Consider the following 129,766-nt stretch of genomic DNA (forward strand, 5'->3'; position numbering starts at 1 on the left):
CCTTTTCTTCTTTTCCTTTTCCCTTTTCTTTTCATTTATTTTCTTTTTCCTTTCCATTTTTTTTAATATTCCAGGTTGCCCTGCTAGCTCCAGAGATGTTCCCTGCATCTGGAATATCTTCCCTGCTTCTGCACACTCAGCAGGACCCATTTCCCTCCAGCTCCTCCTCAAATCCACCCCTTCCCTCTGATTTGTTGGACATTTCTTGTTTTCCTGTGTGGAGAAAGCACAAAGAATGAACAGAGAAAACCTTTGGCGTGCCCCTGGCACTTCTATTATTTCTATTATTTCTATTATTTCTATTATTTCTATTATTTCTAGTTCTAGTTCTAGTTCTATTTCACTTCTATTTCTATTTCCTATTTATATTTATTTTTATATTTATATTTATTAAAAAAAAAAAATGGGCACATCATCCGCAGGATCCACATATCCGCAGAATATTAAATCCAGCAATGGACAATCTGTGTGCTCCACTGCAGATAAAATATGGGTGGAAGAAATAAAATATGGGTGCAAAGCACCCCATGAGTACCAGGGTGGGATTCTGGCACATCTATGCAGGTTGCACAAGATTTCACCCACATTTGGGTGGTCAAAACGAGTCCCAGCCCTCGGAGACGTTGTGGATGGCTGCGGTTTTTCCTCCTGCCAGGAGCTGGCAGGGCCCCACCGCTCCTGCCCGAAAGGTAACAGGAGTTAGGGATAAAAATAGCCGCTGTTGTTATTCATGACAGCGCCCTATAGCAACTGCCGCGTGCCTGAATAATTCATCGGAGCAGGGCAGGCCGAGGAGGACGGAGGGATGGAGAGAGGGGGAGAAGGCTGGGAAGAAGCAAGAAGCCTTCCCTGGCTTTTGGGACTCCCCAGGACTGTGCCCAAGGTCTCCCTGTGTTCACCTCCCTGCTGCATTCTGGAGGTTATGGGGTGAAAAGGCAGCACAAGCTCACAGGGACATTTAGCACTTCCTATACACTGGAAAAAAAAACAGGAATTAAGCACTTAGCACACAGAGGGCCAGGTCTGGAGGGCTTGTAGAGAAACAGAAGGATCAGGGATCACTGGTGAATTGCACATGGAGCACTTTAAGGGATTTTCTCATCCCTTCCTCACACCTCTGAGTGTCAGCATCCACCTGTACTTGATTTCTGAGGTTTAAGGGTACCCTGTGATCCTTCTGAGATTCGGGGACGTTGTGGGGTTTTGTTGTTGTTGCTGTCATTGTTGTTGTTTTTGTGTTCATTTTTTTTCCTCTTAGTTCAACTAAATGTCACTTTTCAAGCCTCAGCTCAATTATCAAGTTGCCATCTATTCGCTTTCCTGGCTGCTGAGAAGCCTTGCCTCACCCATGAAGGGCAGGGGAGAGGCTTGTGGCTCATTCACAGCTCCAAAAATGGGAGGAGAGTATCCCAAATTTGACGGAATGTCACCTGATCATCAAGCAACACACTGGAGTGGAGGTTGCAAATCTATTTGTAATAAAATAGAAGGATAATAACATGGAATGCAATGTTTGGAATGGAAAAAAGTCACTTTTTAGAACTGAAATTATGTGGAGAAGTGAGACCACCTATGAGATGTTTTTATCAGGGTAAATTTTATGTTTTCCAAGGGATTAAAGGGGTTTATATTTACTGGGCTCCCCTGAAGCTGCAGTTGCAGGAGCTGAATCCTAACCATGGCATGAATTCACTCTCACAAGCAGAGTGTTGTCCTGACTCTCCTCACAAATGATTTAATGCTGAAGGGGCCCTTCTTAATCTTCTCTCCTGACCTTTTCCCTAACATAGGCTGGAGAATTTCACCCCATTGCATCTTCACCCAGCTCAGGCATTTCTGACATAATTTTCTTGAAGTATTTGCTATTCCCACACACTCTGGTAAATCTTTAAGCGGCTCTAGCTCACGGGTTTTTTTTCCTAATTGTGGAGAAGAAAAACATGGAAAATTACTATCAGGGTGTATAAATAGAATTTCTTTACTGAAAGGCACAAGGAGCTGCTGTTATCTGACCAGGAGAGCACAGGAAAGTGGGTAAGAAGTTAAAGCTCTGACCTTCACTGTGTTTGGATGGGCTGTAACCACCTTCTTTCTTCCCAGAGTAGGAGCCCAGAGCATATGGATTTGTTTTTCCTCCCAGATGCCTCTAGCATAGCCCTAACACAGTGATGGGAACATAAAATCTTGTTGTGGTCCTGCTCCTGATGCACAGCTACCCCAGATCCCATGGGTATTCATCCTATTTTCCTGCTGTGCAGGAGGAAAATACAGCAATTAATAGAAAACCAAAACAAACCCACACAGGCTGTGCCTGCGGGCATAAGGAAAACTGAATTCCAAATGAAACCCGAGGAGTGGCTGAATCAACAACAAAGCTCTGGAATGGGGCAACTCAACCACATTTACAGGGAAATCCGAAGGGTCCAGACACAGAGCTGAGGTTTGGTGTTGCTATTTTGGTCTCCTCATCTGCTCTCATGGCTTCTGGCTGTTACTAAAGACAGTGACAGCTGGTTACTTTTTTTTTTTTTTTTTTTTTTTTCCTATTCTCTCATTTTCTTCACCCTCAAGCCTGGAAATCATCCATCTGTATGCAAAACATCTCTGCCTCTTCCTCAGGATCTCTGGGGGCTGCTTTCAACCCTGGGGCAGGATCCACTGGTCACTTCAGCAAGTGATGTCCAGCTTTAGAATCACGGAATCACAGAACTGTGTGGGTTGGAAGGGACCTAAAAGAACATCCAGTTCCACCCTCTGCCATGGGCAGGGACACCTTCCACTATCCCAGGCTGCTCCAAGTCCCGTCCACTGGCCCTGGACACTTCCAGGGAAGTGTACATCACCCTTATCATAAAAAATTCATTCCAATTATCTAATCCTTTTTCATCCATTCCCCCTTGTCCTGTCCCTCCAGGCCTTGTCCCAAGTTCTTCTTTCTTCTTCAGCTCTCCTGGAGCCCCTTTAGGCACTGGAAGGGGCTCTCAGGTCTCCCTGGATCCTTCTCTTCTTCAGGTGAACACCCCCAGCTCTCCCAGCCTGGCTTCAGAGCAGAGGGGCTCCAGCTCCTGGAACATCTCCGTGGCCTCCTCTGGTCTCTCTCCAGTAGCTCCACGTCCTTCTGCTGCTGGCCCCAGGGCTGGAGCAGCTCTGCAGGTGGGGGTCTCACCTGAGCAGGGCAGAGGGGCAGAATCCCCCCCCTTCCCCTGCTGCCCACGCTGGGGGATCACCTCAGGAATTGAGGGTTTCAAGGAAGAGTCATGTCCAGCTCTCACCCACCAGCACCCCCAAATCCTTCTCCCCAGGGCTGGTCTGGATCCATTCCCTGCCCTGATGGGAAGTTGGGAAGCTGATTAGTAACCCCCATCACACTGTCACAATGGGCTCTTACTGCTGCGGGCAAACCACGAGGAAGCAGGAAAGTCCCGTCCCCAAATTGCTACACAATCCTTGTGCAACACGTGGGGAACAGCTGATGGTGCCGAAATTAACTGTATCAAGTGCTTCCTTCTGATTGCAGAGGCTGAACTTGGTAGCCCAGGGCTTTTATGGACTTTTTTCCTGAATTATTCGTTAAAGAAAGCCTTAGTGTTCTAATGTGTTCTTAATGTTCTAATTCTGCATCTGCAGAATTTTTATTTAAAACTTGCCAAACAGATGATGAGCATCAATTCTTGCCCAGTGGGAAGGAGTTCCATATGGGCACAGACAAAAAAAATGTCTCTTTTACCCCACTACAATAACAACAAGTCAATATTCTTTATTACAGGAAAATACAGGGAAAAGGTAACTCCTACTTTCTGGATTACATTTGGTCCTTGGAATATCTCAGTTGTCTTTATTGCAAAGCTGCTACGTTGCTCCTCAGCAGCACAGTGTGGACATGGTGTGTGTGGATGCTTCTTGATGGAGGGAGACCCTCATCCACAGAAGAAGATCCTTTTTTTTTGAGTAATAACTCTGAGCACCTAAAAATAACAGGACAACCTTTTGCAGGTCCCTTCCAACCCAAACCATTCTATGATGAACATTTGGGTGGGGAATTAAGGCATTCAGGACATGTTGAGGGCACAGAGTGTATTTGAATCCTATCAGATGACTGTACAACCTCAGCCTGGTACAACCCAGTCTTAACTCTGGGACTAATCTCCTGGCCAAACACAACCACACCTGGGTTTTGACTTGGAGGGAGCTGGGTGATTCATTTCAGGGTTTAAAATGCCAATGGTAGGGAGTAACAGGGACTGCAGCACAGCAGGGTAAGTTTGAGATGAACTACAGAGCATGGCTTGGTACCACTCACCTGAGAGCCAGTGATCAAAGAGATCTCACTGTGCAGCATCCACCAGGCTTGGGGTGTAGAACAGGCTCTCAGCACCCACCCAGGAGAGCAGTTATCCCCCACAGAGCTGCCCTTTGTCCCTCCCATGGCTGCCCTGGGGCATGCCTTGAAGTTAAACGAGGTAAAAACCTTTCACAGGGGTAAAATAGGTGCAGGTGGCCCAGCAGTGTTGCAGTGTCCATGCTGCAGCAGGGATGTCACCTCCCACCATCCCCATCTGCCTGGGTTGTACTTTATGTCCCACCTCCTATGCCCCCTACTGCCCATTGCCCCTTGTCCTGTCCCTCCATCCCCTGTCCCAAGTCCCTCTCCAGCTCTCCTGGAGCCCCTTTAGGCACTGGAAGGGGCTCTGAGGTGTCCCTGCATCCTTCTCTTTTCCAGGTGAACACACCCAGCTCTCCCAGCCTGGCTCCAGAGCAGAGGGGCTCCAGCTCTTGGAGCATCTCTGTGGCCTCCTCTGGTCTCTCTCCAGCAGCTCCACGTCCTTCTGCTGTTGAATCACAGATCTGGAGGCAGCTCTGCGGGTGGGGTCTCACCAGAATGAAGCAGAGGGGCAGAATCCCCTCCCAGTTTAAGGAACGGAGGAGGAGGATGGTGCAGTATTATGGGTCTTTCAGGAGATGTCTTAGAGGGACAGAAAACAAGTGCAAGATGTGACTGGGGGGGTTGGTAGCTGCCCCTTGTATCTCATCCACATCCCTGAGTGCAATGACAGGGAAAAATTGAGGTTTCTTCCCACCTTTTTCACCCTGGATGTTTTCCCTCCTCACTTTGGGGGCACTGGCTCTCCCACGTGCTGTGAGATTTGTGCTGGGATGTGCTGAACCTTCACCCAGGCTGCAGAGATCTTATCAGAGCCACAAAGTCGCATTCCTGGGCTGCCTCTCCATGAATCCTCTCCCTGCAGAACAAGCAGTCCTTCTGTTTTCCTCATAAACCTATCAAAAAACAGTGGTTCTGACAAGCTGGAGCAGCAGAACCTGCATGAACTAGCTGAGGCAGAGCCTGGAGAGGGCAAACTCTGTAACTCATAAATTAACCTGCTCCTGGGGGTCACGGTGACCCTACAGCTGAACCCACCACTGTGGCTTTGGCACAGCTCCATCCAGGATCCATCAGCCTCTCCCACACATTTCCCAGGCATAGCTCACGAGCCCAAAGGCTGCTCCTGAAAGGCCATTTGGGTGCAAATGCCTGTTTTTCTGGAGCCTAAAAATTTTGGTGCTGGCAGCTGGCTTGAGGCCATACTGCCTTTAGCCTGGAAATCTTGTGGAAAATCATCTGCTCCTCCACACCTGCATGTCCATAGCACTGAAATCAGGGGGTTCCTCCCACTCCATGGAAGTCATCTGGTCCAGCCCCCTTGCTCATTTAGGGCCACACAGAGCAGGTTGCCCAGGTCCATGTCCAGATGGATTTTAAATATCTCAAAGGATGGAGGTATCTCTCGCTGGGCAACCTGTGCCAGTTCTTGGCCTCACAGTAAAAAAGTGTTTCCTGGGTTTCAGAGGAATCTCCTGTGCTTCAGTGGGCACTCATAGCCCCTGGTTCTGTGATTCCTACTTTAAACGTAGATTCTTCTTCATCTTTGAGAGTGATCTCTGGGGCTGAATCAGGTGATGTCCAAAGGTCCCTTCCATCCCCTACCACCTTGCACTGACTTGTAAATGCTATGAGGAGCGGCTGAGAGAGCTGGAGGGCTCAGCCTGGAGAAAAGGAGGCTCGGGGGGACCTTCTGGCTCTGCACAACTCCCTGACAGGAGGGGACAGCCAGGGGAGGGTCGGGCTCTGCTCCCAGGGAACAGGGACAGGACAAGGGACAGAACCTCAAGCTGTGGCCAGAGAAGGTTCAGGTTGGACACGAGGCAGAACTTCTTCATGGAAGGGGCGGCCAGGCATAGGAAGGGGCTGCCCAGGAGGTGTGAGGAGTCCCCATCCCTGGCGGTGTCCAAGGAGCAACAGGACGTGGCACTCAGTGCTCTGAGCTCTCGATGACCTCGATGACCTCTCCCAACCTGAACGATTCTGTGAGTCTGTGACTTTACACCCCTCTCCCGGATGCGGCCCTGGGCTCTCCTCTGCACCCACCCCTGGGGAGACGGGACCTGGGTGGTGCCGCGGGTTTGAGCCGCGCTTTGTCCGGTCCGGCTTGGGCCGGGCCGGGCCGGGCCGGGCTCGGCCCGCGGGGCCACCCCGGGGCGGGGCGGGGCGCGCATGCGCGGGGCGGCCGCGGGGGCTCCCGGAGGCGGCGGCGCCGGGACTCGGCGGCGGCAGCGGGACAGGGGAGGGGAGAGCGGGCACCGAGGGGACACCGAGGGGACAGCGAGAGCGGGCACTGAGAGCGGTGAGTGCGGGACGGGAGAGCCGACACTGAGTGCAGGGGATGAGTGCGGCCACTGAGTGCGGGAGGTGAGTGTGGACATGGAGTGCGGGAGATGGAGAGCAGGCACTGAGTGCGGGCACTGAGAGCGGACACTGCGGGCGATCCCCTCCCTGCGGTCCCCTCCTCTCCCCCCGCGACACCCGAGGGTCCCCAGCGAGCTCCCGGAGCGCTCCTGCATCCCTGCCGCGCCGGGAGCATCGTTCCCTGCGGGGGAAGCGGGATGCCGGGATGGGTGCGGAGGGTGGTCGGTGTGCCGTGCCTGGTGCTTGCAGACACCCCTGGGATGCGGAGGGATGCGGGATCTCTCCCTCTGTGCCACGCACAATTGTGGTTCATCCAGCCGGGGTTGGTCCAGTGGTCAGGTGGGTGCTGGGGAAGAGCTTAAGGAGGGCAGGGATGAGCAGGGAGACACGGATTTTGCCTTAAATTCCCCCGATACCGGTATCTCAAGGGCTTCCTGAAGGAGAGAGGTGGGCAGTGGTTTTCCTCCGTGTTTGTTTGAAATGGCTGAGGGCAGATTTTCCTTTAATGACTTTGACACCCGGGGAGCTCTGGAGGCCACGGGAAGGAGATGCATAGTTCAGCCGTGAGCTGGGAGAAGAACCAGCTCCCGCTGTTTGCCTTGGAGCTGCCTCCTGCTCCTTGCGCAGACACGAGCTGGGGCGCGTCTCCAAAGGGTCACCGAAGGATTGCTCCCTGCTGATCTTCTCCAGGACGCTTCGGGGTCATGTCCCCCCTATATCCCATCTGGATTTTTTCCTGGCTGAAAACACCACAAGCATCTCACTTTTTTTTTTTTTTTTTTTTTTTTTTTTTTTTTTTTTTCCAAGGGTGGGGAGGGAAATATTGTGGAAAGTCTTAAAGAGTTCTGGTTTTCTTGAACAAATATATAGATACAGAAGTTCAGGTAAAGGTTTAACAGTTGTTTGTTTGATGCCAAACCAATTTCTCCCTGGCATGAGGTTGGGTATGGAGCATCCCATTAGATGTGCCAAGGTGATGCACAGGGGCACACAGGTTTTTAATGGGATGGAGAGGTGCACTTGTTGTGGGATTGAGGCTTCAGAGCTGGGAAATGATTAAAATATCACTAGTTGGAGGATTTTTGGGTGGGATGAGGCTTGGAGCAACCTAGTCTAGTGGAAGGTGTCCTGCCCATGGCAGAGGGGTTGGGATGAGATGAGCTTTAAGGTCCTTTTCAACCCAAAATATTTTGGGATTCTAGGATGGCCTGCTGCAGATTAGGATGAGGAGTGTAATGCTTCCCTGGCAGCAGTCGTTGAAAAAGAGCAAAGTTACGGAAAGGTCATGAAAAAGGATGAATCCAGTGGGTCTGAAGTCTGTTTTTGCCCTCTGCCAGGGCAGGGAGGGGACGGGCAGCCGTGAATTCTGAATTCTAGCAGCAGACTGTGCTCCTCCCTTGGGGTGCTGTGGTGATATGTGCTGCAAACAATTCCTAGAAACCCATTCAGGGCTCATCAGGCCAAACCACACAGATGCACATTCCCTCCCACGCAGCTGGGGAAGGTGTGGGTTAACAGCCCTGCACTCTGCAGGATTTTCTGTTTCCTGGACATTAATTGCTTTTATTTGTTTACGCTGAAGCTGCAGCCGCAGCCTGTGGCCGAGCTGAGAGCTGTGTCCCTGTGGATGCAGGGAGGGATGGCAGGGAGGGATGGCCATGCCAGCGAGGCTGGGGACAAGGGAGGTGCCACCACCAGGTCACGTGCATGAGCTTGCAGCTACTTGCGCTTCTTGAGTCAGGCACCAGCTTAATTTTTCATCTGCCAGTTTACAGCGTAACCGCTGCTCTGGGGTCAGACCAGTGGCCATTTAATTGTATAAACAATCAATCATTATTAAATTTCAGAAGAATAAATGCCCAGGGAGGCTGCTGGAGGCTGCAGCTGTACAGATGCCATACCTTATAAGCTTCATCCTTCACAGCATCACGGAATGGTTTGGGTTGGAAGGGACATTAAAGGTGGTCCAGTTCCAACTCCCTGCCATGGACAGGGACACCTTCTACTAGACCAGGTTGCTCCAAGCCCTGCCCAACCTGGCCTTGGACACTTCCAGGTAGTAAGGGGAAGCTTGTTCCCATCTCCTTCCCACCCTCCAAGCCCCACCATATCCTTGGGATTGGGTAGGGTTCTAAGCAAGTGAATGCAGCACTGCCTGCATGCCTTTTGTGGAGGAAATCTGCCATCTGGCTCTTCCTTGGAGCTTTGTAGCCTCCAGGAAGGGCATCACTTCTGTCACTGCAAACCTAGAACCTGGCTGGGAGAGGCCATGGGGTTAAATGGGACGAGGTCCAGGATGGGGACAAAGACTTTTAGTGCAGGGGAGAGGAGAGCTCACGGCTCCACGGGGTTGGCACAGAGCTGCAGTCTCTCCCTGGCAGTGCCTCCTCTCTGCCCGCAGCAGCCGCAGGGCTCTGCATGATTTATATACATTTTTTTCGAATGACCAAAGCTCTAAAATCCGCAGCCTTAAAAAAAAATGATGCTTTTGTGCAAGAGGCTTTTGTGGATGACAGCAAAGCTGAGCAGCCGCAGCCCAGAGGTTTTTTGGGGATGATTTGAACCCACAAGCAGCACACGGCCAGTTTGGTTTGGTTGCTCTGCCCGCAGGCAGGTGGTTACAGAGTTGTCCCATCAGCAGATGGATCTGAGCAGGGAGGGATTGGCTGGCTTGTCGAGGTTTCCCTGTGCTAGCAGGAGTTCCCAGTTCTAAATCTGCACTAAAGGAAGATTAGTGCTGAAGGAAATTTGGGAGGTGAAAGTGGAATGCCACTGTGACAAATCCAGGCTCCTTTTTCAGTCAGTGCAGGGGGAAAACCCCAGGCACTTTGCTGGCACAATTCCAGTTTATGGAAATGGTCAGTCCCAGCCCATCAGTGATCCCTGCATGGCTGAATACAGCAGGCAGGGACTGGTGAGGGTGGCAGGACCAAAACCATGCCCAGGGGATGCTGACACTTCAGCAACCTGATGGTTACAGTTTGGGACTGTGTCCCGGTCTGGTTTGATTCCTGGTGTACTCATCCAGGGATTTCACAGCCACCTGAAATCCAGCCCCAAAGCATTGGGTGCTGTGTTGGTTGTGTGAGGAAAAAGAAAGTCGTGAAGGGATCAGGAAAGCACAAACAGCAAAGGATTAGTAAGATCAGGAAGAAAAGCTGCAGAATATTACCTTGGCCTTGAGCAAATTTTGATATGGGGGAGTGGATTTGCCAGAGGAGGGAATTTTCAGCCAGGGTGTGTGACAGAATTAGTGAATATTAACTAGTGCTGCAGGTGCTTATTTTTTTTTTGGTTTTTTTTTGTTTTTTGTTTTTTTTTGGTTTTTTTTTTGTTTTTTTTTCTTCCTCAGGCATTATTGGCTGTGTTATCAGCAGCATCACCAAGCTCTAACTGGGTTAGGCATGAGGAAACTGCAGCTGTGCTATCACAGCAAACCAGAACTGTGCCATTCCCTAACATGGTTTGGGAGATAGCACAGTCCAGGAGTTGTTCCTGGCTAACAGTTTGTGTGTGGCCGCTCACTTGAGGGGTGCAGCAGCACAGGAATGGCCAAGCCAGCCCAGCTGATCTCTGAGAACCTGATGTTGTGAAAATCAACATCCCCCTTGCACGTGATGCTTGGACTCTGACAATAAAGCCACCAGCCTCATACAACCTTTGGTTTCCTAACTTTGGGGTTCCATTCTCCTGCTTTGCTCCCCCAAACACCACAGGGCCTCAGGGGTGCCCCCCTTGTTGGGCTGCTTTGCTGCAGGGAGGTGGCATTTGCCAGCAGCTTTGTTTTTGCTCTGTGCCCTCTGAGCAGAGCATTCCCTGTGCTGGCTCCACTGCTCTCATCCCCTGGCCCCATCCCAAAGCTCAGGCAATGCTGAGCCCATGTCAAGAGGCACTTGCTGCCCAGCACGGCTGAGCTGGCTGCTGGCCCAGCTCGCTGCCAGGCCAGGAATTGCAGGGGAGCTGACACTGCCGTGGCTTCCGTGGGGGATCCTGCCACCTCCCGCTGGCTTTCATGGCTCGTCTCCCAGCATCACGGGACGTTCGTTTCCTGAGGGATACAAGCTTGGATAAACCCTGCTTGGGCTGCACGCTGTGTGTGTCTGTGTATAGAGAAAGGGAGAATTTGAGCCATCTTCTTTTATTTGAAATTTGCCACAAGGTTATTTTGACCTTTTTTTTCTGAAGAGATCAGGTTGTTTTAAGTCATGCCCTTCAGTAAATCACATGGCACCACCTTTTACCTTCTGGAGCATCCCAACCTGTGCAGGTCCCTGTGGGAGGAGTAACGGGACTTGGGCTGATGTAGATCTAACAGGGTACCTTGAGGAAAATAAAATCTTCTGTGCAATGCAGTTAAGTAGTCCCAGCACTGCCCAGTGCATTAGGAGTACGATATCTTGTTTCCATCAGGCAGGTGAGGACTGATATCCCCATTTCCTAGATGAGGAAGCGTAAGCCCAGTTTAGAGAAGCCCCAAGCACCTACCTGGCTCCTCTCTGGTTGTGGGGATTTCCACTTCTTTGATTCTGGAGTGTAGATAAGTCCTTCATATCCTGCTGCCTGCCCTGGCAGGGCTGGTCCCTGGCACAAACCATCAAATTATGGAATCACAGAGTGGTTTGGGTTGGGAGGGACATTAAGGCTTACCAGTTCAACCCCCCTGGCATGGCAGGGACACCTTCCCCTATCCCAGCTTGCTCTGAGCACTGTCCAGTCTGGCCTTAGACACTTCCAGAGATCCAGGGGCAGCCACAGCTTCTCAGGGGAACCTGTAAATCCCAGTAACTCCCCACAGAAGAGATCTGAGCTCTGAGTATTCCTGCTGCAGTCTGGAGCAATGTTGGCACCTGAATCTGTGGCAGAAGGAAGCAGGTAATACCAAGACTGCACAGGAACTGCTTCTTGAGCCAATCCATGGTCTCTTATTTTCTCAGCTCTGGAGAGGCCTTTCCAAAACACAGGGCAAGAACAGGATGGAGGAGCTGGCACTGTGCTCCCAGCATGGTCTTTCAAAGTTTTCTCCAGCCCTCCAGAATGGTTTAATTACAGGAGGAGATGTTTGTGCTCAGGAAGGACCAGCCTTCAGACAACAGGGTTTGGGATGGGGCTTATCCAGTGCATTTGAGCTGGGTGCAGCCCTGGTGCAGGCCCTCCTGGAGCTGAACTGCTCCCTGCCATCCTGGTGCACTAGGAGCTGTGACACCAAAGTTAACCCCATGTAGGAATGGGTCACAATAAAACCCCAAAAGCTTCAAAATGACCTGGAGTCCCCCCATGGACTTTTGCTCAACTGCCAGAAGAGAGGAATTCAGGCATTAATCACCTGCAGCTCTCCAAACCAGTCTGTTGGCTTCTGCTGTTATTTTCATGCTGTCCACAACCACTACTTCTTTTTGTTTTAAATGACATGCATTTATTGAAGACTTCCCCAAAGCTGAGTCCCCCCGGTCCTCCCTGCTTTGTTTACCAGGAATTACTGCCTTTTTGGAAGCCTGTGTAAACCTCTGATGCCTGAATAGCAGCCTGCAAGTAAATCTATCACATTGGTCCAGCCTCAATCCCAGACGGTGAACTCGGGGGCCAGACTGGTGGGAAAATCGACCGTACTCTATAGGAAATTTTCTCATTCAAACCCTTGCATCAGACTGTGACCAAAAAGCAAAAAAAAAGCAAAAGAGCTGGGGAAAAGCTCGGGTTTCCAATTACCCTCTTCAAAATAGAGAGAAAAACTGGAACAGGATCGTTCTCCTCCTGTGCCCGGAGTTTTTATTGTGGATGTCATGATCCAGCCTGGCCATCATCCACGCCCTCCTTCTCGCCTTGCAGCTCCCTCCCTGAACAAACGATACTTGGTTGCTGTTAATTGGGAGCAGCCAAAATAACTGAATCCCCCGGAGATGGGAGTGAGGACGGAATCTCAACGAGACACCCCGCCGATGAATGTGGCTTTCAGCTGCTCCTACACCCCCGTGAAGGGAAAAGAATAGGGGCTCTGTGAAAGTGAAACAGCCAGTGCTGACCTTGGGTTTCTGGGTTGGTGTTTTTTGTTTGGTTTTTTTTTTTTTTTTCTCTCTCTCTTTTCTAACGTTAATTGCTCTTCACTTTGTCCCATCACATGATCACTGGAAGCTGCCAACTTGTTCTCACTCACTCATATCACAAGGTTTGAAATAAGCAGGGTACCAGGTTCCTGATTTAGTACCGTTCAGCCCAGTATCAGATGTGTTTCTTGTGATTTCGGACTATTATTTTGAAAATCTCTGCCCCTCACAGCCTGTTTAAACCTGGCATTTTCCAGCTCTGAAAGCCTGCCTGGAATAATCTGTGCTGTCAGGGAGATATGCAGTGCCCAGGCTCTCTGAGATGATGCTAGCTGCAGGCACTGAGCTCTGGGGATGAGAGACCTTGGCAAAATCCTGGCATGAGTACGAGTGGTGCAAGCCGGAGCCAGGCTGTGCCTGGGACAGAAACTGCCTGTCTCTCTCACACCCTTGTCAGCATGCAAAGCAGGCAGGCCATGGACTACATTCCCATGCATTCCCATTCCCAGGCTCAAGTGCCACCCTCCCATGTGTTGCCTTTGCTCTTTATGTGTAGTTTTCAGCAGGTTTCTCCACAGGAGATCAGTACCAACTCTGCTCTCTGCAGGTCTGTGCCCTGTTGCCCTATGCTTGCAGCTGTGCCCTCTTGGAGGTTTTCAGTTCCTCTTCTGCTGGGGTTCACTCTGGCATTACTCTGTGTTCTCCAGGTTGTAATGAACTTCAGCATTGTCCTTTCTTCTTCTGCCTCGCCGTCATGATCATTGAATCATAGAATCCCAGAATGGTCTGGGTTGGAAAGATCATTTTGTTCCAACTTCTCTGCCATGGGCAGGAAAAAATTTTTCCCTATGTGGGTGGTGAGGCCATGGCATAGGTTACCCAGAGAAGCTGTGATTGCTCCATCCCTGGAAGTGTCCAAGGTTTGATGGGGCTTGGAGCAACCTGGGATTGTGGAAGGTGTCCCTGCCCATGGCAGGAGGTTAAATTGTGGTGATCTTTAACATCCCTTCCATCCCCAAGCACTCCACAATTCCATGATTTATGGATGAACTCCACTAGCTACAAGAAGGTGTACACTGGAAAAGGGCAGAGTGAGTGTTGTCTCCTGTTCACACCTTGCCCTTATAGGACAGCCCCAAAGTCAAATTTTGCCTCACCTTCCTAAATTTTTGGATGTAACTCCACAGGGATACACAACCTGCTGAATGAACTGCATGTCCCATCATAGATCAGGACCCTGCAGACCCTTAGGAGAGAAACAGTCTTTATGAGTGTGCACAACATAACTCCTCAGCTAGTGTGCTCTCTTCAGCATTACACATCTGTGAAACTAAAACAGCATTTCCAGGGTCCATTTTGCCTTCTGTGGCTAAGGCAGCTCCATCAAACACAGCAGACAAAGTCCCCTGTGGCAAACAGAGGAAAAAAACTTCCAGCTTTGAGAGATGCTAAGGGAGAAAGCCAAGGCAGTGTAGGGCAGAAAGAATTTTCTGGAAAATGAAACTCAATTATGACAGCTCCCCTCTGCTAGAATACAGAAGCAACATGAAAATATTTTGTTTCTTATCAGATGCTTTGGGTTTCTACAGGAAGTGAGACTTGCTGCCTGGTTGAGAGTCTGCTCTGACTTTGCTCTGTGTGCTGTCTCACCCTGGGACTGCCAGGTCTCACCTCCTTGCTTTCAGAAACTCTCTCATGATGTTTAACGCTATCCTGTCCTCTGTGTCACAGCCTAGCAGGGGTCTCCCATCACAGAATCACAGACTGGTTTGGGTTGGAAAGGATCTTAAAGCTCTTCTAGTTCCAGTCCCCTGCCATGGGCAGGGACACCTTCACTAGACCAGGTGCCCACACAAACTGTTGGTGTCTCACCACTGGACACAGCTGGTATCTCATGTAACAGGAGAAAAACTGGCTGTTTTCCACACTCAGTAAAAATACTTATTTGTGATTCCTTTTTTTTTGTTTGTTTGTTTTTTTTTGGGTTTTTTTTTTTGTTTTGTTTTGTTTTGTTTTTTTTTTTTTTTTTTTGCTACCTCCATCCCCCACACCTCCAGTTGTATGCAGGCTTAGGAGACAGATTCTGCTTCTGCAAACCTGTGTGTGTTGGTTTCACAGGAGTAACCACAGCCCTGCACAGTCTGGTGGGGCCCCATCAGCACCAATTTTAGTTTAACATGGGCATTTGTGATGAATTCTCCTCTATTTTGTATGACACAAACACCAGCAGGGAAGAGAGATATCTAGGTTATTGGGAAACAGGGGGTATTGGGAATTAATTTAATGCCAAGAGTTGTTCTCCACACATTAGGATCCTGCTGTGCTCTGAATCTGAATCTTGCCAAGTCTGGAGGTTACTAAGGAGCAGAGCAGGCAGAGGAGTGCCCAGCACTGGGTTTGGCTGCTCTGAGCATCCAGGGACTTCTCTGGCAGTCCCTCAGCATTGGCTCCATGGATGCTCCCAAAGCTCTAATGCTGTACCCAAACTGCAGCCAGCTTGGATGTGAAGCCTCTAATTTCTTCAGTCCCTCTCAGTCCTGATGCTTCTTATTTGTGGAGGGATGAGGGCTGCAGGTTTGGGATGGTGGATTTCTCCACTTCTCCCTCTGCCATACTCACTACAGTAACCCATTGGCAAGTTGCTTGGCAGGGAATGTTGAGTTTCTTTGCAACCTCCATGATTTGGTTGGGACCCTCTTAACTCATGTGTGGACAAGCTGTTTATCCCTTAGATGAGTAATTTATATCCCACTTTTGTCCCTGAGCATTTTATTCTGGGGTAAGGGGTGAAACATCACCTTCATAAATCATCAGATGCTTTCTTGCCAACTAACTGCTTCCTGCAGCCCCTTGTTGGCAGCTTGTGGCTCCTGAACACGCTCCAAGCTGAGTGCCTGAGGAAGTGGGGAGGAAGGGCAGGCTTGTGACATTGCCGTGCCCATCTGATGCAGGCTGACCTGCAGGGACAGGGCTCTGCCATCCCCCTCTGTGCTGAATTTAGGTCAGGGAACAGATACCCCTGGGAATCTGGGAGTCCCTTCTCTTAACTCCTCAGGAGATCTGGTACTCTTAAACTCAACAATATTCACAGAATCATAGAATGGTTGAAAGACCATCTTGACCCAACACCCTGCCATGGGCAGGGACACCTTCCACTATCCCAGGTTGCTCCAAGCCCCATCCAACCTGGCCTTGGATACTTCCAGGGATCCAGGGGCAGCCACAGCTTCTCTGGGCAACCTGTGCCAGGGCCTCACCACCCGCACAGGGAAGAATTCCTTCCCAATATCACATCTATCCCTACCCTCTGGCAGTGGGAAGCCATTGCCCCATGTCCTGTCCTTACAGGCCCTTCCCCCAAGTCCCTCTCCAGCTCTCCTGGAGCCCCTTTAGGCACTGGTAGCTGCTCTAAGGGCCAGCATCTCCATGGTGCCATGGTTAATCCCACTGGGAATGGCAGCATGCTCTTCTCCCCGGTGCACCACCATTAACATTTCCTCTTTCTCCCATCCCCGCAGGGCAGGAAGACGACGTTCCCTGGTGCGAGGCTGAAGGATGACAGCCATCCTGGAGCGGCTCAGCACGCTGTCCCTCAGCGGGCAGCACCTCAGCCGGCTGCCCCGGCTGCTGGAGGACGGCCTCCCCAAGATGCCCTGCACGGTGAAGGAGTGCGAGGTGCCGCAGCTCTTCCGCGAGCCCTACATCCACAGCGGGTACCGCCCCACCGGCCAGGACTGGCGCTACTACTTCCTCAGCCTCTTCCAGAAGCACAACGAGGTGGTCAACGTGTGGACTCATCTCCTGGCGGCACTGGCCGTGCTGCTGAGGTTCAAGACGTTTGTGGAGGCCGAGCAGTTGCCTGTGGATGCGTGGTCCTTGCCATTGCTCATCTTTGTCCTCTCCTCTGTCACCTACCTGACCTGCAGCCTCTTGGCACACCTGCTGCAGTCCAAGTCAGAGCTGTACCACTACACCTTCTACTTTGTAGACTATGTTGGAGTCAGCATCTACCAGTACGGCAGTGCCCTGGCTCATTTCTACTACAGCTCTGACCAAGCTTGGTACGACAAGTTCTGGCTTTTCTTCCTGCCAGCAGCAGCTTTCTGCGGCTGGTTGTCCTGTGCCGGCTGCTGCTACGCCAAATACCGGTACCGACGGCCTTACCCAATCATGAGGAAGATGTGCCAGGTGATCCCAGCAGGGCTGGCTTTCATCCTGGATATCAGTCCCGTGGCTCACCGCGTGGTTGTGTGTCACCTGGGGGGCTGTGAGGAGGATGCTGCTTGGTACCACACATACCAGATACTGTTTTTCCTTATCAGTGCTTATTTCTTTTCCTGCCCTGTCCCTGAGAAATACTTCCCTGGCTCCTGTGATATTGTTGGCCATGCCCATCAGATCTTCCACACCTTCCTGGCCATCTGCACCCTGTCACAGCTGGAGGCCATTCTTTTGGATTATAAGAACAGGCAGGAGATTTTCCTGAAGAGACACGGGCCTTTTACTGTTTATCTCTCCTGCATCTCTTTTTTTGGCTTGGTGGCCTGCAGTGCCATCACAGCTTACATCCTGCGATGCAGGATCAAGGCCAGCCTGGCTAAAAAGGACTCCTGAGAGTCACGGACATGACAGGCATGACATCACCAGAGAAAATCAAGAAAAAGGGCATAACATACTAGAGACATGACTGTCTTACTTGCCTAACACGCCGTGACTAACCAGGACCCTGGATTCAGATGGAGGGCTGGACACTTCATGCTGGATGCATTTTCACAGCAGGGATTGCCTGTTGCCATCTGAGGGGGGGGACATGGAGTGTTTTAAGCCAGAAAAAGTCACTGAACCAAGGATGCTGAAATAGGCAGAGGTTCTTTGTTCATTGTGGTAGAGCTGTGGGTGAGACCTTGCTGAAGGTCAGGGAGGGCAGCCTGGAGGCTGTGGGACTGCAGAAGGGTGTGCCAGGGCTCACAACACCATGAGGACCACAGCTGGATGTGATGACCTCTATGGGTTTTGCCATATCTGTGTGAGAACTGTTCCTATCAAAGGCAGTAGGAAGGTTTTGGGAAGTCTGTGTTTCTAGGGTTCATGTGTGAGGGCACATGTGGCACCGTGGCTGCTAGAATCCTTTTCCTGTTCCAGCCAGGTTCTCTCTGCACTCCCCTTGTCAAGTGTGTCAATGCCAGGTCACTTGGATAGCTCTGGGAGAACATCTTTGGAGATCCTGGCATGACCTCGGGTCCTCTGAGACAAACTGGATCTGTGCCATCTGTCTAGGGAGTGTGACCAAACTCTAGCAATGTCCATGAAACGTGGAATAACTTGGATGGGATCTGTTTGATACAGGAAAGGCTCTGCTCCTCCAACAGTACTACTGTGGTCATGGCCAAAAGGTGTGAAGGTGAAGGAGTCTTTATTCCTCTCTAATGGTGCTTTGTGTCCTTGGTGAGCATTGTGGGAAAGCTGGCCTTGAAGCTGCAGGGTTGCTGTTCTATGACCAGTGGGGCTGTGACTCTGGCATTTTTTTATCAGTATTAGATGAAGGTGGAACAGCAAAAGGCAGGAGCAGGGTGACAGCATCAGGGTCCTGCACAGCCTCGGGATGGGTTTGTCCTTGGGACTTGGTGATTCCTGTGTGAAGTAGCAAAGATAGCAGTCAGGGTCACTTAATGTCCATGGGTCACTCCTGTCCAAGGTAAGAAAGGCTGAATTACTGTGTCCCCCACTAGAAGAATGTATTCTGTGCTTGCCTTGGGGGAATATCGAAAATGGAGCCACCAAGGAGGTTTAAATCCTTGATAAAACCAAGGAATCCATGGGATCTATCCTAGCCACAGATTTGTCTCACTGAGCCCAAGGGCAGGCAAATGAATTGTGATTGCTGGTTCTGAGCAGGCAGAGTGTAGGGTTGGGGATATGGTTGGTGAGGACAAGCACTGATTTCTGCACTTCATCTGTGTTTCAGCTCTTGAGGTGTGTGTGTTTGTTCATGTTCCACGCGCACGCATGGGATTTGTTTTCCAGAAAGGCTTTGCCTTAGGATTTTATATCTGCAGAGCCTTCTAGCTGGGTTAAGATTAACCTGAAGGAAACAGTGCTGTCCTGCTGCAGGAGCAAGGTGGGCTGGACAACAGATTTGTTAATAGGTGGTGGAAAACAGATCTGTAGATTGGTACTTTGCTGGTCCTGTGTTTAGTAGGTAAATTTGGAACTCATGGCCCTATAGAAAATTAAATACAAAAGGAGAGGGAAGTAATTTTGGCATATAGGAGATGAAGTCATAGGAAAGCCTTCAGGAGGTCATCAAGTCCACCCTTTCTCCTCAGTCCTGGCCTCAGCTTAGAAATTATTTACTTAATTTTGTAGGGTGTTTTTGATGGTACAGCCATGCTGACCTAGCAGAAAATCTGCCTCAGGGGAGATGCCAAGCAGGCGTGGTCCCACTTGCACCTCATTAAACCTCTTCCCATGCACAGAAGCTCATCTCACCACAGAGTGAGCCAGTGCTGGGAGAGGGACCTTTGGGAAACCAATCCTAGTGAAAAAATGTCAGTAATTTTTGGCTGGTTTTAATTCTGAGCCAATTCACTTGGACAATGCAGCTGCTGGCAGGGAAGGGCTGGAGTGAAGGCCAGCAGCGGTTCCTCCTTGCATGGCAGCTGGCTGCTCAGCTCCCTCAGCTGCACTGAGGACTGCTCCCTCCATGGCCTCTGGCTTTGTTTGTGGGTCTCCTCCCAGTCTGAGAAAAGGCTTCCAGTGCAAGCAGCTTTTTCTTATAGCCTAATTTGCCTTGGTTTTGTGGTAGGTAAGGGAGAACAAGGCACTGGATGTGGAACTGGCTGGATGGTATCAGTGGGTTCCTGTGCAGAAACAGAGGTAAATCAGGCTGGTCCAGAGCTCATTTCTGGAATAAAATGGAGAAGGATTGGGCATGGCTGGTAATAGCAAGCCTGCTCTGCTGCTACCTGGAGTTATACTGGTACCAAAGGAAGGGATCACCCAGGTGTCACCTTCTCTGAGGGTTTGAACACAGATAACATGCCCTGTCCTTGTTGAAGGAGGGTGAGTACGGTAATTCCATCTCATTCAGGGACAGGGAGGGGAGCCCACGTGGCTCTGCCAAGGTACTTCTGATCAGATCTTCTCCTTCCTGGCTGAGCAGAAGTGGACAGTGGAGCAGTGGTGTGACAGTGGAGGTGTTTTTGCACACTCCCACATTTCCCCTCAGGTGAAGCCACACCCATCTCCGCATGGCCCTGCACTCCCACCTGGAGCTGACCTCCTGGTTACGATGATGGGTGGAGTGAGTGGGGATCTACAATACAGATCTGTGCTGCTGTGAGGATGCGCCCTTGTGTCACAAGGGGCTCACCAACACTGGAGCTTCCTTCTTCCCTGTCTCCATCCTCCTCTTCCTCCAACCAGCTTCTTTCTTTCCTTCATCCCCAGACTTCATCCTTTGTGCCTTATGCACCTGGCTGCCTTCCTGGCAGACTCCACATGCTGCAGTCTCAGCTGGGAAGTGGCTGTGGAAGCTTTGCCAGTGATCCAGAGGACACCAGAGATGGATCTGGAAAAAGCCAAAGTGCCATTGCGATAAATGCTCAGCTTGTCTGAGACCCCCAGGACCTTCTCCTTGGGCTCACTGCTTGGAGCAGGTCTCCTCCATCCTGGTGTTCCTAAGGAGGCATGCCCGGGAAGAATGCACCAGTGACCAGGCTTGGTGAAGAGCTGACCACCAAAGGTTGATCACACCTAAGATCCCTCAGGGATCCCTGAGGTCACAGTCCTCTCCCTCAGGAATCTTTGGTCCTGAGGTCGGGTTCCTTCAGATCTTGCAAACCAGGACAGCTCCTGAGAATTCATCCCAATGTGCCTTGTGCTACTTCTTTTGGGGATTAATCCTGAAGGAGCCTGAGGATCAAGGGCAGCCTCTTTGCTGTCTGCTCCATGGTCCGTGGTTGCTCTTAACAGCCAATTCCCACTGACAGGATTTGCTCAGTGTACAGAGCAGGAGGGGAGGATGGAGACAGGTGCCTTATTTATGCCTAATTTGTGTAACGAGGCAAGGACAGGTTCCTCATGTGCCTTGCAATTTACATCTTTTACTGACAGGATTATTTTTAAGCACTGTTCTTACTAAACAGAAGTACAAAAGAGTTTGTATTTTTTTCCTTTGGGAAACAGGGAAGGATATGAGTGTTCCTTATTAACCACCCCATTCCCAACTCCCACCTGCTGACTTTGTATTGTTGAAAACATTGACAATATTTTAAGCTTTGTACTGTACTGATCTTTATTTAAAAACTTTAGTGGAAAAAAAAAATCTATGAAAACAAAACAATTGGTGTGGTGTGAAATTCCCAAATGCACAACTACACAACTACAGAAGGTTATGAGTCATTAGAAAAAAATAGGGATGATAATTACAGAGAGATAATAATTACAATAATGAACAATAAGGTGTAGTTTTATCTGTGCATCTCAAAGCACTCCCAAGGTTTCACGAAACCTATTGGATTTCATTCCCTTTCCACAAGGGAAGTGCAGAACAGCTGCCCTGACACTGATTAGAGAAATTTTAGTTCATCATCCACAATCACAGAAGGGCTGAGTTTGGAAAAGATTTCTGGGGGCCATTTGGTCCAACCCTCAGCTCAAGCAGGGCCACTCAGAGCTGGTTGCCCAGGTCCATGTCTAGATGAATTCTGAATATCTCCAAAAAGATGGTGATCACTTCTCTGGGCAACCTGTGCCAGGGCTCAGCCACCCTCACAGTAAAAAAGTGTTTCCTTATGTTCAGAGGAATCTCCTGTGTTCCAGTGTGTGCCTGTGCCCTCTGGTCCTGGCCCTGGGATTCCTGAAGGCTGATCTTGCTGATAAAGACTGAGGTGAAGAAGGCTTTTCCATATTCTCTGTAGCCAGCTCCATCTTACTGAGCAATGGGCCCACAACATTTGCCCTACTCTCCCTTTTGTCACCCTATAGAAACCCTTCTGGTTGTCTTTGGCATTCCTGAACAGATTCCAGTTGGACTTTGCCTTTCCTCATCCCTGCACACTCAGATAATGTCTGTATTCTTTTCCATCCATGTCCTTGCTTTCACCTTCTCTCTACTACTTCTGTGTTTTGAGTTTTTCCAGGAGCTCCCTGTTTATCCATGCAGGCCTGCTGGCATTTTTGCCCAGCTTCCTGCTCATTGGATTAGACTGTTCTTGAGCTTGGAGATGACTCCTACCAGGCCTCCTTATCTCAGGGCACTCTACCAAGCAGATAGAGGCCTTTGAAGAGGCCAAAGTGTGAAGTCTAGTGTTTGATGTTTACCTTCCTCCCTTCCTTCAGGATCCTGAACTCCACCAGCCAGCTGTGCTTTTGACCCCCACATTTCCAGTGAACCATGGCTGGTGAGTCTGATGTTCAGCAAAGCGCCTCTCCTTGTCGGCTCCTCCCTCACTTGGAGGAGGGAGTTGCCAGCACCGCATTCTAGAAGCCTCCTGGGCTGGAATCAGAGAATCATAGAAGGGTTTGGGTTGGAAGAGACCTTAAAGATCAACTCAGTCCAACCCCCTGCCATGGCGAGGGACACCCTCCACTAAACCAGGCTTCTCCTGGGCTCCATCCAACTTGACCTTGAATATTTCTATGGATAGGGCATCCACAGCTTCTCTGGACAACCAGTGCCAGGGCCTCACCAACTCCATACTAAGTAATTTCTTCCTAATATCCAATCTAAATCTACTCTCTGGCTTCACTTTGAAGCCATCCCCCTTTGTCCTGTCAGTACATGTTTTTGTAAATAGTCCCTCTCCATCTTTCCTGTAGGCTCCCTTCAGGTACTGGAAGACTGCAGTTAGGTTACCCCAAAGCCTTCTCTCCAGGATGAACAATCCCAATTCTCTTGGCATTTCCTCTTAGGGGAGATGCTCCATCCCTCTTAACTTGTCCTCCCAGCAGGTATCCGGGTGGCTGAAGTCCCCTGTGAGGAGCAGGGCCTGCAAAGAGGCAACTGGCCCAGTAAAACATCACCCAAACTGGTTATTCCTTGAGCCCTTCCCCCATAAGCTCTCCGTTGGCTCGTCATCCACACAGAATTCCAGGCACTCCAGCTGTTCTCTCACTAAAGGGCAGCTCCCTCTCCTCACCTTTTTGGCTTGTCTGTATCCCTCCACTGCAACACTTGGGTCGTGGGAGCCATCCCACCACACCTTCCTGATCCCAGCCAAATCATGGCCCTGCAGATGCACCCAGATCTTTGCCTCGTCGTGCCCAGTCCTCACACTACTGATGTTCTCTACACACACTCCAGAGAGACACCCCAGCACACGGACTCCCCAGATTCAGGGATCTCAGTTTTAGGGATTTCTCCATCATGGTGTTTTGTTGATTTTCTGATCCCTTTCTGTTATACCGCTCTAGATCCTCAACTCATCAACCTTATTTGGGAGGGTTGTGTGTGATCACATACATAATTCATCAATTTATTCTGAATTTCAGAACTTAAAACCTCTAGAATGCCTTTCTGTTTTTCCTTCCAATAACCAGTAATTTTAATTATTACTTCTTAATATACCACGCAGACCAAGGCTTCTGCAGGTTATGTCTTCACCCACCAGAGGGCGAGTTGTCTCCATCTGTGTCCTCCACTGCCACGAAAGCAGAGCCCGATAAAGAATTCCTTTTGCCTTTCATGAGTAGATAGCAGGGATGTGGGAAGCTAAAAAGACTCATCTTAACCTTGGCAAGTCAGACTTGTCTGTACAGAAGTTGTCAAAGATGAAGCTTAATCTAGATCTTAACTTTAACTCCTCATTTCTCCTCTCCTGCTTTACAGTCACTATTACTAAACACCAGCTTCTGCTATGGCTTTTCTTCTACTTCCTTCTGTGGAATCCCAGAATGGTTTGGGTTGGAAGGGACATTAATGACCATCTCATTCCCTACCCCTGCCATGAGCAGGGACACCTTCCATTAAACCAGGTTGCTTAACCTGGCCTTGGACACTTGCAGGGATGGTGCAGCCACAGCTTTTCTGGGCAACCTGTGCCAGGGCTCCCCAGCCTCACAGGGATGAATTCTTTCCCAATATCCCATCTAACCCTGCCCTCTGGCAGTTTAAAACCACTGCTCCTTGTCCTGTCACTGCATACCTTTGTAAATAATCCCTTTTTTGGCTCTCTCAGAGCCCCTTTAGGCACTGGAAAGGACTCCAAGGACTTCCCAGAGTCTTCTTTTCTCCAGGCTGAGCATGCCTAGCCTGTCATCTTTACAGGGTGTGCACCAGGCACTCTGCCACACAGCCTTGTCACAAATTTGCATTTACTGTCCTTGGGGTTGATCCTTAGCACACGGAGGCGAGTTTCCTTCTCTGAGACAGGCCCCGTTCCCTGTTAAATGCTGCCTGGATATTTCAGCTTGAAAAATCAGAGCGAGGGCTTGATCAGGGTCCTGCTCCTGGGTCTAAGTCAGCCATCACACCAACAGCTTTGCTGTCTTCCAGATTCAATTCTTCTCGCCCTGCTTGGCCTTCAGCTCATTGTTTTCCTTTCTAAGCTCATCAGCCTCATTCTTTATCTCCCACCGTCTGGCTTTTTTCTCTCTCCCACACCATGCTCAGACAGATGGTCTGGCTGCAATTCTCCTCGCTTAACTTCTGCTTAGAAAACCCTCGGATCTGCTGCCTGCCCTTGAATCCCAGCCTGGCTTGCCTGGTGTAGTGGTGATAAAGAGAACAAAGCAAATATGCACAAAAAACTTCTTTTTCATGGAATCCTAGAAGGTTTGGGTTGGAAGGGACATTCAGGATCATCTCGTTCCAACCCTCTTGCCATGGGCAGGGACACCTTCCATTAGACCAGGTTTCTCTCAAATCCTGTCCAACCTGGCCCTGAACGCTTCTGGGGATGGGGAATCCATGTCTTTTGGGGAATCCACAGCTTCTATAGGCAATAAATAACTTCTGTTTTCCATGGTGATGGATTTAGCTGTTTTCTCTCTTGCATTTGGGAGTGACTTTTGCACAGCCACCTTTTCCTTGATGGTATCCTTGATGCTTCTTTTAGCCTCTTCCTCCAGAGATAAAAATCATGTTTGAAAGAGAGGAATTATATCAGTGCTACATATGAAAATTACACTATTTCACAACTATATACATTTTTATACATGTATATATACATCATAAACCAGCACAATCACTTCTGTTAAAATATTTCAATCATTCCAGGTATGGATTTGTACCTTCAGAGCTGGTCGTCACCCTGGGCACTACACAGGGCAGGGAAAACTCCCCAGAAAGTAACAATCTAGGTGCCACCACCCGTTTGGGAGGCCAAGATGTTTTAATGTGAGGGGATTATGAGGGGCCACGAGGGGGATATGAGGGGGCTCTGAGTGGGATATGAAAGTCTGTGACGCGGATACGACTGGACTATGAGGGGCTGTGAGGGGAAAATCCCTAATAAAACAGAATTAACACTTTCCACGCCTTTTTCTCCACGCTGCGGGGCCGAACTCCCCTCACAGCGGTGGGGGGGGCGGTTCTGCCCCTCAGAGCCCTCCCCGTTGCCACGGCGACTGCGCGCCCTTGGCACTCACTGCGCAGGCGCAAAGAGATACGGAGAGACGCGCGAAGGGTCCCGCGCATGCGCACGGAGCGCGGGCGGTTGCCGTGGAGACGCGTCGGCCAGGCCGGGCCCGGAGCGCCGCCGCCGCCGCCGCCATGAGCTCGGGGCTGGAGCCGGAGCCGGGGCCGGGGCCGGGGCCGGGGATACGGCCGGGGACAGGGACAGGGCCCCCGATCGGGCCCGGGCCGGGGCTGCCCTTCCTCCCCGGCTGCGCCATCAAGGACCCCACGGTGAGCGCGCCCGCCCACTGTACCCCCGCTGTACCCCCTTCACTCGGGAGGCCCCCCGGATCAAGGTGGGCTGGTTGATGGGTGCTCCCTGAGTGGTGACCTCGAGAAGGGGCCTCTGCACCTCCCCACACCTGCTTCAGGTGGTACCTGGTATCCCCTGGAGATGCTGTCTGGGAATCTGGTACTCCCTCAGACTTTGCTCTAAATCCACAGGAGTCTTGGGAACCCTAAACTCAACAATATTCATAGAATCATAGAATGGTTTGGGTTAGAAGACCGTAAAGACCATCCCATTCCACCCCCTGCCATGCGCAGGGACACCTTCCACTATCCCAGGCTGCTCCAAGCCCATTCCAACCTGGCCTTGGACACTTCCAGTGATCCAGTGATCCAGGGGCAGCCACAGCTTTTCTGGACACCTGTGCCAGGGACTTGCCACCCTCACAGGGAACAATTTCTTCCCAATATCCCATCTATCCTGCCCTCTGGCAGTGGGAAGCCATTGCCCCTCGTTCTGTCCCTCCAGGCCTTGTCCCAAGTCCCTCTCCAGCTCTCCTGGAGTTCCTTTAGGCACCAAAAGGGGTTCTAAGGTGTCCCTGGATCTTTCTCCTCTCCAGGTGAACACCCCCAGCTCTCCCAGCCTGGCTCCAGAGCAGAGGGGCTCCAACCCCCAGAGCATCTCCATGGTTTCCTCTGGCTCCAACAGATCCCTGCATTTCTTGTGTTTTGGGCTCCCGACCTGGATGCAGCACTGCAGGCAGGGTTTCACAAGAGCAGAATATAGGGGGAGACATTTTTTTCAGGGAACATTTAACCCCCTGAACCAAGGGAACCTGATGTTCCCTCAGATCACCCTGTAATTCCCTCAAGAGGCCTGGCACATCCTGTATTCACCAAATATCCCCCAGATAACTTGATGTCCTTTGAACCCATGTCCTGGGAACCTCAAACTCACCAGACCCTGGACATGACCCACAAAGCACCCCCAAAGAACCTGATGCTCTGTAAACTCATTTGATGCTCCCCAGCAGATTTAATATCCACTTGACTCTCTCCCAGGGACTTAGTGCTTCACAAAGCCACCAAATACCTGCTGGACTCACTTCTTGGGGATCTGAAAGCTCTGTACTCACCTGGTATGTCCTGATCCCACCCACAGCAGACCTGGTACTCCCATAATTCTTCCACTGTTACTGAACATTGCAATCTATTCCCAAGGGACCAAGTATCCCGGAACTAACCTTCAAGGGGACTTGGTACATTTAATCTTCTCCCCAAGGCATCCATTGCATCATGTACCCATCTTATAACCCTGAATTTGTCCCAATAGCTTTAGGGAGAGAAACACACACCCCTCCTCCCCCTCATTTGTGACCCTCATGTGAAATTCCAAAAGCTTTTTTCCATAACTGCAGAACTGCTGTCTGCAAACTCACTCCTTTGGATATTCAGTTCCCTTGAATCCATCCAATAATTCCCCCACAGTTCATAAGATACCCAAGGGGAAATCCCCAAACTCACTTTACAGTCCTGAAATCTGATTCCCTCAGGAAAAGCTGCTGTTTCTCTGAACCATCTGAGTTTTCCCAAAGCAAAGTCCTCTGCACTGATACTGTCCTGAACCAAGTTCCTTAAATTCACCTGATACCTCCTCAGATGGATATATCCAGGAAAACCAATATTAATCAAACCTTGAGCATTCCCCCACATGAATTAATCCCCCAAATCTTCCCAATATAATTTCCTGGACATAATTTGTCATAGGTACACCTTGATGTCACCAGTCTCATTGGCAATCAACATCTTCCTGATACCCCTTTCCTCCAAAGCTCTGATACTTCCAAAACTGCTCTCCTGGTGTTGCCTGGAGAACTGAATCCTTGACAGTGCAGGTCTGGAACCTGATAACCTGATGAGAGAACTGGTATCCCACCACAGAACTGGTGTTATCACTGCTTCCAGGATCATCCCCAGGAAATGACACACTCTCAGCTGTTCCCAGGTTCCCTGGAAGAAGCAGTCTCATCCTCATCCTCTGCACCTGATACCTAAATGAGGAAGCAACCTCTCCTTTTCCCTATCCAATGGTCCAGGCCCTAAGGACCTGACAACCCCAAATCCTCCCAATGTTCTCTTGAGGAAGCGGTGCCACAGAGAACTGATGCTTCCATTTATTTCTTTGATATGCTAAAAGAATCCCCCCAGGAAACCAAAAAGGGTTTGTTTCATACCTGGTTTGGGCTTACCAGGAATTTACAGCCTTCCTGGAGAGCATCTTTAACAGAAAATGTTCCTGGCTGCATTCAGCTTTGTATATGAAAATCCATTGTCACAGAATTATGGAATGGTTTGGGTTGGGAGGGACCTTAAAGATCATCTTGTTCCAACCCTCTGCCATGGGCAGGGACACCTTCCACAAACCAGAGTGCTCCAAGCCCATCCAACTTGTCCTAAAACCAGTAACAACTGAGTCCTCCAATAGTAAATAGAGTAAATTACTCATAACAAATAACCATCCAGCAATAAAGGTTGTCTCAAAATTATTATCAGATAATATTTCCTTTAAATAATTTATAACATCTTGGAAATCTGCAGTTTTTCCAGTCCATAAAAGTGGCATCACAACACTTGTTTTCCTAGTGAATGCTGAGAAGTTCTGAAGGAAACCTCTGTGTTCAAGTAAAGTGGTGTTACTGCTTAGTGCTCACAGGACAGGGAAACAGACACTGGGAGAGGGAATGGTGTTTGTGTGAAGTGTTACAGACTTGGCAAAAAGAAGGACTTAATTCAATGGAATTTCTTCAGATAAACACTGGCAGCAACTGAGATTAGGAGTTTACATTCTGGGTTTTCCCTTTTAAACTTTCATTAGTTACCTGATCCTGGAAGATGTTATCTGGCATACAGGTTCACTTTGGGAGAGCTTATCCACTCAGGAGCTTTATGAACCAATGAGGTGCTTTCTTTAGGCAAATGTGGGCTCTTACAAGCCTGCACACTTCTAACAAACGCTGATATTGCTCAAATTAAAGACAAACTTCCTGGTTTTCCTTGAATATTTTTCCCACAGCTTTCCCTTGGTATTTATTTAACAGAAGGAAGTGGTAATTCTGTGGCGGTTTATAAGATGTTCTGCTAAAATGTCTTCAGACAAATCCTGTTTTCACCTGTTTTCATCACTGCTCTCTCCATTGCAAGATCTATAGTAGGAGTTTCAAGAGAAAACAGGGAATTATGTGGAATTCAAGTGGGGCCTGAAGGTATAAATAAGATTAGAGGCTTAACCATGAGGCGCGAGGAAGGGGATGGAGAAGAAGCAGTTTGCATGTCTGAAGTCAGACTGACTGCAAGCCTGGGGCTGGAAAAGGAGCTGGAGCTTGTTCTTTCAGCACTGGAAATGCTTACAACTCTGTTTTACTTGGCAAAACTCAAGAGGTTTTATTATCAGGGACTCATAATTTCCCCTGCTTTCTCTGGAGCTTTAAGTGTTGAAAGCCCAGTGGGACCAGGCAGGCTCTTGGAGTGCAGGTGAGGTAGCACGTGTGGTGGAGTGTGCAGCAAGTGCAGCAGTTTGGTGTCACTCAGGTCTGACCCTGCTCTTCAGCAGTGAAGAACAAGACTGGCTGACAGAGAGCAGGTCCTGTGCACAGCTCTGCTTGAATGCAGCCCTGGGAGAAGGACTTGGAGCTGCTGATGGATGAGAGGCTGGGAGCCAGAAGCCCCCACCATGTGCTGGGCTGATTCCCCCTCTGGGCAGCAGGGGAGGGGGCAATTCTGCCCCTCTGCCCTGCTCAGGTGAGACTCCCCACCCACAGAGCTGCCTCCAGATCTGGTGTCCTCAGCATAAATAGGAGATGGAGCTGCTGGAGAGAGTCCAAAGGAGGCCACAGAGATGTTCCAAGGGCTGGAGCCCCTCTGCTCTGGGGCCAGGCTGGGAGAGCTGGGAGTGTTCACCTGGAGAAGAGAAGGATCCAGGGAGACCTGAGGGCCCCTTCCAGGGCCTAAAGGGGCTCCATGAAAGATGGGACAAACTTTTTAGCAGGGCCTATAGCAGTAGGACAAGAAATGATGGTTTTAAACTCAAAGAGGCTTAATTTAGATTAGATACAAAGAAGAAGTTTTTTTACAAAGAGGGTGGTGAGGCCTGGCACAGGTTGCCCAGAGAAACCGTGGCTGCTTCATCCCTGCCAGTGTCCAAGGCCAGGTTGGATGGGGCTTGGAGCAACCTGGGATAGTGGAAGGTGTCCCTGCCCGTGGCAGAGGGTGGAACTGGATGAGCTTTTATGTCCCTTCCAACCCAGGCTGTACTATGAGTCTATGACTATGTAGAGAGGTGATGAAACAACTAATGTGCTTTTGTACATTTCATATTTGCAGTTCTGTGAGCATGACATGCCTTGATTTAACCCAGCAAAGAAAATCCTGTATCATGCCAGGGGAGGGTTAAGAAAATAAATAACGGTGGAATACACAGAGGGTGCACAACAGTGAAGGGAGCACCATAAGGCAGTAACTGAGTGAGGTCCCATGGTGCTCTGTACTGCTGACAAATAGGGTAGGGGACAAAGAGCTGGTGAGATAAATACCAGGGCAGATAAAGTGCTGACACACTGTTCTAGGCACTAACTATGGTGGCAGTCAGGAAATTCAGTGATTTAAGTTCTTCCATAGCCTGTGGTAGTGCAAGGATCTGAGTTCACTCTTGTGCTTTGTACGTCCACCACTGACTGTTTTTTCCACTGTTGGTTTTTTTTTTTTTTTTTGGCCTAAGTACAAAATCTGAGTTTAAATAACTGCTGCAGTAGATTATAATAAAATGCTGGGGATGTGTGTGGGGTGAGACATTCTTCATATTGCACTCTCTTGCTGGTTTTTTTTTTGTGCTTCCAGTAGCTATATCTGCTAAATTCATGCAGTATTTTGATAGCTGGATTTCCTTCCAACAGAAAACATCTTTTCATCGGTCCCAGACACTGGACTTCAAAAATGGATATGCCTTTTCCCGGCTGCCAAGAGAGGGGGTTGGTGGGGACACACTCTTTGCAAATCAGCTCTCTCAAGATGAATTAGATGATTTATGCACCAAGGGAGCCACACTGACCTATGGGCAAGTCAAGAGGCCTGCACCTTCCCGCTTCACTCCAGCATTCGTGACTTATGACAAAAAGGTATAAAGAAGCTGATTCCAGGAATATCACTGGCCAAATTCGGAGACACAAACAGTCAGCTCCAGGGTTCACGGGACTGCATACAGCAGTTTTCAGATGCCAGAGCCCTTAGTCAGAGACAGCTGAATCCCAGACTGAAAGAGACTTTCTTTGCTCGGGAGGAGGATTATAATACCTAAACAATGTAAGACATTCCCTGCAAGTTACACTTGAGCATTTCCAGCAGATGTTGGAAAAGAGGTTTGATTAGCTCTGGAAAGCTCCAGCTTAAAAGTATTGCTCTGTAAGCCACAGCCTAGGGTTCTGTGTTTCCAAAACTATACTGAGGTTGTAACTGAGCTTTAACTGGAAAAGTCAGTCTGCAGTGGGAACCCTGGTAGCCTGTTTGACTGTGGTCTATCTATTCCTGCTTGTGTTGGTCACCACAGCGTGTCACAACTGGAACTGCTCCATTTAGTGCTTCCCCTGTAACATCTTGGTCATCATATCAGACTGGGTGCTGTCTCTGTGTCTGCTTGGAGCAGTCCTGAGCTGACCCTTGGTTCTCAGTGTGCCAATGGCCCAAGCTGCAACCCGCAGCCATGGATGGAGCAGCTGCTGCAGTGGGAGCTGCAGGGCTCGGGAGCTCAGCACGTGCAGGCTCCGCACACTGCCAGCCCTGGCAGAGCAGTCTGCAGCCAGCCAGCCCTCAGCCTGGCTGTGACACAGGCTGGGGAACAGATGTGCTCTGTTAATTGCTGAGGCTGTTCCTTCAGAGCAATGTAAATGTTGCTGCTTAATCTGTCAGATCCTTCTCTGCCCCTTCCTTCAAGCCACAGGAGCAGCAGGAGCCACAGTGCTGCTGGGGATGTCACAATCCCTTGTGGGCCACTTTGCTGACTGAGAGGAACTTGCTGGCTTTATCATCTCTTAATTATCCAGGCCTCTGGGCTGATGTAGGCTGGGTATGCAAGGCCTGATTGGCCACCTGCACCATCTTAGGGGCATTGAATGATCTTGGAGGGAATATTCCTCCTACTTTTGCCAAACAGAGAGCCTGGCTGATTAGTTTCCTTGTTTCCCCAGCACAAATCAGTTTTTGCTGTCAGTGCTGAATAGATGAGACTTCAGATCATGGAAAGGACCTTAAAGATCATCTTGTTGCAGCCTCTCTGCCATGGGTAGGGATACCTTCCACTATCCCAGGTTGCTCAGAGCCACTCCAGACTGGCCTTAAAATTATGACCCCTTCCAGATTTTAAAATCCTCAGATGTGGTTGAACTCTTTACTTAATCTGTGGATAACTTCTCTAAATCAGGACTGTAAAGCTGAAAAATAAAGAGCTGTGTGTGTCAGTAAAGTAGATTACTGTCAGCAGCCAAGCATCTGGCAATAGGTGAAACAGCAGGTGATCAAGAAGTAGGGAAAAGACTGTATTTTTACCCTTGTCTCAGGCACACCAAATTTGCAAAAGACACATCTTAATAAAAGCACTTCTGGTGCTTCTACTGTCACTCACAGATTAGGCCACAGCCGTCTTTGAAGATTTTTAGAATCTAATCCAGTAATTTTACACCACTAAAGCAAATTATAAATAAATCATTGGCCTTGGTAAGACTAATCACAGTGTTCAAACTGTTTCTTTCTCTCTCCCTTTGCTGTATTGTGCCTTGGGCAGGTATTGAAGTTCGACGCCTACTTCATGGAGGAAGTTGCTATCTCTGCAGAGGAGCATTACCGGATCCGCCAGGTGGGCCTCTACTACTACCTGGAAGATGACAGCATGTGTATCATCGAGCCCAAGGTGAAGAACTCGGGTCTGCTGCAAGGCAAACTCATGAGACGCCACCGGGTGCCCAAGAATGAGCGCGGGGATTATTACCACTGGAAGGATCTAAACCTGGGCATCGACCTCACCATATACGGCCGGACCTACCGCCTGGTCAACTGCGACTCCTTCACCAAGGTGTGTGGTAGGAGAGCACTGACAGAAAGACTCCTGGGAGCTGCAGGCTTTTAATTACCTGTTAGAGTAATTAGCAGCAGTTTGCAGCTGTAGCTTTTGTCATACGGGTACTCACAGTCTCTTATTGTGCTTTTTGTGTAGATTTCTTTTTTCAGGCCAAAGGGGACTTCAGGGTATGACATCTGCTGAGGGCAAGTAAGGTGCTCGGGGTTTTTGCCCCAGGACTGCTGGGAGTCCATCTTTTGTCCTCAGGACTTCTCTTTACAATACAAATTCTAAATTCCTGTCTGGCCAGTTGAACTGCTTGGAGTCCAGATGAAACATTGTGCATACATGAGAGGGAAATTAGTGATCCCAACTCTTTTCTGATTTAATATTTCTCTGTTAGGAACAGTTGAAAGGAATACAAGCAGTAACTCTGCACACATCCACAGCCAAGCCATGATCCATGGTACAACCTGACCTTTCTAAGAGAGCTTACTCATTGCCTGCTTTTCTATTTCTGGCTAGTTCTGTACCAGTAAATGAGATAATAATGATCCAATAATAAGAAATAAAAATTACCAGTACACTGGTATCCTGCTAGTTTGTCCCCAGTAAAATCTCAGCCCAGGTCAGCTACTATTCTTCCAGACCAGGAGCTAGACTGCTCCAGGGGCCATTCCCAAAAGGTGAACGTGCAGTCAACCTGTCCTGGAGGCTGGGAGAGTTTAGGTCCAGGCTTTTCCTTGTCAGTTGGCCTCAGTGCCCAGGAATATTCCCAAGCATGTATAATATATTGGTATAAATATGGCTGTGGAGCCAGCTCTGCTGGAACTGGGTGACTGTTCAAGTCAGTCCACATCAAATAAAGAGCTGGTCCTCATGTTAATATTGATGGAAAACATGAAATGAGCTATGTGGGTCTACATCTCAAGGCCAATAGTGTATTATCATTTACTGACATCTTCCAGACCAGGAAATAATGAGCCTGAAAGTGTGAACTTGCCTTGTGAGTCTCCAGGGGGATCTCATATTCCTGTGGGAGATGTTTGCATAGGTGCTTCCTGGGCTGAATATTTTCATGGACCACTTCCCAAAGCAAAAAAGGGAACAAGTCCCTTGACTTCAGAGATTGTTTTGGGTGACTGATGCAAGTCCATGAGTAACACCCTGGATTTTGTTCATGGTCCAAGGTAAGCAAAAAATCCCTTTATAAACAAGCAAAATGCACTCTTTCTGTGGGAAAAGTACTCCTGAAAGACGGAATGAAGCTGCCATTGACACATATCCTCGTGCCTGAAGGGTCTTGATGTGCTTAATGTGGGTGACACTAGCTTCTTCTATCTGACACAGGCCTAAATTATTGCAAATTCAGGCTAACTACATCTGTGTTTATACAGCAATTTATTCTTTTCCATTTTCATAAAAGAGACCAACTGACAGTTATCTTCCATTTAAAGCCCTAAGGCCAAGGAAAACTGTGCTCAAGTGAAATCTGAGTTAGGATGTTCAGGACAGAACTGCTCTGATTAATTACAGGGTAAGCAAAGATAAGAAGCAGCTTAAACAAATGTATTTGTTATCTGTTGTATTTTGCTGTTGCTGTAGAATTCTCTGTGAATTGCAGAATTCTGACCTCACTCATCCCAGCCCTCCTGTAACCTCTAGTCACCTCTTACCTTCAGAACTCCTGGCAGCACTAACACCTCAGATGACCTTCCTAGGTGTTCCTGGAGAGCCAAGGAATTATAGTGAATCCTCCAGAGGAGCTGGTTTCGGATCCTTACACAGAACAGCGTCGGACGCCTGTGCAAAAACGCATCGTGCCCACAGGTCCCGACCCCTTCAGGCAGTTTTTGACCTATGACACAAAGGTGAGAGAGCTGGGGATTATCCCAATTATTGTATAATTAGCCACATCACACTGGTGAGGCACCTCCAGTCCTGATCCTGGTCTGGGTCCTTCACCTTAGGAAAGATGTTGAGGGTCTGGAATGCATGCAGGGGAGGGGCTAGAGCACCAGGAGTGGCTGAGGGAGCTGGGAAAGCAACTCAGCCTGGAGAAAAGGAGGCTCAGGGGGGACCTTCTGGCTCTGCACAACTCCCTGACAGGAGAGGACAGCCAGGTGGGGATCAGTATCATCTCCCAGGCACCCAGAGAGAGGATTGGAGATGGCCTCAAGTTGTGCAAGGGGTGGTTTAGGTTGAATTAGGAAGAATTTCTTCACAGAAGGGGTGATTAGACATTGAAACAGGCTGCCCAGGGAGGTGGTGGAGTCCCCATTCCTGGAGGTGTTCAAGAAGTGACTAGAAATGGCATTCAGTGCTCTGGGTAGGGTGACAGAGTGGGGGTCAGTCAGAGATTGAGCTCAATGATCTTTCAACCTAAAAGATTCTGTGTTTACGGTGAATATGTGCTATTGAAACCCAGGTCTTGTGAGTGTGTGCAATCTCATTCATTCTAAATTGTCTCAGTCTGCTGAACAGACTCCAGATTTGCTCCTTTCTTGGCTTTAGTGAGAAACAAAACCTTTTATGCTTTTTTCTGGGCTTTGTGCCTTCTAAACAGCTCCTCTTTGGATTGCAGAGCCTGTGCTCAATATCATCCATTACTCTCTTGCTTTCTGTTGGGATGAGATAAGCCACCTGCCTCTGGAATTTAGCAGCCAGATGCAGTTCTATCAGGAATGGTCTTGCTGCATCCACTCCTCTCCTCCCCCAGAATATTGATGCCAGGTGCCAGAGCAGATAATTTCAGAAAAACACAAATGCCCCTTATTCTGACTAAATTCTCCCTGTGCCTCTCCTCTCTCTTCAGGAGCTGAACCTTGGGGAATTCTTGAGCATCTCAGTGTGATGAGTTTGATTTCTACGGCACCAAAAGATGATTCTGATCCATGTTTGTCTGCTTTTTTTCCCTCCACCCCAGGTGCTTCGCTTCTATGCCATATGGGATGATACCAACTGTGCCTTTGGTGATCACCATCCCTGTATCATCCATTACTTCTTGGCAGATGACACAGTGGAGGTTCGGGAAGTCCACAAGAGAAATGATGGGAGAGACCCATTCCCAGTACTGATGAGGCGCCAGCGCTTGCCCAAAATCTTTGTGGACAAGAACAGTAAGTTTAGATTGGCACATCCATCTGTGCTAAGGTGTCATTATTTCATGGTAAAAAAAAAATTCTTCAAATGGTCACTAAATTCTTTATCTTTTGGGAAACAGTGGCAGGACAGCAGTGCCAGCATCTCCCTGTAGTTATTTTTACACCTTGCTTTTATATCCATTTTCACTAGGAAATGTTAACATCTCCCTGATTAATTTATTTTTCCTTCCTCTCCCTTGTCCTTAGAGAACTTCCCAAGCTGTGTGCTGGAGATCACTGACCATGAGGTACAAGAGTGGTACTCACCCAAAGATTTTGCTATTGGCAAAACTGTCACCCTCCTTGGACGCACCTTCTTGATCTATGATTGTGACAAGTTCACCCAGGACTTCTATCGTGAAAAATATGGCATCACAGACTTCCAGCCAGTAGATGTAAATAAGAAACCACTTGAAAAAGTTCCACAGGTACTGCACACAATTTCTCAAAAGAAGGGAGGAAAGGAAGCAGTTGGTGTGAGCTCTTATAGTAAAGTAGAGGTTCAGCTTAGTAAGAACCTGTAGAAAACAAGTTCAGCTTAAAGAAAAAAATCAAGTAACTTGAAAATGACAAGGCAAGAATGGTCATAATTGATATAAAAATGAAAGCCTGGCTGCACTCACACTACTGAACTCTCCCTCACTCTTCAAAACAGTGTTGCCAAGTCCAAACTGCCTACTGGGGATGGTCACAGCCCTTGTTACCTCCCAGACTCAGCCCAGAAATTGTTTGGAGCTGTGGCTTAGACCACAGGCATGATGGGGATTATGTTACCAGTGTAACCATTTGATGGCTGAGTTCCTGTGCACGGGAAGGTTTAGTTGGAACTAAATGATTTTAAGGTCCTTTTCAACCCAAACCATTCTATGGTTCTTTTATATAGTCATAACCTCTTAAATCAGAGAAATTACATGGCTTTCTGAGTTTCAGATTTGCTTAATTCTCTTATATTTTCATTAAATACAGCACATGGCCAGGCTGGTGTCAACCATCTCTACTGGGCAGGATGTCACAGCTCTTGCTACCTGGTGGCAGAATATTTCCTTCCATATCTGATGGGCTTTGCTAAGTCTTGTAAACTTTATCTTGTTTTTAGTTGCAGCTGTTTATGGTTGATATCTCCTCTGGATGCAGGTAATTCCTCCCTATAATGGTTTTGGCATCCCTGAAGACTCTCTCCAGAACTGCCTTAGTCTGTTTCCAAAGCCTCCACGGAAAGATATCATTAAGATGCTGGAGAATAATCTCAAGGTCCTGCGGTACCAGGTGGCCCTTGTAAGTGTTTTCCTTGGTGGAATAGTGCCAGGAGGATGGGAGGAGCAGCCTGCCCAGACAAGGCTGTTGGCAAACTCTCCTTTGTGCCAGTGGGAAAAGAGAGCTCCCTGAGCCAACACGAATGTCCCTGCGGGGGATGCCATGGGGTTATTGTGTGCTTGCTGTGACAATTGGCAGCTCACAAAACTAGAAAAAAATAATAATAATAAGGCCAGAAAGTACAAATCAGACCTGCTACAAACCCACAGCCATTTATGGGAAAACTCTCTCTGCCACTGCTACATGACAGATGGCCCTGGCTGAAGCAGCCTGCACTGGGCACTGTGCCTCTGCCTGCCTGCCACCACTGCCACCAGCCAGTGCTTGATGTGTCTGCTGCTGGCTCCAGTCCCTGTCCTTCTCCTGGCTAGTCCTGGATGCAGCAGCCAGCAAGGAGCTGTCCTAGCAGAGCAGCCAATGCCAGTGTAGAAGCTGGAAAATCCATGAGAATGGTGTTTTCCATGCACAACAGCACCCAGGCCCTGGCCTTTGTGCCAGCTCTACAGCGGGTTTATGCAAGGAGCCTCTGGCACATCCAGCATTGGCATTTCCTGTGCTGCCTTGTGCCTGCCCTCTCCAAACACTCAGGGTGGATAAGGGCTGGTTTCTTTTCCCTATTGTGCAGGAGTTCCCTAAAGGTCACAGCTGAGGAGTTAAGATCCACTTAGCTTTAAGCTAAGCAAGTAAATTCACTGGTGTGTCAGGGGAGTGACTTCCTGTGACTAAGGGCTAAAACAGCACCAGCCTCTCTCAGGCACTCAGCATAATGAAAAAATGTAATTTAAAACTGAATTTTACAGCCTCTCTGGGATGAATCATTCTATATAGGATAGAGAAAGGATGTCTCTTGGATTACTCAGGCTGTGGAAACACTGAATATACTTGGTAACTTCAACCCAGATTCTGATTCAGTGGCTTAAATAAAGCAAGTAACCTTTGAAATTCAGATCCTAAGTGCTGTCTAGTGCTTTGTTATGCTATGTCAGCACATCAAGTGCTTTGTTTAGTCAGCTGTAAAAAAAGCTCTGGATGCTTATGAGTGGGTTACTAGGTACTCCTAAGCATGCCAGGCAAGGAAAAGCTGGTTCCAATGCTCTGTTCCAAACCTGCTACTTTTCCTCTAGGAATCACCAGTGCCTGAGGACAAAAATCGTCGTTTCATCCTCTCTTATTTCCTCTCCGATGACACAATCGGTATCTATGAACCCCCAGTCAGAAACTCTGGCATCCTTGGAGGCAAATACTTAAAAAGAACCAAAGTTACCAAGCCAGGGTCTACCCCAGAGAATCCCATATACTATGAGCCCTCCGACTTCACCATCGGTTCTACAATTGAAGGTAAAATCCAGCCTGGATTTATAATACTCTGCTCTGGTATGTCATTTATTGCACGGAGAGTGCATATCTCTTCCTTCACTTGAAAGATCTGCTGCTTCTGGGTCTCGTCACATTTGAATTTCCAGATCAGCAACTGGTGTACATTGATACAACTTTGTTACTGTCAATGTTTGAGCCTTTCAGTCAGTGAAATTATTCTTACTTCAAGAAGTGAAACAAGTAGCAGAGCTGGCTCAAAGCTGAGCCCAGCCACAGGAGAGGAATCCTGCTCCTCCTTAATGATGAAATTACTTTAACCCATGCTAAACCACAGGTAACACTACTTCTTTAATGTTTCTTCCCTAGTGTTTGGCCACAGGTTTATTATCACTGATGCTGATGAATATGTGCTTAATTACTTGGAGAGAAATGCAGAGAGTTTCCCTGAAGCAACAGTGCAATCCATAAGGGATCATTTCCTCCCACGGAAGGTGGTAGTGGAGACTGCCAGCAGGTAGGCTACAAAGAGTGGGGTGGTGGGGCTAAATAAGACTAAGGCTGACAGCTACAGGCATTTTCAGCAGCCTCCCTGGGCTCCAGCCTCCTGCTCTGCTGGTGGTTCTGATGCTCCAAGAGGCTGTGTTTGGGCACATTCAGAGGGTGTGAGTTGTGTACAGTAAAATGTTGTGGCTGCTGCCAGCCCCAAAACCTCTTGGGACAGCTCTGGCTCAGCAGCAGAGACAGAAAAGTGGTCACAGCACCAAGCCTGAGTTCAAGAAGTGTTTGGACTTCCAGCCAAAATCACAGAACCACAAAATGGCTCAGGTTGGAAGGACCTTAAAGATCAGCTCAGTCCAACCCCTGCCATGGGCAGGGACACCTTCTACTATCCCAGGTTGCTCCAAGCAACATTTAAACACTTCCAAGGATGGTGGACACATCTTTTCCCAAGAGGCATCAGTTCCCTGTAACAGATGCTGCCAAATTGAGCTGCTTGATGGTTGCAGGCTCAACAGGTGGTGGGGGGAGTCTTTTTTAGGGCATTTATTCCTTCTTTGCTTATCAGCCCATCAGAGCCTAGACCACATCCTCCTTTTATTTGTCTGGACCCAGTTTGTGTGACCTAGTAACAACTCTGTTATCTCAGAACATGGTTTGGAGGCAGTTATATCATGGCTCTGGTTGAAACTCAAGTTTCCCACAGTTTCTGACACTGTGGAGCACACAGGGAAGTGCTCTTTTTTTACTCAAGTGTCACAGCAAGGCTGCAAAAATGAGTTCTTACATGAAACCCTATTATTATTTTCTTCTGCAGTGGCTTCCCCAAGAAGGACCTGGATGATTTAATTGTGGAGGTTCAGAAAGAACTGAAACTCCAAGAGCCCTTCAACACCAGGCAGTTTCATGAGGCATTTCATCATTTTGACAAGGAGGGCTCTGGCTTCCTGGATAAAGCAAGATTTTTAACTGTTTGTGACAGGTTCAACGTGCCAACCAGCACCATTCTTCTTAAAAAGGTAGATGGAAGGGGTGCTGTGCATGTGGAATTCCCCTCCTATGGCTCTTCCAAAAGATCTCTTCTAAAAAACAACCCTAACCAGCTGCTCTAGCCTTCAAAGGGGAACAAATTCAAGAAAAGGGCAAGAGAGTCCCAGTTTAGAAAAACTCCTGAGCTGTTGGACTGAGCCTGCGTCTTAGAGGAGATAATAATTGCTGTCCTCTAAGGAAAATGGAAAAAAATGTTATCCAGGTTGCCTCCCATGTTTGACTGCACTGTAATGTGTGAAAATCCTGCTGGTTCAGGTCTTGGATGAGTAGAAGAGGTCATGTATCAATGATAGAGATCAGGAATCATGACAGAGGTCCTGCAGAGCTTGGAGTGTCTGTGATGGCTTAAGCACAGCTGGGATTGAGTAGAGGTGACACTGAGGTCTTCAAGGAATGCACCTTAGGAAAGCTTAGAGACATTCTGGATTCAACAGCAACTAAACTGAAGGTCTAAGAACTAAGTATTTAAAAATTATAATAATTTAACAATAATAATAATAATAATAATAATAATCATAATAATATTTATTATTATTATTATTATTATTATTATTATTATTATTATTATTATTATTATTATTATTATTATTATTATTATTTTAGAATCATAAGGCCCTGGTTAACACTTACTGGGCACTATGAGCAGCAAACAGCACATGGAGATCACAGTCTGCAAAGCAAATAATGTGAGGGAAATTGAGGGAAAAATTCCTGCAGTGAGGATGGAGGAGGAATATGACTGGCAAGGATGTTTCCTCAGCATCATGTGATAGGCAGTAGATTAGTGGCCAATAAAGGAGGGTCAGACTTTAGAGAAATCTAGAAACCAGAGGGAGTTACTTCCCCTGCTAAAATAAAAACTTTTCTAAAGCAGTCAACTGTGAGCATCACAGCCATGGTTAGAAAGGTGCATGGGCAGGGGATTTGTGTCTCTGAATGTAGGATGAATTAAGGCCTGACAAGCATACAGGGCTTTGCTGTACCAGAGTTCATCAGAGCTCACCCTGCCCTAAGGAATTTACAGTGTGGTGACAATCCCTGCTCCGCTCTGAGAGTGGGAGAGAAGTAACATTCCTAAAATTATGTGGAGAACCTGTGACAATTGAAGCTAAACTTCCACGTTTGAACCCCAGTCTAGGACCTGTGCACTAAAAACATCCATCTCCTCCCCTGAAATCTTAATCCCAGTGTTCCCAGAGCCCTGGGAAGTGTGGCAGGGCTATAAATTAAACATATGGCAGAGAGTTCACTGCCTGGAGAGGAGCACAGCTGTCAGTCACAAAAGCAAACCCCAGAGAATCTGTCTCCAGGCGACAAGGGGAAGAAGAATCCTTTCAAGGAATTGTGATATTAGACCTTCTCCATCTCGCTGGGTGTCAGAAGGAGATTAGTTATGCAATTAAAGAAACAAAAGCCTTCTTTCTTCCCCTGAAGCACACAAAGGCTGTGGCTCTGTAACACAATGCAGGGTCAGGCACAAACACCAGAACCGGCTCATTAGTGGGGCTGTCACCAAGCTCAATTATCTGTGTCTCCCCTTTATGCCATGTGCACACACCAAAGTGACACCAGGGAACTGTTCACATACACTGCCCCCACTCCACTTTTGGCAGGGATGTGTGCAAGATTTCCTGTGGCCCATCTCAGTCTGTGGCCATGCTCTGTATTTTTGTGGCTCTCTTGCCACTCTGGGGAGGCCCGGAAGGAAATCAGGATTGAACTCAAACACTTTAACTCTTCTCCTTGCATAGATTAGTGTCATCTATAGGCATTCAAGGTTGGACTTGAACCTTTAGATCATCAAGTCCAACCTTTAGATCATCAAGTTCAATCCTTAATTGATTGGACTTGATGATCTAAAGGTTGGACGCAATGATCTCGTAGGTCTTTTCAATCCTTAATGGTTCTATGATTCCAAGTTTACCTGTGATTCAGGACTACCAGAATGGGGACACATGGGGGAATTAACATCTCCTGCTCTGTCCCACAAGGAGAACTCTGGGCACTTTCCCCTAAAAAACAACCCAAATTTTCCAAGAGCTTTTTCCAACTCTTTATGGTGTTTGCTGTGTGTTTTGTCCCCACAGCTGATTGACTACTGTTCCTGTGATGAAGACAAGGTAAACTACCGTGACTTCCTTCGAGCCTTCCCTACTGATCTCTTCCCAGAAGCTGAAGGACAGTGTCAGCAGTTGAATTCTCAGCTGACTTGAATATATTGTACTTCAAAAAGGATGTTCTGGTTTTCCCCCTTGCTTCACTCTCTCCCTCCCCCTTTTACAGACCCAGCTGATTCCACCCTCATGTTAAATTTTTTTCCTTCCTAATCTCTCCCTGCCCTTTTAGCTACCAGCTACCCCCAAACTCAACCACACAACTGCTGGATATTGAAATGAAACTCATAGGAGAGAAAAAATAATTCTGAGAACCAAAGTCAGGTTGTTCTGTTGTTTTCTCAACCTTTTAGTGCAGTACTTTAGAGAGCTAAAGGTCTCGAGCCTGGAGTGAAAACCACTCCATGTTTCTCTCAGATGGGCTTTTCACCTTCAAGTAGTGAAGACTGCCAGTTTGTTATTAAAATGGCAATAAAACTGCAGTTGCTATAAACGTGTCAAAAAGTCTGTTTTAAATAGAATGGCTGGAATAGCTAAGGATTAAAATAAGGGCGAGGGGGAAACCCACAAATTGTGATTCTGGGTGTACTCAAAATAGGGTGATGGTGGTGAGTTTAGTTATCTGGAGGTAACAGGGGTCTGAACAGAAATCTGCTGACAGCAGCTCTGCATTTCATAACAAGAAGTTGGAAGAATTGTTTTAGGACTGAGATCCCATCTAAACCCACCTTATCCACCTGTCATCTCACCAGACAGGTCTCCAAGGAAAAGGGAACATGGGCAGTTGGCATGGCAATAGAGTTGATACTTGTGCTCCGTTACTCATCTCCCTGTGAAGGTAACGTGACAGGAGCCTTCTCACCTCAAGTGACACCTGCCAGGTGTTGCCATGGAGCACAAAGAAAAGGCAGCTGTCATACATGCAGAGAACAAAGCTCTTTGGAACAAAATGCTGCTTTAAATCAGCTTTTGTGCCATGGATTCCCACTTCCCCTCAGACAGCTGAGAGTCTCCATGTGACAGCTCCCTCCTGTCTCCCCTTGTTTGGAAAGGTCACTGCTCTTTCCTTCTGGGCCTGTTCTGTGCTGCTGCTCACCCTGACCAAGGATCATTCCAGGGATCTCTGGTCCACTTCAGATTTCAAGAGACCCAAACCTACAGATGAAATTACCTGAGCTGTAGAAAGTCAGAAACTATTTTCTGCACAGGCTACGAAAATGTAACCTAACCCTCAGCCAAGTGATGTCGTGTGCCTGGGGCCAGCTGCAAAAAATATACAATATAGCTCACCAAAAATATGTGCCTAAACCACATCAGATAAATCATCTCCTACAAATACCCTTATCCTCCACTCCCTCTGATGAAAGCAGCCAAGGAATAATGAACTCTGGAGCAGCTGCCCATGCTGTGGACATGGGAAGTGTGGGAAGATGAATCCCAGCTGCAAGGGCTTGGGGAGACAGGATAAGGGGGAATGGCTTTAAACTGAAAGAGAGATTTAGACTGAATATTGGGGAAAAAATTCTTCCCTGTGAGGGTGGTGAGGCCCTGGCACAAGCTGCCCAGAGAAGCTGTGCCTGCCCCTGAATCCCTGGAAGTGTTCAAGGCCAGGTTGGACGGGGCTTGGAGCAAGCTGGGGTAGTGGAAGGTGTCCATGCCACATGCACAGCTCAGCAATAATAAAGCATCAGTGGAAACCGCACTGGAAGAATCTATGCCTTTTATTTATTTATTTCAGAAAAATACTTCTGCTGAGTTTATCACAAAAGTCATTGAACAATGAACAACAACAAACAAAATCCATACAAAAACTGAAGTGACAGGAAGAATGAAACAAACGGGATAAAATACCAGAGACTGTTACTTTCCCCCCCCCACCCCCCTCCAAAATCAGGAAATTTGCACTAAAGCATAAATATGGAAGAACAAAAATTTTCCTCGAGTTCCTTTGCTGAAGTTTGATCAATCGAGCTCAACATTTCGAGGAAAAACTACACACCTCTGCCTGGCTTTTCCAACAGCCATTCTTCCCAGAAAAACCCCACACACAGCTCCAAGGAGGAGGAACATACCTCACTGCTGGGCATAAAACCTACTAAACCAACCTTTCATCCCCCATGAAGTTTCCTGGAAGCCTGTAAAGCAAACCCCATCATCTCCACCCACTGTTGACACAACCTGGGGTTCCATCTACCAAAGACAAGAGCCCAAGGCTGCTGTAAACCCCCAGGCACTGCAGCAAAGGCAGGATGGCTCTAAGCTCCCACAGTCACTTGGAGGCAAGGAAGAGATATCCCAGAGTGACCACGCTTCCCTCCAACCAGGAAGCCTACCAAAAATACCTTTTAAAACATTGAATTGAAAGTAAGGGGACCTACAGGGGAACTGGAACTTGGCTACTACTAACCCAAACATGATGAGTAACAAGAAAGAATCCTAAATAACAACAACAACAACAACATAAAACACAACTGTAATGCCCCATAATGTAAGAGTCGCTCAAAAACTGTATGTGAAATGCTACATCTGTTTTTCCTCCACCCCTTTCTCTTCCCAAGCCCATTCTCCAACTACCTAAGACAAGAAAAGAGAACTAGTGCTGGTATTTCACAGCTCTCCTAGGCTAGGACAGGAAAACACTACACTTCTGCAAAAACCACAGGCTACTCAGTTCCTGACCTCCTTAGGTTGGATAATGGACACAGACTACTAAAGCAGCCTCAAGCCCATGGGAAGGGTGCAAGGAATCATGTCCCACTGAAGTTTTGGATAATTTCCATCACCTTCTGCACTGTGGTGGACAAGAACTCCTCTAAGGGGTTGGATCTTGGTGTTGGATTAACGGTTGGACATTGACGAGTTTGGAAGCATTATCCAACCTCATCCAACAATTCCATGATGTTTTCTGCAGATGACACAGATGGGGCATGAGAAGAGCATCCACTAAAGGGAAGTGAGCTTGTGGCATTTCATAGGTGGAGAGGCCAAGGACAGACTGACCACTAAGGGCTTGAAATGAAAATGCTCCAAGAAAAAGCTCTTTGGGGTGAAAGGAAGGCTGGATCTGCTGAGAAATGACACGGACACAGGAGCAGTTACTACAAGGTTGCAGCCCAGGGATTGTGCTTGCACTACAACACAGAGGTAGGAGCAGCCCATGGCAGCCCCTCTGATGGGCAGGGGATTGCAAACCTCCAGGATGACAGTGGATATTGCCTCACAACAAAGGTTCAGCTGAAAAAAAACCAATCTGCCAGGTTTGGGTCTAACAGAAGAATGGAGATTTCTGAGGACTAAATATAGAGGAGCTAAAACATAAAGCCCCATCATCTACAGGTTTAAAAAACCAAAATCATAAAAAGAACACATGGAAATGCTTCAAAAACAAATGTCCCTTTTCCTGGTAGCACTATCAAAAAGGAAACAGAAAACACGTAAATGTAGCATATGTTGTACATATGTAGTAACAAAGGAGGGTGTTCAGCTACTGCTATAGTGCACAGGGAGGCTACAACATAAGGCACTTGGGATACAAAGCATCACCAGCTACTGTAGGAAGAGATAGGTTTGTGCAAGTGGAAAAGCTGCCTGAAGCCAAGCAGGAAGGAGGAGGAATCATTCAGCAGCCGTGTTTTTGGGTCACTTGCTAACAGAGTCAGCAGCTCGGCTGCTGCGAGGCACCAGCACTGCGGAAAGGACTGGCCGAGGCTCTGGGGAGGTGCCAGCCAGCCGTCGCTCCTGGAGGGCACTGGCAGTGGATGGCAGGGGATGGGAAGAGGCAGGAGAAAGGGAAAACCTCTCACACTATGTGAGGTGTCCTCCTCAACATACAGCTCTTTTCCCCCTGACCACGCTGCACTGCAGGTCCTGTTGCTGCCTCAGAGCCAAAAAGTGTCTTATCCTCCCAGCACAGGCTACAAGGAGCAATGGCAAAGTACCACCAGGGGCTGTGCTCCAGCCCCCTTCCCCAGCTCCCCTGAAAATGGGGAAACCTCTCTCCTGCCAATATCTCTCACTCAACATTCAAATGTGGTGAGAATTGAGGAACAAGTGGAATTTGACCAACTGTCCTCATGTCCCTGCATGTTTTCTCCCTCCAGTGCCTCCTCAACAAGGAGAGGAGAAGGAAAGAACAAAAAACACCCAGATAAACAGGGGAAAAAACCCAACTCAGCACAAAGAGGAGCAGAAAATCAACTGTCAGCCATTCCTCAAAACACAACTGGTGCAAAGGACAACAGCACCAGCCTCAAGCTAGAATTCCACTCAAGAGAGAGCCAGGGTTCAGCTGCCCCCAAGGGCTGAGCCAGGGGCACGCCAAGGATCAATCCTGGACTGCACATGAACAGCACCCCAGCTCTGTGTCCCTCTCCTCACCCAGCCAAGGGGACACACCACGAGTCCCCTATTCCTGCAGTGGCGAAGCAGAACTAAAGCTATGGCTGACTTCACTGCACAAGAGGCACCAACAGCAAAGCCCAGCTCAGGAACTGCCCCAGAGGACAGTGTGGGGACAGAGGTGCCACTACTCCTCACCTAGCCAAACCTAGCCTGGTGTGGCACCCCAAAAAGCAGCCCAGTGAGATGGCACTGACCCACGAAACCCCAAGCAGATGCTGTGAGGGATCAAGCTGGTGGGATCTAGCTTTCCACAAAACCTCTTGCCAGCACACAGAGGTGGCAGTGGGCAGGAGCAAGAGGGGAAAGTGGTCTGCAGCAACAGATGGCCTCTGAGGTAGATTTGAGACAACTCCATCTGCTAACAGCTACGTGTCACAAGCCAGGCTTTTCCTAAAATGCAAGCTGCTCCTTGCAGCCCCAGCTTCCTTCACCTTCCTTCCCTGTCATCTCATTCACAGCTCAGAAAGGGATGAAGGGGCTAGGATTTTTGGAAGAAACCCTGGATTTGATAGCACCTTGGGTGGATACAAGCGCTGTATCCTTTGGAAACAAAGAGTGAAGCTGGTGGCTGCCGATGGCATGGCTGGACTGGCACGGTAGGGATGAGGAAGGCTGAGGTGACAGCATGAGGGCCACAGTCCCACTCATGCAAAACCCCTTTGCAGCAACCTGTTTGTGACCTGAATGTGGTCACGAGCAACAAGAACACCAGGTCCACGAGGCACAGACAAGCTGGCAAAGGGCTGGGCTGACAAGAGCCAGGCCAGCGCTCAGAGCAGGGCAGGCCTCAAGGATTCGTGTGGAACTGAGGATGCTCCTGCCCCATAACAAAACATTGAGAGCTGCAGAGCCCTGGGCCCAGCTCTTGGTGCTAGGAGGCCCAGAACAATCACAGGGCAGCCAAGAGAAATCCAGCTGAGGCAAGCAGAGGCTGGGAGGTGGACCTTCCATATGAACAGGGAAATTCTCTCCCTCCTCTGCTTCCCAGCTCTTGAAAATTCTCAAAAGCAGGGTTCAGAAAACCCCAGGTTAACCAGAGGTCCACCAGGAGACAAGACAGGGTTGAGCTTCCTCCATCAGACCCTGGTCTCTCTTTGCAGCATCACCCTCCTGCCGAGTGCTGGCCAGTTGTGCCCCATCTCACCTGAGAGCACCCCTGAGCCTTAGATCTCACAGCCCCAGCACATTCCCCCAGGAATCTGATCCCATAACACACATTTGGTGCCTTCAAGCTGTCGTGGCCCTGTCCCAGGGGCTCAGGGAAGCACCATGAAGAGAGGGGAGGAACATGCTGTAGGAGAAAAAAGGATTGTTTGGAACCATCTATGATACATTTGTAACCATTAACCAAAATAACCAAACACTAAAATAGAAAAAGGAAAAAAAAAAAAATTGCACGCTGGTTTACGATCAGAGGAAGGCAAAACCAGGAGGGCTGGAGAAGGTTCCTATGAGGGGGATGGGAGAAGGGGAATGAGGCCTTTTTGGTTTTATTGCAAACGGTTCACGAGAGCAAGAAAGGAAGGGAGGAGAGCGAGAGACACCTTGGGAAGATGATTCCGAGCCTTTCAAGATGCCGCTCGTGAGGAGCAGGAGGAGGGGCTGCTCAGTCCTGGTATCTCGCCCTCCTCCCCAGGAGACAACCCTTGGCTTCTATGGAGACTTGAGCTTCTTGGTGCGAGGTGAGGTTCCGTTCTCTGCTTTCACCACTCCGTTTTCATGGTAACCTGGGGATGGCAACAAAGGGACATGGAGCTGGTGAGGGGTCTAGAGCGTAATCTGAGGGAGCTGGGGGTGTTTAACCTGGAGTAAAAGAGGCTTGGGAGGGACCTTCTCACTTGCCACAGCTCCCTGACAGGAGGGTGCAGCCAGGGGGGGCTTTGCTCCCAGGGAACAAGGGACAGGACAAGATGAAATAGCTTCAAGCTGCCACAGAGGAGGTTCAGGTTGGACATTAGAAGGAATTTCCTCACAGAAAGGGTGATTAAACATTGGAATGGGCTGTTCAGAGAGGTTTGGAGTCACCACCCCTGGAGGTGTCCAAGGAATGACTTAATGTGACACTCAGCGCTCTAGTCTGGTTGACACCATGGTGATTTGTCAAAGGTTGGACTCCATGATGTCAGGGTCTTTTCCAACCTAAACCATTCTGTGACTCTATGGAGAAAGAAACTTTGTCCCTTGCACAAGCCAAACCCTTTATTCTCTCAGGACTGGCCCTCAGACATGGGGAAACCCCCATGACATCAGGACACTGGTGGGGACGCCCTGCACGGGCAGCAGCCCGCTGGGGTATGTTGAACCCCAGGGCTGACACCTCCACAGTGCCACCCTTCCAGCACTCACCCGAGTCCCTCTTGAGCAGCTTGGTTTGCTGCTTGGTGCCAGTGGCGGCGGCTCGCTTCCGACTGCTCTGCTCGTTCCAGTACTCCCTCCAGCGCCGCAGCTGGAAGTGGATGAAGCGCCACATCACTGAGGCCTGGAAGAGGCACACCAACAGCAGCACACTCATTCTGCCAGGGGCGGAGAAGAGGCAGGCTGAGAACACAGCAGCGAGGCCACCCCCAGCCCAGCCTTCCCCCCACACTGGGGCTGGTGGCCAAGGTCCCCCAACGTGGCAGATGCCGTCCCTCCAGCCACCATCTCTCCTTTCTGCCACCCCTGAGCCCAGAACAGCCACCTTCCTTTCCCTCCACGTCATAAAGCTGTCAGGTTTTGATTCATTGATTCTTTCAACTTTAGGGCAGGAATGGATGAACAGGATCATCTCAACCAGCACTGCCCAAAACACAATGTGGCACAGTCAAGATACGATGTCCCTGGATGATCTAAAAGGTGGAAGGGAGGTAAGAAAGACCCTCAAATCCTCAGGTGTGCCAGCAGTCCTTGGCTTCAAAAAGCTTGAGAATGACCATGCCTGGCAAATTCTGAACTGAACCCACAGCTGCTGCAAGGGTGAGAAAGGCTCCCAGACTTGACAAACTGCAAGGCATGAGGAGCCCATTCCACCCTCTGCCTCCCACATCAATTAGCAGTAAAACATGGCCAAGCAGAAGGGAAAATGCCTTTTCCTTGACCACATCCATGTAAATGCACTTACAGGTACAACAGGGAAAGCCTACAAGCATTTCTCCAAGATAGGCTTGCACTTTGTAACTTCACTTGATTAACACTTTATTTCCTGACTTTTCCCCTCCATTTTGGCTCTGTGTAGCCTATAAACCCCTCCTTGCTTCCTTCACACTCCCTTCAGCTCACTAAGACCTTCCCTAAATGGAATCAGGATCAGATAGTCACTGTCTGGGTCCCATCTGGATGGAGCTTGGAGCAAATTGGTCCATGTCCAAGGCAAAGGTTGGAACGAGATGATCTTTAAGGTCCCTTCCAACCCAAACCATTCTGGGATTCCATGATTTCCAAACTCAGAAAAACCCATGCTGGAATAACACAGCCAAAGAAGACACAGGACACATTCCTACCTGAAGAGAATATTGTTGAAGAGGAAGCTGAAGAAGTTCCCTCTCTCAGGGTCCAGGGCCTGGCTCTCCACGCGTGGCAGCCCGAAGCCGATGACCAGGATGTACAAGGTGAGGGTGAAGAGCCTGGTGACCACGAACACCACGGCCCAGACATTAAACCTGCAGGAGGGCAAGCAGAGGTGTGGGCAGGAGCAGCCCCAGTGCTGACCCAGGAGGGGAGAGTGAGATCCAGGGTCTCCTGGGCTCCAAAGGAGGATGGGAGCCACAGGCAGCTCCCCTGCTTACAGCTTCTCGTTGTTCTCGTTCGTGAAGTAAACCAGCCGCGCCATGTGGAAGAAGAACTCGGCCAAGTACTGCAACAGCAAGAGGATCAGCCCCAGGCGGGTCAAGCTGGTAGGGAAAAGGAAAAAAAAGAATCACTGGGCTGGTCAGCCTTCATCCTTCAACCTTCATCCTTCAAACCCAGCTGCAGCCTCAGCCCTGCTGTTCATGAGCTGCAGCGCCAGCCCAAAGCCAGATCTCTGTGCAGTAGTGGGGGTAGGACTGCAATAGGAGAAATCCCTGTCTATAAATCATCAATACAGTCCAAAACACTGCCAGAGCTGGGATATATCCAATGCAAAACTCTGTGGCTGGTAAGGCTGCTCTGCTTTTTATCAGAGAATGGTTTGGGTGGGAAGGGACCTTAAAGATCATTCCAATCCCCTGCGCTGGACATCTTCCACTGTCCCAGGTTGCTCCAATGCCCATCCAACCTTGATAGTAAAAGGTTTCTAAAATCATGGGACTTCGGGGAGTTGAGCTTGGTAGGATCTGGGAAAATGTTACGGGTAGGCCCTGAGAAAATGTTAGGCCTTGTCTTTGTTAGATCTTGTGAAACTGTGCTGCACCTGGATAATTATTATATGATAAATGATATGATTGTTAGAAGTAATGCTTGCTTAGTAATTAGATGTAATTATTGTTTGACTGTAACAAGAATCATGAGAACTATGTTCGAGGTGTTTGGGGGGAATCACGAGAAATCCATGCTTGGATGAAATCAATGTATACAATAGAACAATATAAGTTTAATAATTAATATTTAGTTATATAACGATAGAATATAAAACATGTTCAGCTTGAAACCATGTTGGAGTCAGATTTGGGTCTGAAACCCCTGAATTCCAGAGCTCTTCAAATAAAAGCACCTGCATGAAATCATACTCTGTGATTACGTGTTCCTAAACGCTAACAACCTGGCCTTGAACACTTCCAAGGATGGGAAACCCTCTGAACAACCTGTGCCAAATGCCTCACCACCCTCACAGGCAAGAATTTCTTCTCAATATCCAAATCTCTTCTAGTTTAACACCATCCCTCTTGTCCTATACACCTGCCTATGTAAAAAGTCACTTTCCATTGAAATAACCTGATTTATTCCTTCTAAGCCACTCACCCCACTGAGGATTCCCCCAGGTGACCCCCAGGGCAGAAGCAGCTGCCCAGCCCCATCCCTGGTGTGGGAGGGGATGCTGAGGCAGGTGACTCACTTGAGCAGGTAGGCGCCGGCGATGTGCAGCAGGTAGAGCGCGATGCAGCGCAGCTGCCGGGGGATCTCCTCCTGGCAGGGGCAGAAAAGCCAAATCAACCTCTCAGCCCTCTCCACCCGCCCTCTCCCTGAGCTCCCTCTCCCAAAACCTCCACCTGGCTCTCACCTTGCGGACTTTCTGGAAGTAGAGCTCGGGCAGGGCGTGCAGCCAGTACGCCAGCTGGCACAGGTAGAAAAACTTCACCTGGTACCTGAAATGCAGGGAGGAGCCACGTGAGCCAGCCCAGGCCATGGCAGGACCCGAGTGCCAGGGCAGCATTGGGCAATCCCCTCCACTGTTTTGGAGCCATGGGATTTAGGAAAAATCATTTCAGGGCTGAAATTATTTGCTGAGCCAAGAGAGCCACACATGGAGTTTATACAGATGCTTGTGCTGTGGTCTCTGTGCTCTCTGCAAACCTAATTTTTGTAAAAAAACAAGAAGGAAGGGTCATCCCCCACTACATCTGCACTGTGAAAAATGAACAGCAAAGAGACTTTCCCAAGGTGATGCAGGAAACAGGATAAGTAGCCAAGCCCACAGGGCCTTCCTCATGAAAACCTCTGGAACACCCCTCCCCAGGCTCACAAACGAGATATCCCCACTCCCCATGGTCTCACTGCAGCATCCTTGCTGCAGGGTGCATGCAGAGAGTGCTGTGCTGTCAGCACCCCACTCCCAGCAGGCAAAACCATGGAGAGGAAGGAAGTGGCCAGCCCCAGAACAAAATGCCCTCACAAGTGCTTACGGCAGATAAACATGCGGGTAGTTTTCCCACAGACTCCGGGGGTTTGAAATGTATCCTTCCTGAAAAAGAGAAGAGAGGCAAGGCTTCAGCTAAACAAAACAGGTTATGAGAGGGTGGGCTGATGGTACAGTGAAACGAGGAACTGGGGATGACACCCGAGCCTTGTCACAGCCTGCAGGAAAAAAACACGTTCCCTGTGAGGGCCAAGGCTGAGCTCTGCATCTGTGGGTCTCTAGCACCCCTCTAAAATTTCACCAGGCCCCTTGTTTGGGGGCTGAAGGCTGCTTGCTCAGTTGCACAGAGGGTCCCAAGTTCAGGAGAGGATATTTTGGGGTTTGGAATGCTCTGGAGGTGTAGCATGTGCATGGTCCCAGAGGCTTCTTCCCCACTGCCATTTCCAACCCCAGCAGCACTTCAGCAACAAGAAGTGCTTCTGAAGAGAAAGAGGACCGGGAAACACCAACAAAAATAACTGGATACGAATTGGGAAAGCTTCATTTTCCACCTCTTGCCTTACAGGATGGGACTCCCTTCTCACTCCTGCCACACAGATGCTGCCCTAGGCTTTGCAAGGAGATGCTGGCATGGGAAATTTGTCCTGCCCAGTCACCATTGTCCATTCCCTATCTGTCCCAAGACCCGTTTGCTCAGTTGGGGAAGGCCAGGGAAGCACAAGAGTGACCTGCTCTGCACATGTTGGGTGTTTGGGGAGCATATCACAGCAATGTGGGGTGTACAGGAGGCTCCAGCTCCACAGCTGCTGAGGGATGGGTCTGGCACTGGGCAAAGGCAGCCCAAAACCAGCAGCATCAACTGTTTTGCCAAAGTTTCCTTCCTCAGAGCCCTATGAGGCAGAGGCAGTGCCAACAGGTCTCTAGAAATGCTGGCCTTGAAGGGAAAAGTAGTTCTCTAGGAAGGGCTGGCAGGACCCTCTGAGCAGTGGGGAGGGAATCTGTCCCCAGGGATCCATCCCCTTGCCACTGCAGACCACAGCTGGACCCCAATGGCTGCAGGTAGCAAAGCATCATCACTTCATCCTGCCAAAATAGTCATATCTCTCCCACACCACGTGTTCTTCCCTCCCGCTTCCTTCCCAAAATGACAGTTTTCCCTCTGAAATCTTTGGGTTGACACATCCTCAAGAATGGGTTGACACATCCTCAAGAAACAGCAAGGTTTCCCTGTTTTCAAAGATTCCCTCACCATCAGCTTGCCAAGGAAGGAAGCACAAAGAGGGATCCCAAAATTCTGCCCATTAGCCTCATGACCTCGCAAAAGGCACCCAGAAACCTCAAGGCACTGAATGTACATGAGGAGAAAAATAAGCTGAGAAAGGCATCAGGTTCTGGAGCAGAGGACAGAGATTATGGAGCCAGGCAGGATTTCTGGGGCCCAGCTCCAAAAATATTTCACAGCCCATTTACCTGTGCCTTGTACAATACTGGAGAAGGATCTCCCAAGACTGCCCTCAGACAGTGGCTGGAAAGATCCACCACAGCTCAAAATGAAACTGACTGAAATGTGCCTGTTTTGGCCCAGAAGCTGGCTGGGGACTCTGCTGCCAGTGGGATTTTGTGCTCCAGAACCCACAGCTCCCCCTGGAAACCCAAATGCCAGCAGCCCCGTGCCTTACCGTCACCACGACGTACAAACACCAGATGACAGAGGTGAGGTGGAAGGCAACCAGCTGCCCTGACTCATTGAACTTGCTGTGTTTGACCTTGGAGAGATGCAGACGCCTGTTGATTTTCTGGGAAGGAGCAGAGGGAGAGACAAACAACAAGAAAATATGAGCCACCATCAACTCTCTCTCTCCTCCTCCTCCTCAATCCCGAGCAGCTTCCAGAGATGAAGGCTCACTCTTCACCATCTCAGCCCCCAGACCACCCCCAGAACACCATTTAACTGCAGAGCTCCCCATGGGATTTGAGGTATTTTGAGGACACAAGACGGGGAATGGCACTCACGTCCAGGGCGTATTCCTGCACCACTGCGTGGAGGATGATGGCAATGAAGATGTAGAAGAGAATGGTGACCAGATCCTTCAGCCCATAGTGATACTGGACCAGCTCCCCATCTGCAAAGACAAAAAAAAAAAAAAGTGTGGGTCAGACTCCCATGGCACAAAGGATTTCCAAGTGAGGGCTTAGTGGGGAGCAGCTTGGATGGGGACACCAGAGAGAGGTCATGACTATGCCAGTGGTAGGGAAAAAGGGATCTCTTCAGGGTTAGCTCATGGCAGACATGGGTGGTTTCCCCTCTTACAGGTACACACCTCAAGGGAGGGGACACTGGGGACACTAAAAGCTTCCCCTTGCCACTGGGGACAGCCCAGCTGTGGAGATGGGAATTTAGCACCTGCAGGGATGAAGACATGGGAGGCTGAAGCAAGTTATGGGATCAGGGATGCCCCCACTAGGAACATCAGGGCTTGGGATAGGATTTCCACCCCCTCAGTTATGATTTAACACTTCCTTATGATCTCCCACTCCTCCCTGAAAACTGCTGGAGCGGGATTCAGCTGCCTAAATGCAGGTGCCTTCTGCTATTCAGAGATCTGAGGAAGCAGCACAGGGCTGGTGGATGACAAATAGGACCCACGGGAGGCTGTGCTCTTCTGGAGCAACAGGAGACCCAGCAGCACCCAAAATACCCCAGACATCTGCATTTAGGTGACTATTTTCAGTCCTGAAGCTTATGGGAAGAAGCAGAGTTGGGAAGGCTGCAGGACGTATCATCACATGAAGCTCAGCCCACTCCTGGCTGCTGTTCTCCTTCACCCTGATCCAGTCTGTCCTCTCCTGATACCAATGCTGGGAAAAGACTGCTCTGTCACCAGCCCTGCCTACCCTAAACAAAGCTTCATTCCAGATTTCTAAGATTCGAACAGAAGATTTATGAACACACCTGGCAGAAGGATATGAAAACACCTTGTCCTGAGGAGCCTCTGGTGCTGTGCAGACCCAGAGGTAAAAATGGTACCTGTACCCCAGAGCAAGGCAAAAGACAGAATTGCAAGGCCAAAGAAAATAGTATCACAAACATGTGCTCTGCCTCCTCTCTCCAGGGCACCTCAGAAGCTCTAGCAGAAGCTGTGGGGGATGTGGGAAAGCCTTGGAAAAAAATAGATTCCTCCCAAGAAGCTGCTGCACCAAGATCTCTCTCCCCACTAGCTCATGCCCTATATTGATACCTCAATACCTGGTCCTGGGGAGGTGTTTCTGTGCCCCCTGGGACTTCTCATGTCAGGAAAGAATAAATACCTTAAAAACCCAGCAGCAGAAGTTGTCTGGACTGTGCCACAGGGGAGAAGGGACCACAATTGAATCTGGAAGCCGGATGATTCCTTCAGCCATAACCAAAGCCTTTAAGGGCAGAACTTTTATCTTCCACATGTCTGCCTCACTGCAGCTCCCCTAATCCCAACACCCTGCTCTTTCTCTGGATGATTACTCAAACACTCCCAATTAACTGCAGTTTCGTGCCACCAGGCCAGGTTTTGTGCCCCGGGCATTTGGCTCATCCCAAGCCCAGGCCTTTACCCAAAGCACCTCCTGCTGTCTCCAGGCCAGTGCCCAGATCCCTGCCAGATCCAGAGGGGCTCTGAGCCAGGAAGGCAGCAACCAGCAGTCATAATAGGAATAATAGGGGCTGAGCCTCCTGGCTGGGAGCTGGGACACCTCCTCTCGTCCATTTGGTTCCAAGCTGCACCAGCTCAGAGCCTCCTGGAATTTACTCCCTGTGAATCAGAACCTGCCTGGAGCAGTGATGCTGTGCACCACATCCATCCCCACACTCTCTTCTCCAGGTGCCATCCCCAAAAATCATCAGGACAGGGATGACATGCATAGCCCCTGCTGCTTGGCAAGAGGTAAATCCCTCCTGCTCCTCAGGGGGATAAGAAGCTGCTCCAGGCAGGCAATCACACAGCTGGATCCTGCCTGACCAGGCTTGCAGCAGCATCCTCATCCTGCAGGGAGCACAGAGTGGCCTGGCCATGGCAGAAAGAGAGAGGAAGCCCCCAAACTCCCTGGAAAGCACTTCTTCCCAACCTGGCAGCATAAGGATTGGCAGACATGACCAGAGTGCTCTGAGCCACTCAAACTTTGCTTCTTCCCAAAGTATCTTCTTTTTAACATCTCTGCCAGACTGCATTTGCTGCCAGACAAGACCCTGAGCAGCTGATCGGTAGAGGGTGAGCCCAAGGCAGCTGGAAGTGAGAATCTGGGGCAAACCAGACTCAACATTCCCTTGGGATTTGTGGAGCAGAGGCATCTCTCACCTGCTGTAGGCACACTAACATTATACTGAGGTAAGATGAACAGGAAGGCAGTCTTGGCTGTGACCTGTCAAAAACACAGAGGGGAAAAGAAGCAAATCAGTTGTTAAATCCATTCTTCTGGACCAGTATTTTTCCTATCACAATGGGAAAGGCAAATCACCCAGGGAGATGTGCCGGCAGCAGCTTCACTTGCAGAAACACAACACCTCACACTGGTCACCCACAAGATCCCAGATGCATGGCCAAAACGGGTAAAAAAAGCCTGGGATGAGACATCAGGACATCCAAAACCCAGGGCTGTGCTCCTCACTTCTCATTTATTGAATCATAGAATTGAATCATGGAATATCCTGAGTTGGAAGGGACCAAAAAGATCACTGAAATCCCACTTCTGTCCCTGCATAGGATACCCCAAGAATCCCATCCTGTGCCTGAGAACGCTGTCAAAACCCTTCTTGAACTCTGTCATGCTTGGGGCTGTGACCATTCCCTGGGGAGTCTCTTCAGTACCCGGCCACCCTCTGGGGAAAGAACCTTTTCCTAATATTCAACCTAAACCTTTCCTGACACAGCTCCAGTCATTCCCTCTGATCCTGTCATTGATCACCAGAGAGGTGGACATTGACTAAATTGTTTTTAATTCAAAGGAATGATCCTCCACAGCAGCAAAGCAGGAGACTTTGTGGGGATGAGGCAGAGCATCCACCCCACAGGACACCCCAAAACTGCACCTCTGAGACCAAAGCACCCTCAAGCTGGGGCCACAGCAAAAGCCAATGCACAGACATCCAACACCAAACATGCCTTCATCCTATCCAACCCCACAGTGGCGGCAGGTCACCAGATTTTCCCTTTCCAGTGGCTCCCAGCCAACCCTCCAATGCTTCAGAAGCACCCACCCTCAAACAAAAACATTCCCAAAAAATCCTGTGCCTGTCAAACACCGATGGAGATGAGCTGCATTTCACACAGGCATAGCTGCCACTGCTTCAGAGCTGCAGGATATTAAAATCCCAGCTGGAAATTGCTCCACAGCTTGTGGGGGAGAGCAGGGGACTTTGCCAAGAGTTCCCATCCTGCCACCACCGGCATTGAGCAACCGGTGCAGGCAGCCCCAGCTCAGGGACAGCATGTGTGTTTTCATGATGTGTTTTCGTGATGTTTAGGGATTTTATTGCTTTTTCCACTGAAAAAAGGAAAAAAAAAAAAAAAGGAAATCCCACATGTTCTGCTGTTTGTAGAGGAATAGATGCAGGAGATGGAGACCATGGGCAGAGTTTGGGGTGGGAATGGAAAAAGTGCATCGCCTGGCCTTAAGCTGGCCAAGGGAGACACTTCTGGCTCCTACAGACCTTGCTGGCTGGGAAAGCCAAGTTGCTTCATCCCAGATCTGTACAGCACATCCAGGACCTGGAGTTTACACCCAAACCTTGCCACAGGCTGGCACAGGGCATGAAACAAAGGCATGGAGCCAGTGGTGGCTGTGGTGCTGCAGGGATGGGTGGCCGTGTCATGGATGTGCTAAAGGCAGCAGGCACTGATGGATTTACAGCTCCCCAAGTACCTGGCTGACATCCATTGCTGTAAACAGCTGGGAACAAGACATCATCTCCAGGTGAAGCCTCCTAACCTGCTGGAGAGGATGCAGGCCAGAGGTGTGACTCCAGGAAAATGGCCCCAGAGTATCTCCAGGGTGGGAAGCAATGCCCAGACAGAGCTCAGCCCTGGAACAGTTTCCAAGAATTCTCCTTATCTTCTTTCCCAGAGCGCCTGGTAGGAAGGTTCCTCCATCAAGCAATGCTTTGTCCCATCTCCACACCTGCCTTTGCTTCCTGTGGGCTGGAGAACCACGAGCAGCTTTGGAGCCACCCCAGCACCCCTCACCTTTCCTTACAGAGGGGTAGCAGGCTGCTTCCTAAAGCCTCAGTGAAATATTTTAACAACCAAAGACAAATGTAGCCTCCTAGATGAAGGCATCTGCAAGGCAAAAACCAGGTTTCCTTGGCTTAGGAAATAGGGATGAGCACCAGGGATGGCAAAACTCTTCAGAGCCTGCCTTGAGCACTTCACAGGCAGCCAGGGAAAGCAGAAGTTTGCAGTGGGAAGAGCAATGTGAGGATTATTCAGAGGCACAAGACTTGCTGTCTGTTTGCTCTGAAACAAGATGCTGGTATGGGAAAGGAAGTGCTGGGCATGGTCCTGCCCTGCAGGGCAGAGAGTAGAGCCACAGCTGCCACTAAACTGCTACTGGCAGGGGCACAATTCAGGGAATCACAGAATAATTTAGGTTGGAAAAGTCCTCTAAGATCATGGAATCCAACTGTTCCCCCAGCACTGCCAAGGCCATCACTAAGCCATGGCCACAGGTGCCACATGGGCCTGAACAATTCCAGGGATGGTGACTCCATGACTTCCAGCCTGTTCCAATCCCTGACTGCCTTTTCAGCAAAGAAATTTTTCCTCATATCCAACCTAATCCTTCCTGGCACAACTTTTTAGAGGGTGGGAGAGGGATTTGTCTCCAGGGGACACATAGAGCAGGGACCATGTAGCAAATGCTGTACATTTATTTCTCATCCACTCCCTGACCTGCATTAAGGGCACCTCTATGCAGAGGGAGATGTTCCTCATCCCAGCCTCATCCTGCCTTACATGAGGGATGTGGCACTTGGGGACATGGCTTAGTGATGGCCTTGGCAGTGCTGGGGGAACAGTTGGATTCCATGATCTTAGAGGACTTTTCCAACCTAAATTATTCTGTGATTCCCTGAATTGTGCCCCTGCCAGTAGCAGTTTAGTGGCAGCTGTGGCTCCACTCTCTGCCGTGCAGGGCAGGACCATGCCCAGCATTTCCTTTTCCCTCATCCTGCCTTACATGAGGGATGTGGCACTTGGGGACATGGCTTAGTGATGGCCTTGGCAGTGCTGGGGGAATGGTTGGACTCCATGACCTTAGTGGGCTTTCCCTACATTAATGATTTTATGGTTCTGTCTGCCTGAACCAGGTAAATTTGGGAAGCAGTTGTCCTGGGAGCTCTACACCATGAAGGAACAACATGAAGGAACTCAGCAGTGAGTGGCTTTCTGCTGGTAAAAGCCACTAACTCAATGACCAAAGTGCAGATGATGGTGAAGAGAGAAACTCCACGTGTCCACCAAGACCTGAGATGCCTGGATCAGCCAGGACAGAGGCTGTTTCTCATGGCCAGAAATCAAATCAGCACATCCACCTTGCAGCCCTGGGTGGCAGAGCAATAGGTAAAGACAAACAATCCCATCACTACCACACATTTACTGTCTAGCAGTGATTGGAAAAATCTACACCCCCCTAGCCTGTAGACTGCTCCCTAATACAGAGCAGCAGCAAAGCTCTCCCCATCCTTTTTCAGATCCCAAAATGGTTTGGGTTGATAGGGACCTTAATGATCATGTTCCAACCTCCTGCCATGGGAAGGGACCTTTCATAGACCAAGGTGCTCAGAGCCCCACCCAGCAATTTAGAAGATGCTGTTTTTACCCCTGCCATGAAATGCTCCACATCAAAATCACAACTCCACTTGTTCAGATGTGCAAGTGGCTTTTAAAAATGTGCCTAAGCACACACATCCAGGCAGTTTAGCACCTCTCCCAGAAATTACCCACTGTAACCCTCAAACACTAGCATTTTCAGGAATGAGGGATAATTTTTGAGCATCCTTCCCCAGCACACTCTATAAACTCCTGGAACAGCTTGCCCAGATTGGTTGTGGACTCCCCATCCCTGGAAGTGTTCAAGACCAAGTTGGACAGGGCTCTGAGCAATCTGGCCTAGTGAAAGTTGTCCTGCTCATGGCAGAGGGTTGGAAAGAAATGAATTTTAAGGTCCCTTCCAACTTGAACAAGTCAGGATTCTATAAAACACATTTCCCTTCTCCAAAGCCTCATCTCAGTGGGATTTGTCTTCACCACAGCCAGGAACCCCCACGCATGCCACCATCTCTATGGTCCTTCTTGAGTTAAAGCCACTCTGAAGGAAAGAAGCAGCTCCAAACCTCTGGTGGGGGAGGCTGGGGGAGTTTTCTGCAGTCTGAGCCGGGAAAATATTTCCAGGGCTTGAAAAACAACTCAAACTAATTACAGACAAAATGCTGTCCAAAGGCTTTTCTCACGACTTTGGGTTTCTTTTTCCCCTGCTAGCCAGAGTTTATTGAAAGACAAACTTACTGATCCACATTATGGATTGACACAGCCCTATATGTAAACTAAAGCCCAAACTTTGGACCAAAGCCTTTCAAAGTAAACATCTGGCTTTGACAAAAATCTCTTCCCAAGGGCAGTGCAGCCCCTCTGCCCCCACAGACAAACTCATCCCCCAGCATGACACTATTTCCACTCCCTCCTGTTTATTCCCTTTTTAAAAGTAAACCTAAATACTGCACTTTTTAACCTTTTTTCCGCTCTTCCCCAGCACTCAACCCTTACACCCCCCACATGCTTCGGTTCCCACATCTGGCAAAGACCAGGGGAGGCAGGAATGCATTTTGTTTTCCCTCATTAACAATGGAAAGGCCTTAATTTTTAGAGTACTACGGAGGGGACCGGGAAGGGGAAAGTATATTTAGGAGGAAGCCTGGAAATAGCAGCTCATTCGTCAGCCGCCTTCTCCTGACAGTGTCACAACTCTGAGTTTGGGAGCCCGTGACTCACATCCCACGATCTGCACAGGGGGAAAGCCCAGCAAGGGCATGGAACCACTTCTAAAACAATGGTTTATTGCTTTATTTCATCACCCCAGGCATAAGACTGAGCCTCAGTTTCCCCACATTAAAGATTACAACAGCAGCCCCCATCTAATATAGAAACTTCTCCAAAATCAGCAAAGTCTTCCCCAAACCAGACCAGACACCGCTCACAGGAGCCACCCCTGGTGGGACACAGGTTAAACCCAGCCTGGCCTTTGCTTCATTTTTCTGCAAAGCAGGGTGGAAAAAGATATGCAAAGTAATTTCTGCATGAGGATGGGAAGCACCTGTTTCACGTTTTTATACAGACTCACTAAAAATAGTTTTTCACCAAAAACAAAAAAGGGGAGGTTTTTCTTTCTGGGCTCCAACAGCCACATACAAGTGGCAAAATCCCTCTCTGGCACCAGGCAGCTGCACAACCAAGTGTGTTTTCACACCCTGAAGGCTTAGGGCTGGCTGGGAAATAAAAACCCTTTGTAGTGCCCAGCTCAGGTTAGCTCTTTTTGGGGAAACTCCCTCCAAGCCTGGGGCTTCCCTCCCTGAGCAACGCCATGATCCCCAAAAACACACACAACACTGGAATAATCAAATCACCTGGAACACCAATGAGCAGCCTCATGCCACCAAATCCCATCATGACCAGTACCTGCACCCTGCCACAGAGTAATTACCAGCTTGGTGCATCCATGTGGATGGGGAAAGGTTGTGCACCCAAAAAGATGCTCAAGGTGTAGCTTATGCTGTGCTTGAGCAGTAGGAGATGTGTGGCAGCCCCCCAGCATCACCCCGAGCAGGGTGCTGGAGCAAGGAAGCAGTCAGCTCCTGAGGGATGCCTGTGAAAAGGTTAAAAATCTTATTTGTGTCTTCCCAAAAAAACCTTCCCTGCAGGAAACAGCCTATTGTGAGCAGGATTCGGCCTTTTCCGCTGGGCCTGAGCTTGGCTGTGGCCACTGGCACTGGGGAAGGTGGAAGCCTGGCTGCAGGGTGGGAAGCAGGGATGAGAGGAGAAGGAAGGGAAGGGACAGTGACAAGTCCTTCTCACCATGGCAAGGGATCAGAGCTGCCAGCAAAACTCACCACAGAGGTAAGTTTTGGTGGCACAAACAGGCACGGATGGTTTGGAGGGCTGGGCAAGAGCAGAGGCTGATTTCCCCTCCAGGGGAAATGAAAGCAGAAGGAATAAATGTAATAATAAAATAAAAGTAAACTGAAATACCCACAAGGACCAAGAGCTGTCCAAAACCCTATGCCAAGGGATGGTGCTGCCAGCCACAGGGAGCACTGGCATGGCAAGCACTGTCTCCCTGAGGCCTGTTGGGAGAGTAGCAAACTTCTGCCTTCAGCATCCAAGGGAGATTTAATCAAAATACATTAAAAAACCCCAGATACACCACAAACCCCGCCCTGCTGCCACCTCCAAGGGGGGAGGTTAATAATTTTTCAGAACTGCCCTCACAGCACCGTATCAACCAAAAGCACCACAGCAGCAAGCCCAGGTACCACCTCTCCAGGACAGGGCTCCCAATATAGTTGGGAAACAAACTATATACATAGTTGGGAAACAAACTATAGCAACAAACCCATCTGCAGGGAGAACCCCTGAGTCAGAGATGCAACTTCAGTGGCGTTTTCTTTTTAAAGTACGAGCATGAAACTTGCAGCCCAACTTTGCAGCATTTGCATGTGGCTTTGGAATACAGCTGGCCCTCCTGGGTCGGTTTTGAAACTCTTAAATAAATATACATACATGCACAAGGACGTTGAAAAGGGTTCGGGTGCTGTAAGAGACTCGTTCATTCAATGAGTTCGCAGTAAAAAAAGAGGGGGATAGAAAAGCAAGGGGGTGCCAGCAGGGAGGAATTAAGGAAATGGATTTCCTCCTCCTGCGATTTGCTACAGAAGGAGCCTTTCCTCCCTCGCCAGGCCCCCCGGCCACCCCTTTCCCATCCGGATTTGCTTTGAAACGTGGCACTGCCGAAGGGGAGGGTTCAGCGGGGGAGGCGGGGGGGGTCCCGGCCGGCGGTGCCGCTGACCACGGCCCGGTGCTCGGCGTGGGATGCCCGGAGCCGAGCGAAGCCGCACGGCAAGGGGAAAGCAGGCGGGCAGGGAAGGAGCCGAGCAGCGGGAGAGACAGAGCGGCGTCCCCGGCATGGCGGTGGCGGGACAGCGGCCTTGAGGGGGTCTGCGGCCACCCCGGCGGGGGGAAGGAATCCCGTGGATGCCTTCCCACGGCCCGCAGCACAGCGGGATGGCCGCGGTCGGGAAAGGCCGGGGAGCCGCCGCTGGCTTCTGCCCCAGGCCCGGGAGCCCCCGGTGCTCGTCCCACGGCGCGGGGTCAGCGGGCTGCGGAGAAAACACCTGGAAAAGGGCTACTGTTAAAGGCAAAAAGGCGAAAAAAAAAGGCGCAAAAAAAAAAAAAAAATCTTCTCATTTCCAAGAGCTGGGAATATCAGACAAGGCTTGGCTTCTCGCTTGATGTGCCCCTCAGTGCTCGGGACATCCCGGCAGCTGCGGTGGGTTTGGGGCAGGGGTTTTGACACCCCTTGTGCTCCCCCTGCCCAGCCAAGGACCCCCGGCAGAGCCGGAGCGGGGGCAGAAGGATGTGCCACCCCCAAAGGTAGCAACAGCCCGGGTCCCCGTGGGAATGTGGGGAACCTCTCCGGTGGTGGGTGAGCGATGGGGAATGAATGGGGCGGCACTCTGACCCCCAGACCGAGGGGTCCCTCACCCCACAGCCCCCTCCCCGTACGGGATGGGGGCACCTGGCCCGGGTGGGGACCCTCCCGAGCTGGGACAGCCCCGAGGGGGGACACCCCCTGCAGAGAAAGGGGGGGGTCACCTCGTCCACGGGGTGGGGACACACAGACAGCCGGTCCCGGCTGGGGGCGATGGCGGGGGCGTCTCACCTCGAACATGAGGGCGATGAGGACGCTGAGCACCAGGCAGAAGCCGATGTCGGCGTGGTTGTGGATGAGGAACTCCTGGCTGAAGAGCGGGTGGCTCTTGGCCCGCCGGCGGAAGGCCATGGCCGGGGCCGAGCCGAGCCCAAACTTCCCCGGGCCCCGCGGAACTTCGCGGAGCGCCGCGATGGCCCCGCGCAGGCGCCGCCGCCTGAGCCCTCCCCGCGCCCGCCCGGCTCCGCTCGGCCCCGGCAGCGACCCCGCCCCGGCCCGCACCGGGACCGGACCCGGCACCGCCCCGGCCCGCTCCGGCAACAGGACCGGACCCGGCACCGCCCCGGCCCGCTCCGGCAACAGGACCGGACCCGGCAGCGGCACCGCCCCGGCCCGCACCGGGACCGGACCCGGCACCGGCACTGCCCCGGCCCGCACCGTGAACAGGACCGGACCCGGCACCGGTCCGACCCGCACCGGGACCGGGCCGGCATCGGCACCGACCAGCACCGGGGCCGGCACTGGGAACCGGCACCGCCCCGACCCGCATCGGGATCGGCACCGGCCCCGCCCGCACCGGGACCCGGCCACGGAGCCGGACCCGCACCCAGCCTTGGAACCGCACCGAAACCGAGACCCAACACCCGAACCCGCCCCCGAGCCCGACCGGACCTGGGCACGGCCACGGACCTGGACTCAGCCCCAGTACTGGCACCGGAGCTCACCCCAGCCCTGGACACGGCACCGGCACCACCCCAGGACCTGGACCCAGCATGCGATGGAAAGCTCGGATGTGGAACCAGACCGAGAGCCGACCTGGCACCGGGTATGGACGCGGATCCTTCCCTGGATCAAGCCCCAGCCCTGGACCTGGATCCAGCCCTGGTCCAGTTCAGCACAGCCCTGGACCTAGCAGCGAACCAGGACCCAGGACCCAGCCCGGCACCAGACAGAGAACCCAACCCCAGTCATGGCTCCCGCTTGCCCCAAGCACACCCTAGTACTCCACAGCAGGTGGAGGCACACGCTGGTTTTGGCACCCACCTCACATCTGCACCCTGGTACTGTGCACATCTGGACAGCCACCCATGCTCGAACCCACCTGTTGTGTATGTGGGGATGCCCACCTGCATCTGCACCCACTGACTATTTCTGTGCAGGCAATCTCCCACCTCTGCACCCACCTACCATGCACATCTGGGCTCCCATGCAGCCAGCACCCACCTTTGTTCCAGCACCCACCCCCCTGTGCACACCCTGCAACCCCCTGACACTTTGCTCTACATCCCAACATGCTGAACCCCAAATTTCCCTCATTAACGAGGGAAAGGCCTAAGGCATAGGGCACCTTCCCTATCCCACCCCCTTCCCAAAACCACACCCCAGCTTGATCTGGGGGTGTAGCAGTGGGGACTGAGACAATCTGAACAGGTCTCCAGGGCAAAACAGTGCAACATTTGCTGTTATTTATTGAAGTCAATCCCTAAAATCCCTTAAAAGCTCCTCAGGGAGCTCCAAGGACATGAGGGGAGCAGGCAGGGCCCTTTGGTGGCTTTGCTTAGGAAAATCAAGGTATAAACACTGTTTTGGTTTGAAAGATCTCCCTTCAAGCAAAACATGGATCCTTTTGCTTCCAGGGTCTTGTTCAGCTCCTCCAGCATCTCTGGATCCCCACAGATCCCTCAGAGATCTGTCTTGTGTCCAGTGAGGATGGATTCACAGGAGGGAGAAAACACTACTCAGCACATTTGAGAGAACTGAGCCATCTCAAACCTGGTGTTGAGAGCATTTTCTTCCAGCCAAATCCAGCTGGGGAAACACAGTCTCTGGGTTCTCATTAAGCACTCAGTCCTATTAGGCAAGTCCTGATTAGCTGGGCTTACCCTCTGCTCCCCCCCTCTGTGGTATTGTTTAGCCTTGGAGCCATGGGCACAGAGCTGCAGCCTGGGCCCTGTCTTTTACAGGAACACTGAAGGCAGCAGAAAGGGATTTGCAGCAAACCAAATTTAATTAAAGGGGGAAAAATATCCAAAGTTTCAGCTTGGAAGAAAACAGACAAATAACAACAGCCCCAGGGCAAACAATTTTTTTTTTTCTGCAAGGTCCATGTATTGTGTTTCATTGTTGTTGGAAGTGAAAACATGTTTTTTTCCAGGGAAATCTTTCTTGATGGGGAGGGGTGGGGAGTGGGGTGGTGTTACATCATTTTGGAGCTGGAGGGAATGTTTTTCACCCAGTCCAAAACCTGGCACCCACGGACAGTGCTCAGAAATTGGGCTGCTGGATGGTGAGATCCCAGCAGGGCTGGGGCATGGCTGCTGCCCTACACTCGAGCCCTGTTGGTACAACTCCATCCTGCTTTATTTTATTTCACCTTGAAAGAGGGACAAGAGTGACAAGCCAAGGGGACAGTGCCAGCGGTCAGGACAGCCACGTTCCCAAGCCCAGGCACTTGCCTGGGTATTGTTTAATTTCTTAGGGATGTAGCCTCTGTTCCTGCCTGTTTGCTCCTTTTTCCAGATCACCAGAGTGGCACAGCCAGTTCTCCTGGGGAGCCCTTGGGTCACTCCCTGCATTGTCAAAATGCATGCTTGGTTCCTGCTCCCATGTTGCCCTTGAGAGCTCCTCTCACCTGTGGCATTGACCTCTCCTGGGCTGGGGCATAACCCTCCACCTCTCTAAAGTGTTGGAGAAGGTTTCCTTAAGAAACAAAATGGAAAGGAAAAGGTTCACAGGAGGCAAATGAGAAGAAATTTTCTATTCCGGAGTAGGCAAAAGCACTGGACAATCTGTCCAAGTGCAGTGGGATGGAGTTATCCCCTTGCTCCAGCCCTTCTGTGGGTGGCTGAAGCCCAAACATTGGTGATGAGCTGCCCAAAAGCTGGGCAGATCCTGGTCTAGCTCAGGATCATTCCTCATCCAAAAACAGCTTCATGGGAGATGCTGCAGAAGGAGCAGAGGATCTGCCCGGGTCTCCTCAAGCTTTTGGGATATTTGGAAGATAACATCAGCAGGTTGCCTGGAGCAGTTGGTCCACTGCCCCTCTGCCAGCTGCAGTTTTCCATCCTGGGTTTGGACTGGCCCAGGCCTCCATGTTGCTTCACACAGAGCAGTGACCTGGGATTTGTGGGATTTGTGCACCCCAAGGGTTGATCTGAGGACAGATGAGAGTGTGGAGTGACCAGGTCACTCACCTGGGCACAGCTCCAAGGATACAGCACCAAAATCAGGACGCAGCACCATGGTGGTGACAGCTGGAGCCACTTCTACCAAACCCCCAAGGTCCCACTGTGCATCCAGTGTGATCTGGGGCTTCTCCCCTCGCACACACACCTTTGGACATGAAGGCACCATGGCAGATATACAGGTCAATGACTCTTCTGAAGAGGGCAAGACCCTGACAGTGATTTTGAAACATTCCCCATGGCCCAGTGATGCCGTGGGAAGTAAAAGGAGATGCCCACAGCCAGGAGATTCCTCCAGGCACTTGCTGTGCACTCCACATCCAGTATTCCATTTCATTCCCACTGGCTCCCAGTGCAATGCCACAGCAGCATCAGTCCTGCACCTCCCTCTCCTCTCCAGTCATCATCCCTAGAGGGATTCAAAAGTCGTGTGGATGTGTCACGTGGGGACATGGGTTAGTGGTGGCCTTGGCAGCGCTGGGGAATGGTTGGACTGGATGAGCTCAGAGCTTTTCCAACCTTAATGATTCCATAACACAGGCACTGGAGGTGTATCTGGAGCGTGAGCAGCATCTCCCTCTGGTGGCAAAGGGACAAGGCGTTTTGGGGAGAAACTCCTTCCCAGTGTGATTTTCCGGGTCTGGCAGCATTGGGAAAAATCTGGAGGTGCACCAGGTCATTGGGTCACAGAAGACAGGAAGAGTGCCTGAAGCTGTGATTTGCTGCTGGAGTCCTCCTACTTCAAACAGGGCTTTAGAATTCACTAAAGAATAGGTTTAGATGGGATATAGAGAAGAGATCCTTCCCGGCGAGAGTGGGGAGGGTGGAAGGGTACCCAGAGAAACTGTGCTTGTCCCATCCGTGGAAGTGTCCCAGGCCAGGTTGGATGGGGCTTGGAGCAACCTGGAATGATGGAAGGTGTCCCTGCCCATGGCAGTGGATTAGAATGAGAAAATTTTTAAGGTCCCTTCCAACCCCAACCCATTCTGGGACTCCCTGATTAAATACAGGTTATTTCTACAGGCAGAGACCCATAGCTCAGTGCTGGGACTGTACCAGCATGCAGGACTTGGACCCTGGGTGCAACAGGGCTCTCACACAGGCTGGGAGCCTTTAAGGACAGACAATCCATATTATCCCACCTGATTTTACATTGCTCCCCAGGAGAAGGTGAAGGGGAGCACGGCTCACCAGTGACCACCTCTCATCATCAGGGAGCAAAGCAGAGGGAATACAGCCCTCACACAAACACCCTCATCCCTACCCCAGTCCTTGTGCACCCTCTGTCCCCAGATTCACCCCTTCTCTTTTGCCATTCCTTGATTTATCCAGGATTTCCACAACCACCTCATCTGAGGTCAGAGGTATCAGCTCATGGTGCACTTCTGCACTGTGGATGTGCTCTGAGAAATCAAAGTCCACGTTTATGCCTGACTCCTGTGCACAAAAGTATTCTTTACTTTCTCAAAATTGTCTGTTTATTTTCTGACTGACCTGTAGGAGAGTTTCACGAATGAAACTCTTTCTGGATCTTTTTGTAACACCCAACCTTAACTTTCCCTGACACATTTTCATGCCATTCCTCTATATCCTGTTGCCTAGGTCCCTTCTTCACCCTCCCACTGAAAATCCCAGCAGACAACTCATCCTGGGGCTGCAAGAACCAAGAGTGGGAAGAGAGACCCCTCCACACTTATTTCCACCCCCAACATGAGACACAGACACAGCAAAGGCTGATTTGGGGTGTTTTCAGGTATAATTATATATTATCAAAAGTAGAAAACCAAGCTAGATAAAAATTCCTACAATGGCCTGGCAGCACTGCTGCCTTCTTTGTGATCCACACAATGAGAAGGGCTCAGGAAAAGCCACTGGAACTGCTCCTGCCTGCAGAGCACAGGCACAGCACAGGGGGCCTGGGGTCCAGATGGAGACAGGGAGCCTTCATCCCCTTGGAATGTGGCTTCACTCCATACTCAGCACCAACTGGGTTTTCCGTGCCCCAAGGGAACATCTGGCTGGATCAGCCCTGAGCAATGAATGCATCATGGAAGCTTTTTTTAATAATTCATCACATGCCTGTGCCCTCCCTGCTGCCTTTCCTGCCCTGTGGCAGCAGCAGAGTCCTGCCCACAGTGGGACAACAGCTGGAGAGCACAGCCAGATGTGCTCCAGCTGGTACTTAGGAGCTTGGTGGTTAATCCAGCTGATCACACCTCAATTAACATGTTAAGCCATGTCCTGGGCACAAACCTGTGCCCTGGGCACAAATCCATGCTCAGCCAGTCTGGTAGGAAGCACTGGCTATTTCTGAGACCATGGTATTGGTGGTTTTAGTTCCTGACACAAATAAACCCTGCCTGCACTGGTGGCGGTAGAACTGGTTTGAGATTTGGCCTGAGGCTAAATTTAGGAGGGAGCATCCAGGCAGATGTGGATTATAACCTGGTAACCTGGTCTTGTGGAAGGTGTCCCTGCGTGTGGCAGGGGTTACAACTGGATGAGCTTTAAGGTCCCTTCCAACCCAAATAATTCTAGGGTCCTGTGATCTTCAGCTGGAAGGAGACAAGGAGGAGGCTGGATAGAAAAGACCACTTGAGGAGGCAGAACAGTGGGCAAGCAGCAGGACATGTGGCTTTTGGTTGTAATTCCAGGTTCTGAGGTTCTGGTATGCAGCAAGAAGAGAATCTGCAATCCTATGTGACCCCCAAAACTGGAGTTGGTAAAGGCCTCAAGACAAACCTGGTAGGGAAAAACAATCAAGCAATGCTGAGCCTTACTTGAGGCCTTACTCTGCCCAGAAGGAAGGACATCCAAGAGTAAAACCCATAATTTTTCTGATTTAGGCACTTATTTGTCCTGAGAAAACTGCTTTGGCCAGCACTGCAGCCCCTGGAGACAGCAACCAGATCTCCACACTGGGACAGGCCAGCAGCTTGTGCAGGCACTGATTTAAGGACACACCTCAAGTCATTGTCACAAATACACCAAAGGCAGAAGGCTCCAGCTGCCCGACAGGTCTGTGACATAAATAAGCTCAATAAATAACCAGCCCTGGACTTTTAGGGCTTTTTAAGGCTTTGGAAGTTCTTCAAGACTGCCACTAGAAGATGTACTGGGAGGGAAGGTGATGTCCCAGTGATGGAGGGGCACATCTGGCCCATGGCACGGGCACTGTGGGTAAGTCTTTGTCCCACCACCTCCTGCCATGCCCTGTTGATGAGACAGTCACCCCAAGGCTGACCCAAGGTGACAGTACAGCCATTTACAGGTTCACTCTGGTAACCCAGACAGATCTGTCCCTTCTCCCAGCTCCCCCAGTCCTTGCTGGGAGCATTTAGAGCCAGCTTTGGGGGTGGAGGTGAAGCACGGTGACCTCAGCTTGCTCCTCACCACAGTCCCCTGCGGGCCACAAGGGTGGGTGTCCCAAAGGTGATGGCACCCCACAAGGGCACCCTCTGTCCCTGTGGGCTCTGAGCCCTCTTTGGGGAGACCTGCCACCCCACAGCTGCCTGTGTTGCCGAATGAAGAGCTTCTCTGCAGACACTTGTGGGCACAAGCACCCAGGATTGGGCTGATGCTAGTCATCCCAAGGGATAAATCCCCCCCTCTTCCTCCTCCTCCTCCTTCTCCCAGGCAGGCTGGGGGAGGCTGAGCTTTGCTGTCCCTTTGCACCAGAGCCATGCTTGTGGCTGTGGCTGTGGCTGTCCCAGGCGAGGCGATGCCTCCTGCACTTGCACTGAAATACACAGAAGAGCTCTCGGTTGAATCCGGGGAGAAGCCACTGGGGTGGGATGTGGATGGGGGAAAATCAGGCTCCTGCCCTGCTCCATCCTCCTGTGCCATTCCCAGAGCACCAGCACTGGCTTTGATGCCTCCTCCATTCCCCACTGCCAGTCCAGAGGGATGGATGTCCCTCATGGGGAGGGAAAAGTTTGCCCCAGACTCAACACCAGGGGGTTTCCCCATCATCCATCCTCCAGGAAAAGCCTCTCCCACGCCACCATCTCCGAAAGCTGCATTGATCACGGACAGATTTCCCGTCTTCAAGGCCAGCTTCACCAGCAGCCAGTGGTGATGGTCTGTCCAGCTGTCCTCCAAACACCCTTTGGACTGCAGCAGCGATGAGCTGGTCTCATTTTTGGGCTCTGTCTTGGTCCCTTCCACTGGCAAGGACTCCTCATCTCCCAAAGTCCCTGAACTCTGCCCAGCTTGGGAGCTCTCTCCAGACACCTCCTCATCCCCAGCTGCTGCAGCACTGCACATTGTGTCCAGGAATCCCTGCCAGATCTCTGTGGACTTGGGATGGAGCAGGCTGTAGTAAATCACCAGAGCTGTGGCACCTGGAAAGGAGCAGAAAGTGTCACTGCGGAGTCCCATCAGCATTTTGGTCAGCTGTGCAGAAGAGGCCAGACCTTGAGGCACCTCCAGATTGTCAAGACCTTTGCAAAGACGCTGCTGAGAATGAGGTGTATGAACAGCACATCTTTCCAGCATTTACAGGGATGCAAGAATCCCACTTGAGCAGATTTTGGCAAAGGAAGTGCACACTCAACCCCAAATTTAATCTGGATTAATTTGCAGACTGAAAGTTGCCCAGCAGGGAGGTGTGTGGTGGAAGAAACCTTCCATGTCACAGCATTCCCATGCTCTGGCCTTTAAACCAGCAAGTTCTTAAGACAGCTTCCTACTTATACCCTAACCTCATCCAAGACCACAGGAATTGCTCCTTTTCCATCCCATTTCTTTAACATGGTTGATCTGAGGGTCTGAGGAGTTGCACAACTTCCCTCTGCCCCCATCCCTCTGGGAAAATATGACCCTGCTTGGCACAAAGATGCTCCAAGGGCTGGATCCCCTCTGCTCTGGAGCCAGGCTGGGAGAGCTTGGGTTGTTACCCAGAGAGGAGAAGGTTCCAGGGAGACCTCAGAGCCCCTTCCAGAGCCTAAAGGGGTTCCAGAAGAGCTGGAGAGGGACTTGGAACAGAAGTCTGGATGCTCATTTCCTGAAACTACTCTCAAAATGTACAATCCAGGCTCTAAAATCAATGTTCTTACCTATTAAAGACCCTGACATGACAGCCCCAGTCACAGTCAGGCTGTTCCTCAGCTCTACCTGCAGGAACCGGGTGCCCAACAGCAGCAGAAGAGTGTTCTCCATCAGCATTATCTGCAAGGCAGAGAGAAGAGAGTCATCATTTATATCTTTCTGATGGCTTTAGATGTACCTCATAACAGAAAACACCCATTTTCTAGATTTTCATAGATTCTTAGAATCACAGAATGGTTTGGGTCAGAAGGGACCTTAAAGCTCTTATTGCACTCCCTGCCATGAGCAGGGACATCTTCCACTACCCCAGGCTGCTCCAAGCCCCATCCAATCTTGCCTTGAGCACTTCTCCTGTTATATTTTGCAACTAATTTATCACTTAAAACATAAAAGTTGTCAAAATGAACTTTCTGCAAGGTCTTCACCTATTTTTTACCACTGACATTGTAAGGCTGCTTCTAAGGAATCAAAGGCACATCCACCTTGGTGACCACGTGGCTTTGTCAGGACACAGTAAAACACTGCATTTTGAGCAAGTGGTGATGTGAGAGATGAAAATGGAGAGTCTGAAGCTGTTGCTTGCCCCCAGCAGCTGCATCCATGTGGAATACAAAGCATTCCAGGTACTCACTGCATAAAATACAGCCACCCTGGTCTTGGAGGGGCCGGGCCGGACATTGATGTAGCAGAAGATGTACACAGCTCCCAGCAGGCAGTTGAAGAGCCTCCAGCGGCACGGCTGGGCCACGATATCCGTCTGCTGGGCCCCCAGCCAGAAGGACATGAGCAGCCAGTGGACCCCTGCAGGGAGGAGGGACTGGATTTGCAAAGCCATTCCTGGGGCAGGCTGCAAACGGTCCCAGCAGCAGGAGCATCGCAGGGCTGACGTTGGGGTGGGATGTGGGGAACAGGATCTCAGGTCTTACCTGCCACAGCGAAAACCCAGAAGGAATAGAGCCTGGCAAAGAGCACCAGGGCCAGGACCCGGGTCCCCAGCATTCCTGTCCTCCAGAGCAGCAGGCACAGGATGACAGCAGCTGGTGGGCTCAGGTGTCCAGGCTTCAGCAGGAAGGTGAAGTGGCTGTAGGACACCAAAGCCCAGGCCAGGGACAGCAGGGACAGCCCCGCACTGACACCTGTAGGGGGACAGGAACAGTCAGGGCTCTGATGGAGGCCCAAATGCACAGCAGGGCCAATTCTCTGTGTTAAGGAGGTGTTGGTAGTATGGCACCCCCATACAAGCCCCTTGATCCTGCCAAGTGAATCACGGAATCAAGGAATCACAGAAGTGACCTTAAAGGCCATCTAGTCCAGTACTTGCAATGAGCAGGGACTGCTTCCACCAGACCAGGTTTCTCAGAGCCCTGTCCAAAATGACTTGAATATTACCAGGGTTGAAACTGGAGCATTTCAACTAAATCCTGCTAAATCTGGTCTCTGCATGCTTGGCATCTCCCTGTGGATACCCTCTGAGTATCCGGAGTACCCTCTGAGTATCTCCCTGTGGATGCCCTCTGAGTGCTGTCTCCATAGACAGATCTCTGCAGCCGCAGGGCAGCTCCACCCCGGTCACTGCCATCAGACCAGAGATGGACAATGAGCGAGTGTGACCTTGCACATGCCGTGACTCCACACCACAACCTCCCTCTTTGCACACCTGAAAGTTCACCTTTGGGGCAAAGCAGCCACCGTCGCATTCAGCCACAGCAGATCTTTCAGCCACACTTGTCCCTGCTGCCTCACATCGGGGCTTCCCAGTCCCTCTGCTGCACATTCCTCCATCCGGAGGGCACACACATCCCTCACCCGAACGCATCACCCCTGAACCATCCTCCTGGGAGCTCACCAGGGATGAAGCCTGCTGGGTCCACGGCCACCACGACGTAGGCCTGGAGCAGAAGGTGAGGCAGGGTCTGCAGCAGGGCCTCCAGGAGCCGCAGCACACAAACATCCCCGAGCTGAGCCAGCAGCTCCCCGGCACCGCCGCCCGTCTTCGCCGCCGCCCGCAGAACATCCCAGTACCTGCAAGAGCCACCGTGACGGGATGCCCATCCTGGCTGGAGGAAGTTTGGGGCTGCACCCGGGTTGTGAGGGTTGGGTGGACGGCAGGGGGTGTCTCTCACCGCTTCCAGAGGCCCAGCTGCAGGAGGTGGAGCAGCAGGAGCCAGCAGCCGGGTGCGTGTCCGTCTGCCCGGAACCAGAGGATGCTGAGGAGCTGGGCGGCGTAGCCGGGCACCAGGCAGGCGATGGTCAGCCCGAACCAGCCCAGCTGCCCACGGACAAGGTAGTGGATGATGGCACAGAGCCCTGGAGAAGGGCAGAGAGGCGGTGCTGAGGGATGACACAGCCACACCCCCCTCCCAGCAACTGAGAAGTGCCAATCATAACCACAGAATCCCGAATGGTTTGGGTGGGAAAGGACCTTAAAGCTCCTCTCATTCCACCCCCTGACATGGGCAGGGACACCTTCCACTACCCCACGTGGTTCCAAGCCCTGTCCAGCCTGGCCTTAGATCCAGGGGCAGGCACAGCTTCTCTGGGCAGCCTGTGCCAAGGTCTCCCCACCCTCACAGGGAAGAATTTCCTCCTAATATCCAATGTAAACCTGGTTTCTGTCAGTTTAAAGCCATTCCCGCCAGAACTCCATCTGCCAGCCCGTCCAGGGGGTTCGCAGCCCTTGTCCAGGGCTTATCTCCAGCTGCCGGCTCCCGGTGGCTTTGTCAGCTGAGGCGCAGCCACCGCCACCGAGGGGCCCGGCCCCTAGGAAGGCTCTGATAAAAAGCTCGGGTTCCAAAATAAACAAATAAATAAATAAGTGGGGGAAAAAATAATTTTTTCAAATATGAAAAAAAAAAAAACCCAAGAGGACGGCTGGGCCCGCGGGGATGCCGGGAGCAGAACCGCGCATCTCCCCAAGCGCGGGGCGCAGGGATGACCCCCCCTCCCCGGTACACGGAGGTGATTCGGGACCCCCGGGGTGGCCGCAAAGGCGTCACTGCCAGCATCCCATCCGCCTTCCCCCTCCCCTCCGCCGGAGCGCAGCCCCGCACGCCCCCGCGCATCCTGCGCGCATCCTGCGCGCTCACTCACGGGCGCCGCTCTCCGCCGCCAGCAGCGTCAGGCTGAGCCTGGGGACGGCCCCGCGCATCCTGGGAGCAGGACGGGGAGGAGGAGGAGGAGGAGGAGGTGGGAGGAAAGGGAGGAGGAGGAGGAGGAAGAAGGAGCCGCCGGGGACGGTCCCGCTCCGCCCGCCCCTCCCCGGCCTCACCGGGCACCTCCCCCAGTGTCCCCTCCCCGGGCAGTGTGACATCACGGTGCTTGCGTCACCCCCGGGGGTTTGGGGACACGGAGACCGACCGGGGCTTCGCCAGCCCGAGACCCCTGGAGGTGCTGTGCACTGCCGCAAGCCCATCCCGTATCCCCCAAATTGTTTTGGTGCACCGGCACAAGCCCGCCCCGATGTCCCCTGGGTTCTTCAGCACTGGCACAAGCCCATCCTGATGTCCCCTGGGTTCTTCAGCACTGGCTCAAGCCCATCCCATTGCTCCCTGTGCTGTTGTGCGCTGGCACAAGCCCACCCTGATGTGCCCCAAATTGTTGTGCACCGGGACACGCCCACCCCCATGTCCCCCGCGAGATGCCCGCGGTGTCCCTGTGTCGCGGGGATGAGCACTAGGTGGCAGCTGGGACATGGTGTGCACAGAGCCATAAATTACTCCCGCTGTTTTCCCGCTTTACCACAGAGATGAAACCGTTGTGAAATGGGATCCCAAGCATCGCAGGTTGCAGGGGCCCTCTTGTGTGCATTTGCTTTTTATCCCATTTTCCAGCCCTGCAGCCTCCAGCGCTCACACCTTCTAGAAAATAAATTCCCAGCAGGTCGCTACAGGAAAAACCACAAAGGGGAGTTTAATTAAGGCAAAATATCACCTCTGGTTTTGGTGGTTTTTGCAATATGCTGCAGGAAGCTCCCAAATCATTGTACATCAGCTGGGCTGTTGGATGTACCTGTGTTCTGGGACTTTCACACATTTATTGTTGTTTTTTTTTAACTTTTACTGAGGTTTTTTTGCAGCTCTGGCAATAAAGCCCAGGCTCTGCTGTATAGCACTAGCCACCAAACTGCTCAGAGATGTCCTTGCCTGGTTTCCATACTCGTGGGAGCATCCCCAGTCTCTCTGTGGGTCTCCAGCATTGTTTTTTACCAGGAACTTGGTGTCTCTGCAGCCTCAAATCCATCTGATTGGGTTTGGGGGCCCTTTGGATGTAAAGGACAACCCACTTTTCCTCCTGTCACACTGCCCTGCCCGTATTCATGTTTCATTAATTAATGATGTTGGGCTGCTGGGCCCAGCCCCAGCGAAACATTTTAATAAAGTCAGGGGCATAATTAGGGCTCTGGAGCCAAGTGAAGCTCAGCCTTGGCTGCCTCTGTCCTCCACAGCAGCAAATACCATATGGCCCATTCCTAGAAAACCCAATTTTTAGCATACAAAGCACAACTCAGCCTCTAATGGTCACCAAAGCCTCTTCCAGACCTGAGACTGGGATGGGGAAAAACCATTTTTGCAACTTCAGCAGTGAGGATGCTGCCAGGGTCCATGCAGGCACAACAGGACCCTTCTTGTCACCCACAGAAGACATGAACCTCATCATCTCATCCCCCCTGCCCTCCACCACCATCATTCCCACCCTGAGGAGTCTCAGCTGTCTTTCCTCAGTCTCTCCTCCTGTGTTCCAAGCCAGGAATAAATCCTGTGCCAACATCACCCCGGAACTTTGCCAGGCAGAGAAGGAGAAAGCCTTCCAGAAGATATTCCCAGAGCTAGCCACCCTCCCCAGTTTCTCTGCCAGCTCCCAGTTGCTCTGGCTGCCTCCCAGCCACCGGTTTGGCTGCACTTTTCTCTGCTGGATTCCAACACCCAGGAGCATCTTTTGCTAAAAAACTCATGTCTCCAAGAAAGCGACATCCTGGAGAAAAGAAAGATCCAGGGAGACCTCAGAGCCTCTCCCAGGGCCTAAAGGGAGAGCTGGAGAAGCATTTGGGACAAGGGATGGAGGGACAGGACACAGGGAATGGCTTCCCACTGGCCGAGGGCAGGAATAGATGGGAATTTGGGAAGGAATTGTTCCCTGTGAGGGTGGTGAGGCCCTGGCACAGGCTGCCTAGAGAAGCTGGGGCTGTCTCTGGATCCCTGGAAGTATCCAAGGCCAAGCTGGACTGGGCTTGGAGCAATCTGATCTGGTAGAAGCCATCCCAGGCCATGGCTCCAGCCCTTGGAGCATCTCCATGGCCTCCTCTGGACTCTCCAGCAGCTCCAAGTCTTTCTTGTGTTGGGGACCCCAAGATCTGGACTCGGTGCTCCAGGTGAGTTGCCCACAGGTGACATCACACAGACCCAGCTGTTCCTCACGTGCTGAGCCATTTTTCAGCACAGATGTTTGGCTGCACATCTGTCTGCAAACACCTCACAACACCTCAGGGAAGGGTTTCAGCAACAGCCCTGCCCTAAAGGGCCAGGCGATCAGGGCAGGTCCTTCCCTTGCCTGAGGTGATGCAGCAGAGCAGATCTGACAGGTGACTGTGGATGATGCCAGGCAATGCAGACATTAGGTTTTTCCTCTGTAAAATGTACATTTTTCTTGCTGTACAATGGTGATTCTTAGAACAGCTGGTCCTGGCATCCACTAGAACATTTGCCTTTCTGGATTAGGTGCAAAGGACCCAATTCCAAAGCAGTTTGTGGGAGCTGCTCTGTAAAAGTGACCGCAGCACAATTATGTGTAACCACTTTGTGGGTACGTTCAACATGCAAGTTTGATCTCGGAAAAAAGCAAAAGTGAGGAAAGAAAAGCACCTAAAGGAGCAGCCCAGAGAAAAAAGAACCTGCGGGCAGCCTGAAAGCTGCTGAAAAGGCTGTGCTGGAAGCCTCAGCGAAATAGTTGCTTTGATTGGGAAAGAAAACAAAGAGATCTAAGAAAAATCCCTGCAGGGCGCGAAGGGCGAGCCCAGGGAGGCTCTGGAAGGGATGAGCTCAGCCCTGCTCCAGCAGCTGCCGGAGGAGAACGGCAACTCCCACGGAATGGGGCCGGCCGGATTCAAGTAGGAAAGAGGGATAAAAGAAAAGTGAAGATCCCTTTGCAACAGGCACGTGAATTTGTAGAAATGTCTACATTTCTACAAATTTTCTGTAAAAAGCAGGAAGCCATTGGAGGAATCCGTGGTGAGAAAGGAGGATGCTGTGCTCAGAGAACTCTTTTGTCCATGGCAAGAGAGTAAAGATAATAATAAAACTAAAATTGCTGGGCATGGGCTGTAATAATTTCCATAAATGGATATGGCATAAAATATCTTACGTGCCATGCAGGTAACCTAGTAAGGAAAATATTTTGGTGCAAAAATTTGAAAAAAACCCAAACCACTTTTTCTTTTTTTTTTTTCTTCATTCTTAGATTTCTCTTTTCCTCTCTCACTTTTCTCCCTACCATTCCCTAGTGCAGATCTTTTCCACGTTCTCAATTGACCAGATTTTCCCTTCCAACAGCAGTAATGATGCAGAATTAATGACAGCCCATTAACCCTCTTCCTGAATTTGCGAAGAAGAACTAACTTCCCATTTAACGTAGGTTTGGGGGGTTTTATTTTAACATTCCAACTGATGATTATTTTACTTTTATGATGATATATTGTTCACGTTTGTAAGGAAATATAAAACCTCTGAAAACAGATGGAAGCAGAGACCTTGAGTGAGCTGCTGTGGCCAAAGGGTTGCTCAAAGGGAGGAGGCCCAGGGTGGTTTTTCTCATCTCAACACATTTCCCGAGGCGATGCCGCAATGGTTTCAAAGCCAGACCTTGGTTCCTCTTAGGACAACAGCAAAGAGAATTCATTGGGTGTCCCCAGAGCTCCCCAAAGCCTCATTGGCCACCAGAAGGCTGTGGAGGTCAAACATCCCTCACCACCTTCCAGAAACAGCACAAATTCACGCTCTGCTCCTTCATCTTCATCTGGGTGGCTGACGCTGATCCGGGGACTTTTCCAGCCTAGAGCTCCTCCTACCTGGTAACAACAAAAATATTCTCATTATTCAGCCTCTCTCAAAAGGTTTTGTCCTTCTAAAATGGGCTGGAGACTTCATATCTTTCATGTTTACCTGCATTTTGTTTTATAGCCTTAACTGTGCAGTGACACCAGTCTGTCATGAGACAGTTCTAGAGGTGTCAAATGCTGATAAGTGAGTGAAGTTTTTGTTGGCTGCAGGAAATGCAAATACTCAAAATTTTATCGTGGAAATAATGTAATTCTTGAGGGGAACAATAAACAACAGCCTCCAAGCAAGAATAAGGAGAAGCCGGCTTTTGAGCTAATTGGGAAGAAAATTGCTTTTTTTCTTTTTTTTTTTTTTTTTTCTTTTTTTTTTTTTTTTTTTTTTTAAGCAGAAAAGCTTGAGAAAAGCCATGGGGTTGTTTTGTATAAATCTAGCAAAAATTGTCTTATTTTCTGAATGAACAGCTTTACCTTCCATAAGGCAAATCAAACTTATTGCAATGCATCACAAGTTATCGAGAAATCCAGGATAAATTGCTGGTCACTTGATGCATTAATTAAAAGGGGATATAAAATTGAATTTTTTGCATGGAAGTTTTTTCCTATGCTATGATCCTATGTGTGCTCCAGAAAAATCTTAGGACAATAGACATGATCGTGACAAAAATGTGTAATAGCCTCTTTTAGGTAATTTCCAGGTCTTGAAGAACATTTCTCTGTATCATTTCTGGGACTACGGAGGGACAAGGCTCTAACCAATGCCCTGGTCTCCTTTCTCTGCAGTGACCCGAGATCCCAGCCCACCCTCTGCCATGAAAATCCTTCCTTTTCTCCTTGTTCTTTTCTTGGTGGCATTTCACGGAGCTGCAGGTAAGGTGAGGGACTCAAGGGAAGATGTTGGTTTCTAGCAAAGGTCTCCTGTCCCCTTTGGGATGCGACCAAGCTGCCTCCTGCAAAGAATCCTCACATAAATCATCAAAACCCATTGGAGATTACAGATGAGAAATGAAATTAGCAGGCAAATGCTCCAAGCATCACTTTGAAAGGTGCAACCCCAAAATTACCATTCAGCACCAGTGTTTTCCCCATTAAACCCTGCAGGCTTCTACTTAAATCACTTTGCCTCTGAGTCACCTAACAAAGAAATTAAATCATGATCAAGTATTCTTAAACCACACAGAAAAAAAGAAAAAGGAATCTGGGCCCATGTTCTTCAAATATACTTTGCTTTAGGAGCTGGGACATAAGGTGGAGAAGCACAAAATCATGATGCCTGTTGGGGGGTGCAAAGGAGTCTGGAACCCCAAACCAACTCTATTGTTCAGAAAAAGGGATTGTATTTTAATATCAGCCCTGAAAATGTCACAGCTACATTTGCAGGGTGCTCTGTGCATAAGCAAGGGCTGGTGGAGCTTTGATCTCTGTGGGAACAGGGTGGAAAGTGTCCTCTGGGGAAGTAAAGATGGGAAAAGACTGTGATGAACTGCAGCAGACCAGAATTGTGGGAAAAGTGTCATATATATATCCCTGGAGTGATTTAAAAGCCATCTGGATGTGGCACCTGGGGACATGGATTAGGGGTGGGCTTGGCAGAGCTCAGTTAACCATTGGACTTCATGATCTTAAAGGTCTTTTCCAATCTAAAGGAGTCTGTGATTCTATGATTTTGTGTGGTTGTCTGGTGTTATTCTCACCTGGGCCTCTGCCTGTGCCAGTTCTCAGAGGCAGGACACTGGGCAAAGACTTCCTTTGGTCTGTTTTATGTCCATATTTAACACACAGGGGATGTTTGGCCTGTTTTCAGTAGGACCTTCTGGGTATATTAAAGTCAGAAATTTATCTGTGTCTGGGAAGAAAAGTGTTCCTGAGAGCTCAGACTGCTCACAGCCACCTCTGCAGTGCCCCACAGACCACTAGTTTGAGACCAGGAGTGTTTTATTCACCCTTTAAAGCACTCCTTTATTTCTCCCTGTTATATTCTGGGTGTGTATATATCACTCTACTCACATGCTGGGAATCCAGCCCACCAGGGATATGCTGGATGCACTGTTCATATTTAATAACCATTCCCTGTTTGCTGGAACAAGTTCCCCTCTCTCTGAATATGCTGGACTTTGCAATGTTCCATGGATGAGCTGGAAACTGGAATTAATTGGTTCCTGTGCACTCAGTCAGGTGCATCCAGAACAGTTCAGCTGCCAGGCTGCTTCTTTATTAATTGACCAAACAGGGCCAGACAACCTCCTGCCTAATTGCTAGTCTGCTCCCTGGGGTTGTTTTGATCCCTGACAATTAGCACCTTCATGGATAAAACCTGTTATGGGAATAGCACAGGCTGGTGTCTGTTCCCAAAAGGCAGTTTGAATGTGGGTGCCCTATTTTAGCAGGGAAGAAGGAATTAGAGGGTTTGCTTGGTCCTTGTGCCCACAGACCTCCTCCTCTGAGGACTGAACTGTCACATCCTTGTCAGCTCACAGGGATTAAGCAAAATGCAAATCCCTGCCAGAAATAAAATGGATTTCCCGTCCCTCCCATTGTTGTTTATTTATTGGCTTATTTGCTCTTTTTTAAGGTAGAAGCTTGGCAAGACCCAGGAGACCTTACATGGAGTGTGGGTATCGTGGGACCTTCTGCCACAGGGGGAAATGCCCTCGTGGCAACGATTACCTGGGGTTGTGTCGTTCTGGGTACAGTTGCTGTAGGTGGTAAGTTTAGGATTTGTCTGGGGCAAATATGACTTCCCAAATTATCATTTGAATCCCAAGCAGCAGGATTTTCCTCATAATCATAATTCTGAAAATCCTTTCCTTTGTGTAGGTTGTAGCGTGGCTAACTGTGGAGAATCTCCAGGAGAGCTCTTGACATTGCTGGATTCAAGGAATTGTTGTAGCAGCCACCAAGGATTTGTCATTCTCCTTTCAATAAAAGCAAGATTTGGGGAGGTTGCATGGCTGCCCTGTGTGGTGTTGTCATTCATTTCCAAAAGTAATTCATTTCCCAAGTTTTATTTCCATTAAGAATTTTAAACAAGAATTCTGAAATTAATCTAAACTTGCCAGGAATGTGTAGTTCTCCAAAATATTTATCCTTCTCGGGCTGATTGAGTGAGTGCTGGCAAGTTCTCCACACATGCCTGCTAGGGAATTCTCTGTCATGACTGAGATCAACCACCATTTCCACTGGGAGCACAAAAATCTTCTCCAGTGTGATGCTTCACAGCACCTCTGCTCTGAAAACTTTGTGTTCCCATCTGATCCAGAGCTTTCAGACCTGCGAACAGCTTATTGTTTAATTATGGGAACTAAAGTCACAGTGAGCAGGACAAATTGGTAATCTGAAGTCTGATTTTACACTTGCCATTTCTGTCTGCTATAAATTTGGAATGAATCTAAAATTTATATCAGCTGCAGTTGCAAATCAGGAGATCAGAGTTAGACCTGTGACGTTGCTTGAGCCAATTATAGAAACATGTGCAAGAGGCCAACCCCACTGTGCCTCTGATCACTTCTAAGAGATTCAGCCTGTCCTGCCCTCGACCACAACAGAAAACCTGGAAGGTGCAGGCTGCTCAGAGAGCTCCTGTCTCTGCAGCTGCTCCTGCACAGTCAGGAGCATCCTTGTGCTGACAACAAATCCTTGGTGCCCAGAGAAGCTGTGGCTGCCCCATACCTGGAAGTGTATGCCAGGTTGGACGGGGCTTGGAGCAACCTGGGATAGTGGAAGGTGTCCCTGCCCACGGCAGAGGGTGGAACTGGATGTTCTTTTAGGTCCCTTACAATCCAAACTATTCTGTGATTCTGTGGAGGGAGGAGCAGTAATGGCTGACTTTTTAACGGAAGCAACCAACCCAAGTGCAAAGGACTGACTCAAAGCCCTGAGCTGCCCATTTATTGCAAATGAACCCTCACAGAACCACAGTACCACAGAATCACAAAATTTTTAGAGTTGGAAGGCACCTCTGGAGATCATCCAGTCCAACACCCCTGCCAAGGCAGGGTCACCTGGAGCATGTGACACAGGAACATGTCCAGGTGGGTTTGGAATGTCTCCAGAGAGGAAACTCCACACCCTCCCTGGGCAGCTGTTGTGTGCTCTGCCACCCTCAACATAAAGAAGTTCCTCCTCAAGTAGAGGTGGAATTTCTTGTTTCAGTTTTTGGCCATTGCTCCTCATCCTGTGGCTGGGCACCACTGAAGAGAGTCACTCACCATCCTCTGACACCCTTTGGAGATGTTTATATGGATTGTTGAGATCCCATCTCAGTATTCTCCAGACTGAACAGGCCCAGCTCCATCATTCTCAGGCCTGTTCAAAGCAGAAGTTTCTGCAGATGACTCTGCCACCATTGAAACCACAGCCTTGTGCAGGGCAGGAAGCTGGGCCAACAGCCTCCTCCAAGGGATCTCCCTGGATGGAAACCTGAGGAAGTTGCCCAGTGGAGCCAAACCAGCAATTTACAGTTGATGTCCTAAGAGATTTTTGCACAATCCACACTAGGTGAATGTTTCACAAACTGGAATGGCACAAGCTTTTTGCTCAAGGACTGAGGACTTTGCAGGGAGGGTTCAGCCCCTGTAATTTTAGATTAATCTGCCTGTAGCCACTGTCATGCAGAATCCAGTCCCATCGTGCTTTTAGCTCACCACCACAAAGAGCTGTCCTTGCCTTTATGGCTGGGAAATGGCTTCATGAACCAGTTTAGAGTGAAACAGGCTGAAACCCCCTAGGGATCCATGCTGCACATCTCCTCCCTGCTTCTCATCCCAATCCCATCTCCCCAGCACTCCACAAGTTCAAATTCATAGAATCAGAGAATCATAAAATGGTTTGGGTTGGAAGGAACCTTAAAATCATATAGATCGACCCCCCCCCACCATGATCAGGGACACCTTCCTATATCCCAGATTGCTCCAAGCCCCATCCAGCCTGGCCTTGGACACTTCCAGGGATCAAGCTGATGGATGTGCTAAAGAGCAACAGTACAGAAATGCAGCTAATTGCCTCCTTAATGAAGCCCTGTAAGGAACCTGACTACTGGACATAGCTGCTCCCTTGCCTCCTGGGGTTTTGATGCCAAGACAGCTCAGCAGATATTAAAAAAGAATTGGGGCATGGCCTTTTCCCTTTTTCTGGCTGTAGCTGTGGGATCAGGATTTCCTTCAGTGGTGAAGGAAACAAGAAGTTGTCCTGAGTGCTCTGACTACCATGGCAGAGTAGTAGTGATCCCCCTGGGTACAGAGCTGCAAACAGTTTGTACCATGTCCCTCACTGGGGAGTGACAAAACAATGAAATATGGTGAGTTTGGATCAAAGGCATATTCACGTATTGCCAAGAGGAACTGTGGCTGCCCCATCCCTGGAAGTGTTCAAAGACAGGTTGGATGGGACTTGGAGCACCTCCTGGAAGGTGTCCCTGCCCATGGCAGCTGGCTGGAAACTCCTGGTCCCTTCCAAACCAATTCACGGTGTGATTCCACGATTCATGTGACCGCTCAGTGAGCACACACCAGGCACGAGTGTGTTTTTAACATCCATCCCCACACATGTAACGCTTGATGAAACTGCAGAAAGGCTGAAAACGTTTATGAAGATGCTCCATCAAACAGCAAAGGGTTACACACAGCAAACTGCACCAAACAAAGCCACAATTAAAGCTTGTCCTTCCTAGGGCTGCCGGTTGGACGGGGATGTCATCCCAAGTGGCGTCTTCCCAGTTATTTTCAAGCGAAGCATAGAGAGAGCGCTTCCCGCGGGGGGAAGAGGACAGAGCTCCTTTGTGTGGTGAAAGCTGAGTGTTTGCCAAGGCCTAACGAACAGGGACGCTGTGTGTGCGTCCCCAGAGGTGTCCAGCAAACCACAGCACCGAGCAGCCCTTACGCAAGGCAGGATGACACAAGATCCTGGGCTGGAGGCCTGGGAATCCTTCTCAGGTGTCAGATGAGGAAAGCTCTGCTTGTTTTTCTCTGTTGAGGGAAGAAGGAACAGAAAAAGGCGCTTAGGGGCTGGACATTTTGAGGACTCAGCCATCCCAAGGGATATTGTGCCACGTGGAGAGACCAAACTCCTGCTGCTGGTGCCAGGAAGCTCCAACTCCCGGGCTGCCGAGTGCATCCTCCACCAGTGACTGGTCACATCCCCTGTCCTCGGTTCTGTCCCCGCGCAGGTGCTGCACGACCTGCAGGAAGGGGCCCTCCCCACTCACCTCTGCCTCCTTTCTCTTCTCCCCAGAGCTGCGACTCTGCTGGCGACTTCCAGGCATGCGGATCCTGCCTGTCCTCTGTGCTCTGCTCCTCCTGATGCTCCAGGGAGTGACAGGTAAGAAATGTGGAGGGTTTGTCCTCTGTCGTTGTTTTTTAGGGAGGATTTGTCGCCTGATGAGTCACGTGTGAGTTCTCCTGGTGGCTGTGCCATCCCCGCCGGGGCCCCTCTGACCCCACACCTTTAAGGAAAGACTCCAGCTGCAGGTTCTGCTGTTGGGACCAGAGCTGGGGCGTTGTATTAAAGCTCTCATCCCTCCAACACTGGGATTTGACACCTCTCCATGCCTCCTGACCCTTGCATTTCTGAGTCAGCAGCACTGGGCACAGCAGCCCTGCTAGAGAGGAGGAGGAGGAGGAGAAGCGGGGGGGAAGGGAAATCCTGCTTCTACCCTTGGAATTCTCCCTTGTTCCAGGAAAGAGGCAGAAGCCACGATGGTGATCTCTCCCAGAGCCTGCTTAGGGGTGTAGTGCCCAGCCAAGTGCCATAAACTCACCTGGATTTCTGCAGTTGTGGCTGGGGACAAGCAGGGCTGGGCTAACGCTGGCCACGCAGGGACCAGGGGCTGTGCTCAGCATCTCGGCTGAAAGTCTCCTCTCTCCGTGCCCTGCAGGGCTGTCCCCGGTTCGAGCATCAGCCCAGGACTGCGAGCGCCGCGGGGGATTCTGCTCCCACCGCTCCTGCCCGCCGGGGATCGGCCGCATCGGCCTCTGCTCCGAGCAGGAATTCTGCTGTCGGATGTGAGTTCAGGGCTGCCTGTTGGGGAAAAAACGGGGACTGTGCGGCCCAAGGGTACAGGGGCACTGCTGACCCTCACTGCTGCCCTGGCTGGGACAGTCACTGGCAGACCTTTCCTCCCGCAGGCGCTGGTATCCCTGATGGGCTCCTGGATCCCCGAGCAGGACACCAGCCCGTGCCTTCACTGCGTGGTCGGGACGATGCTGCCCGGAGGCACCAAGCACTGCCAGGGGCAGCAGCAACCCCGCACAGCCAGACCTGGATCCCACGGGAATCCTATCCCACAGTCCCCAATACAAGGTGGTGGTCATTCCCACTGCCGAGATGTGTATCCTGGTGTGCATCTCTTTCCTCTGCGCGTAGGGAAGGGCAGAGAGGACGGGGTGAATTCCTGACAGACATGGACACACCAACACTGTCCCACCGTCCACCCTCTCTCCATGCTGGCCTCTGCCACACCAGCATCTCCACCCATGGTGGGAGGGGGGACACAGGTGACACTCACAGGGACCCCAATGCCAGCCTTTTGGCTCGGCAAGGGGACCCCAACACCTCTTACGTGGAGGGGTGGCTATGACCACCCCAATTTCAGTGGAGACCTGCTGGTTGTCCACTGGCTCCCAGGCTGGGTCAGGAGTCCTCGTGAGGCTGTTCCATGGGACAGACACTGCCTTGGTGTCCTTGGGTCCATCCCCAACTGTGGGGCCTGGGTGTGGGGCACCAAGGGGTGTTGTGGGGTCCAGGGGTATCTATAAGTCATTCTGCTCCAGAGGGAATAGGGACTGATGGCTGTGCCATGGGGTTTCTCAGGAGCTTGGGCCTGAGTTGGGGGTCAGTGCTGGGGGGGTTTCAAGGCCTGGGGCTGGGGGCTCAGTTAGGAGCCCAGGTGGGTCATTGTGGATGATTGGTGTGGCAGATCCAGGATGCTCAGCTCAGGACGGTGGCCCCTGCACTGCCATGGGGCAGTGACCATGGGGATGCTGGGACAGGGGACACCCACTGCTTCCCTCCATGGAGCAGGGCAGCCTCTCCAGGGGTATTGGGCATTGCTGTGGGTACAGGGAAAGTCAGATCAGGGTTCCAGCTGTGGGTCCAGGACCGGGTCTGGATCAGCAAGGCCATTCTGCAGCTTTGATGGGGTCAAGCACCAAGATTCCCAGGTCAGAGCAGCTTCCCAGGGCATGGCTGGCCCCAGCCATGGCCTCCCTGCAGTGGGGATTTCCACACCATAAGCAGCAATCCCTGGCTGCGCTGGCTCTGGGCTGGTCCTGAGTCTGGTTCCAAACCTCCAGGAGCGAGGATATTCCAAGGACTCAGCAATGGACATCCAATCCTACTTCTACAGATTGATGCTTGAGGGATGTCCCCATCATGCATCAAGGCCAGCTTGGATGGGGCTTGGAGAATCCTGAAATAGGGGAAGGTGTCTCTGCCTGGCAGAGCTTGGAATGAGATGAATTCTAAAGTTCCTTCCTACCCAAACCATTCCATGATTCCTTGCATCTCTCTGAGAGATGACACCAGACCCTGTGTCCCTGATGCATCCAGCCTCAATTCCCATTCTCCTCTCCAGGATCCAGCTCCAAGAGCTTTGGTCTCTCTGAGCAATGGACCAGCACCCTGGAGACACAGCACAGACTGTTTGTACAAAAAAGGGTTACAAATAAAGTCTACTAGGAATGTAGGACAGGTAATAAGATGACATAGGGCATGGCCAGGAAGCAGCCATGGATACATTGCTTCTTTCTCTCTCATGATCTTTCCTCCATGAGCCACCTTGATCTGTACCTTTCTGAAACACTACAAAATTCCTATAAATCCAAAAACTCTCCTGATCAAGTCCACACCTCTAAGGCCCGATAAGGCCCTACTCACCTTCCTTCACTAATCTCCCATAGATTGCACATTTTTATACAGCGTTTTGCTGCTGTTGAACCACATTTATGGATTTTGTACCAAGTAGGGCAGTTTCAGAAGCAGTGGATTCAGACAGAATGAGGTGAGGTGTGGTCTCCCCTGACTGCATTTCCTCTTTGCACTGCTTGAATATATGAGTAGACATCAGAAAGGCATCCTTAGGCTCATCACTTCCTGGCAGCTGGAATGCAAGTCACCTTGGCAAGGATGAAGCTGTTCTTGTGATGTTAAAAGAGAAGGAAACCGAAATTTTTCAAATGTTTCTGTGTATCACACAGCACCAGCTCCCTAAGCAAACTGACAGGACAGGAGAAGACAGATACTTTATCAAAGAATCTCAGAATGGTTTGGGGAAGAAGGGGCTTTTAAGGTCATCCAGTTCCAACCCCAATCATAATCAGGGATAACTTCCATTATCCCAGGTTGCTCCAAGCCCCATCCAACCTGGCCTTGGACACTTCCAGAGATGAGGCAGCAACCTCTGGGCAACCTGTGCCAGGGCCTCACTACCCTCATAGGCGAGATTGGCTGGGACTGGCTCCTACTTCTGCCTGCACCCACCAGCCTGTTTTGTCCATCCCAGGCAGTTCATGCCATGCCACCACAGCCTGGGTCCCTCTGTGCCGTGGGTGTCACAAGAGGTGTTGCATGAGGACAACGGTGACATTGATTGCAACAGCCCCAGGAGGCACCTCAGCCTCTGCTGTTGCATCAGAGAGGGATAAGGAGAAGCCCCAGCATCCCCACACGGATGGGTGGCTTCTGATTGGCCAAGGGGAGATGTGTCAGCAAAAATCAGTGAATGTCCCCATGGCTTGCAACAATATAAAATCAGAGTGTTTTGGCCAAAAAAGTGCTCCTTGAACCCAAGGACTGCTGGACACAGTGATTCTTGTTGGGTTTGTTGCTGCCTGAACATCCAGACTTCCATCAGGTAGGTGACTGTGGGGTCTCCTGGAGAAGAATCAGATGAGGTAATGGATTTCCCAGAGACTGAAACATCATTAAATGCTCCTGAGGTAGGCAGGGTGGCACAAACCACAGAATTGTTTTTAAGAGGAAAGTAGAGGAAATATAATCTCCTGTGGCTGGAAGCAGCCCCTCTGCAGTTTGGTGAACCACAGAGCCCAGGTTTCTGCACCACCTGGGCTCCTGAATGTCCCCATTGCCTTGGTGTCCCCTCTGCAGCTCTGTGAAGACCCGGGAGAGGCAGCAGCTATGAAGATCCTGTTCCTGCTCTTCCCCCTGCTCCTCCTGTTGGTCCAGGGTGCTGCAGGTGAGAGGCAAAGTGGGGAGATGGGGAGAGGTGTGTTCCTCCATGACTGGGGTTTTCCATGTCCTGGGAAGTGACCACTTTAGTGGGAGTGATGCAAAGGTAAGGGGGGATTGAGGAGAAAGGTGTTTCTCCAGTGATAGTTCTATAGGACACAGACTTGGGGTGGAAAGAGCCAATGGAAATAGAATACTGGCTTCTTTAGTGGGTCAGGAAGGGTTTTGTTTGAGGCTTCCACCCTGCACCCAGCTGTTCCTCTTTAGGTGTCTCTGAATGTTCTTTTGCCTGGTATGTGATCTTTGCTGTGGGGGGTTGGAGCTGAATCCATTCACTGGCCAGAAATGCACAAACACCATCAGTCTTTTGCAACCACACACTGCTCTCACAGATGATTGCTTTAATTGTTGTGTATGTTTCTTTCCCCATGGAAACCCAAAATGCAGCTGGATGCAGGCAAAGAGGGGGATACTGCACTTATGGGAGATGCAACTTCCCTGCGAGACCCATTGGAAGATGCACACTGTACAGTGTGTGCTGCAAGAGATAAGGTCTGGAATCCTGCCTGAGGACAGAGTTCCCTCTTTTGTCCACAATGAAATATGTAGCAAATTTATTTCCTGTGAATGTCTGCTACATAATCTCCTTATCTATTTCTTGTGGGAGAGAGGCAAAAGAAGGGAGGGAAAAGCCCTTGTTGGTTTTGGAGCTGCCATGAGAGTGGAGCTGCAGCAGCCCCACATCAGCCAGGGCCTCCCCACTCTCCTCCAGTTCCAAGCCCATTCAGGCTCTGCAGAGGACTCACCAAAGCCACCAAAGAGGGAAACATTCCCTGTCCTTGGGCAGCACTGAGAACATGATCCAGGTCTTGCTGCATCTGCACAGACCTGGAGCCAGGGCTGCCAGCACTGGGATACCCCAGGTCCAGCCTGTCTGCACTAAGGACTGCACCTCACCTCCCCTGAGCCTGACTCTGCTGCACCTCACCCTGGGCATTGCAGGGCAGGGGAGAGAGGGGGAGGAAATGTTACACCTGCTGATGTGCTTCTCTGTTTTCTTCTTATAGTCTCTGTGGATGAAAGCCTGAAATTCCCAAGCAGGAAACACCCCTCACTTCTGGCTCCTGGACCCATCTGCTGATGTCCCCAATTGCTGATGTTCCCTCCCGTCCCTGCCTGTGCCCTGCCCAGCTGGGCTGACAGCAGCAGTGGCAGCTGCTCCTGCTGGCTGCTGCTGGGCTGGAGCCCTGTGGTGCCAGCCCCGGTGTCTTTGGGGCAGGGGCTGCTTTTCCCGACTTGAATAAAGACGAGCACTTTGGCATTGCAGGGCTGGGCCGTGTGTGCGTGTCCTGCTGCTGGAGGGCTGCTGTGCCTGCTGCCTCTGGGGCTGGCACTGCCTTGGTGGCAGCAGAAGGCCCTGGGGATGGTGCTGGGGCTGAGCAGCGCGTGTGTCCCTGGGGATGCTCCTGCCTGGCCCTGCTTTGGGGACGCTGAGCCCGGCAGTGCCTGCTGGGCCAGGCTGGGTGGGGTGCCTGTGGTGGGGCTGCCCTGCAGATGCTCCCTCTGGGGAATTGGGATCCCTGTGCTCCTCCTGCCAGTCCCAGATGGCCCTTGTCCCCAACAGCCATGGCCTCATGTGCAGAGCTGTGCTGGGGACTGTGAGTGCACATGGCCCTTGAGTGCACATGGCCATGGTCACCCACAGGAGCTGTCCCTGCTGCTTCTCCTTGTCCTGTTCCAGCACCACAGCCCTCCCTGCTGTGGCTGTGCTGCTCCACACCCCATCCCAGCAGACAGGAGGAGGAAGAGATCATGTAGCTCCTGGTTCAGGTGACCTGTCAAATAGCTCCAAATTGAGCATGGTCAGGAAATACCCAAAATTTTACACACAGGTAATAAATGTATTGTCTTTTCTCTGCCTATCTCAGGCAGTCTGGGTTGATAACAATGCTCCATTGAAAGCAGTGACTTCTCCATATCTGCAAAGCAAACCTCAGGCATTAGGATTTGAGTGGCTCAATACCTGTGTGTCCATGTCCACATGCGCATGGAAGCAACTTGTGATCCTGACTGTTGCTGTGAAGGCTTTCCCTCCCAAGAGTCATAGACTCAGAGAATGTTTTACTACTAATGTTTGCATTATAATGGTTTTTAATGTAATGTATTTTAATGTAATGTAATATATTATAATTTTTTTATTACTAATATTTGGAAAGCCCTTTCAGATCATCGGGTCCCACCGTTCCTCTAGCACTGCCGAGCCCAGCACTAAGCCCAGCACAAGTACCACATCTACATGGCTGTTAAATCCTATTAGCAATTGTTAGTCCTTCAGTGCCCTGGGCAGCCTGATCCAATGTTTGACCTCCCTTTTTTCCATGAAATTGTTCCTAATATCCAGTCTAAACTTTCCCTAGTGCTACTTGGGGCCATTTCCTCTGATGGTTTCAGCTGTGATCTTAGAGAAGTCACTAACCCCCAAAGGCTTCCACTGCCATTGCTTTGCAGAAGTGGACATTGTGGTGAGGAATGTTCAGATCACCTCTGCCTGCCATGGCCCTTCCTCCCCCGTGCTCACCTGTCCTGGCACTGACCCTGCAGCTGTCACCACAAGTTCCCCTCACCTCTGCAGTGCAGATCTGTTCCCCATCCCAGCCCTCTCCTGCCCAGCCTGTTGCCGCTGTGCTGCAGGTGTCACAAGAGGTGTTGCGTGGGCACAACGGTGACATTGATTGCAACAGCCCCAGGAGGCACCTCAGCCTCTGCCCCTGCAGCAGGGAGGGACCAAGGGCAGCCCCAGCACCCCCAGAGCCATGGGGCACTCCCGGGTTGGCCCAGGGCACTTGTGCCAGCAGCAATTGGGGCCTGTCCCACCCACCAGCACTGCTATAAACCTGCCGGAGTCTTCCGCCAGATTGGGAAAGTCTCTCCTCCAACCCGTGGTGGTAAAGTCTCTCCTCCAACCCGTGCCTTCAAAGAAAGACTCAGTAGTCTTCAGTCGTCTGGTCTCAAGGCAGTTTATTGCATGTTATCTCAAGGCACACAGACTCCCTGACATTGTCCCTGACTCCTTCTCCCTCTGCGTCTCTCTCTGTCTCCCTCCGTCTTCATCTCCCTTCGTCTTCGTCTCCCTTCGTCTTCCTCTCCCAAGGGGCTGGTGCCATCTTTTATATCACACATTACGTATTAAATGTTTATAGTTTTTCCCCAATGCCTATTACCTATGTTGAACAGTGACTTTCTACTCTAAACCAATCTATGAGTGCCAACATCACTAAAACCATAGGGAATAGGAAGAAGAAAGAAGGAGGACAGGGCACGCCCAAATCCCTCCATCTTAGAACCTCTGACCCCCATGTACAAAACTCAGACCCCTCTGTACAAGGCCTAAAACCCCCCTGTACAGCACTCAAAAATCCTACCTTTCACTTTGTGATTACTTCTATTATAATATCTAAACTTTTGTGATTTCTTGGTCTTCCTGCAAAGTTGGTAAATTGTTCCATGGGTCAAACTCAAAACCACAGGGGTTTCTGGCTGCCTGCCAGGGTCTCAGAGGCTTCTGCCCTGGACCCTGAACAACCAAGAGTGTCTGAGGGACACCTTGGGTTCCGACATAAACTCAGCGTCTTTGGGGCACAGCAGCATTCCCTGGCCACAAGGGCATCTGGACACAACCATTCCTCTTGGGTTTGCTGCTGCCTGAACACCAAAGCCTTTGTCAGGGAGGTGAGTGTGAGGTCTCTCTCTGGAATCCTGCCTACTCAGGGTCCCAGCTCAAAGCCCAGCACCACAGAGTCTCTGAAAAGACAAAGTGTTGGAAGTATCCAGGTGGAATATTTGGCCATCAGAGATGGCTGGACGCAGTGAGTCTAATGCTGCCAAATGTCCATGCACCCACTAGAATTATTTGCTCATTTTCTGCTGCTATAACTTAAAATGGTATAAAGAAAATTTATTAACAGAATTAAAAGAAATAGTGAGAAGAAATCAGAATAAATCTTCAGAACACTTCTCCTCCCCCCACACCCTCTTTTCTTTCCCACTGACAACGTGAAGAGACAAAACCTGGGACTTTCAGTCAGTTTACCACCTCTAAAATAGTCTTTCTTCTGTTCTCTTAGGGAGAGGAATCTCTCTTGCCATGCCATGAAGACCTTTCCACAAGAAACAGTTCTCTTGTGGCTTCAGTGTTACAGCAAATCTGCCACCTGGAAAAAGAAAATCTGTTCACAGTGTGAAAGTCCCTCCAAATGCCTTGCAGCTCTCCTACAGCTGCTTTCATGAGCCTTGTCAACTTTTTGGGGTACTATTTTAAGGATGAGCTGTTCTAGCATAAAAGCAAAAGTTCTCCTCATCCATCTCTAGGAAAACAGAGGTTTTCTTCTTGTATCCCTGGGGCAAAGTTTCTCATCTCTCTCATCTCTCTCTATTCAAGCTTCTTATTGGATCACAGCTACGGTAACATCTGCTTATTTCAACACTGGTACTTCTGCTCACGGCTGTAGTTAGAACACTACATCCCCCCAGTGCCTTTCATGAATTAAAGGGAAAAAACAAGTCTGATATATCAATTATATCTTCACCATAGCCCCATAAGGGAATTTTAGCCCTAAAACTAAGGCATCTCCTCAATTTACTCCCATCTAGAATTTGACTCCTTACAACCGACCTCAGCGTCCCACGTTGTTTTCTCTACGTGTCTTCACCCTTTCCTTTTCCTGATTCAGCAGAGAACCAGTGTTCGTAGGCTCATTTGTTCTCAATTTGTTATCAATTGAAACAGCTTTTATAGAGTTCTGCAGCGCTGAAAGGTTGATCTCATCCGGGCTCTGCATCGGGGAAATCGCCCACCGTGCCTCTCGCTGTTGGTCACGAGGTCTCCACCAAGACCGTGTGAACCGTGCCGGCCACCAGCTCTACTCAGCGCTTTTCTTCATGCGAAATGTCAAAAACAAGAAAAGCTGCCGCTGCCATTTTTGTCCCTCTGTGTGCAGCATGGCGGGCTAAAACCAGCTAAAAAAAGTTCATTGTGTTATAAATGAATGCTCCAATTTAATAATTAAAGAAATTTATTAAATGATCAAAGTATACATTTAGAAAAAAAAGAAAAAAAAAAACCCATGAGCGATTCGACTCTGAGCCAGGAGATTAGGGTCAGGGACACTTAGGACTTGTCCTCTCTTGCACCAAAGCCCCCGTGGGTCTCCAAGGGTAAGTTCTAAGGGGTCCATTTTCATACAGTCTCTCGGGCTTTGGAAGGGGGTCTTCTTTAGTATATCACCACGTTTTCCCGGAACCGGAGGAAAATTGCTGGAATCCTGTCAGGTGAAAATTTCTGGGATAAGCTTCTGATGATGCCTATCAGAATGCCTCCTGCTGGGGTCTACTCAGATGAGAGAAATTCCTTGGAATATACATTTCTGGAGACAGTGTCTTCTTGGTGTTTGAATCTTTATCACTTAGTCTGTTACTGCTGCTGATGCCTATCAAAAATGCCTCCAGCTGGGGTCTTGTCAGACGAAAAATCCTTTGGAATATACAATCTCTGGCAACAGTGTCTTCCTGGCATTTTGAATTTCTATCACTCAGCTTACTTCTTGTCCGACACCGGTTTTAGTACACAAAATGCTGTGGTGTTTAATTTTATTTAGCACAAATTATTTTATAACATATATTACATATTACAATTGGGAGCAATGCCGAGGCAGCCACGGCTGTGCACCGTTGGTCCTGGTCGCACAGATTTCGGCCACTCGCTCCTGGCCACGTTGGTGCTTCCAGTCCAGGATGGCGGCGACCACTCGGCCAGTCCTGGCTCCTGGCTTCGGGGCTGCTCCCAGCGCTGACGGCAGCCGGTGCTGGTCCCGGCTGCATCACTGCTCCTGGTGCCAGTATAACCCCCGGCCGGCATGGCCCGGCAGTGCTGCCGGAAAAAAGGACCCGGGGGCTCCGCCAGGAAAGAGACCCGGTCCTGCTGGCCCAAGCCACCCCGCTGGGACAGGGCCTGGCAGGCATCCCGGCAGGATGCTCACCGCACCTCAGAGGGCAGAAATCTCAGCCGAGCCATGCCCTGCTGCGGGCCGATCCAGCCTGGCCACACAGGGCCGGCCCGGCCTGGCCAGTTACCTGTTCGAAGGCTGGAAGCCAAGAGACCTTTCCCAGCCTTTGTTCGTGTTCAAATGTGTCTTCGTGGAGGCGTGTTCAGCTCTTTTAAGTGGTTGAACCGGGTGTCAATCTTCAAAAGAAGCCAGCTGATTGGCTCCGCCCGGTCCCCACAGGGAGCCACCCCCGTGGCCTGTGGACTGCCCCCCACCTGAAAAACTAGACTTCGTTAAACCGTGACACCGGGAAAGAGAATAAAAACCTTCATGTGAGTCTAAGAGGCCAGAGCATGTGGAAAGTGGACCTGAAGTTTCCTAAGGAGAGGCTAGAATGGTGCCTTAATACTCTAGGAGGGAGACAAGAACCTCTTTGCTGGGGGAATAGGGGCTTTCCCTAGGAAAGGAAGGCGATTCCATTCCCACAGCAGTATGGTGATTTCCCATCATTTAAGGATTTCAGTAATTCTAATTCCAAAAGGAATTTTATCTGCCTCTCCCAAATGTCACTGGTCTTTTATTTGGTTTGAATTGGTAACTTGGCCTGAGTTCTGTGGTCTGCGCTCTGGGGAAGGGTCTGTGGAAGTGCTCTGAGGAAGGTCATGGGAATGGATCCTCTTAGGTCATGTAGACCAAGACCTAGGGTAATACCCCAGGTATTGAAGGGTGGCACAGACCTAAGAATTGTTTTAAAGAAAAAGGTAGAGGAAATGTCATCAGCTGTGGCTGGAAGCAGCCACAGTTTGGTGAACCACAGAGCCCAGGTTTCTGCACCACCTGGGGTCCTGCGTGTCCCCATTGCCTTGGTGTCCCCTCTGCAGCTCTGTGAAGACCCAGGAGGGGCAGCAGCCATGAAGATCCTGTTCCTGCTCTTCCCCCTGCTCCTCCTGTTGGTCCAGGGTGCTGCAGGTGAGAGAAAAAGTGGGAAGATGGGGAGAGGTGTGATCCTCCATGACTGGGGTTTTCCATGTCCTGGGAAGTGACCACTTTAGTGGGAGTGATGCAAAGGTAAGGGGGGATTGAGGAGAAAGTTGTTTCTCCAGTGATAGTTCTATAGGACACAGACTTGGGGTGGGAAAAGCCCATGGGAAAAAAAGCCTGGCTTGTTCTGTGAGTCAGGAAAGGATTTGGTTTTGGGCTCCAAGCCTGCACCCCGCTATTCCTGTTTAGGAGCCTCTTGCCCTGCACAGGGATGGCAGAGAGCCCTGTTGCATTGTGTTTTTTTGTTAATGGTATGTTCTGTTATTGCCCAAGTTAATGGTTTGGTCCAAATTATACCCTCCCACCCTTACTGTCAATCTACTCTGAGTTCCCTGTCAATCCTACCTTGTGCCAACCCCCTCCTTGGAAATCCCCTTCGGAAATCCCCTAAAGTTTGAGGTCCCATTAATCCAGGTGACTCAATTCCCCACCTGCTACTTCCCTCATTGGATGATGCTTTTCTGAACCCTGCCTTTCTCCTCCCCAGGATGTCTCAGATTAGCTGATGATTTGTACCTTCCCTTTGAACCTCCCCCATATATCAGTTGCTGCTCCCTCGCCTTTCTGCCTTTTGCCACCAGATTCCTTTGAGTACTAAATCCTCTTTTATCCTATGCAAAAGGCCTCCTCCTCATCCTTGCCTCCTCAGAGCGCAGACTGGCAGCCAAAAAGGCCGTAGAGCAATTGCTCTAGCTGCACCACGGGGAATGCTGCTCCCCGGGTGTGACCCACTCTCAGCACTGACCAGAGTGAAAGAGCCACTGCAGCTCACAAAGGTGACACTTTTTACCCAGTGGTTCATCCAGAGTGTCCCAAATCCTCATCACTCCAAGGGAGGGTCCCTGCAAAAGGTGAACAATGACTTTTCATCAGAGGTCACATGAATCATGGCAGAGCCAGCACAGTGATGTGGGATGTGAGGAGTCCCTGCCTGCCAGCAGGACTGCAGGCACACCCCGCTCTGCCACATTACTGCTGTAATTATTCTGTGTGTGTCTTTCCCCATGGAAACAGGGAGTAGACTTCAATGCAGACAGAGGGGAGGAATTTGTTCTTCTGTAAGATGTCGCCCCCCTCTAAGAACTATTGGAAGATGCACAGACAGAGAGGTGTGCTGCAAAAGGTAAGATCTGGATTTCCTGACTGAGGAGAGCTTTCTCCTTTTTCTACAGAAGAATCTCTTTAAAATTTCTTTCTTGACAACTCATGATAAATACTCTCCTGCATTTATGCTTTGAGAGGGAAGCTCAAGAAGGAAGGGAAAAAGTCTTTGGGAGTTTGGAGCTGCCCTGAGTGGGGCGGAAGGAGACAAAGGACACCCAGCACCTCCCACTGACCAAAGCCACCAAAGAGGGAAACATTCCCTGTCCTTGGGCAGCACTGGGGATATGATGCAGGTCTTGCTGCATCTGCACAGACCTGGAGCCAGGACTGCCAGCACTGGGATACCCCAGGTCCAGCCTGTCTGCACTAAGGACTGCACCTCACCTCCCCTGAGCCTGACTCTGCTGCACCTCACCCTGGACATTGCAGAGGAGCGGAGAGAGGGGGAGGAAATGTTACAGCTGCTGATGTGCTTCTCTGTTTTCTTCCTACAGTCCCTGGAGATGAGACCCTGAATTCCCAAGCAGGAAACACCCCTCACTTCTCGCTCCTGGACCCATCTGCTGATGTCCCCATCTGCTGATGTCCCCTCCCGTCCCTGCCTGTGCCTTGCCCAGCTGGGCTGACAGCAGCAGTGGCAGCTGCTCCTGCTGGCTGCTGCTGGGCTGGAGCCCTGTGGTGCCAGCCCCGGTGTCTTTGGGGCAGGGGCTGCTTTTCCCGGCTTGAATAAAGACGAGCACTTTGGCATTGCAGGGCTGGGCTGTGTGTGCGTGTCCTGCTGCTGGAGGGCTGCTGTGCCTGCTGCCTCTGGGGCTGGCACTGCCTTGGTGGCAGCAGAAGGCCCTGGGGATGGTGCTGGGGCTGAGCAGCGCGTGTGTCCCTGGGGATGCTCCTGCCTGGCCCTGCTTTGGGGACGCTGAGCCCGGCAGTGCCTGCTGGGCCAGCCTGGGTGGGGTGCCTTGCAGATGCTCTCTCTGGGGAATTGGGATCCCTGTGCTCCTCCTGCCAGTCCCAGATGTCCCTTGTCCCCAACAGCCATGGCCTCATGTGCAGAGCTGTGCCTGGGGCTGTGCCCCTTGAGTGGCCATGGCCGTGGTCACCCACAGGAGCTGTCCCTGCTGCTCCTCCTTGTCCAGCACCACAGCCCTCCCTGCTGTGGCTGTGCTGCTCCACACCCCATCCCAGCAGACAGGAGGAGGAGGAAGCTGTTCACATCTTGGGCTGAGTGACCTGTGGGAAGGTGCCATATTGCCATGTAAATGACCACATTTGTTTTCCCATGGGCGTATGCAGAATGTCCTGGTGTCTCTGCCCATCTCAGGCAGTCTGGAGTAACAATTCTCTGGTCCATGAAAGGCAGGGGCCTCTCCCTGTCTGCACAGAAAATCTTGGGTGCTGCCATTTAAGTAGTTCACTACACGTGTGTTTCCATCTACTTGTGTGTACAAGAGTAACCGGGAACCCTGCCTCGTTCAGGGACAGCTTTCTCTCCCAAGAATGAGAGAGTCATAGAATTATTGATGTTGGAAAGGCCCTTTAAGCTCATTGAGTGCAACCATTGCCCCAGCAAGGCCACCACTAAACCAAGTCCACAAATGCCACATGCAGATGGCTTTTAAATACTCGAGTTGGTAATTCCACCACTGCCCTGGCAGTCTGTCCCATCACTGATTATTGATTCTGCAAAGAAACTGTTCCTAATACCCAATCGAACCCTTCCCTGGTGCTGCTTGCGGCCATTTCCTCTGCTCAGTTTTTACTTGTGAGAAGAGACTGACACTAAAAAATTTTTGTTACCATTCTTTCTAGAACTGGAGTTTGGTGAGAGATGTTCATATCAACCCTGCCTGCTGTGGCCTTTGTGCTAAACCTGAAATTTTATATTGTCCCTCTTCTCTACAAACTATGCAGACAATGCTGCTGAGGTGAAATGAGAGGTAAATCTTTCCTCTCACCATACAAAGCTGAACACGTTTGCAATATTCAGTCTGATCTTCCACATCCCACTCTGAGTATTTATAGAAAGGATAAAATGAGAGCACACAAAGAAGGAAATATTTTCCTAATTTCTCCTCTTCCCAGCATGAATCACTCTGCCTTGTCCATCCCATCCCTCTCCTGCCCAGCCCGTTGCTGCTGTGCCGTGGGTGTCACAAGAGGTGTTGCGTGGGCACAACGGTGACATTGATTGCAACAGCCCCAGGAGGCACCTCAGCCTCTTCCCCTGCAGCAGGGAGGGACCAGGGCCAGCCCCAGCACCCCCAGAGCCATGGGGCACTCCCGGGTTGGCCCAGGGCACTTGTGCCAGCAGCAACTGGGGCCTGTCCCACCCACCAGCACTGCTATAAACCCAGTGTCTTTGGGGCACAGCAGCATTCCCTGGCCCCAAGGGCATCTGGACACAGCCATTCCTCTTGGGTTTGCTGCTCCCTGCACATCCCGACCTTTTCCAGGCAGGTGAGTGCGTGGTCTTTCCCTGGAATCCTGCCCACTCAGGGTCCCAGCTCAAAGCCCAGCAGAGCAGAGTCTCCTAAAGCACAAACTGCTGGAAGTATCCAGGTGGAAAATTTGGCCATCAGAGATGCCTGGGAAAGAGAATAAAAGTCTTAATGGAAGTCTATGAGTCCAGAATATGCGGAAAATTAAATTTTGGTTTCCTAAGTGCAGGAGAGACTTGGTTAGAGCCTTTGCTGCAAGATGGAGATGAGATCATTGTTGAGAGAATGGGGGCTTCCTTAGCAAAATAGGGAAGGCACTTTTCCCAAATCAGTATGGAGATTTCCCATCATTTCAATTACTGCAAAGGTTGATTTCTGTTTCCATTTCTGGGCACTTCCCTGCCCTCTGGCTGCTCCCTGGGCCAGTGATGCCCAGGACAGGGGCAGCAAGTGTGGTGCTGGAGAATGTCCATGCTGGGAATCCTGAGAATGCTCTGGAGCTGGGGATGAGCCCTGCCAAGCTGAGCTGGGAGGACTTTTGGATCCCAGGGAAGCAGTGGGAATTGGTCAGGGTGTTTGGGGCATGTGTTTGATACCTGAAGCCCAAAGGAGAAAACACCCTGTAGTGCCATAACTTTCAATGACAAATTTATTTCTGTATTTCCCAAATTTCACTAGCCATTTATTTTGATTTCATCAAAAACAACAATGGATCCGAGATCTGCAGTCTGTGCTCTGGGAAAATGCTTTAGAATACCTGTAGGTTATTGATGATCCCAGAGACTGAGACAGTGGAATATTCCCAAGGTTTGAAGGCAGGCACACACCTGAGAATTGTTTCTAGAGAAAGGTAAAGGAAACATGATCAGATGTGGCTGTAGGCAGCCCCTCTGCACTTTGCTTAGCCACAGAGCCCTGCATCACAGGCTCTTGCCCCACCTGGAGTCCTGCATGTCCCCATTGCCTTGGTGTCCCCTCTGCAGCCCTGTGAAGACCTGCGATAGGCAGCAGCCATGAAGATCCTGTTCCTGCTTTTCCCCCTGCTCCTCCTGCTGGCCCAGGGTGCTGCAGGTGAGAAGGAAGGGAGGGAAATGGGGTGTGAGCCCCACTGGGGTAATTCAATGTCCCTGGAAGGGACCATGTTTGTGGGGGTGATGAGAAGGTAACAAGGGATTGAGGTCAAAGGAGTTTTTAAAATTAGTTTCTAGCTAGACACCAGTTTGGGTTGGAGAGAGCCCATGGAGACAGAATCCTGGCTTGTTCTGTGCGTTGAGAAGAAGGTTGGTTTGAGGCTCCAAGCCTGCAACCAGCTGTTCCTGTTTGGGACTCCCTGGATATTCTCTTGCCCTGCACAGGGATGGCAGAGGGCCCCATGGGTTGTTTGGATGGGGGGGTTTCCTGGGGCACAGAGGTGACTCTTCTTACCCAGACGTTCATCCACTGAGTGTCCCAAAACTTCATTGCCCCAAGGGATGATCCCTGCCAGGGTTGAAGAAGGACTTTTCATCAGAGGTAGAGGTCACACAAATGATGGCAAAGCCAGGACAGAGACATGGAATGTGATGAATCCCTGCCTGCCAGCTGTGCTGGTCCAGGAATAGGTGGGAAAGCAGCTTGGAGCCAGCACGGCTCTTCCTCAACCTCAGGCTGGTCCTTTTCACTCTCTGTTCCAGTGTGCCTCCAGTTTAGGGTCACAGGGACCTTCCAGGTGAGACACATTGCAGCTGGAGATGTGACTGTGGGGGGTTGGAGCTGAGCCCTTGGCCTGAAATGCAAGGGATGGGAAGCATCAGCCTGTCTATACCAACACTGCTCTCACTGATTATTTGTTTTAATTGTTCCATGTGTGCCTTTCCTCGTGGAAATAGGAAGTGAACTTCGATGCAAACAACGAAGAGGATACTGTAGTTTTGGGAGATGTGTTCCCCCTGCAAGACCAATTGGTAGATGTACAGCACAAACTCTCTGCTGCAAAGGGTAAGCTCTGGAATCCTGTTGGGAGAAAGCTTCCTTCTTCTTCCCTAGAAAGATCTGTTACAAATTTCTTTTTTGCCAACAGCTGAAAATACTCTCCTGCATTTATGCTTTGTGAAAGATGCCAAAAAAAATAGGGAAAAGTCCTTGAAGGGTTTGGAGCTGCCCTGAATGTGGCTGACAGGCCCAGGTCAACCAGGGCCTCCCCACTAACCAAAGCTGCCAAAGAGCAAAACCTTCCCTGTCCTTGGGCAGCACCGGGGACATGATCCCAAACTTGCTGCATCTGCACAGACCTGGAGCCAGGGCTGCCAGCACTGAGATACCCCAGGTCCAGCCTGTCTGCACTAAGGACTGCACCTCACCTCCCCTGAACCTGACTCTGCTGCACCTCACCCTGGGCATTGCAGGGCAGGGGAGAGAGTGGCAGGAAATGTTACACCTGCTGATGTGCTTGTCTGATTTCTTCTTACAGTCTCTGGGGATGAGACCCTGACATTCTCAAGCAGGAAACGCCCTTTGCTTCTGGCTCCTGGACCCATCTGCTGATGTCCCCATCTGCTGATGTCCCCTCCCGTCCCTGCCTGTGCCCTGCCCAGCTGGGCTGACAGCAGCAGTGGCAGCTGCTCCTGCTGGCTGCTGCTGGGCTGGAGCCCTGTGGTGCCAGCCCCGGTGTCTTTGGGGCAGGGGCTGCTTTTCCCGGCTTGAATAAAGACGAGCACTTTGGCATTGCAGGGCTGGGCCGTGTGTGCGTGTCCTGCTGCTGGAGGGCTGCTGTGCCTGCTGCCTCTGGGGCTGGCACTGCCTTGGTGGCAGCAGAAGGCCCTGGGGATGGTGCTGGGGCTGAGCAGCGCGTGTGTCCCTGGGGATGCTCCTGCCTGGCCCTGCTTTGGGGACGCTGAGCCCGGCAGTGCCTGCTGGGTCAGCCTGGGTGGTGTGCCCGTGGTGGAGCTGCCCTGCAGATGCTCCCTCTGGGGGAGCAGGATCCTTATCCTGGTGTTTCTAGGCCTAGATATCATTCTTTTCTCCTGACCCTACTCCGACGCCATGAACGGCATGGATTGGGAACTGTGGACACAGTGGCAAGGCCTCCTCCCTAAAATAGCCTCAGCCTTGTTACACTGCCCCAGCTCCAGTCCCAGCTGCAAAAGCTGCAGCAGGAGCCATTCCTAAAAGGGAATGGCAGTGAGGAACATCAGGGAGTATGGCACTGCCACCAAGAGAGCTCCCATATAACACATGAACTTGATAGGGAGAAAATAAATACCTGAACCAAAAGGTTTGCTCTGCTTTCTTTCATTTGCATTATGTCTATATGGAATACTCAGTATCCACAGCACAGCTTCCTGTCGCATCACTTATACACTCTATCTTCTATACATTCCATTCAATAATATTTTGTCTGCTGCTGCCTGCAGCATAGGGAGGGAGAGAGCACAGAAACCAAGCTGGAGGTACTGGTACCCCACAAGTACCTTTTCCTATTTCTCTCCCTGCACCAGGGAAAAGAAGCTTCAGTTTCCCCTTGTGACACCTCTGACAAGGACTCCCAACCCAGGGCCTTGTGTCATCCTGCCTTGTGTAAAGACCCTGCAGTGCTGTGGTTTTCTGGACACACCCAGGGACACAGGGACACATGCAGGGACACAGGGACACAGAGCCTGCTCCCTGGAAACCAGCACTGACCTGCTGCTCTGGCACAGAGTGGAACCTTTTCTGAAACCCTTCAAGAAACCCTCCCAGTGAACCCACCAGCAGTAGTGTGTGCAGATGGTGCCTTTGCTTCTGCTGAGCATCCCAAATCCCTCTCCCACATTTTTAATGATTGTCGTCTTGTCACTGTGACTTCACATCTCTGGGTTGTGAAGCAGAAAAAATTGAGATGCCTGGTTCCACTTGCCAAATCCCCAGCAGCTCAGCTCAGTTTGGGGGGACCAGATGGCTCTGCCAAACACCTGGAGGGGAAATTGCCAAATTTGGCACGTGGCACAGACCCTCCTGCCTGGTATGGACTGTCACTTCTCCTATTGGCATGGCTGGCATCAAACTCACTGGATTCACAAGTGATGGCTGCATGCAGCTTGTATTTCTTCAGCTGGGTTGGCATTAGAGGGAGGTGCAGTTTTGTTGGATCACCTGGTTGACAGAACTTGTCATCTATCCTGGTGTTGCCAGGAGAGCCACTACAGAGAACCCTGCTCATCCCCCTGACACGGCAGGTGCACAGACCTCTTGTCTAATAAGATGTTCTTGCCGTGTCTAAAATTGTTTTCCATATTCTGTGAGTTTTTGCACATCCCACAGCAACTGATTCTTCAATCAGAGGAGAAGAGACATAGGAAGAGGACAGGAGAAGAGGGAATGGTTTCAAAGAGACAAGGGGCAGGATGAGATGGGATATTGGGAAGAAATTTTTCCCTGTGAGAGTGGAGAGACCCTGACACAGGATGCCCAGAGAGGTTGTGGCTGCCACATCCTTGCAACTGTCCAAGGCCAAGTTGGACAGGGCTTGGAGCAGCCTGGGATAGTGGAAGGTGCTCCTGTCCATGGCAGGAGGTGGAAAGCGATGATCTTTCAGGTCCCTTCAAAGGAAAACCATCACAGAGTTGATCCTCTGAGCCTCTGCAGGAAAGATTCGGCTTCCCTGGTACTGGCCTGGTGCCTGTGCCTGCACCCTGCAGTTCCTGCGCCCATCCCAAAGATTTCCCTGCTGGCCCCACAGCCCATTGCCGCTGCGACGCGGGTGTCACAAGAGGTGTTGTGTGGGCACAACGGTGACATTGATTGCAACAGCCCCAGGAGGCACCTCAGCCTCTGCCCCTGCAGCAGGGAGGGACCAGGGCCAGCCCCAGCACCCCCAGAGCCATGGGGCACTCCCGGGTTGGCCCAGGGCACTTGTGCCAGCAGCAACTGGGGCCTGTCCCACCCACCAGCACTGCTATAAACCCAGCGTCTTTGGGGCACAGCAGCATTCCCTGGCCCCAAGGGCATCTGGACACAGCCATTCCTCTTGGGTTTGCTGCTTCCTGAACTTCAAAGCCTTTGTCAGGGAGGTGAGTGTGGGGTCTCTCTCTGGAATCCTGCCCACTCAGGGTCCTTCCTGTCCCCATTGCCTTGGTGTCCCCTCTGCAGCCCTGTGAAGACCTGGGAGAGGCAGCAGCCATGAAGATCCTGTTCCTGCTCTTCCCCCTGATCCTCCTGCTGGTCCAGGGTGCTGCAGGTGAGAAGGGAAGAGGGGAGATGGGGGAAAGTGTGAGCCTGCACCAGTGGGAATTCAGTGTCCCTGGAAGGGACCGTGTTTGTGGGAATGATGAGATGGTAAGAGGGGATTGAGGTGAAAGGGTTTTCTTGAATGAGTTTCCAGTTGGACACTGATTTGGGTAGGAGAGAGCTCACAGAAAGAGAATCCTGGCTTCTTCTGTGGGTCAGGGTTGTGGAAAGTGACGAATCCCTGCCTGCCAGCTGTGCTGATCCAGACAGACATGAGAATGAAGCTGGGAGGCTTTTCCTCAACCTCACAGTGGTCCTTTCCAGTCTCTGCTCTGGTGTGACCCCAGTTTGGGGAACAGGGACCTTCCAGGTGAGACACATTGCAGTTGGGGATGTGGCTGTGGGGGGATTGGATCTGAGCCCTTGTCTTGGCCTGAAATGGACCAGCACTGGGGAGCATCAGCCAGTCGATAACCACAATGTGACCTCTCAGATTATTACTTTAATTGTCCCGTGTGTGTCTTTCCCTGTGGGAACAGGCAGTGCAGTTACATGCTGGCGACAACGGGGATTCTGCTCAAGGCTTTCTTGCCCTCGTGGTACACTTGTTGCGGGAAGATGTGCCCCTGGCATATTGTGCTGCAGGAGGTAAGGCCCAGATATTTGGCTGAAGAAAGATTTTCCTCCTTTTTCCTCAGAAAGACCCGTTACCAACTTCTTTCTTGACAACACATGATGAATACGGACCTGCATTATGCCTTGAGAGAGAGGCTCAAGAAGGGAGAGAATAGTCCTTGAGGGTTTGATCTCCCCTCACTGGGGCTGCAGCAGCCCCAGGTCAGCCTGGGCCTCCCTACCCTCCTCCAGTCTCATGGGGCTCATTCAGGCTCTGCAGAGGACTCACCAAAGCCACCAAAGAGGGCAACATTCCCTGTCCTTGGGCAGCACTGGGGATATGATGCAGGTCTTGCTGCATCTGCACAGACCTGGAGCCAGGGCTGCCAGCACTGGGATACCCCAGGTCCAGCCTGTCTGCACTAAGGACTGCACCTCACCTCCCCTGAGCCTGACTCTGCTCCAATTCTCCCTGGGCATTGCAGAGGAGTGGAGAGAGGGGGAGGAAATGTTACACCTGCTGATGCGCTTCTCTGTTTTCTTCCTACAGTTCCTGGGGTTGAAACCCTGAAATTCCCAAGCAGGACATCCCCTTGCTTCTGGCTCCTGGACCCATCTGCTGATGTCCCCATCTGCTGATGTCCCCTCCCGTCCCTGCCTGTGCCCTGCCCAGCTGGGCTGACAGCAGCAGTGGCAGCTGCTCCTGCTGGCTGCTGCTGGGCTGGAGCCCTGTGGTGCCAGCCCCGGTGTCTTTGGGGCAGGGGCTGCTTTTCCCGACTTGAATAAAGACGAGCACTTTGGCATTGCAGGGCTGGGCCGTGTGTGCATGTCCTGCTGCTGGAGGGCTGCTGTGCCTGCTGCCTCTGGGGCTGGCACTGCCTTGGTGGCAGCAGAAGGCCCTGGGGATGGTGCTGGGGCTGAGCAGCGCGTGTGTCCCTGGGGATGCTCCTGCCTGGCCCTGCTTTGGGGACGCTGAGCCCGGCAGTGCCTGCTGGGCCAGCCTGGGTGGGGTGCCTGTGGTGGAGCTGCCCTGCAGATGCTCCCTCTGGGGAATTGGGATTCCTATGCTGGTCCTGCCAGTCCCACATGCCCCGGATGTCCCTGACAGCAATGGCCTCCTGTGATAAGTTGTGCCGGGGGCTATATCCCTTGAGTGGCCATGGCCGTGGTCACCCACAGGAGCTGTCCCTGCTGCTCCTCCTTGTCCTGTTCCAGCACAACAGCCCGCCCTGCTGTGGCTGTGCTGCTCCACACCCCATCCCAGCAGACAGGAGGAGGAGGAAACCATGCAAGTCCTCCTCTCGGTGCCATGTGGAAAAGGTCCCATTTTGCTGTAGAAATATCCAACTTTGTTTACCCGCATGGAATAAGCAGAATGTCCTGAGGTCTCTGCCCCTCTCACGTGGTCTGGAGTGACAATGCTCTGCTCTGTCAAAGGCTGGGGCCTCTCCCTGTGTGCAAAGCAAACCTCAAGCATTTGATTCCCTGCCTGGTTCAATACCTGTGCGTGTCCATCTCCACGGCTGTTTGGGAGCAGCTGGGGACCCTGTCTGGTTCACTGGAGACTTTCCCTCTCAGGAATCATACCCATAAAATTTTTGATGTTGGAAAAGACCTCTAAGAATATCGAGTCCAGCCATTCCCTCTGGACTGCCAACCCCAACACTAAACCATGAGCACAAGTGTCAAATCTACACAGCTTTTAAATTCCCTGCAGTTTCGGTGGCTCCACCACTGCCCTGGGCAGCATGTCCCAAAGAACCATTACCCTTTCTGCAAAGAAATGATTCCTAATACCCAGTCTAATCCTTCCCTGGTGCTATTTGAGACCATTCCCTCTGGTCCTGTCAATTGTTACCTGGCAGAAGAGACTGACCCCAAAAATGTCTGCGCTGCCATTGCTTTCCAGAACTGCAGGATTTGGTGGGGGATGTTCAGACCACCCCTGACTACCTTGGCATTTCCTTCATCTGCAGTCACCTGTCCTGGCACTGACTCTGGGGCTGTTACCTCAAGCCCCCTTTACCTCTGCAGTGAAGTGTTGTTCCCCCACACCAGGGGCTCCTTGGCCCACACCATCTGGAGCCAGACTGTTGGAGGTGTGGAAAAAAAGCTCAGGAGCTACCAAGGGCACACGAGGCAGGGGAAGTAAAGGGCAAGAGGGAGTGCAGGAAATTTTATTTTCTTCATTTCATTATCAAATTCCCCAACAGAGCTGGGGAAGTAAAATGAGCGACGAACCTTTCCTCTCACTGTGCAAAGCAGAGCACGATTGCAATATTCAGTCAGATCTTGACATCCCACTCTGAGTATAGAACAGATAAAATGAGAGATCACAAGGAGGGAAACCATTTCCTCATTTCTACTCTTCCCATCACCAACGCTGCTCTCTTGTCCATCCCAAGCCTCTCCTGCCCAGCCCGTTGCCGCTGTGCCACGGGTGTCACAAGAGGTGTTGCGTGGGCACAACGGTGACATTGATTGCAACAGCCCCAGGAGGCACCTCAGCCTCTGCCCCTGCAGCAGGGAGGGACCAGGGCCAGCCCCAGCACCCCCAGAGCCATGGGGCACTCCCGGGTTGGCCCAGGGCACTTGTGCCAGCAGCAACTGGGGCCTGTCCCACCCACCAGCACTGCTATAAACCCAGCGTCTTTGGGGCACAGCAGCATTCCCTGGCCCCAAGGGCATCTGGACACTGCCATTCCTCTTGGGTTTGCTGCTGCCTGAACACCAAAGCCTTTGTCAGGGAGGTGAGTGTGAGGTCTCTCTCTGGAATCCTGCCCACTCAGGGTCCTTCCTGTCCCCATTGCCTTGGTGTCCCCTCTGCAGCCCTGTGAAGACCCGGGAGAGGCAGCAGCCATGAAGATCCTGTTCCTGCTCTTCCCCCTCATCCTCCTGCTGGTCCAGGGTGCTGCAGGTGAGAAGGGAAGAGGGGAGATGGGGGAAAGTGTGAGCCTGCACCAGTGGGAATTCAGTGTCCCTGGAAGGGACCGTGTTTGTGGGAATGATGAGACGGTAAGAGGGGATAGAGGTGAAAGGGTTTTCTTGAATGAGTTTCCAGATGGACACAGATTTGGGTAGGAGAGAGCTCACAGAAAGAGAATCCTGGCTTTTTCTGTGGGTCAGGGATGTGGAAAGTGACGAATCCCTGCCTGCCAGCTGTGCTGATCCAGGCAGACATGGGAATGAAGCTGGGAGGCTTTTTCTCAACCTCACAGTGGTCCTTTCCACTCTCTGCTCTGGTGTGACCCCAGTTTGGGGAACAGGGACCTTCCAGGTGAGACACATTGCAGTTGGGGATGTGGCTGTGGGGGGATTGGATCTGAGCCCTTGTCTTGGCCTGAAATGGACCAGCACTGGGGAGCATCAGCCAGTCGATAACCACAATGTGACCTCTCAGATTATTACTTTAATTGTCCCGTGTGTGTCTTTCCCCATGGGAACAGGCAATGCCATTGTATGCAGAAGAGTAGGAGGATTCTGCTCGAGGCATTTTTGCCCCCGCGGTAGCCGTTTTGTGGGAAGATGTGCACGAGAATTTGTGTGCTGCAGAAGGTAAGGCCCAGATATTTGGCTGAAGAAAGATTTTCCTCCTTTTTCCTCAGAAAGACCCGTTACCAACTTCTTTCTTGACAACACATGATAAATACTGTCCTGCATTATGCCTTGAGAGAGAGGCACAAGAAGGGAGAGAATAGTCCTTGAGGGTTTGATCTCCCCTCACTGGGGCTGTAGCAGCCCCAGGTCAGCCTGGGCCTCCCTACCCTCCTCCAGTCTCATGGGGCTCATTCAGGCTCTGCAGAGGACTCACCAAAGCCACCAAAGAGGGCAACATTCCCTGTCCTTGGGCAGCACTGGGGACATGATGCAGGTCTTGCTGCACCTGCACAGACCTGGAGCCAGGGCTGCCAGCTCTGAGATACCCCAGGTCCAGCCTGTCTGCACTAAGGACTGCACCTCACCTCCCCTGAACCTGACTCTGCTCCAATTCACCCTGGGCATTGCAGAGGAGCGGAGAGAGTGGCGGGGAGAGATTGGCAGGGAAAGTTACAGCCGGTAAATTGTGTTTTTTGTCTTCTTACAGTGGCAGGGGTTGAAACCCTGAAATTCCTGAAAAGGTCATGCCCCTCGCTTCTGGCTCCTGGACCCATCTGCTGATGTCCCCTTCTGCCGATGTCCCCTCCCGTCCCTGCTGTGCCCTGCCCAGCTGGGCTGACAGCAGCAGTGGCAGCTGCTCCTGCTGGCTGCTGCTGGGCTGGAGCCCTGTGGTGCCAGCCCCGGTGTCTTTGGGGCAGGGGCTGCTTTTCCCGGCTTGAATAAAGACGAGCACTTTGGCATTGCAGGGCTGGGCCGTGTGTGCGTGTCCTGCTGCTGGAGGGCTGCTGTGCCTGCTGCCTCTGGGGCTGGCACTGCCTTGGTGGCAGCAGAAGGCCCTGGGGATGGTGCTGGGGCTGAGCAGGGCATGTGTCCCTGGGGATGCTCCTGCCTGGCCCTGCTTTGGGGACGCTGAGCCCGGCAGTGCCTGCTGGGTCAGGCTGGGTGGTGTGCCTGTGGTGGGGCTGCCCTGCAGATGCTCCCTCTGGGGGAGCCGGATCCTTATCCTGGTGTTTATAAGCCCAGATATCATTCTTTTCTCCTGACCCTACTCCGACGCCATGAACGGCATGGATTGGGAACTGTGGACACAGTGGCAAGGCCTCCTCCCTAACATAGCCTCAGCCTTGTTACACTGCCCCAGCTCCAGTCCCAGCTGCAAAAGCTGCTGCAGGAGCCATTCCTAAAAGGGAATGGCAGTGAGGAACATCAGGGAGTATGGCACTGCCACCAGGAGAGCTCCCATATAACACATGAACTTGATAGGGAGAAAATAAATACCTGAACCAAAAGGTTTGCTCTGCTTTCTTTCATTTGCATTATGTCTATATGGAATACTCAGTATCCACAGCACAGCTTCCTGTCGCATCACTTATACACTCTATCTTCTATACATTCCATTCAATAATATTTTGTCTGCTGCTGCCTGCAGCATAGGGAGGGAGAGAGCACAGAAACCAAGCTGGAGGCACTGGTACCCCACAAGTACCTTTTCCTATTTCTCTCCCTGCACCAGGGAAAAGAAGCTTCAGTTTCCTCTTGTGACACCTCTGACAAGGACTCCCAACCCAGGGCCTTGTGTCATCCTGCCTTGTGTAAGGACCCTGCAGTGCTGTGGTTTTCTGGACACACCCAGGGACACAGGGACACATGCAGGGACACAGGGACACAGAGCCTGCTCCCTGGAAACCAGCACTGACCTGCTGCTCTGGCACAGAGTGGAACCTTTTCTGAAACCCTTCAAGAAACCCTCCCAGTGAACCCACCAGCAGTAGTGCGTGCAGATGGTGCCTTTGCTTCTGCTGAGCATCCCAAATCCCTCTCCCACATTTTTAATGATTGTCGTCTTGTCACTGTGACTTCACATCTCTGGGTTGTGAAGCAGCACAATTGAGATGTCAAGTTCCATTTGCCAAATCCCCAGCAGCTCAGCTCAGTTTGGGGGGACCAGATGGCTCTGCCAAACACCTGGAGGGGAAATTGCCAAATTTGGCACGTGGCACAGACCCTCCTGCCTGGCATGGACAGTCACTTCTCCCATTGGCATGGCTGGCATCAAACTCACTGGATTCACAAGTGATGGCTGCATGCAGCTTGTATTTCTTCAGCTGGGTTGGCATTAGAGGGAGGTGCAGTTTTGTTGGATCACCTGGTTGACAGAACTTGTCATCTATCCTGGTGTTGCCAGGAGAGCCACTACAGAGAACCCTGCTCATCCCCCTGACACGGCAGGTGCACAGACCTCTTGTCTAATAAGATGTTCTTGCCGTGTCTAAAATTGTTTTCCATATTCTGTGAGTTTTTGCACATCCCACAGCAACTGATTCTTCAATCAGAGGAGAAGAGACATAGGAAAAGGACAGGAGAAGAGGGAATGGTTTCAAAGAGACAGGGGGTGGGGTGAGATGGGATATTGGGAAGAAATTTTTCCCTGTGAGAATAGAGAGACCCTGGCAGAGGCTGCCCAGAGAGGTTGTGGCTGCCCCATCCCTGGTAGTGTCCAAGGCCAGGTTGGACAGGGCTTGGAGCAACCTGGTATAGTGGAAGGTGTCCCTGTCCATGGCAGGGGTGGAAAGAGATTATTTTTCAGGTCCTTTCCAATCCAAAACATTGCAGAGGTGATTCTGTGAAAGAAGGATTCTGCTCCCCCAGAACCTCACTGGTGCCTGTGCCTGCACCCTACAGTTCCTGCGCCCATCCCAAAGATTTCCCTGCTGGCCCCACAGCCCATTGCCGCTGTGCCACGGGTGTCACAAGAGGTGTTGCGTGGGGACAACGGTGACATTGATTGCAACAGCCCCAGGAGGCACCTCAGCCTCTGCCCCTGCAGCAGGGAGGGACCAGGGCCAGCCCCAGCACCCCCAGAGCCATGGGGCACTCCCGGGTTGGCCCAGGGCACTTGTGCCAGCAGCAATTGAGGTTTGTCCCACCCCCTGAAAACGGGACAAAACCGGCCTGTTTGGGGCACAGGGATACTCCCCGATCTGGACTCTTCTCACAGGTGATTCCAGCTTGGTTTGTTGCAGACCATTTCTGCCTTGGTGTGCTCTGAACCTACACCTTTCTCAGGTAGGTCACTGGGGAGTCACTTCTGGGCCACCAAGACACTTCCCTGCCCTCTTGATTCTTCCTGGGGCAGTGCTGCACAGGGATGGCGAGTGGGCTGGCTGGGAATCCTGGGAAACATCTGGGGTTGAGGATGGATACTTACAAGCTGAGCTGGGAAGACTTTCCTGCCTTCAGGGGATTGTGCAGGATGTTTGGGCAGCAAGCTTTGGGCTGCCTGGTGAGGTGAAGTGCATTGGAGAAGACTTCATTTAGCTTGGCCTCTCCAGGCACAAAGATTCCCCTAAATCCTTGACCCTGCTTTGGTTCTTGGTGTGTTCCCTCTGCAGCCCCGAGAAGAGCCAGGACAGGCATCAGCCATGAGGATCCTCTACCTGCTCTTCCCCTTCTTCCTCCTGCTGGTTCACAGTGCTGCAGGTGAGAGAGACAGAGGGGAGATGGCTGAGGTGTGAACCCCCATCAGAGGGGTTTTCCAGGTCCTGGTAAGCGACCACAAGTCTCAGGTATTTATAACATTTGGGAGGGATTTGCTGTGAGGAAGGTCTGGGCTGCTGAGGATCCAGCACAGCAACTCCTCTAGCTTCTGCTGGTCTTTCCCTCTGTCTTTCCCCACACGCACACGTTGCTGTAGAAAAAAAGAACTCTGACTGGAGAGTTTAAGATGTTGGGTTTGGTGCTCAGTTCCCGTACAAGACTGAGACTCAGAGCCAGCAGCAGCTGCCCTGGAACCAGACACATTTTTGACATTTATGCCACACTCACTTTGACCTCTTTCTCTGTGCAGGATCCTCCTTGGAGCCAACAAACAGGGAAGAATGTCAGCGAGAAAATGGATACTGTGGATTTTTGAAGTGCAAGTTCCCCTTTGTCATCAAAGGAAGATGTTCCACGTTCTTCTTTTGCTGCAAAAAGTAAGATTTGGAATTTCAAATGCTGCTGTCATGGCAGAAGGTGTTCAAAGGCCCACGAGTAGCTAAAGGCTCAGTGCCCCTAATGATTCAAGGCAGAGCTGAGGGGAGGGACGGGAAGGTGCTTGGAGTTGCCCTGAGTGGGGCTGCAGCAGCCCCAGGTCAGCCAGGGCCTCCCCACTCTCCTCCAGTCTCAGGGGGCTCATTCAGGCTCTGCAGAGGACTCACCAAAGCCACCAAAGAGGGAACCATTCCCTGTCCTTGGGCAGCACCGGGGACATGATCCCAAACTTGCTGCATCTGCACAGACCTGGAGCCAGGGCTGCCAGCACTGAGATACCCCAGGTCCAGCCTGTCTGCACTAAGGACAGCACCTCACCTCCCCTGAACCTGACTCTGCTGCACCTCACCTTCCCTGGGTCTGCTGCACCTCACCCTGGGTGTTACAAGGTAGTGGAGAGAGTGACAGGGAATGTTACACCTGCTGATGTGCTTCTCTGTTTTCTTCCTACAGTTCCTGGGGTTGAAACCCTGAAATTCCCAAATAGGACATCCCCTCGCTTCTGGCTCCTGGACCCATCTGCTGATGTCCCCAATTGCTGATGTCCCCTCCCGTCCCTGCCTGTGCCCTGCCCAGCTGGGCTGACAGCAGCAGTGGCAGCTGCTCCTGCTGGCTGCTGCTGGGCTGGAGCCCTGTGGTGCCAGCCCCGGTGTCTTTGGGGCAGGGGCTGCTTTTCCCGACTTGAATAAAGACGAGCACTTTGGCATTGCAGGGCTGGGCCGTGTGTACGTGTCCTGCTGCTGGAGGGCTGCTGTGCCTGCTGCCTCTGGGGCTGGCACTGCCTTGGTGGCAGCAGAAGGCCCTGGGGATGGTGCTGGGGCTGAGCAGCGCGTGTGGTCTGGGGATGCTCCTGCCTGGCCCTGCTTTGGGGAGCCCGGCAGTGCCTGCTGGGTCAGGCTGGGTGGGGTGCCTGTGGTGGGGCTGCCCTGCAGTTGCTCTCTCTGGGGAATTGAGATCCCTGTGCTCCTCCTGCCAGTCCCAGATGTCCCTGGTGTCTGTGCGCACCAGTTCCTGCGCCCATCCCAAAGATTTCCCTGCTGGCCCCACAGTCCATTGCCGCTGTTTCGTGGGTGTCACAAGAGGTGTTGCGTGGGCACAACGGTGACATTGATTGCAACAGCCCCAGGAGGCACCTCAGCCTCTTCCCCTGCAGCAGGGAGGGACCAGGGCCAGCCCCAGCACCCCCAGAGCCATGGGGCACTCCCGGGTTGGCCCAGGGCACTTGTGCCAGCAGCAATTGGGGCCTGTCCCACCCACCAGCACTGCTATAAACCCAGCGTCTTTGGGGCACAGCAGCATTCCCTGGCCCCAAGGGCATCTGGGCACTGCCATTCCTGTTACAGCCTGGGCACCAAGATCCTCATCAGGTAGGTGGCTGTGGGATCTCTTGAGGTCAGCAGGCCATTATACCTCTCTCTTCAGCTCCTGAGCCGTTGTTATTTACAAATTGTTGGAAGTTTCCATGTGGACATTAAGGACCATCTGTGCTTTTTAAGAAAGCGCACTAATTTTCTCTGAGTCGAGTGATTTTCAGAGCCCAGCGTATGCTGGATGTAAACCTGGGTTTCCTGCCTTCATCTGGGACTGGAAATGTGTCTGGAGGCTGGAGTGAGGTCCCTGATGCTTCTTTCTCTGGGGTACCTGGAGTCTGTGCTGGATAAAATAGTGAGATGCTATTCAAGCTGCAGTGCAGAGATTTTCCATTCTGTACAGCTTCTAGTAAGATGGAAGGACTTTTGTCCACAGCCAAACTATGATTCTGTGATGTAGTTGAACCTGCTCATTTTAAAGGGAGTTGGAACTGAAGTAGCTGTAAGTGGTCCCTTAATCCCAAAACATTCTTTGGTTCTATTGACCATAGTGGTAGGCAGGAACCTCCTTCACCAAGTGCTGGGCATCTCCAGGGGCATGAATTTCCCTCAACTCCCTACCCAGGTCAGTTCCCAATTCTTGTTTGAATATTGGCTTTTGTGTTGAGTGCTGACACGAGCACCACCTGACAGGCAAACTCAGCTTTGTCTCTTGGGGAAGGAAAGGCAGAAGTGTGAGAATAAAAGAAGCAGCAACACGTTTCATCTGGTAACTGCATTTGAAAATCCTTCTTGTTCCACCTGTGGCTCTATCTCAGCAGAAACATGTATTTCTCCTCAAGACAGAAGTGTTGGAAGCAAAAGGCCTGAGGAAGCACAGCTTCCAAGGGTTAATATGCTGCTTTTTTTCCACAAATCTTTGAATTCTCATATGGCTACTAGGGCAAGAATCAGGCATTACTTGTCCCACATGTCCCTTAAGAGAATTCATAGTGAATAAGATGATGGGAATTGCCCAACAGGCCAGCACTTCCCCACCTGGTCCCAGGAAATCCTAAAGGTACACACCTAAGTTCCATAGTTTGGAACAGGCCACTTGTGATAGTCCCTCTGCAATTTAGCACATTACTGTGTGCTGTAGTGTCCAGGACCTTTGGTGTGTCCACTCTGCAACTCTGTGAAGTCCTGGGAGAAGCGTCAGTCATGAGGATCCTGTTCCTGCTCTTCCCCCTGTTCCTCCTGCTGGTCCACAGTGCTGCAGGTAAGAGGGGAAGAGGGAAAAGTGCAGTCACACACTCCTCTCCCAGACTATTGTTTTAACTCTCCCTGTGCGTGATTTTCCATGGCAGCAGGAAAACATGACAAGTGCATCCGACGAGGAGGATTCTGTGCCGTGGGGGGCTGTCGTTTCCCCTATAAATACGTGGGAGTTTGTTCAGCACTGAGTCACTGCTGCAAACTGTAAGTTCTGGAAATGGTTTGCTTCTAGTCATGGATAAAGTTATTATTATTATTTCAAGCCAGCTCCTACTTTAGACCTTCACACCTTCGTACTCAGAGGCAAAAGCCAGGGAAAGAAAGGAAAAGTCCTTTTGGGTTTGGACCTGCCCTGAGTAGGACTGAAGTAGCCCCAGGTCAACGTGTTGCACCCTACACTCATTTAGCCCCTCAAGTTTTGCTCACAGTCAATGCAGAGAGCTCAGCTCTGCTGCCCAAATGAGAAGGCTGTTCCTGGAATAGTGTGAGGCATGAGATCCCCCTCCTGATATCTGTAACCACTGGAGTTGGCCTCTGTAGGCTGAGTGTTATCTCCCTGTGCTTGTTTTCATTGCAGGTTAAGGAAAGAAAGAGGGATAAGAAAAGTTACACCTGGTGATACATTTGTTTCCTCTCTTCTTACAGTATTTGGGGTTAAAACCCTGAAATTCCGGAGAAGGACATCCCATTCACTTCTGGCTCCTGAAAATCACCTTCTGATGTCCCCTCCCCTCCCGTCCCTGCCTGTGCCCTGCCCAGCTGGGCTGACAGCAGCAGTGGCAGCTGCTCCTGCTGGCTGCTGCTGGGCTGGAGCCCTGTGGTGCCAGCCCCGGTGTCTTTGGGGCAGGGGCTGCTTTTCCCGGCTTGAATAAAGACGAGCACTTTGGCATTGCAGGGCTGGGCCGTGTGTGCGTGTCCTGCTGCTGGAGGGCTGCTGTGCCTGCTGCCTCTGGGGCTGGCACTGCCTTGGTGGCAGCAGAAGGCCCTGGGGATGGTGCTGGGGCTGAGCAGCGCGTGTGTCCCTGGGGATGCTCCTGCCTGGCCCTGCTTTGGGGACGCTGAGCCTGGCAGTGCCTGCTGGGCCAGCCTGGGTGGGGTGCCTGTGGTGGAGCTGCCCTGCAGATGCTCCCTCTGGGGGTAGCAGGTTCCTTATCCTGGTTCTGCTGTTTATGGGTGTCCCTTGTCCCCAGCAGCCATGGCTTTGTGTGCATGGCTGTGCTGGGGGCTCTGTGCTGGGCCCGGCCTTGCGTCTTACCCAACCCATCCCAGATGTCCTGGAGTTCCCACCACACTGTGGACTTTGATCTACATCTTCCTCATCCGCCCTTGAGCTGAGGTCTGCAGTGCAGTCCATGCTCAGTTTCCCCCTCTTCTTCCAGGCCCACAGCACCAACTCCTCTACCTGCCCACAGCCTCTGTCGTTTCCACATCCCTTCTGGAGGAGCCTGATCCTGCAGACACAGGAAACCTCAGCATGCCTTCAAGGGAAAAAGGTCTCCCAGGCTGGCTGTACAGCTCCTCCCAGATGTGATCTCTCCAAGTGGTCTGTTGGGCTACAACCTGAAAATGTCCATAAGTATCTCCCAACAGGGCAAAAGCTGGGTGTCTTCTCTCTGGCAGCTAAGACAAATTTGTGTTACTACATTCTTCAGTTCCAAAGGCCAGTGGTCTCAGCATTCCTGTGAATGCAGACCCAGCCCAGCAGAGTCATTTCATGGGTTTTGGGGCTGGCCCTGGTCCCTCCCTGCTGCAGGGGCAGAGGCTGAGGTGCCTCCTGGGGCTGTTGCAATCAATGTCACCGTTGTCCCCATGCAACACCTCTTGTGACACCCACGGCACAGCGGCAATGGGCTGTGGGGCCAGCAGGGAAATCTTTGGGATGGGCACAGGAACTGGTGGGTGCACCAGCAGCAGCCCAGTTCTTGTGACAGCCCTTGCTGGGCAGGAAGGGTCTGTGCCATGTGCCCAAGTTAGCATCTCCCTCTCCAGGTGTTTGGCAGAGCAATCTGATTGCCCCAAACTGCAGAGTCTGAGTTTCTGGGGATTTGGCAGTGGAACCTGGTGCCTCATCATTTTTCGCTGCACAACCCTGAGATATGAAGTCACAGTGACAAGGTGACAAGAAAAACACAGGAAATGGATTCTGCATGCTCAGCAGAATCAGGGGGCCCAGCTGTGAGATTATTGATGGGTTACTGGGAAGGTTTTCTGAAGACAAGTGGAAAAGGTTCTGCTCTGTGCCAGACCAGAAAGTTGGTGCTGGTTTCCAGTGAACAGTGTCTGTGTCTGTGTCCCTGGATGTGTCCAGCAAACCACAGCACCACAAGGAGTTCTTACACAAGGCAGGATGACACAAGACCTTGGGAATCCTACTCAGAGGTGTCAGAAGAGGAAACCAAAACCTCCTTTTCTCTGTGCAGAGGGGAAACAGAGAAAGGAACTTTTGGGCTGGACATCTTGAGTACTCAAGTGACTCCAGCCTGTCCTATGTGCTCTCCTCTTCTATATGTTCCAGGGAGCAGCAGGTACAACAGTAATTAATTAAATGGATGAAAAAATAGAGGATTTAAGTGAAACTGTGCTGTGGATGTTGAATTTTCCTATAAACAGAATGAAGACGAAAAAAGAAAGAAGCCAAGCCTTTTAGTACAGGTATTTTTTTTTTGCTCTATTGAGATAATGAATCACATGTGAGTTCTCCTGGCTGTGCTACTGAGAGGCTCCTCACTGCCCCATATCTTTAAGGAATGGCTTCTGCTGCAGGTTTCATACTGGGACTGGAGCTGGGACCTTGTAACAAAGCTGTGGCTATTTTAGAGATGAGGTTTTGCCCCTATCACCATGGTTTCTATTCCATATCTTTCCAGGTCCACAGCACTGTGCACAGCAGTCCCAGTGGAGAGGAGGAGGAAGAGGGAGGAAGGGAAATCCTGCTTTACCCTCAGAGTCCTGCCTTGTGCAGGAATGAAGGCATCAGATATGTTGGACAATCTTTGCTGAAGGCTGCTGAGGGGAGGTCCTGAGTATGTCCCAATCAAGTGCCATAAACATCACCCAACTTCCACTGGGAAACTTCCCTTGGATGTTGGAGACTGGACAATTGGCAGCCCAAGGACATGGGGACAATCCTGGGCTGGATCTGCTGCCCTGCCCAGCCCAGAGGCACTGCTAGGGCTGCAGGGACATTGCAACAGCTCCCAGAGCTCTGCAGAGCCCAGGAGGACTCAGAACAGAGGGGAAGGCCCTGCCTGGGCTCTGGCCAGTCTCAGGTGTGCCCAGACAACAGAGGGCATTCCCAGGGTGTGCACAATGAATACACAAACACAGATGTGGAGCCTGAGATTCCCAGTCAGAGCCACGTCCTGCTCCATGTGGGCATATGGAACATGCCTGCAGAAAGCCCAGTGAGCTCTTTTCCCACCAGCAGTTGCATGGTGCCTCCCTTGAGATCATCCTCACTTGTGCCGAGCACCCCCCACAAAAAAACCATTGCCCAAATCAAAATGAGAGACACAAAGAAGGGAACTGAGAAAATAAAGACGTCTGCGCCTATGAAAAAGCAGGACATGGTTTCTGCTTCACATGAGGGAGCATCTGCAGGGCAGCCCCACCACAGGCACCCCACCCAGGCTGGCCCAGCAGGCACTGCCAGGCTCAGCGTCCCCAAAGCAGGGCCAGGCAGGAGCATCCCCAGGGACACACGCGCTGCTCAGCCCCAGCACCATCCCCAGGGCCTTCTGCTGCCACCAAGGCAGTGCCAGCCCCAGAGGCAGCAGGCACAGCAGCCCTCCAGCAGCAGGACATGCACACACGGCCCAGCCCTGCAATGCCAAAGTGCTCGTCTTTATTCAAGCCGGGAAAAGCAGCCCCTGCCCCAAAGACACCGGGGCTGGCACCACAGGGCTCCAGCCCAGCAGCAGCCAGCAGGAGCAGCTGCCACTGCTGCTGTCAGCCCAGCTGGGCAGGGCACAGCAGGGACGGGAGGGGACATCAGCAGATGGGGACATCAGCAGATGGGTCCAGGAGCCAGAAGTGAGGGGATGTTCTTCTCAGGAATTTCCAGGCTTCAAACCCAGCGACTGTAAAAATAAAGCCGAGAAACACATCACCTGCTGTCACTTTGCTTGCCACTCTCTCTGCTGCCCTGCAATGCCCAGGGTGAGTTGCAGCAGACCCAAGCTCTGGGGAGGTGAGGTGCAGTCCTGAGTGCAGACAGGCTGGACCTGGGGTATCTCAGTGCTGGCAGCCCTGGCTCCAGGTCTGTGCAGATGCAGCAAGTTTGGGATCATGTCCCCGGTGCTGCCCAAGGACAGGGAATGTTGCCCTCTTTGGTGGCTTTGGTGAGTGGGGAGGCCCTGGCTGGCCTGGGGCTGCTGCAGCTTCACTCAGGGCAGCTCCAAAGGTCTGAAGAGCTCGTACCTTCATTTTTAGGTCACTTTCACCAATTCTATGTTAGAATTAAATTTGTAAGAGATCCCACTGGAAAAAAAGGAAGATCTTTCTTTAGCCATGGATCTGTTCCTTACCTTTTGCAGCACACACTGACTGCCGAACATCTTCCAATAGGTTTTGAGGACGAGCTGCAGCCATCAAAGCTGCAGAATCCTCCTCGGCGCCTGCATCGAGCTGGACTTCCTGTTTCCATGGACAAAAGCACACACAGCTGTTAACAGCAATAATCTAGGAGAGCAGGATGTGCTTGTATTCCTGCTGGCAGGCAGGGACGCCTCACATCCCGCATCCCTGTCTATTTCCCTGGGATCTCTACATCCCAAAATGGTGTCCAGTTGGAAACTCACTTGAGAAACCCCTCTGACCCCTGATACCTTCTCAACATTCCCACAAATATGCTCACTTCCAATGACACTGATTTCCCCCTGTTGCAGGCTGACATTTGCCACCATCTCCCCTCTTCCCTTCTCACCCGCAGCGCCCTGGACCAACAGGAGGATGAGGGGGAAGAGCAGGAACAGGATCTTCATGGCTGCTGCCTCTCCCGGGTCTTCACAGAGCTGCAGAGGGGACACCAAGGCAATGGGGACAGGCAGGACCCTGAGTAGGCAGGATTCCAGAGAGAGACCTCACACTCACCTCCCTGACAAAGGCTTTGGTGTTCAGGCAGCAGCAAACCCAAGAGGAATGGCAGTGTCCAGATGCCCTTGGGGCCAGGGAATGCTGCTGTGCCCCAAAGACGCTGGGTTTATAGCAGTGCTGGTGGGTGGGACAGGCCCCAATTGCTGCTGGCACAAGTGCCCTGGGCCAACCCGGGAGTGCCCCATGGCTCTGGGGGTGCTGGGGCTGGCCCTGGTCCCTCCCTGCTGCAGGGGCAGGGGCTGAGGTGCCTCCTGGGGCTGTTGCAATCAATGTCACCGTTGTCCCCACGCAACACCTCTTGTGACACCCACGGCACAGCGGCAACGGGCTGGGCAGGAGAGGGATGGGATGGACAAGGCAGAGTGATTCATGCTGGGAAGAGGAGAAATGAGGAAAATATTTCCTTCTTTGTGTCCTCTGATTTTATCAATTCTATAAATACTCAGGTTGGGACGTGGAAGATCAGACTGAATATTGCAAATGTGCTCGGCTTTTTACGGTGAGAGGAAAGCTTGATTGCCTCTCATTTCATCGCAAAAGCCTTCTCTGGGGAGTTTGTACGGAAGATGGATAAAATAAGATCCAGGGTTAGCAGAGGGGAATGAAAGACTACGTAAGGCAGGAGTGATCTGAATATTGCCCACCAAGTTGTCCAGATCTGGAAAGCAATGGCAGGGGAAGCTTTTTGGAGTTTGTCTCTTCTCCCTGGTAACAATTGACAGGACCAGAGGAAATGGTCTTGATTGTACCCAGGAAGGGTGAGATTGGAAATTGGAATCAACTTCTTCACTGAAAAGGCACTCAGACACTGGCACAGGCTGCCTAGGACAGTGATGGAGTCACCCTCCCTGGAGGGATTTAAAAGCCATGTAGATGTGGCACTTGGGGACATTGGTTAGTGTTGGTCTTGGCAGTGCTGGGGGAATGACTAGCCTGGATGGTCTTAGAGGACTTTCCCAACGTTAAAGACTCTGTGATTCTCTGGTTCTTTCAAGAGAAAACCTTCAGTGAAACAGGCAGGGCCCCCCATTGCTCCCATACACAGGAGTACCTGGACACACACAGGTATTGAACCACTCAGGGAATCAAATGCCTGAGGTTTGCTGTGCACACAGGGAGAGGCCCCTGGGTTTGATGAAGCAGAGCACTGTCACCCCAGACAGCCTCGGATGGGCAGAGAGGAGCAGGTTCTCTGTTTGTTCCCTGTGGGGAAACAAATTCAGACATTTGCAGGCCATGATCCATTGGAGTCCTTTCACATGTCACCCAGACCAGGAGCTGCACAGTATCTTCCTCCTCCTCCTGTCTGCTGGGATGGGGTGTGGAGCAGCACAGCCACAGCAGGGAGGGCTGTGGTGCTGGAACAGGACAAGGAGAAGCAGCAGGGACAGCTCCTGTGGGTGACCACGGCCATGGCCACTCAAGGGACACAGCCCCCGGCACAGCTCTGCACATGAGGCCATGGCTGTTGGGGACAAGGGACATCTAGGACTGGCAGGAGCAGCACAGGGATCCCAATTCCCCAGAGGGAGCATCTGCAGGGCAGCCCCACCACGGGCACCCCACCCAGGCTGACCCAGCAGGCACTGCCGGGCTCAGCGTCCCCAAAGCAGGGCCAGGCAGGAGCATCCCCAGGGACACACGCGCTGCTCAGCCCCAGCACCATCCCCAGGGCCTTCTGCTGCCACCAAGGCAGTGCCAGCCCCAGAGGCAGCAGGCACAGCAGCCCTCCAGCAGCAGGACACGCACACACGGCCCAGCCCTGCAATGCCAAAGTGCTCGTCTTTATTCAAGCCGGGAAAAGCAGCCCCTGCCCCAAAGACACCGGGGCTGGCACCACAGGGCTCCAGCCCAGCAGCAGCCAGCAGGAGCAGCTGCCACTGCTGCTGTCAGCCCAGCTGGGCAGGGCACAGGCAGGGACGGGAGGGGACATCAGAAGCAGGTGGGGACATCAGCAGATGGGTCCAGGAGCCAGAAGCAAGGGGATGTCCTGCTTGGGAATTTCAGGGTCTTAACCTCAGATTCTGCAGAAAGAAAGTATACAAGCACATCAGCAGGTGTAACATTCCCTGTCACTCTCTCCCCTGCCCTGCAATGTCCAGGGTGAGGTGCAGCAGAGTCAGGCTCAGGGGAGGTGAGGTGCAGTCCTTAGTGCAGACAGGCTGGACCTGGGGTATCTCAGTGCTGGCAGCCCTGGCTCCAGGTCTGTGCAGATGCAGCAAGTTCAGGATCATGACCCCGGTGCTGCCCAAGGACAGGGAATGTTTTGCTCCTTGGTGGCTTTGTTGAGTGGGGGGCCCTGGCTGACCAGGGGCTCTTGCAGCCCCACTCAGAGAAGCCCCATACCCACAAGGGCTTGTACCTTCTCTTTTTGGCCTCTTAGACTAATTGTAAAAGCAGGAGAGATTTTATCAGGTTGTTGCCTAGAATGAAATTTGTAATAGATCCCTCAGTATAAAAAGGAGGAAACTATTCCTTCAGGCAGAGATCTGGTCCTTACCTAAGACAGCACACATGGTATGGTGAACATCTTCCAACAGGTGTTGCGGGGGGGCGGCAAATCCCAACGGTGCAGTATCCCCCTCTGCGCTTGCATGCACTTGCATCTCCTGTTCCCATGGACAAAAACACACACAAACCAATTACAGCAATAATAGTAACCATAGTCAAAATCGTGATCATAATCCACTCAGCTGATGGATAAGAAGTGTCAGTTTTGTGCCCCAGGAAATGCTTCCATCCAAACCATCCTCCGTCCCCCTGGGGCTCTCTGCCATCCCTGTGCAGGGGAAGAAATTCCCAAACAGGAATAGCTGGGTGCAGGCTTGGAGCCTGAAACCTTCCTGACCTACAGAACAAGGCAGGATTCTGTCCCCATGGGATTTCTCCACCCTAAATCGTTGTTGATTTGGAAATGCATTGGAGAAACTCTTTTGACCTCACTCCTCTGTTACATTCTCATCGCTCCCACAAACACGGTCCCTTCCAGGGACACTGAATTCTTACTGGTGCAGGCTCACACTTTCCCCCATCTCCCCTCTTCCCTTCTCACCTGCAGCACCCTGGACCAGCAGGAGGATGAGGGGGAAGAGCAGGAACAGGATCTTCATGGCTGCTGCCTCTCCCAGGTCTTCACAGGGCTGCAGAGGGAACCAATTCAATGGGGACATGCAGGACCCCAGCCTGGGCTCTTTGGTTCACCAAACTGCAGAGGGGCTGCTTCCCAACCACTGCAGATGATATTTCTTCTACCTTTCTCTTTAAAAACAATTCTTAGTTTTGTGCCACTCTCCAAACTTTGGGAGTCTTTCGTGTCTCTATCTCCTGGAAATAGATTACCTCAACTGATTTTTTGAATTAATTTCCTTTAAGGTATTCCAAAGACTTTTCCCCAGAGAAGGGGTGCTGGACCTGGGGCCAGTTTTTTTCCAATCCATTGAAAATACAAGGCCGGTGAAATGTGGGGGATAAGAGAGGTAAAATTGCTACTGAAAGTTATGGAAAAAGAGCTCTTTCGCTCCTTTGGGTTTCATGTGTCAAACACATGCCCCAAACACCCTGCCCAGACAAATCAGCTTCCCTGGCATCAAGAATATTCTCCCAGCTCAGCTTGGCAGGGCACATCCCCAATTCCAGAGCATTCTCAGGATTCCTGGCAAGGCCATTCCCCAGCCCCACACTTGCTGCCCCTGCCCTGGGCAGCACCAACCCAGTGAACTGCCAGAGGGCAGGGGACTGTCTTGGTGCCCAGAAATGGGAACAGAAATTAACCTTTGCAGCTACTGAAAGCCTGAAATGATGGGAAATCGAAAAGTCTCTCCAAACTTTCGAAGGGAAAGCCTTCATTCCCCCGGCAAAGATGATCCTGGGTTCCTCCAGCAGCACCAAGGCATTTTTCCAGACTATCCTGTCCTTGGAAACCTCAGTTTCACCTTCCACATGTTCTGGCCTCTCCCATGAAGACTTTTGTTGTCTTTCCCAGAAGAATCACTGTGGTACAACAAATCACTGATGGCCAAATTTTACTAGCCCAAAGTACTTCCAGCAGTTTGTGCTTTAGGAGATGCCGCTCTGCTGGGCTTTGAGCTGGGACCCTGAGTGGGCAGGATTCCAGAGAGAGACCCCACACTCACCTCCCTGACAAAGGCTTTGGTGTTCAGGCAGCAGCAAACCCAAGAGGAATGGCAGTGTCCAGATGCCCTTGGGGCCAGGGAATGCTGCTGTGCCCCAAAGACACTGGGTTTATAGCAGTGCTGGTGGGTAGGACAGGCCCCAATTGCTGCTGGCACAAGTGCCCTGGGCCAACCCGGGAGTGCCCCATGGCTCTGGGGGTGCTGGGGCTGGCCCTGGTCCCTCCCTGCTGCAGGGGCAGAGGCTGAGGTGCCTCCTGGGGCTGTTGCAATCAGTGTCACCGTTGTCCCCACACAACACCTCTTGTGACACCCGTGGCACAGCGGCAACGGGCTGTGGGGCCAGCAGGGAAATCTTTGGGATGGGCACAGGAACTGCAGGGTGCAGGCACAGGCACCAGTGAGGTTCTGGGGGAGCAGAATCCTTCTTTCACAGAATCACCTCTGCAATGTTTTGGGTTGGAAGGGACCTGAATGATATCTCTCTCCACCCCTGCCATGGACAGGGACACTATTCACTATCCCAGTTTCCTCCACGTTCCATCCATCCTGGTCTTGGACAGTCACAGGGATGGAACAGCCACAGCTTCGCTGTGCAACCTGTGCCAGGGCCTCTGCACCCTCACAGGGAAACATTTATTCCCAGTATCCCATCTCACCCTGCCCCTTGTCTGATTGAAACCATTCCCTCTTCTCCTGTCCTTTTCCTATGTCTCTTCTCCTCTGATTGAAGAACCGGTGTGTGATGTGCAAAAACTCACAGAATATAGAAAACAACTTTGGGGACTGCAAGAACATCTTATTAGACAAGAGGTCTGTGCACCTGCCGTGTCAGGGGGATGAGCAGGGTTCTCTGTAGTGGCTCTCCTGGCAACACCAGGATAGATGACAAGTTCTGTCAACCAGGTGATCCAACAAAACTGCACCTCCCTCTAATGCCAACCCAGCTGAAGAAATACAAGCTGCATGCAGCCATCACTTGTGAATCCAGTGAGTTTGATGCCAGCCATGCCAATGGGAGAAGTGACAATCCTTGCCAGGCAGGAGGGTCTGTGCCATGTGCCCAATTTGGCAATTTCCCCTCCAGGTGTTTGGCAGAGCCATCTGGTCCCCCCAAACTGGGCTGAGCTGCTGGGGATTTGGCAAATGGAACTTGACATCTCAATTGTGCTGCTTCACAACCCAGAGATGTGAAGTCACAGTGACAAGACGACAATCATTAAAAATGTGGGAGAGGGATTTGGGATGCTCAGCAGAAGCAAAGGCACCATCTGCACGCACTACTGCTGGTGGGTTCACTGGGAGGGTTTCTTGAAGGGTTTCAGAAAAGGTTCCACTCTGTGCCAGAGCAGCAGGTCAGTGCTGGTTTCCAGGGAGCAGGCTCTGTGTCCCTGTGTCCATGGATGTGTCCCTGTGTCCCTGGATGTGTCCAGAAAACCACAGCACTGCAGGGTCCTTACACAAGGCGGGATGACACAAGGCCCTGGGTTGGGAGTCCTTGTCAGAGGTGTCACAAGAGGAAACCAAAGCCTCATTTTCTGTGCTGCAGGGGGAGAAATAGGAAAAGGTACTTGTGGGGTACCAGTGCCTCCAGCCTGGTTTCTGTGCTCTCTTCCTCCTGATGCTGAAAGGAGCAATAGGAAATATAATCATGAAATGATTTGAATGTACAGAAAGATGGAAGATTTAAGTGATGCTACAGTGAAGCTGTGCTGTGGATACTGCGTAGTCCATATAGACATAATGCAGATGAAAGACAAAGCAAACCTTTTTGTTCAGGTAATGATTTTCTCCCTATCAAGCTCCAGTATCACCTGTGACTCTCTGTATGTCTTGGCTGTCCTCCATGACATCCTCCACACCAGATGCCTTTTAGGAATGGCTTCTGCTGCAGCTTTTGCAGCTGGGACTGGAGCTGGGACAGTGTAACAAGGCTGAGGCTATTTTAGGGAGGAGGCCTTGCCACTGTGTCCACAGTTCCCAGTCCATGTTGTTCATGGCATGAGAGCAGGGTCCAGAGAAAAGAATGATATCTGGGCCTACAAACACCAGGATAAGGATCCGGCTCTCCCAGAGGGAGCATCTGCAGGGCAGCTCCACCACAGGCACCCCACCCAGGCTGGCCCAGCAGGCAGCATCCCCAAAGCAGGGCCAGGCAGGAGCATCCCCAGGGACACACGCGCTGCTCAGCCCCAGCACCATCCCCAGGGCCTTCTGCTGCCACCAAGGCAGTGCCAGCCCCAGAGGCAGCAGGCACAGCAGCCCTCCAGCAGCAGGACACGCACACACGGCCCAGCCCTGCAATGCCAAAGTGCTCGTCTTTATTCAAGCGGGGAAAAGCAGCCCCTGCCCCAAAGACACCGGGGCTAGCACCACAGGGCTCCAGCCCAGCAGCAGCCAGCAGGAGCAGCTGCCACTGCTGCTGTCAGCCCAGCTGGGCAGGGCACAGGCAGGGATGGGAGGGGACATCAGCAGAAGGGGACATCAGCAGATGGGTCCAGGAGCCAGAAGTGAGGGGTGTTTCCTGCTTGGGAATTCAGGGTTTCAACCCCAGATTCTGCAGAAAGAAATTATACAAGCACATCAGCAGGTGTAACATTTCCTCCCCCTCTCTCCCCTGCCCTGCAATGCCCAGGGTGAGGTGCAGCAGAGTCAGGTTCAGGGGAGGTGAGGTGCAGTCCTTAGTGCAGACAGGCTGGACCTGGGGTATCTCAGTGCTGGCAGCCCTGGCTCCAGGTCTGTGCAGATGCAGCAAGTTCGGGATCATGTCCCCGGTGCTGCCCAAGGACAGGGAATGTTTCCCTCTTTGGTGGTTTTGGTGACTCCTCTGCAGAGCATGAATTATCCCCTTGGGACTGGAGGAGAGTGGGGATGCCCTGCCTGACCTGGGGTGCTGTCGCACCTCTCATGGCAGCTCCAAGCACTTTCCCTTCCCTCCCCTCAGCTCTGCCTTGAATCCTCAGGGGCACTGAGCTTTTAGCCACTCAGGGACCTTTAAACACCTTCTGCCATGACAGCAGCGTTTGAAATTCCAAAACTTACTTTTTGCAGCAAAAGTAAAACCTGGAACATTTTCCCCGGATGCCATAGGGGAAAGAGCAATTCAGAAGTGAGCAGTATCCCTTTTCTCGCAGACATTGTTTCCTGTTTTTTGGGGCCAAGGAGGATCCTGCACAAAAAGAAAGAGGTCAAAGTGAGTGTGGCATAAATGTCAAAAATGTGTCTAGTTCCAGGGCAGCTGCTGCTGGCTCTGAGTCTCAGTCTTGTACGGGAACTGAGCACCAAACCCAACATCTTAAACTCTCCAGTCAGAGTTCTTTTTTTCTACAGCAACGTGTGCATGTGGGGAAAGACAGAGGGAAAGACCAGCAGGAGCTAGAGGAGTTGCTGTGCTGGATCCTCAGCAGCCCAGACCTTCCTCACAGCAAATCCCTCCCAAATGTTATAAATACCTGAGACTTGTGGTCGCTTACCAGGACCTGGAAAACCCCTCTGATGGGGGTTCACACCTCAGCCATCTCCCCTCTGTCCCTCTCACCTGCAGCACTGTGAACCAGCAGGAGGAAGAAGGGGAAGAGCAGGTAGAGGATCCTCATGGCTGATGCCTGTCCTGGCTCTTCTCGGGGCTGCAGAGGGAACACACCAAGAACCAAAGCAGGGTCAAGGATTTAGGGGAATCTTTGTGCCTGGAGAGGCCAAGCTAAATGAAGTCTTCTCCAATGCACTTCACCCCACCAGGCAGCCCAAAGCTTGCTGCCCAAACATCCTGCACAATCCCCTGAAGGCAGGAAAGTCTTCCCAGCTCAGCTTGTAAGTATCCATCCTCAACCCCAGATGTTTCCCAGGATTCCCAGCCAGCCCACTCGCCATCCCTGTGCAGCACTGCCCCAGGAAGAATCAAGAGGGCAGGGAAGTGTCTTGGTGGCCCAGAAGTGACTCCCCAGTGACCTACCTGAGAAAGGTGTAGGTTCAGAGCACACCAAGGCAGAAATGGTCTGTAACAAACCAAGCTGGCATCACCTGTGGGAAGAGTCCAGATCGGGGAGTATCCCTGTGCCCCAAACAGGCCGGTTTTGTCCCGTTTCCAGGGGGTGGGACAAACCTCAATTGCTGCTGGCACAAGTGCCCTGGGCCAACCCGGGAGTGCCCCATGGCTCTGGGGGTGCTGGGGCTGGCCCTGGTCCCTCCC

At 51.2% G+C, this 129,766-nt stretch overlaps 10 protein-coding genes across 13 annotated transcripts in view; 6 read left to right on the forward strand and 4 right to left on the reverse strand.

Moving 5' to 3' along the window:
- The first annotated feature begins 6,603 nt into the window (after window positions 1-6,603).
- Window positions 6,604-21,070, forward strand: PAQR8 (progestin and adipoQ receptor family member 8). Of its 2 annotated transcripts, none has more exons than XM_053938498.1 (2): window positions 6,604-6,683; window positions 16,305-21,070. In XM_053938498.1, the coding sequence occupies exon 2, from the start codon at window positions 16,342-16,344 to the stop codon at window positions 17,398-17,400; it is 1,059 nt and encodes a 352-aa protein (XP_053794473.1). In that variant the 5' UTR covers window positions 6,604-6,683; window positions 16,305-16,341; the 3' UTR covers window positions 17,401-21,070. The 2 variants fall into 2 exon arrangements, with proteins under 2 accessions (XP_053794473.1, XP_053794474.1); XM_053938499.1 differs by lacking the exon at window positions 6,604-6,683 and adding an exon at window positions 6,690-6,748.
- A 4,371-nt stretch (window positions 21,071-25,441) lies between these two features.
- EFHC1 (EF-hand domain containing 1) lies at window positions 25,442-42,292 on the forward strand. The gene is made up of 11 exons (XM_053939648.1): window positions 25,442-25,636; window positions 30,583-30,804; window positions 32,463-32,750; window positions 34,457-34,606; window positions 35,662-35,854; window positions 36,086-36,306; window positions 37,013-37,153; window positions 38,317-38,530; window positions 38,876-39,023; window positions 39,825-40,026; window positions 42,145-42,292. The coding sequence occupies exons 1-11, from the start codon at window positions 25,502-25,504 to the stop codon at window positions 42,268-42,270; spliced, it is 2,040 nt and encodes a 679-aa protein (XP_053795623.1). The 5' UTR covers window positions 25,442-25,501; the 3' UTR covers window positions 42,271-42,292.
- Window positions 42,293-43,874: 1,582 nt separating this feature from the next.
- On the reverse strand, window positions 43,875-64,486 carry TRAM2 (translocation associated membrane protein 2). The gene is made up of 11 exons (XM_053938520.1): window positions 64,283-64,486; window positions 56,653-56,716; window positions 54,338-54,447; window positions 54,004-54,120; window positions 52,371-52,429; window positions 51,749-51,833; window positions 51,584-51,654; window positions 50,337-50,441; window positions 50,052-50,210; window positions 48,919-49,085; window positions 43,875-48,299 (listed from the first exon to the last, which is right to left on the reverse strand). The coding sequence occupies exons 1-11, from the start codon at window positions 64,400-64,402 to the stop codon at window positions 48,226-48,228; spliced, it is 1,131 nt and encodes a 376-aa protein (XP_053794495.1). The 5' UTR covers window positions 64,403-64,486; the 3' UTR covers window positions 43,875-48,225.
- Window positions 64,487-68,961: 4,475 nt separating this feature from the next.
- Window positions 68,962-75,673, reverse strand: XKR5 (XK related 5). The gene is made up of 7 exons (XM_053939379.1): window positions 75,595-75,673; window positions 74,628-74,811; window positions 74,351-74,526; window positions 73,431-73,640; window positions 73,136-73,305; window positions 72,513-72,624; window positions 68,962-71,798 (listed from the first exon to the last, which is right to left on the reverse strand). The coding sequence occupies exons 1-7, from the start codon at window positions 75,650-75,652 to the stop codon at window positions 70,729-70,731; spliced, it is 1,980 nt and encodes a 659-aa protein (XP_053795354.1). The 5' UTR covers window positions 75,653-75,673; the 3' UTR covers window positions 68,962-70,728.
- Window positions 75,674-79,506: 3,833 nt separating this feature from the next.
- Window positions 79,507-82,261, forward strand: LOC128785611 (gallinacin-4-like). The gene is made up of 3 exons (XM_053938345.1): window positions 79,507-79,567; window positions 80,336-80,422; window positions 82,125-82,261. The coding sequence occupies exons 2-3, from the start codon at window positions 80,365-80,367 to the stop codon at window positions 82,259-82,261; spliced, it is 195 nt and encodes a 64-aa protein (XP_053794320.1). The 5' UTR covers window positions 79,507-79,567; window positions 80,336-80,364.
- Window positions 82,262-85,367: 3,106 nt separating this feature from the next.
- Window positions 85,368-86,879, forward strand: LOC128785610 (gallinacin-5-like). Its single transcript, XM_053938344.1, has 4 exons — window positions 85,368-85,482; window positions 85,781-85,867; window positions 86,424-86,550; window positions 86,674-86,879. The coding sequence occupies exons 1-4, from the start codon at window positions 85,440-85,442 to the stop codon at window positions 86,687-86,689; spliced, it is 273 nt and encodes a 90-aa protein (XP_053794319.1). The 5' UTR covers window positions 85,368-85,439; the 3' UTR covers window positions 86,690-86,879.
- Window positions 86,880-101,303: 14,424 nt separating this feature from the next.
- Window positions 101,304-106,951, forward strand: LOC128785241 (uncharacterized). Its single transcript, XM_053937543.1, has 7 exons — window positions 101,304-101,429; window positions 102,227-102,335; window positions 103,068-103,080; window positions 105,014-105,385; window positions 105,465-105,552; window positions 106,082-106,190; window positions 106,708-106,951. The coding sequence occupies exons 1-7, from the start codon at window positions 101,372-101,374 to the stop codon at window positions 106,718-106,720; spliced, it is 762 nt and encodes a 253-aa protein (XP_053793518.1). The 5' UTR covers window positions 101,304-101,371; the 3' UTR covers window positions 106,721-106,951.
- Window positions 106,952-111,560: 4,609 nt separating this feature from the next.
- LOC128786435 (antimicrobial peptide THP1-like) lies at window positions 111,561-114,483 on the forward strand. 2 transcript variants are annotated; one of them, XM_053939686.1, is made up of 6 exons: window positions 111,561-111,983; window positions 112,069-112,670; window positions 112,778-112,820; window positions 113,147-113,234; window positions 113,602-113,728; window positions 114,240-114,483. In XM_053939686.1, the coding sequence occupies exons 2-6, from the start codon at window positions 112,621-112,623 to the stop codon at window positions 114,250-114,252; spliced, it is 321 nt and encodes a 106-aa protein (XP_053795661.1). In that variant the 5' UTR covers window positions 111,561-111,983; window positions 112,069-112,620; the 3' UTR covers window positions 114,253-114,483. The 2 variants fall into 2 exon arrangements, with proteins under 2 accessions (XP_053795661.1, XP_053795660.1); XM_053939685.1 differs by lacking the exon at window positions 112,069-112,670 and having other exon boundaries at window positions 111,561-111,827.
- A 5,692-nt stretch (window positions 114,484-120,175) lies between these two features.
- On the reverse strand, window positions 120,176-125,511 carry LOC128786253 (antimicrobial peptide THP1-like). Its single transcript, XM_053939398.1, has 4 exons — window positions 125,219-125,511; window positions 121,278-121,365; window positions 120,880-120,988; window positions 120,176-120,432 (listed from the first exon to the last, which is right to left on the reverse strand). Exons 1-4 carry the CDS (start codon window positions 125,291-125,293, stop codon window positions 120,420-120,422), a joined length of 285 nt encoding a protein of 94 aa, XP_053795373.1. The 5' UTR covers window positions 125,294-125,511; the 3' UTR covers window positions 120,176-120,419.
- Window positions 125,512-127,815: 2,304 nt separating this feature from the next.
- Window positions 127,816-129,766, reverse strand: part of LOC128786252 (gallinacin-1-like) — a 2,909-nt gene continuing 958 nt past the window's right edge. The window contains exons 1-5 of one of the 2 annotated variants that reach the window (XM_053939397.1): window positions 129,680-129,766; window positions 129,530-129,572; window positions 129,116-129,203; window positions 128,620-128,746; window positions 127,816-128,134 (exon numbers count right to left, since the gene is read on the reverse strand). The exon at window positions 129,680-129,766 is cut by the window's right edge and continues 102 nt beyond it. In XM_053939397.1, coding sequence (XP_053795372.1) covers window positions 128,122-128,134; window positions 128,620-128,746; window positions 129,116-129,203; window positions 129,530-129,572; window positions 129,680-129,729 — 321 coding nt within the window. In that variant the 5' untranslated portion in view covers window positions 129,730-129,766 and the 3' untranslated portion in view covers window positions 127,816-128,121. Of the gene's footprint in view, window positions 128,135-128,619; window positions 128,747-129,115; window positions 129,204-129,529; window positions 129,598-129,679 lie in introns of both variants that reach the window. The other variant, XM_053939396.1, reaches the window with a different exon arrangement.

The sequence above is a fragment of the Vidua chalybeata genome, chromosome 3 (assembly GCF_026979565.1).
Source record: "Vidua chalybeata isolate OUT-0048 chromosome 3, bVidCha1 merged haplotype, whole genome shotgun sequence".
Classification (NCBI taxonomy): domain Eukaryota; kingdom Metazoa; phylum Chordata; class Aves; order Passeriformes; family Viduidae; genus Vidua; species Vidua chalybeata.

Bases quoted from the DNA above. Each gene is read 5' to 3' on its own strand.
- TRAM2 (XM_053938520.1), bottom strand. From the start codon at position 64,402: ATGGCCTTCCGCCGGCGGGCCAAGAGCCACCCGCTCTTCAGCCAGGAG. The intron at 52,430-54,003 runs GTAAGGCACGGG...TCTCTTTTTCAG, and splicing joins GTTTGTACGTCGTGGTGACG to GAAGGATACATTTCAAACCC. The intron at 50,211-50,336 runs GTAAGCAGGGGA...GCCCTCCTGCAG, and splicing joins AACGAGAACAACGAGAAGCT to GTTTAATGTCTGGGCCGTGG.
- LOC128786435 (XM_053939685.1), top strand. From the start codon at position 111,703: ATGGCTCTGCCAAACACCTGGAGGGGAAATTGCCAAATTTGGCACGTG. The intron at 112,821-113,146 runs GTAGGTCACTGG...TTCCCTCTGCAG, and splicing joins TGAACCTACACCTTTCTCAG to CCCCGAGAAGAGCCAGGACA. The intron at 113,235-113,601 runs GTGAGAGAGACA...TTCTCTGTGCAG, and splicing joins GCTGGTTCACAGTGCTGCAG to GATCCTCCTTGGAGCCAACA.
- EFHC1 (XM_053939648.1), top strand. From the start codon at position 25,502: ATGAGCTCGGGGCTGGAGCCGGAGCCGGGGCCGGGGCCGGGGCCGGGG. The intron at 36,307-37,012 runs GTACTGCACACA...CTCTGGATGCAG, and splicing joins CACTTGAAAAAGTTCCACAG to GTAATTCCTCCCTATAATGG. The intron at 40,027-42,144 runs GTAGATGGAAGG...TTGTCCCCACAG, and splicing joins GCACCATTCTTCTTAAAAAG to CTGATTGACTACTGTTCCTG.
- LOC128785611 (XM_053938345.1), top strand. From the start codon at position 80,365: ATGAAAATCCTTCCTTTTCTCCTTGTTCTTTTCTTGGTGGCATTTCAC. The intron at 80,423-82,124 runs GTAAGGTGAGGG...CTCTTTTTTAAG, and splicing joins GGCATTTCACGGAGCTGCAG to GTAGAAGCTTGGCAAGACCC.
- XKR5 (XM_053939379.1), bottom strand. From the start codon at position 75,652: ATGCGCGGGGCCGTCCCCAGGCTCAGCCTGACGCTGCTGGCGGCGGAG. The intron at 73,306-73,430 runs GTAAGACCTGAG...TCCTCCCTGCAG, and splicing joins CTGGGTTTTCGCTGTGGCAG to GGGTCCACTGGCTGCTCATG. The intron at 71,799-72,512 runs GTAAGAACATTG...GCTCCTTTCCAG, and splicing joins CATGTCAGGGTCTTTAATAG to GTGCCACAGCTCTGGTGATT.
- LOC128786253 (XM_053939398.1), bottom strand. From the start codon at position 125,293: ATGAAGGCTTTCCCTTCGAAAGTTTGGAGAGACTTTTCGATTTCCCAT. The intron at 121,366-125,218 runs GTTAATTTCTGT...TCCCCTCTGCAG, and splicing joins GGCTTTCAGTAGCTGCAAAG to CTCTGTGAAGACCCGGGAGA. The intron at 120,989-121,277 runs GTGAGAAGGGAA...CCATGGAAACAG, and splicing joins GTTGGTCCAGGGCGCTGCGG to GAAGTCCAGCTCGATGCAGG.
- LOC128785610 (XM_053938344.1), top strand. From the start codon at position 85,440: ATGACACAAGATCCTGGGCTGGAGGCCTGGGAATCCTTCTCAG. The intron at 85,483-85,780 runs GTGTCAGATGAG...TCTTCTCCCCAG, and splicing joins GGCCTGGGAATCCTTCTCAG to AGCTGCGACTCTGCTGGCGA. The intron at 85,868-86,423 runs GTAAGAAATGTG...CGTGCCCTGCAG, and splicing joins GATGCTCCAGGGAGTGACAG to GGCTGTCCCCGGTTCGAGCA.
- LOC128785241 (XM_053937543.1), top strand. From the start codon at position 101,372: ATGAAGATCCTGTTCCTGCTTTTCCCCCTGCTCCTCCTGCTGGCCCAG. The intron at 101,430-102,226 runs GTGAGAAGGAAG...TCGTGGAAATAG, and splicing joins GCTGGCCCAGGGTGCTGCAG to GAAGTGAACTTCGATGCAAA. The intron at 105,553-106,081 runs GTGAGAAGGGAA...CTGTGGGAACAG, and splicing joins GCTGGTCCAGGGTGCTGCAG to GCAGTGCAGTTACATGCTGG.
- PAQR8 (XM_053938498.1), top strand. From the start codon at position 16,342: ATGACAGCCATCCTGGAGCGGCTCAGCACGCTGTCCCTCAGCGGGCAG.